At 40.7% G+C, this 105,942-nt stretch overlaps 5 protein-coding genes and 1 long non-coding RNA gene across 12 annotated transcripts; 2 read left to right on the top strand and 4 right to left on the bottom strand.

Moving 5' to 3' along the window:
* Positions 1 to 8,398: 8,398 nt before the first annotated feature.
* On the bottom strand, positions 8,399 to 11,679 carry ifi30a (IFI30 lysosomal thiol reductase a). The gene is made up of 7 exons (XM_069706031.1): positions 11,470 to 11,679; positions 10,544 to 10,732; positions 10,279 to 10,353; positions 9,934 to 10,020; positions 9,623 to 9,775; positions 8,803 to 8,871; positions 8,399 to 8,700 (listed from the first exon to the last, which is right to left on the bottom strand). Exons 1-7 carry the CDS (start codon positions 11,608 to 11,610, stop codon positions 8,635 to 8,637), a joined length of 780 nt encoding a protein of 259 aa, XP_069562132.1. The 5' UTR covers positions 11,611 to 11,679; the 3' UTR covers positions 8,399 to 8,634.
* Positions 11,680 to 21,733: 10,054 nt separating this feature from the next.
* Positions 21,734 to 49,701, bottom strand: pik3r2 (phosphoinositide-3-kinase, regulatory subunit 2 (beta)). 2 transcript variants are annotated; one of them, XM_069706029.1, is made up of 16 exons: positions 49,480 to 49,701; positions 41,114 to 42,003; positions 31,873 to 31,965; positions 29,194 to 29,268; positions 28,014 to 28,163; positions 26,603 to 26,813; positions 26,312 to 26,397; positions 26,114 to 26,216; positions 25,182 to 25,280; positions 24,813 to 24,993; positions 24,545 to 24,664; positions 23,778 to 23,920; positions 23,397 to 23,573; positions 23,200 to 23,271; positions 22,895 to 23,065; positions 21,734 to 22,264 (listed from the first exon to the last, which is right to left on the bottom strand). In XM_069706029.1, exons 2-16 carry the CDS (start codon positions 41,430 to 41,432, stop codon positions 22,051 to 22,053), a joined length of 2,214 nt encoding a protein of 737 aa, XP_069562130.1. In that variant the 5' UTR covers positions 41,433 to 42,003; positions 49,480 to 49,701; the 3' UTR covers positions 21,734 to 22,050. The 2 variants fall into 2 exon arrangements, with proteins under 2 accessions (XP_069562130.1, XP_069562131.1); XM_069706030.1 differs by lacking the exon at positions 49,480 to 49,701 and adding an exon at positions 43,679 to 43,806.
* Positions 49,702 to 50,975: 1,274 nt separating this feature from the next.
* On the bottom strand, positions 50,976 to 79,782 carry mast3a (microtubule associated serine/threonine kinase 3a). 6 transcript variants are annotated; one of them, XM_069706023.1, is made up of 28 exons: positions 79,150 to 79,782; positions 77,726 to 77,757; positions 73,257 to 73,345; positions 72,421 to 72,493; positions 70,346 to 70,366; positions 70,079 to 70,160; positions 67,282 to 67,439; positions 64,418 to 64,493; positions 63,942 to 64,151; positions 62,752 to 62,853; positions 62,048 to 62,180; positions 61,152 to 61,237; positions 60,763 to 60,848; positions 60,200 to 60,408; positions 59,973 to 60,111; positions 59,560 to 59,692; positions 59,300 to 59,465; positions 58,981 to 59,082; positions 58,246 to 58,368; positions 57,854 to 57,966; positions 57,566 to 57,747; positions 56,675 to 56,796; positions 56,396 to 56,584; positions 55,687 to 55,910; positions 55,097 to 55,219; positions 54,763 to 54,899; positions 54,325 to 54,509; positions 50,976 to 54,221 (listed from the first exon to the last, which is right to left on the bottom strand). In XM_069706023.1, exons 1-28 carry the CDS (start codon positions 79,186 to 79,188, stop codon positions 53,362 to 53,364), a joined length of 4,194 nt encoding a protein of 1,397 aa, XP_069562124.1. In that variant the 5' UTR covers positions 79,189 to 79,782; the 3' UTR covers positions 50,976 to 53,361. The 6 variants fall into 6 exon arrangements, with proteins under 6 accessions (XP_069562124.1, XP_069562128.1, XP_069562122.1 ...); XM_069706027.1 differs by lacking the exon at positions 70,346 to 70,366 and having other exon boundaries at positions 70,079 to 70,157; XM_069706021.1 differs by lacking the exons at positions 77,726 to 77,757; positions 79,150 to 79,782 and adding an exon at positions 76,023 to 76,627.
* Positions 79,783 to 86,107: 6,325 nt separating this feature from the next.
* On the top strand, positions 86,108 to 87,841 carry gdf15 (Growth differentiation factor-15). The gene is made up of 2 exons (XM_069706028.1): positions 86,108 to 86,513; positions 87,048 to 87,841. Exons 1-2 carry the CDS (start codon positions 86,108 to 86,110, stop codon positions 87,839 to 87,841), a joined length of 1,200 nt encoding a protein of 399 aa, XP_069562129.1.
* A 3,099-nt stretch (positions 87,842 to 90,940) lies between these two features.
* Positions 90,941 to 92,919, bottom strand: LOC138625379 (uncharacterized). The gene is made up of 3 exons (XR_011311235.1): positions 92,852 to 92,919; positions 92,130 to 92,467; positions 90,941 to 91,708 (listed from the first exon to the last, which is right to left on the bottom strand). It is a non-coding gene; the product is annotated as an uncharacterized lncRNA (long non-coding RNA).
* Positions 92,920 to 97,714: 4,795 nt separating this feature from the next.
* LOC138625370 (CREB-regulated transcription coactivator 1-like) lies at positions 97,715 to 105,489 on the top strand (the record flags this gene model as incomplete). Its single annotated transcript, XM_069706259.1, has 5 exons — positions 97,715 to 97,962; positions 100,190 to 100,306; positions 102,177 to 102,304; positions 103,328 to 103,387; positions 105,395 to 105,489. Coding segments are annotated over exons 1-5 (526 nt in total), but the record flags the coding sequence as incomplete, so codon positions are not given.
* Between the last annotated feature and the right edge of the window lie 453 nt (positions 105,490 to 105,942).

Raw genomic sequence — 105,942 nt, 5'->3', positions numbered from 1 at the left:
TAGTGTTTGAACCTCGGCAGGAAATATCCCATTGTGTGAGGTGTGTTTCACAGTTGTGTGGTTATAAAAAAAAAAAAAAATATTTGCTGACAGATGAAAATGTTCGCTAAACAAATAGGTGGAACAACAAACTGCGGATCCAGTGACAAACAGGGATGTCGCTAAGCTGTGTTTACTGAGATGATGCCACTCATCAAGGTGGAAAACAAAAGGTGGACAAAGCTTAGGAAAAACACTCACACCTGCAGGAAATGAAGCACTAAAACTGACAGCAGGTCTGAAATCCATTTCCAAACATTGACTTAATAGTACCTCAGTTAGTTAAAAGAACAAAAATAAATCAACTGTATTTTGTAGGCTTCAATAAATAAAAGCCAAAAATCCAGCAAAACACCAACAGGAAATGTTCTCAGTAAATATCTCCTGGTCCATTTAAGATGAAACCTTTCAAATTCCGTTATTACAATAAAATTGAGCTGTATTTCCCCTAAAAGAAAAGCTGTTTTGTTTTTTTTAATATTCTGGTAGAGTACCGTGTGCATGACTGAAATATAGCAGTACATGCGCATGTTGTGATCCGTGTCAGTTTCATAACATAAGCTTAAGGGCAACCATTTTTGTAGTGTGACTGCTGCCTGCACAAAAATAAACCCAAAATACATGAACATCTGCAGCTGACTGGAGTATGCCTGGAGCACGAGATGTCTCCTACTTCAACAACACACGGATCAACTGAAACATTTTACAGCACCTACAGGTAAAGAATACATCATTTAGAGAAAAAATAAACGGTTGTGATTTATTGGTTTAAGTGTTTTACTGTCTTCATATGGCAAAATTAATACTGACATTGTCTCCCCGTCTGTTATCCCATATCAGCGAAAGCAAGTTATTTATGACTTGTCAATAAATCTTGTCTGTACTGAGCAGTCCTCACACATCCTAATGTCAGCCCAATAACAATCTCTTTGCGTTTAAAAAATATGTTTAGTTAGTAATTGAGGTGATTTTGCAGCTCATCCACTCCCTCTGAAATATTCACCTAACAGTCGAGCACCGACTCAGATGCAAGTGACAATGACCTGTTTTGCCAAATCTGAACACGACTAACGTGGTTCGTTCAGTGAAGCACAAAGCACACATCATCTTTGACATGTTGGACCCAGACATACAGACTCTACCTGGGCGTGTGGGCCAGGGTGAAGCGGCGCCGCTGCAGGTTGAGGCTGCGGTTCATCATCAGCTTTCTGAAGAGCAGCGGGGAGTTTCGAGGAGACCCACGAGGAGACTCTTTCGGTGAGATCTTCGGGGATCCTCCTGTTGAACCCGCTCTGGACCTCGGCATGAGCTGAATGACGGGCGGCCGGGTCACCCTTCGCTCCTCTAGCGTCTCATCGACTTCAGACTGCTCTTCCTCAGAGCTCTCAGAGCACAGGCTGCTCATGATGAAGAGAGGATGGTTACTGGTCAGGTAGTTACCCCTTTGCTCACTCTGCCTTCGGTATCTGGGAAAGAGTCTTTTCTCGGTTTGTCTTTAGTTTTAAAGACTTCCTTGCGGTCTGTCGTATATCGGTATTATGTCAGTTTCCGTGGCTGTCTGTCGTAATTTTCCAAGTCCAGGTGATGCAAGTGCCTGACATGCAGTCCTTGCTTCTTCATGTCACAAAATAAACCTGGACCTGCTCATGATTGCTCCAAAACTCTCTAACTAAAACTCTAAAAGAAGCTGCTTTAAAAATTCTGAAACAAACCATCAGCACCCCTGAAGAAATGAACACAGCAACACTCCTATAAGACTTCCAATCTTCATTTGAAATCCATCAGCTCCATTCTTGTCTCATCCTAAAGATCATGCTGAGGGGCTCGCTGGGCAATGGACTCAAACATTTGTGTTGATGTACTCCCTCTCCCTCTCTTCCTCCCTGCCTCCCTCCGGCTTTGTTTACATTACTGCTAGGCCTTCCCTCTCTCCAACTAAATATGGACGTCTAATTTACAGGGAGGGAAAGCATGACAGATCACCTCCTTCTGCTTCTCTCTCCTTCTTTCCAACCCTCAGCCTTCCCCCCTTCCTTCACACGTAATCTTAAGGAACATATTGTTCATCAACTTCAAACTGTGCTCCATAATTACTTCCTTTCCATGTCCCTCCAGTAGATAAACATTAAGCTGTGGCCTGGCTAAGCCATCCAGCTCACCTTTCTTAACTCCCACTCCAGCTGCAACTTTCACCTTTCTTACGCTCACTCCAAGTTTGCACGCTCAGGCTTTTCCTCTGCTCCCTGAGGCACTATTTGTTGTGAAGTTTCCTATTTCCTCAGAGACAGCCTTTTTGCCTTTCACATGCTCTGAGCACACCGGGAAGAGTCACATGAAGGGCCTCTGACTATAAAAAGCAGAGGTAGATAAAAGCTATAGAGAGCATGGGTGCTGTCACGATGGCGCTCTCTATCTGTGACCAGAGGCAACATCATCTTCACCCCCACCCAGCTCTCTTTGTTTATCGCTGGAGAGTGAGAAAAGGTCCTCCTGTGATTAAGCACTCACAGCTAAAGACTGGTGGTGTCAAGAGTAACTGAAATAACCTAGGGAGCTGGAACATCTGACACCAGACTGAACCTATGACCAACAGCTGGTAGGGAGCACAGGAAAGAAAGATTATTTGGTTGGAAGCTTTTTATGGACGTTGCTGCTGAACATAGTGTAACATTCCTCATCTAAAGAGTAATGTTTTACTCGAGGGATGGTGGAAACCAAGTCAGAGCTAAAAGGCAATTTAACTTTGCATTTGCTCTGTGGACACAAATAACGCTGCTCACTATGTAAATAAACAGTCGGTTACCAAGCAGTTCAACTTGTGTCGGGCCGACTGAGTATTTTTCACGACTTTCATTTGATTTGAATGTCCAAGCAGTAAAGATGCTCTCTGCCTCAACCTCGACACATCTGAAGATAATCCTGGGCCCCAAACAAATCCTGGCCCTGAAGCCAATCATCATTCCAGTCATGTGAAGGACTGCATACATGAATCTGTAGTGGTTGCTAGGGGTATCATTAATGGACTGCTCAAAGCACATTTAAACAAGTAATAAAGATCTATTTTAGGTGCTGAAGTCTGTACATTCCATCCCTCCTTGCTCAACATACGTTCCCCCATACTACAAGGCCCCTGGGTGAGGGCTGCCCAGTTCCCAGTTTGATTCGGGGAGACCAGAACTGTGGCGGTACTTCCGCAGGTCTCGGAGGGAGGTTGCTTAAGTTTATCAATATACAGTTCTAATGCCATTGTGACACGGCATCCATTGTTATAAGATATTCCTATTTGCACAGAACAAGACACCGATACAGCACTACACTCTGCTCTGTCAACTGTCTACTAAAAGTCGACCTTTTTGTGGACTTATGCGGCATTCAAATGAGACTCGCGAGCTCGTGGTTACAACATAGGAAGTTGTGTGCACCGTGTGCTTGACGTAAGTGGTTAGGTCATAAAAACACCATTGCTATGCAACGGCAACGTGGATGGCGTCTAGCCACAGAGGCTAACAATTTAACAAAACAGGGTAATAACGTAATGCATAAAACTACAAAGGCACAGAGGGAAAAGATGAGGCTGTTGGAAAGATCAACATTTTCCTCAGACGTAGGCTATTATCTAAGTTATGAGGACAAACTCTACATGACTAAAACTACAATATATTAGCTTTAACATCCAACGAAGAATGTACTTCCATGGCCAAGCAAACACGTCACAACTCGTGAACTCGAGGCTTACAGGACGTTCCAACGTTGTGAATACCACGAGGGGGCTGTTAATGTGGACTCTTCCGGTGTACACAATTAATAGGACGCAATGATGAAGAACGCAGCGTGAATTACAAAGCTACCTCCCTCTAATAAGTACTGCTGTCAACCTAGAGAGAGTTTACAAGTTTTCAAAAGTGACATATTTCATGGCTTTCGTCAAAGTGACGTTGAGACTCCGATTCAACCATTTCTGTGATGACTGACATTGAATCGTGTCTCCAAAGTCTTTTATGTGATGACTCTAGCCATACAGAGAACAAACCAGTGCTGATAGACAGCATCATGCTGACTCACTGCCTCTGACCAATCCATCTGGAGTTCCCATCTGGTGTGAGCATAATAAACTCACAACCGTTGTCCTCCACTAAAGACACTGTATTCCCAGGTTTTCAAACCCAAGCTGTTCTCTGATCTGTCAGACACCCACAGAAAAGCTCACACCGGATACATTTTTAAAGCATCCACTCTGTTCCAGGCAGAAAATGGTTTGCTTTTTGGAAACGTAGAAGTGTTATTTGAAAGCAACTGGACTTGCTTGAGGTTATTGAAGACATTTCACCTCTCATTCAAAAGACTTCCTCGGTTCTGACTGAAAATATTCCCTTTTTTTCGATGGGAGGTAAGAGGCCTCTTGTTTTATGACTCTCATTAGCTGTCATTATATTATATGTGTAAGGAGGTATGAGGTGCTCATTCTTCGTGACAGTGTCATCGGGGGAGTTAGGGATCATCAACATCAGGGAGTTAAAGCACTTGTCTGTTGACCAAATTCTCAAAAACCTGCCCTCAGATAAGGGGTAGCACAATGCTAATCCTGTCAGGGCCACTGAGGCACACCCTGTCTTCATTAATTGAGCCATATAAGAACCACTGACTGTATAAAAAAGTGGACATAGCTTTCGGACTGAAAAATGAGGCCAGTGCAGAAGTACATTAAACTACAAGACCACCAAAAGCCACGAGCGGTTGGCTCCAAAAAGCCTCTGGCTTCATAGACAACTTGTCTAATGAAATATGAAGTACACACATTTTTTTTCTTCCACTAGTCATTTTGGTGTTGTTAGCTAAAGCCCAGCTTTCTTATTAGTTTACTGGCAGTCCATCTGAAAATAATCCCATCATTAATGAACTAATAAGCCCCAAAGAGACGTGTTTTTGGGGTCAGGCATCCTGTGGCTTTAAATGCTTCTCCATCAAAACAGACTACCACCTTGTAAACAGGAGAGCACACGGGCCTCTTCTCACAGAAGGAATATAATAAAAGGCTTTTCAGTCCTTCAACATCACAGAAATCATGTCTGTAGCAGTGTCGCTTTAAACCTGATATATAAATATTTATGTGATAAATAAAACCTAATCATCGCAGTACATGAACATGTTTTCCATCTGTTGCATTTTGATTATGGCCCATTAAATATGATGAATCTGTATTCCAGTGTGTTTGCCTTATATAGATACGGAGTATTTTCATACTCTGGCACTATGTGTCACCAACTCTGTATCTGACCGTTATGAAATACGGTCACAGTCTCCCCTTCTGTTCCTGAGTTATGCGGTTAAATAATGGACAGAAAAATTGCTTTTGTCACAGTGAAGTATACCTTTGACCTTTTGGATATTAAATGTCATCACCTCATCATTTCATCCTATTAGGCATTTGTGTGAAATGTTGTCATAACTAGCCCGAATTATAAAATGTATGGCCAAAAACCTCAGTGACCTTTGACCATCAAAATCTAATCAGTTAATCCAGTTTTGTAATTTGAAGAAAGTCCCTCAGGTCGTGTTATAGAGAATGTGACAGATTTAAGGTCACGGAGATCCACAGACAACCCAGAAACACGATGTCTACGGCCACGGCTCTCACTGGCGCAAATTCATAATAAAAAAAAAAATATGAAGGTGGGTTTCTACAAATAAAGAAACCACCAATGATACGACTTTGCAGCCACCTGATCACCCGTGACGTGCACCACAACTACCAACCTAAACAAACAGGTCTATCCGCATTCTTTCAACTTGTGGAAAAAAAAAAAAAAAGAACTGTAATGTGTGCACACGCACACACATGCAAACACAGTGTAGACAGGCAAAAAGAAAGCTCCAGATGTATTTGCAGCGGCAGCAGCTTGACTGCTGTGGTGGACACAATCATAAGAGTCTTGTTTGTTTGATCTTTTATGGTGATAATTGTTCAGCAGTGTGACGGAGGGGAAAGCAACGCCTTAAGCAGGAGACTTTGTTGAATCATATGCTCAAGAAGCAAATCAACTTTTTCTATCGAAATTAAACAGACAAAAAAATGGTCACGATGTCCTGTGAAATATTAAACATTTTACACAAAAATAAGTTGGAGGAAGGTCCTGCAACGTTTAACTTTAAATATGTGTTGATTTACAAGACCACAACCTGGCTGACACTCAAGGGTTGGTTATTGATTAAGTACATTAACTAATTTTAATCACTAATATCTAAAGGAGGACCAACTGTTTGGGAACTAGGAAAAAAATTAACCCGTTTTCGCAGAGCCCGCATGTTTTATGAATATTTTTCGGAGACAGAAAATGTGTTTACTTACTGAACGGAGATTTCAAGTTTGAAAAATGTCGTGTAAAACTTTTAGTTTAAATGTGTAAATAAAGTGGAAAAACCTGGTCACTATACTTTTTAAATTATATGACCAAAAAAAAGAGTAAAATAAGTATATATATTGTCATACGCTCCCTTAAAGTGGGACGTGCTATTATGTAGATTTAATTACATTTGGTAATAAAAATGAAAAATAAAGATTATTTCACCAAAAGGATCGACTGAAAACAAGTGTATCACTGACTCACAAGGTTCTGGAGCTGCAGCTCGTAGGAGTCCCCAGTCTCCTGCAGGGTTTGATGAAGAGGGCTGATAGCGGGCCAAACTTGGGGCCATCCTCTGGTCTATCCTGCGTGGAAAGTGTGCAGGAAAGCCTGAGAAGAGCCTCTTCACGTCACATCTGACGCCTGAGTTCTGGGGAAACTTGATGCAAGAGGCCTGCTCCGAAGAGGCCCGTTGTCTCTGTAGGAAACCCTCCCAGGTTCTTAGAACAGTGAAATAGTTCCTCCGGTCCGGAAGCCCCTCTTGATTTCTGACCCCGTGACCCTCTCTCTCTATCTGCTTGGGTGTTTGACCTTTTTTTTTTTTTTTTATAAATAACTATCAACACACTCAAGCTTTAATGTTGACCATTTCTGATCAAACTGCCCAACATGGAGACCGCTGAGTTGTTTGACCGAATCATGAGTTTGATTAATCAGGAGAAATGTACGATAAAACACATGTAATAACTGATTTCTCCATTCATGACACAATAACATATTCTATTACTACTTCTTATTTTAAAGCACAAGGCTCAATTAATGTTCTCTACAACTGCTTGGCAATGCTGAAAATCACAGAACATGAGAGTGTAATTACCAAATCTAAATCACACAAGTAACTCGCCATTCTATTTTTGAGTTCAAGGAAAATAAATAAAAAACATAAATCCTAAGCCACAAATGGAATTTAAAAAAAAAATCTTTTAAAGCTAAACTAATTATGCTTACCTCCGTGAAGCTGAATAATTGTGACGAGTTATTTCTCCTCATACTTTCAGCTACTATATCATCACTACAAGAAAACTGCGAAGGAAATCCGTGAGAGGAGAATGCAGGAACCACATTTAAGATCAGATATGAAGTAGTCTGTGGCATCAATACTTCCTTGGGCTGTCACTCAGTAAAGAATAACTCCATCCCGCCTCTTCAGAGCCCTCAGCTGTCATTAGTTCAGTGATAACTTTCATAGCACTGTTTCTGGTTCGGATCTTAACTGTCTACTGGCAACTGTAACTTCATTAGATCCAAATATATATATATATATATAATATACACGGAGCCTGCAGAGGTTTGAGGTGATAGAGCTGCCTGCATGACAGGCCATTATTCATGTGAGTTTATCCGACTGTAGAATCTACAGACCTCACGCATCCAGACCTTCTGGTTCGGCCGGCCAGACCAAGTTTGGTCAAGCTGCTGCCTACAATGTCTCTATGTAACTTTTTTTTACAACATCAACACAGCTTTGGATCTCTACTTCAGGAGATGTGTCGAACTTTAATGCCCTTCCTGATGTACACTGAGATATAAAAACAAAAAAAACAAATACAAAACATAAACTCAAACATCAGTTGTGGCTCATGACTTGTTCATTTGCTTTCATGGGGTTTAAGTTATCATCTTTAGCTTGCTTTTTTTTAATTTGTACTTTAAGTATCGTGCCTTATTTCATCATTACTTTTTGATTAACATATATACTGAACATTAAGTGAACTGAGGATGATCTGGCAGACTATAGTGGTTTCAAAATAAAGGAATCTGGCAAATAGGGTCAAAATAACCATTAAAAAAAAAACTAGTATGACGTGATTCAGAGTTTTTTCATTAACCTCCATAAATCAGAATGTTTGTCTGTTTTACTACTTTCAAAAGCTGGAAGATGAAGATGATTTATGTGATATGGCGCCATCTAAAGGACAGTAAGGACACGGACCAATCTTTGCAAAGATCCTTTCAAGTAGTGCAAATACCAAAACCTTTTTATTGATTCAAAATGCTGCAAAAACCATATATTATTTTATGGTTTCAGTAGATAACAGTTCTTTAGAAAGTAAACTGTATTTATATTCTGTGAATTATTTAAAAACACGATAGAATTGTTCCCTTTTCAGAAAAATAGTGTAAAATCCCAGATAAAAAAAATAATATTTGATGCCATCCCTCAGTGTTCCTTGTTTAGTGCAGTGCTGCTCCTTCACTCATTGTAGCTGTAACTTTTGAAGTGTCTCTGGTCCCCTCCACAGGCCTCAGGCTTGGAGCCCTGAAAAAGTGAAAGGCTCGTTAGAGGCCGAAGACCAAGTCGAAGCAATTATAAAGCACAAGTTTTGAACACTGAAATTGATTTGATTGATATAAATTGTACCTTGTACATGTTGCAGACCAGCGTGAAGAGAGAAGACATGGCTTTATCCTGCAAGTCCTCTGTGTGCTTCTGCAAATTTAGAAAAAAAAATTGTGTTCCAAAAGAAGAAAAGGGGGAGCATTTCAAATGAGAGATCAAATTATTGGTACAGGACTTTCAGTTTTCACTGGTCACAACAACTGCACATAATGTAAGTAAGACAGGCTTGAAAAACAGTAGCGGCAAACACGGAAACTGCGGAGGCTAAGAGGACCAATGGTTGCAAGTAGAAGCTTACTAAGGGAGCCGGGTGAATGCAAAAGGTTGGTTCCTTATCATCACCAAGTCTGACACCTCTATGAAAGAAATTAACTTTGAGTGAACTTTGCAGCCATTTAACACAGAGCACACTCAAGTAGTAGAAGTCTATACTGCTGTATGTGTGTTGAAAATTTTAACATTTTTCAGTTATGCCTGATCTATATAGGATGAGGTGTGTTTTTTTGTTTTTTGTTTTTTTTTACTTGCTATGGAGCAAACTCCCCTTTTAAGTTATCATTAAAATTGGGTCAAGCTGTCTGGCAGAGAGACAGCAGAATATTGCGTGAAGCTCTGGAGTCGCATCAAGCTGTAATTTCATACACATCAATAGCGACTCTCTTTCACTTCCAGATTTCGGCTTTGGAGCAGATCAAATGATCTTAAACTAAAACCCTGTAAATGGAGCGTCACTTGTTTTAAAAGGACAGAGTCAACAGTTAGTCATTCATTGTTATATTCTTAGTTTCTAACCGTCTCGTTATGTTTACAGGGTGGTCTGCAAATTGAAAAGAAGCCTTACCCCATCGACGGTGATCCAGGGCACGTATTGGTGTGCAGGGTCCAGAGCTTTGGTCTTCAAGGCATTCTGGTGCATCAGGCCGTTTCCCACATCCCCGTTCACGCAGCTCATGACGGAGTCCCAGCTCAGTTCAGGGCTGTAGAGTTCCAGACACTACAAACAACAGCGGTGGGAAATAAACACACTTCAACTTTAGTAGTGAAACAGAAGGAAGTAGACAACAGAAAAAATGACGACAGAAATGCGCACGCGCACACACACACACATACACACATACACACACACACACACACACATTCAGACTTCCTTACACTCTTCGCTGACTTGATGACGTTGCTGGAGGATTCCATACAGAAGATGACCGGGAAAGCCATCTTGGTCATATTCAGTAAACAAGTCTGAGAAGAACAGACACTATTATACTACAACACCAACTCAGTTTATACGTACTTCATTTATAAAAAAAAAATTAAAAAAAAGAATGTAAGCTTTCTGAAGACATTTTAAGACATGCATAGTCATTTCACAGCAACAATCTCTGAAATCCAAGTATTATTTCTTTCACCAAACTAAGGCAGACTGCATGGCTCCTAATTTTAGTTACAGCATTATTGAGCAATATCAGCAGTCTCCGTGCGTTGGGGGTGTAACGTTACCTCAATCATGTTGCCCAGACATTCATCTTTTCCATGCTGGCACTCAAAAACATACTTCTGTCCATCAGGCTTCTCCTGGGATGGGGTAAATAAATAAAACAGATTTAAAACTTAACAAAATAGGAATGTAATTTCTTAGTTTTACTTAGCTTTATATTCTAATAAAAACTTTTGGTCAAACAAATCATTAACCATTACCCCCCCTTGAAGTTTTAGTAGAATCACAACCCTGGTGTATATCGAAGGTGCTCGGTTCACTGCTTACCTGCGCATTGCCGTAGGGCACCAGAGTAACAGACATGATGTCATTCAGCAGGACCCAGGTAGGGAAGAGCACTCTGGTGAGAAAAAGTCTGCAGCCGGGACACAGACTCTCATAGTAAAGCCCAACCTGGACTGAATCTGCAGTCTCACGGGACCTGGTGAAGTTGGACTCAAGGCACTGCTTCAAAACCTACAGGAGGGGGACAAAGTAGGGAGGTCAACGTCCATGTGATCAATTGTTCCTGTTGAAATATCTGACCCCCCCCCCTTTTTTTTTTTTTCCCATTTGCGACCCTGCAAGTGTCCAGCAAAAGCACAGGTGGAAACACACTCGGGAAGTATTGAGCTCACATCAAGAGATCAAACAATGCACCACATTTCCCATCGAAATGAAAGTAAAAAGTAGTTTAAGTACCACCATATAGTACTCAAGTACACTACTTACCACCAACTCTGGAGGTATTCATTGAACTGTATTTAACAACTAGTTAGTTAGGTAAGAAAACTTTTAATGTTTTTTTTTTTTTTAACTTTACCTGACGTCCCCTATCACAACTTATGTATTAAAAAAAATAAAAAAAAAATAACAAGCCCCGCGTGGAGTTTACTCCGGTTTTGTGTGAAAAGACGTTTCTTCCGGCGACTCTGTGGACTCAAGCCAAACGGAACACGTGTGTTTAGAAGTACGTAGTTAGTAAAGTTAGGCTAGCTCTGTTAGCTGGCCGACTGTTGCTATGGTTTCCAGCAGTTTGCGCACCGTTTTAAAACTGGCGTCAACGCACCGGAAATAGCTTTTTATCCGAGGTGTCCTGTGGTTTTAATCGACACGGCTCACTCAGAGAGAACTTTTTTTCTTCTTCTTTTTTCTCCCCCTCCCCGCGGTCTTAATGTAAGTTAATGTCTAATAACATCTCCCGGTAATCTTACCCCGCACTGAATGGCTGAGTCCAGAGATGAACACCACTTTGACGGAGGGTAGGAGCACGAAGAGGAGAGGTGGCAGCTGCCATACTGCGCGTTCAAACAAACAGCCAAAGTAAGCAGCAGCAGCAGCAGCGAGGTCTTCATCTTCAGTGAAGTCTTTAATTTGACACTCAAACAAACCAGCCTCGCCGCAAAACTGACCTGCCGACAACTGCAGCGGGCGACTTTAACTGGGGCGCATCGTGCAGGCTATCTGTTATCTGATTGGCTGTCGACGAATAAATCCCGACAGCGTCACTTGTTACCGGCAGAGATGCGAAACGAGCGCGAACTTCCTGCTGGTGTTTTCAGGGAAACCTAATTCCACAGAAATGAGTCGAAATGTCATAAGACATGAGGTTGGCAGCTATGGAAGTTTTTATATCCTGAACATAATTTAGTTTGCAATGATTTTAGTAGTTTTTTGGATATGTCATGTCTCTCAATAGGACATAATGTGGTCCACGAGGAATACAGCAAGCACATAATGGGATGCAACTGGGAAATAAACTTTAAACGTCTATTATTGTATCATAAAAGATGAAAATGCAATAATTTCACAGCATTCATTAATTGTTTGATATGAATTGTATTTCCTAATTTTGTGAGGGAAAGCATATTTTATAATGAGTATTCAACAGAGGAGGTTAGTTTGAGTTAAACTACAACTCGTAACCTGTCACATACTACAGTGGGTACGGAAAGTATTCAGACCCCTTTACATTTTTCACTCTTTGTTTCATTGCAGCCATTTGCTAAAATAAAAAAAGTTCATTTTATTTCTCATTAATGTACACTCAGCACCCCATCTTGACAGAAAAAAACTGAAATGTAGAAATGTGTGCAAATTTATTAAAAAAGAAAAACTGAAATATCACATGGTCATAAGTATTCAGACCCTTTGCTCAGTATTGAGTAGAAGCACCCTTTTGAGCTAGTACAGCCATGAGTCTTCTTGGGAATGATGCAACAAGCTTTCCACACCTGGATTTGGGGATCCTCTGCCATTCTTCCTTGCAGATCCTCTCCAGTTCCGTCAGGTTGGATGGTGAACGTTGGTGGACAGCCATTTTCAGGTCTCTCCAGAGATGCTCAATTGGGTTTAGGTCAGGGCTCTGGCTGGGCCAGTCAAGAATGGTCACAGAGTTGTTCCGAAGCCACTCCTTTGTTATTTTAGCTGTGTGCTTAGGGTCATTGTCTTGTTGGAAGGTGAACCTTCGGCCCAGTCTGAGGTCCAGAGCACTCTGGAAGAGGTTTTCTTCCAGGATATCTCTGTACTTGGCCGCATTCATCTTTCCTTCAATTGCAACCAGTCGTCCTGTCCCTGCAGCTGAAAAAAAACAAAACATAACATGATGCTGTCACCACCATGTTTCACTTTTGGGATTGTATTGGGCAGGTGATGAGCAGTGCCTGGTTTTCTCCACACATACCGCTTAGAATTAACGCCAAAAAGTTCAATCTTGGTCTCATCAGACCAGAGAATCTTATTTCTCATAGTCTGGGAGTCCTTCATGTGTTTTTTGGCAAACTCTATGCGGGCTTTCATATGTCTTGCACTGAGGAGAGGCTTCCGTCGGGCCACTCTGCCATAAAGCCCCGACTGGTGGAGGGCTGCAGTGATAGTTGACTTTGTGGAACTTTCTCCCATCTCCCTACTGCATCTCTGGAGCTCAGCCACAGTGATCTTTGGGTTCTTCTTTACCTCTCTCATCAAGGCTCTTCTCCCACGATTGCTCAGTTTGGCTGGACGGCCAGGTCTAGGAAGAGTTCTGGTCGTCCCAAACTTCTTCCATTTAAGGATTATGGAGGCCACTGTGCTCTTAGGAACCTTGAGTGCTGCAGAAACTATTTTGTAACCTTGGCCAGATCTGTGCCTTGCCACAATTCTGTCTCTGAGCTCCTTGGACAGTTCCTTCGACCTCATGATTCTCATTTGCTCTGACATGCACTGTGAGCTGTAAGGTCTTATATAGACAGGTGTGTGCCTTTCCTAATCAAGTCCAATCAGTTTAATTAAACACAGCTGGACTCCAATGAAGGAGTAGAACCATCTCAAGGAGGATCAGAAGAAATGGACAGCATGTGAGTTAAATATGAGTGTCACAGCAAAGGGTCTGAATACTTATGACCATGTGATATTTCAGTTTTTCTTTTTTAATAAATTTGCACAAATTTCTACATTTCTGTTTTTTTCTGTCAACATGGGGTGCTGAGTGTACATTAATGAGAAATAAAATGAACTTTTTTGATTTTAGCAAATGGCTGCAATGAAACAAAGAGTGAAAAATTTAAAGGGGTCTGAATACTTTCCGTACCCACTGTACATGCAGGAAACATGTACTCCCACCACTGCTCTTAATGAGACCAAAGACTCTACAGGCCATCTTTCATTTGAGAGAACCAATCTCCCCCCCCAAAAAAGTTGAGACCTACAATGTAAATAACAGAATTTTGCTACAAATGAAGGATGCCATCATGTTTTAGGCCTATATATATATATATAAAAAAAAAAAGTTCCTTTCTCAGATCTGCTTTTGCACAGATAAAAAAAAAAAGTATGAGGAAACTGAAAATGTGTAGTTGCAGTCTTGTGATCAGTTCACCCATGTGTGTCACTCTTCCTGTTCATTGGGGATAGTCTTCTTGACATGACTTAGACACACAGCATCTGGTTAATTATAAAACAGTCATATGTCTCAGCACAGTTCCTCAGTCCATAGGTCTTGCTTAAGGTTAGCCATGAGAAGCAGTCATGCAGTAAAACATCACAAACCCTTTAGATTATGAAAGGTTTTACCTGGTGATTCTCACATGATCTCTCCCAACTTTGCTATAAAACCAGAGCAGAGACAACAAAGCAGACAGGACAGAACATGACCGTATGATTCACCCAGGTTCCTGTCTGCTTCTCTGTGTTTAACTACTGAAAAATCCTGAAGTATTGCAGTATTAAAAAGTATTGAAAGTGTTTTATTTCACGCTTTCCAATTTTGTGCATATTATTATGCACAAAATTAAAAGTAAATATGGACACATGTCCATATTTACTTCCCAACAGTTTTCTTTGTCACCGCCTTTATTGGTGCAGTTTTGGTGCACATGCATGAAAAAATAGGAACATACTCCTCAGTATTTTTACATTGTTGTATTGGTACTTTTACCTAAGGATCAGAATACTTCTCCCACCACTGCTCTTAATGAGACCAAAGACTCTACAGGCCATCTTTCATTTGAGAGAACCAATCTCCCCCCCAAAAAAGTTGAGACCTACAATGTAAATAACAGAATTTTGCTACAAATGAAGGATGCCATCATGTTTTAGGCCTATATATATATAAAAAAATTAAAAAAAATCAACCAGTACAACTAGGTCATAAATGGAATAGCGATGTTGTGACAAGGTAACGATTAGCTCGTCTTTTGGGACAGAACAACACAGCCGGCAAGAAAAAAAAAATCAGGGCAGCACGCTGTATTTTATATATCTTTTATTGTCTTTTAAAATCATTGCATCAGCCTAAAGAAAGAACCGTACAGATCAAAGAGTACCTGTCTGAGGACAAACACAACTCTGAAGCAAGCTGTACATGAGAGAGAGAGAGAGAGAGAGAGAGAGAGAGAAAGAACTGTCGCATCCGGAGTTAAGACAAACCAACGGAGGAAGGATCACACAAGAGAAGAAGAAGAACCATCGTTTCGTGCATCGGGGTCGGGCACACAACAACCAGTGAGGCTTTACTGGCTGAAACAACAGTGCTCCCTCCGCGTTCAATTGCACTTTGGTGTAGAGTAGCTTTATCTGACTGCCCATCCATTTCCATCCACCAATTTTGAAAGAAAGAGAAGACCACATCATCATTAACTGTAATTATTGGCCTACGTCTGTTGTCGCTGCCGAGGCTGGTGATACACGAAGCAACTTGTCGGGCAACACCGTCGGGCAGTGGGTTTTGTTGCGACTGCTGTCAAATGAGGAGCAGCGTTTTAAATTGTTGTTGCTCTGTGGTGTTGCCCTGGGCGTTGCAAAAATGTACCACAGCCCAACTTGCACCCGACGTACTGTTGAATAGGAACTACCGTACACCAGTGAAAAACACGACAACATTCACATCAGATTCATCGAACAAATGGCAACCTTTCGGGTGAAATTCCAGAATGAGAAGTGGTGATGTGAGAAGATTGAAGTTAGACAGAAAAAGGGGAAATGAAAGTGCAGTTGTTAATGTCATATTTTACATGGAAGTCTCACACACAAGCTGAGATTACATTGGCAAAATTTTGGTCTTCAAAATTAGTGAAGCGACCAATAGAGCGACTGATTCAGCTGTTCCTTTGAATAGTGTTTGCTGTGTAGTGCAAAATCAAGAATAAGGAGGCCTCCTGATAGGTATTCCTGAATTTCCACGTCTGGTTAAAAACTATACTCAAGCATGTTCACCAAGTGGCGTGTTTTTACTGTTAATTCACAACATGTGGGCATCACTCCCCTATAAATTCTTTGAACTGAGTCCTTAGCAGAGACACACCAGGCAGAGACGTAAAGGAATCTACCACACTGTGCATAATATAAACAGTAAAAGATGCAACGGGGTCTCAAGTTAGGATTCAGCACACACACAAGGCTCAGTGTAAGGTGAAGTAGTCAGCAGGTAAAGAATGACTGGTAAATACTATGTACGATGGATAAATGAATCCCGTGGAATTATATTGTTGAGCTATTACTTTGAAATCGAGGGAGCACTGTTCTCACAAGTAAAAAATAAAGAAATGAAAAGAGGAACGAACTGAAACAGGAAAATAACAGAACAAGCAGTCATAACATTTTCAAGTTTAAAATGACAGAGGAAATCAAGAAATATAAATCAATCTATCACAGCCACTTTGAGGGACAGACAGATTGATTCTCAAACGCATATTTACTATTTGGTTAATTACATATTGTAAACATTTGTATTTGTTTTTTCTGTATGGAGGAAAAAAAAAATTCAAGCTAGCTTATTTTTTCTTTATAGGCTCTGTAAGGTTATCATTAACATATAAACAAAAAGAAAATAACCAACACTTGGACAGACAACTCTATCAGCTTTTTTAAAAAGCCAAATAAAAAAATATATATATACTCAGGCACCATAAAAGATCACTTTCTAATGCCATCATTGTTCCATGTACAAAGATCTGCGTAGAGGAGTGATCGTGTACCTTTTACTCTGCTCTTTTGATTTCCTGCCCGTGAGTCTAAGTCCAGGCCAACAAAAAAAAAAAAAAAAAAGGTTCACTTTGTTGCAGCATCAGAGTCCAATCTGTGGCGACATCAAAGTGTATCTTTTGTGGTGCAACTTTTAACACTGCCTCTACTCACAAAAAAAAAAACACACACAAAAAAACTGAACGTTCCAAATGACAAAACAGATTCTCACTTTCAAGAAAAAAACAAACAAAAAAAACAACCTCTTCTCTAATATTTAATAAATGCAAAGCAGCCAAGACTGCATTTAACATATAGACTCAGCTCTGGAAATATTAACACATGTACACGAGCTTGCTTCATCATCTAAATCCTGATAATCATGCTTAATACATTACATATTTGTGAATCAGCTGTAACCCCAAAAGTTTGTCGGCGATCACAATGAAGCTCACTGCAGCGGATTAGTAAAAATGCCTGCGTTTCAGGAGCTGCTCGAACATGAAAGCAGCCGCGGAGCAAGTCTTAAAGATCATGTTCACATCAAAGCCTCTTTCTGATTTGTTCCAAGCACAATCCAAATCAGAATGAAATCATCCAAAAATATAGATATTTGAGTATATATTTGAAAATATTTATTCTCTAGTATGTCTCTCATTCTTCAAACCTTAATAGACACCAAATATATGTTTCTTTAAAGTCAGTGAAAGATGTGCTTTGTGTATGAGGCCATTTCAAGAAATACCATTTACAGTGTACCAAAGAAGGATGAAAAAAATATTTAATTCCTTGAATGACCGTTTTTGTCTCAGAAAAAGATGCTTTTCGAGACGCTTCAAAATGCATATCTGATATATGGGCAGGATGAAAGCTTTGAGCTTCAGCGTTTCAAAGTCAAAGCGCAATAAAGTCTTCCATCTTCTGCCCTTTACACGCCCATCTCACTGTGTGACCAGGTTTCATTGCTACTAGCTATTAAACATCTGTGCATTAAACATGGCATATATGGCAGATGAAAGTACGCTGCAAAAAATGTTTATCTTAACACGTAACGCAGGAAGCTGGTCAGTTCTACGTTTCTATTTTTCTCTGAGATGAGCAAACTGCTTAAATCAAGGCAGAAGCACCTGTTCACGGTTTTCACTCAGTCAATGTGGTATCTAAACTTGAATGTAGTTTCACTTTCATGTGCTGAGGTTTTGAGATATCCCTCTTTTAAACTTGTGTCAACCCAAGCACAATGGAGATAAATGGAATTTAATTTGTGCTGGTCAATAATTCATCAAAAGCATAATGAAACAATGTCCAAGTTAATCTGGATAATACACAACCTCACTGTGTTCACGTTCTTATCAGGGACTATTTTTTTTTTTTTTTTTAAATGAAAAGACTTGACATTTCAAAATCACAACTCTCTCCATGTTTAGATACCACCAGGAGTAAATAAAATAAAAAATGTCTTTCTGTGATTTGGATGAACTGACCCTTCAGGAAAATCAATGTTTCATCATGTTAAGTTGTACAATTTTGCCGTTTTTTTACAAGAATTGCATAACGAGCCAGCAGCTCTCCTTAAAATTGGTTTGAAAAGTATCACAAAGTTCATACAGCCCACATAGTAAAACTAACTCTATCATGAAAACATTGCAATCGGTCAAAAGCATCAGCTGTTTGACTACAGAACAACAAAAGCATATACTGTACACTGTATACTCCAATACCATAAAGAAAACGTCGATCACTCCTGATATACTGTTTGAAAAACTATCGACTAAAAACACTATTGACAACTGAGCGTCACCGCCGTCTGTTAGTTTATGGTTGTTGGGCGACACTGGTTTGAGTGTGTGGAACAGCAAAAAAAAAATAAAAAAATAAAAGTGCAGTCACAGAAGTGTTGGTCCAATAAACTGGATAATGAATGTGTCAGCAGTGGTGGATGACTCAACCAGATCGCCTGTTCACAAAGGAACTAACTTAATACAAAACGTTGAGAAATGCTGCGTGCATTAATTGTCGAATGAGCTTTAAACAACTGGGCAACGGATGTGTACTGTTCACATTTCTATCTGAGTTCTATTGAAAAAAAATGTATCAGACAAACAACAACAACAACAACAACAACAAAATCACCAATAAAAGCTAGCTTGGGTGCACAGTGTGAGAGCACCAAGCTACTGTACAGCCCCACCCATAGAAAGAAGGAATATGTAACAACTATAAATGTAACAACAAAGAGGCACAGCTAAAATCTGTCACTCTCCTATCTATACCATGCTGAGTTGCTCTAACACACACACACACACACACACACACACACACACACATACACACATACACACACACAAAACAACTATGCTCACTTGACTTTTGTTTTTTGATAAATGGCAAATGTGTGAGCCATGGGGCACAACATGTGGTGGTGGTGGTGGTGGTGGCACCATCTTATGGAGAAACGCTCCAATGACAATGAGGAGAGCTCATCACAATGACTTAAGGCACGTCTAATCTTTCTCACTCATGTTTGGATAGCCCTCGAATCAGAAGCACCGCTGTCACCTCCGGTTTAATTCTCGGGATCGTCTATTTGCCAAGAACTGTGCAAAATACAGTACAATTGATTCATCCTGACAGAAATCAAAATGATGACTTAAAACTTTTTTAGGTCAAGTTACTGTAAGGTCCATGAGAAGACGGGATCGGTCTGAATGGAAAAATTTGCGGCTCCCCATTTAAGTAATAGAAATGATGCCAGAAAGCGTTGTGTTCGTTGGAAGCTTGGGTCTTCAGTTGAAATTAACTCTCGAAGGACTTTTATGACCAGAAGAAATGGAGAATATCTCATTCAAGAACATAATGTAAATGTTTAACGCTCAATAAAAAAATAAAAAAAAAATAGACAAAAATTTTAAGAAATCCAAATTACCAACATTGAAAAACTTTACTGTTATGAAAAACGTTATCTCGTCAATGATTTGTGACTTCTCTATACCCTTCTACAAAAATAGTTTCTTTTTCCTTTTTGGCATTCTCAGTCGACTGTATGTAAGAAATTTGAAAGATTATTTATATTGGTTCATCTCAAGAAATCCTCTTTGTAAATCAAGTTTAAAAGCAGCATCAGGCGACGCCTCTTTTCATCGCAACGTTTCCATCGACCCACATAATAACAACTGAATAACCCTGCATCTACGAGACTGTGCTTTGAATGTGACGTTGAATAGAGGTGGTACAATATCTACCTCAACCCAAATGAACACTGAGAAAAAAAAAAAAAAAAGGAAGAGAAATTCACTGCCACAGCACAGCACAGAACAGAGGGAACTGATCTTAAAACTCTGTCTGTAAATCTAAAACTTATTACACACATACAACTGTGTTGTGCATAGTAAGACCACACACACACACACCATACTGTATATGCACCACAAAAAGCACAATTTTCAACCACTAGCCCAAGTAAAAAAAAAACGATAAACAACAACCCAAATGAAGGACTCCATGCATACTGTACTGGATAGTCTCTCAGACCACAGAGGCCACCCTATATGGCACCAGGACTGGTTCTTTTTTTTTTCTTTCTTTCTTTCTTGCTACATGAAAAGACATCCTTCATTTGGCTCACATTAGGCGGATACTTTGCATCCTCAAACGGAATCTAAAAGCATAGCAAATATTCTGAAAACATAAAGAAACACAGCAATGAAACTGTATAAAGTCACATACACTGCGTCTGAAATATACTGTACACGAGTTATATTACTGCTTTCTTTTTCTTTTCTTTTTTTGCACATCGATGCTCTACAGCTCTGTGAGTCAAGCTTGTGATGAAATGAACAGTCAAGCGCAAGGGAGAAGAAGTACCGTGAGTAAAAAATCTGCATCAAATAAACAACAATAAACATCTGCAAGGACACTGTACCACGAAAACAGTCTACTCTAACAAGAGATGAAGCAAATACAGTACCCAAGATACAATAATCACGTAGTTTTATGCTCTGCAAGTGTCTTTTAGCATATAGAAACAAGACACATAAGAGGAGCACTAACAGTGCCTTAAGTCAATGGCTACAGGTGCTACAGTATTAAAGAGGATGAAACAAGAAGGAAGAAGTCTGAAACAAAGAGACGTCCGATGCAGGAGTTTTTCCACAATTTCAATTTCAGAAGGAAACCTGAATCATGTGCAACTGCATTTATCGATGTACCTTTACATCTGGTGTATTGTGATTAGTTCTATATTCACAATATACCAAATATGTACCATGCATTTTTTTTTTCCTGTTATACAGCATTTACTGTATTTTGTACCTCGTCAGTTCAAAAGGAGACCCACTGAGAGAGAGAGAGAGAGAGAGAGAGAGAGAGAGAGCGTAACAAGCCAAAGCAGTTGGAAATAAAGATCATTTCATAAAAAATATACCTATATATAGATATTTTTTAAAGCTGTAGCTTCGTCTATGTCGACAGCCATTCATTTCCTCCTTCTTTCAACCTCGACGTGCCCCTTTATTCTAGTTACACAGGCTTGTGGTCATTCAAAGCTATTACTATGGCACTTAAGCAAACTTTCATTTTGAATCCATCTTTTTAAAACCCTCCCATCCCACAGTCTCCAGTGACTACACCCCCCACCCCCATCCCGCCGGTCCACTGGTTTCTCAGACGCTTTCAAGGTGTGAAGCAAGCAGCCTGCTTTAGCCAAGCCAGTCCTTTCAGCGGATAACAGCTCAGGCTTTTGTCTACGGAGAGTTTGCAGGCAGTCTGGGGATGACAGATCGGGCCTTTGTCTGTGGACTGTTATCTTGTGTTCAAGGCAACACAACAAAAGTGCCTCCTGTATAAATTTTTCCTATCATCCCACCATCTGGTCTCCACACTCTTGGAAAAAAAAATGTGTGTGCTTATTTTGTCTTCCTTTGACACATCTAGTCTGTGTGTTTTTTTCTTTTCTTCTCTGTATCAAATATATTGTCTTGTGAATCTCTCACACTTTTTTCATAACTGACACTGTACAGTCTTTGCTGGCTAATGCAACACTTTTTATCAAGTTGAACCTCTCTGCATCAGCCAGGCTAACTGTACAGTGCTTCGTTATCAGTAGTAGTGTGCTTATTATGAAGCCATGCTGTTAATAAGACTCTGCTGGACTGGGGTTAGTGTGGGAAACTAGCACCAGCCTCCAGCAACAAAAAAAAACACGTGCCTTTTTATTGAACCCTGGCTTTTAAGTCTATTTTACCTGCCACTTCATACACATGAACAAAAATCGTCCAAGGGTTGATTTTGTCTCAATGCATACGAGTGAAAGTTTTGTTTCCCACCCTGCTTGGCGTCCTACACTGCTGGTGGATAATTCATCTGGGGTGCTGGTTCTGGTTCTGGTTCTGAGAGCGGGCCAGGACTGGGTAGGCCAGATTTACATTCAGATGGTCGTTGTGTTGGACCAAGGAGACGTTTTTGTAGTGGAGCACCAGGTCTTTGAGGGACGAGTACAGATTGTAGGGCTCGGCGAATCCATAACCTGTGGCCGTCTTGTAGATGACGCAGTGCTTGGTGTCCCCCTCCACACTGAAAGAGAGGACAGGGATCATGTTTATAGATGTTGTACTGTCCTGTGTTGTCATTGCTTACTATATACAGTAAATATAAATGTACATATCTACTTAAATCAATGATTTCCTACATTCCCCAGGATGAATATTGACAACCCAACAATAATTACCTTTGATTATGATTTAGCCTCCTCCACCACCACTAAATAGCTTTTACACTGTGGTTTGAGTACAAACAATATACTGTACAATGTGTAATTATGTCATCTTTAGAGGTGCTGCTAAGCCTATTTTGCTACCTTTGGACTGAGCTAGGCTGGCTGTTTGGCCCATTTCCAGTCTGTATGATAGTCTAAGCTAACTGGCTAATGGCTAAATCCTTTTATTTACTGCACAGACAAAAGAGCTCTTCTCATATAATTCTCCACCAAAGAGTAAATAAGGATATTTCCCAAAATGTTGAACTATTCCTTTAATATATGACTCAAAAAATAATGTAAATAATCTGTTTTATACAGCTTTTTTGAACACTCATGTGTGTAATTAAAGAAATAAAATATCATATCACTAAAGGGAGATCACATCACTAATGTGACTTTTTGTATGAATCTTCTAACTTTAAATTGAAAGAGAAACACAAACTCACACTACAGAACAGGCGTAGGAGCCCTTCTGTGATTGGCTCTCACGGATGAGAAATGTTCCGTCACATTTGCCTCTCAGCATTTCCTCGGCCTGGGTGCGCTTAATATCACCCACATACCAGGTACACTCATCATGGTGGGGTGAGCCCTCATCCTCCTCCAGCGAGTAGGAGCTGAAGACACAGAAATAATGCAGCACACGCTAAAGCACACGCCTCGTCACGCACAAAACTCTGAGCTCAACCGCTGCAGCATCCAGTCATCACGGCACACCTTGATGAACTGTCACTTGATGTTAAACACTCACTCATCAGCATCATTCTTTATGCCCAGCCATTCATTGATCCTCTTCTGCCTTGTCCCCTTCTGTGTCAACCATCTGAAAGCCAGAAACACAACAGATTTAATGCTGACAAAGTTCACGGCTTTATATGAATATTTAACTGAAGTATAAAGCAGTTGTATTTTCAATGAATGACGGAATCTGGAATTCGTTGTCCTTACATCAGGTACTGGTCTCTGATCTTGCGGAGCTGCATGAGATCCGGCTTGAGGCTGTTCATCTTCTTGTCAATCTCTCTGTTATCAGACACCTGCTGTCTCAGGTCCTGCTCCAGTTTACACTTGCTGTCATGGATCTCCTTCACACGAGACTTCAAACGCTCAGAGTTGCTCTGGATCCTGATTAGAGAGAATTACAAATTATGATTACAAATGTTTTCAAATGACAAGATGCTGCTCCAAATTAGCAGCTTGGTTCAGTTTTATGGGATAAGTAATAAAAAAAAAATTTAAAAAAAAACCGGTATTTGTCCACTGCATCTGTTTGCTTTAAATTCATGTTTTATTTTGGGATTATTTAGAATGCTGTGCACGTATACGTACTTCTGAATTTCCTTTTCGTTGCCCTCGCGTTGGAATCGCTCCAAGGACTCTCTGCTGTATCGCTCCTGAGTCTCACACTGCTCTTCAAAGATCTTGATGGTCTCATTGAAGGCTTCAATGGCTGTGCGCTTCATCTGCAGCTCCTGTGGAAAAGAGGGAGAAACGCCATTCATTTGATGTTTTACTGTGTTTCATTCAGTCTGGAGCTGCTGAATCACACATGGCATGCCTTTTTCCTGCCTACTTTAATCCACATCTATGCAACATTACACTGGTACATATAAATTAAACTTCATAAAAACTCACATCTTTGATCTTAATACGCATAGTCATTTAATGTGTCATTCTTTGTACTACATGTATCAGTATAACTTTATCTGTTAATGTTGATAAAGATTAAGTGGTGTTATCTACTGCACACATGTATAATTGATCAGTTGTTTTAAATTGGTATTTTTCATGAATTCATATATTCTTTTCAACACATTTTAATAGTTTGGGCTGTAACTGAATGATTTTGGATCAACAATTTTGGAAAATTATTGTTAAGGACATACTGTACATATTTTTTTTGTATAATAAGTCAACAAGGCTCATACAAATAAGGATTCATCACACTGTGAAGCCCATCCCCTGTGTGTGTGTGTGTGTGTGTGTGTGTGTGTGTGTGTGTGTGTGTGTGTGTGTGTGTGTGTGTGTGTGTGTGTATGTATCATGTGTGTGTGTGTGTGTGTGTGTGTGTGTGTGTGTGTGTGTAGAAGTCATACCTGCGAGGTGCGTGTGTATTCCTCGTACAGAGAGTCGTACTCGCGGCTCTTCTCCTGGTACTGCTCATGATAGACCTTCAGCTGTTCTCCCACCTCCTCTATGCTGTTCTCCTTCACCAGCTGAGCCACGCGAAGAAAAGATGTTTTGTCATAAAAACATTCAACTTTCGCATGATTTCAGAAAGCCAGGTGGCTTGCAGAGGGTTTGTGATGTGAATTTCAAAACTCAACGATCAACAAATGCATGGTGATCTTCAGCATCACCCACCTGTTGGTATTTGGAGATGGGGTACAGAAGCTTGGTGTCCAGCTTGGGGTTGTACTGGGCCAGGGACTCGTGTCGGTAGTGATTGATGAGCTCCACAACAGACAGGAAGGTCAGAGGCTCTGAGAAACCGTAGTGTCCGTCTCTGTGGTAAATCTTTATCAACTTGTTGTTCCCCCCTTTCCTGCAGGGGGAGACAAGAGCCAAGTGAGGATGACAGGATATAAAGGGACTCATGAGCTAAAATGTTGATTGTCTGTTAACAAAGGTCTGGTTTGTTTCAGCTGAATATCAAAAAACAAATATATTCCTGTAGTAAATCTGCAGTACTGTAGTATGTCAGTATTGCAGGTGTTCAACACGTGGCTTTACCTGAGGGTGAGCGTGTACTCGCCCTCCAGTTTACTCGAGGCATCTCGGACCAGAAAGGTGCCGTCTGGAGTGTCTCGCAGTTTCTCATTCACCTCCTCTCTGCAAATATAGCAACATTTTTACATGATTAACACAAAAGGCATATTCAGCATTTCCATGTCCACTTATCTGCGTGGTGTAAGATAAGGTAAAGACTTTATTAATCCCACAGTGGGGAAATTGAGTAATTTTGTTGTCGTCCTAAAGACTTTGTGGGTCCCTTAGTGGATGTTCACAAGTAGCCTAAAAATGTGCGATAATGCAGTCTGTGTGAACTGCAAGGGCGCCAATTGCGCATGCAACAGTGTAACAAAATTTATATTTTGAAGAGAGGCTGTGTGAGGAAATTCACTGTTCCACAACTTATTATTCATCATTTAAAAATCACACAAATGGCGTGCGTCCTTTAAATGGGCGGCAGTACCACCCTCACTTTGATTTGTGCATGCTTTCCTCCAGAAATCCAGTGCTATGTCCGCTCACTGTGCTTGGGATGAGAAGGCAACAAACTAAATTTGTTGGAAAAGGCAGACTAACCCTAGGAACCCAGACCCTAACATTTTAGTACAAATGGAAATACATGAACGTCTGCTGTCCACGTTGAAAGACCACATTCGTCAGCAGATGCAGAAACCATCAATTGGCCTTAACAGTGATTAGTTCTACTTACACAACAAAATGAGAACATAAATTCAATAATGTTAAGAAGGTACGGGAAGGTACAAATATGTCTGGAGGTGTTTCATGTATACTTTCAAGCAGTCCCACCATTTAGCAAAACTATCTACATATCCATGCTAACTTTAAGGCTGCACTTTTATACAATACTTCAAATAAATGGACATCAGAATTGACGGTGATAAATTTCATCCAGATCTGTTTTAATTATTTACCTGGAAATTTCTCCCCAGTACCACTCAGCATCATTCAGCAGGCTGCTTGTCTCTGTCATGGCTGATGGTGTCATTTTTGACTTGAGTGGCTTCGCTGGGAGAACTGGAAACAGACAATCGCAGATAAAGCGCCCAGAGATCACCATAAAAAAAACATTTTACACAGATCTGAACAGTCTTAAAAACAATGAAACTTACCTGGAGGAGTGAGGTCTTGCTCCGCAGTTCTCTCTATCAGCAGCCTCTCCACCACCAAAGCAGGGAACTCCTCATCTGATGTCAACCTGCCAATCAATAAATCAATCAATCGACAAATAAAGATTACAATAGCTGACACTGACACACATTCAAAACACTCTAGATTAAAAAAAAAACTTTTAATTTTACCTAGTGCCCCAGCAAAATGACAAATCCAACATGGCAATTTTTCATCACCTTTTAAACTTTATTCATATTTATTTCAGTCTAAGAGAAAGAAAAATCGCTTACCATGGAGTAGAGCGAGCTGTCCATATCAGCAGCGGTCCAAAGATCTTCCCCAGTGTGTGTGTGTCCAGGCCGTTGCTGGCCTGAGCCTGGGTGACCTTGGCCAGATGTGTGAGGAGGTACTGCAGGGTGAGACGGTGATGGAGAGGGACGGTGGTGGAGTTCTCAAGGACCAGGCTTACCTCTCTGTCATGGCTGCCAGCTACTGCTCCATCTGGAAGAGAGATCCCAACAACTGTGAAGATGATATCCAGTGTGTATAGACACAGTTAAAGCACTGTGAAAAACTGAACAGTTGTTTGTACACTTTTAAGAGAGAATCTGAGCATCTTTGATCCTGAAGTCGATCACACTGTTTGGTATTTTTCACGTGGTTAAAATGCACGGGGTCAACGCATGTCTCTGTAAATAGCTCTAATATATATCTGAAATGAAATCACACTATTCTTCGTGAGGAGATGAATCAGCTGAAGGATTTCCAACATGCCTCAGGGAGCTCATCCTCTCCCGACACTTGACTCTATTCTCTTAACGCTGACATGAGACTGACCTCGATCAGAAGCCTCCAAGGCTGAGTTTAGTCCTCGTGCAATTCTTTTCCTTAAATTACAGTCATTGAAGCACTAAAAGGTGCTTTTCTATCCACTAAAACAACATCAGCAGCTCATTTTAGGACTTGTGCTGTTCTGTAACACTGCACTGCCATTTTGTCTACACTGTATAAAGTCTCCATCTCAGTCTGTCAGTCAGTTAGTGCACTGTTAAGTTCAAAAACATTTCCATAAAACAAGCAAAATCTACGACCACGAGTGAGACTATTTCACCTGTTTAGACACAAATCAACTTCTTTCAAGAATTCTTAAAAACTGATTTCATTAATGCTAGATCTTAGGCAGTCAGGAAACCTAAGAGATTTAAAACAATACAGTCTTTTAAAAAGGACCATACCAGTAGTTTTGCATGTTAAAGCCTATCATCTGCGAGTTATTTGTGCTTCATCGCTGTAGATCACTTTCCAAAGCACACAACTGCTTTTTACCTCCAAATTTTAAGGCACCATTAATTTCAGTTCACGTTAGAAAATGTTGGAGCATCAACTTGAATTTCTCTTAAGACACATAATTAATCTCAGACATGATGTAGAGAGCTAAACGTTCACTCTCATAAACTGCCCATTTCAAACAAGTTTCAGGTCCTGATGTTGCTTTTCATACAATAAAGTGAAACCCCGCTGGGACACAGCAATGTAAAAAGTAAAGTTGTGTTTTGGGAAATGACCAGCAGTGATGTACAAAGCCTGATTTGTATCATCTAAAACAAATTCCATTACAAGATGCATAGAAGATGACATCCTTTTCTTGGTGTAAAACTCGTGTCATGCAGCTTTAAGCAGTTCCACACGAGCTTTGACTACCTGCCGACTGCTGGAGGACCTGCTGCTTCATGACAGCACTTTGTAGGTGAGGGTAGATAGACGCAGGGATGACAGGAGATGGGAGGTCTCTCAGGTAGTGCAGGACACTCTCAGTCAGGTAACCTACATCCCCCTGACACATGTCACCCTCTGGAGCACAAAGACAAAACCCGAAGACAAAAACATTTAGGGGCAAATTAATACACGGAAAAATTCCACAAAACTTAAAAACAAACAATCGACCACTGAAAAATCTGAATGTCATATGGGACTGACGCTCAGGGCCTGATTTACTAAAGGTTTGCGTGTGTAAAATCACGTGTAAACTCCACACCACCAAAAAAAATGTCCAAGCTGATCTACTAACGACGTGCAGTGAGGATTGCGTCTTTCAAATGTGCAATTTAACACACGCTGTCATTTTTGCATGTTTGCCTAAATGCGTATGTAATATTGGGCGTTTTGAGTTGAGCGTGCAAAATACTGGGAGGGGAAATGCAAAAAGATCATTTTAGCACCCACAATGATATTTACAAACCTGAAAGTAGAAATAGGAGAAGTGACTGCATGTGTATTTTAGTATGACTGAAAGGCGCGTATTAATCAGATGCGCACAATATGAGAGACAGCTGCTGTTATTGTGGTGAGAAGGAGAACAGAGGAAACCAAAGAATACGTAGAGAACGTGGTTTTACACCCGTGGAGGAATAAATTATTCAGACATATCGTCTGTCCAGTGATGATATTTCAGAATGAACTCAATGATGATTTAAAGCCAATAATGAGGAGGAGCCACGCAATACCAGCATTAAAAAAAAAAACTTCTTACAACTCAGCATTTTCTTGCCTCTGGATCATTATACTATACGTTATATAGAAACCATAATTCTCACCTGGTGAGATTTACCAAAGAGAAAGGCACCGAACTGGACCTGCTGTATTGTGTGCTGTAAAGATGTATTATAGACTCCATACTATATACAATACTGCTCATGTTGGTGTTACCTTGATGGGAATATAGAAATTAAACATGAACCATAATATGACTGAAGAAAATAACATGCGGGCTGACAAAAAGAAAACACTGAACTTTCTGGAATCCAATTTAGTGTGTGATATGAACACAAATGCAGATTAATCTTTACACAATGGAAAAAACAACTAACTAAAGTGAACTCACCAGAGCTGAGGCTGTACACTGGGCTGTCTGAACCTGAGGAACTGGCTGTCCGATACAACGTTGTGCAGTCCAGACCTGAGAAAGACAGAAGGAGCAAATGAGTAAAGTCCAGCAAAATCTCGTCGAGTAGAAAAAATAGAACACGGTTAGACAAAGTAGTGAGCTGAAGTAGCAACAGCACTATTTCACCCATAGATAATACGTTTCACAAGATTAAATGCACATTTGACCACAACACTGCAGCCAGGAGCTCAGTCAACTCTGTGGCTGCATGACTTAAGACGAGAGGATCCCAGTTTCTGACGGCTGTCGACGACCTGAACAGGCATGGCTTCTGCTGAGTGACGCAATGTAAAGACAAACAATGGCGGCAGCGAGAGCGCCTTACTTCTAGAGTGATGAAGAAGCAGAGTTTTGTCTTTCAGTGATCGAAGAACAAATAAAATCATCTGTTTAGCTGAGAAAAGCCTTGAAATTTTGACCTATTTAAGTCTGTAGCATGCAAACTACCGGGCGACATCAGTCACGTCTGTGTGTCTTTATCCTCTCTTCCCTTTTCTTTAAGTGAGGGACGTTTAATATCTTGTTATTCTCAATGAGATAAACAATCTGAATCCTCAACGTGATGTTGACATTAAATAGCGCTAAACCCTCTATAAACCAAAGTGGTGTCATTTCCACAGTCAAGTCTGATTTACATTCTCAGAATTGTCTATGTTGTAAACATTACAGGTTCTTGAGTAAACATGCAATAATTAGTGATAGTCATTGACCAGGATACTAGAGTTTATGATGTATACGGGAATATGAATAACCAAATTTCTCTGTGTGGCTCTCTGAATAAAATTTAAAACCAGGATAAGCCTCATAACCGTGATGCTCAAGTCCATTTAACCTGTAATTGAGGACAAAATTTCAGTCTTATGTTGTTTTCATTCCAGTCTCACATCCAACATCAGAGAAGGTAATCTATCAGTTGTGAGGGAGCAGGTCCTTCAAATGTACAAAAACCAAGAAATATTCCCATGCTTCACTTTTGTTTGTTCTTTACTCGGTGGAAAATATGTAATTTATTTAGAGACTCCGAAGAACAGAGAATTGAAAATTAAGACTCTAAAATAAACCCTACATCATCACGTTATTTCAAGCAGATTGTTCAGTCAATTTACTGATAAAAGAAACCCAAAGAAAAAACACTGTGGCGATGAAAAACCCTTTTAGAAATTCTGAGTCTAGACAGAAGCAATTCCTCGAGACAAGCCAGTCTCTCAGGTAGTTGTGAAAACCACACTGTGCAGTCAGAGTGTGAAAGCATCCAACACTGACAAGTAACTCAATATTCCTGCGACATTATATTTACATTGAGAGACAGACCTTCTGCCGCCCCTGTGGCAGAGATCAATATTTAAATATGTACACGGATAAAAATACTTTTAAGGGATCGCGCTTACATCGGTAGCCTTTTTTTTGGTAAGTAAAATTAGAGTAATGGTAAGAGCATCTACAAGCAGCATGTAGCATATAATGTGAGTATACTTATTATTCTCACAGTCCAAGCAACAGTCAAATTTACATCTCATTGACATATTTTAAGACTTCTCTCCATAACTCATCTCAGATTTCCTTAGTGACAAATAACGTAATGAAAAGATGAACGCTCTATCTCAACTACAAACTACATACAAATGCTAAGCGAGGTTTGATTATGTGTTCACATTAAAAAATAAAAAAAATAAAAAAAGAGACAAATCATGTGCGCCTAAAACTGTCGTGCTTAGTTTTCGATCCTTTTGATGATTTTTTTTTTTTACATTTGTATGTTGTTGAAGTGCCTATTGTCTCAATGCAATGCGCAAATGCAAATGCAAAAAAAAAAAAAAGTTTAATCAGCAGTGTCATTCTGAAGTCAGTACATTTTTTTTTAATTTTTTCCTGTACAAATTTATATTATATTATGTGTATTATATTGTGTAATAATTACAAAACCACTACATTATAAATATCAGTCTTGAGACATGGGAAGAATTCAAATATTTCATAGACTGAATGTAGCTGTACAACTATAACAATGACTCAGTTAATCAACTGGTCAATCTGCAGAAAATTGACCAGAAACTCTTTTGATAATTCATAATTTGGCTCGATCAAAACTTTCAAGGGTTCTTATTTGATGTTTTTCTTCATAAACTGATTATCTTAAATAACAATAAGAATTTTGAAGTAAGTCTAGTCTGTGAAATTTTTGAATGTTGTAGAAATGTTTTGACTTTTTGTACATTAAAGAGTTTATGAATGAGAAACAAGAGAGAAAGTAGAAATGAAGACAGAAAGAAAAAAAAAAGGCAAAACTGTGAATGGAGTCCCGCTGAGCTCTATTTGTTAATAACATGGTGTGAATCTAACCCACAGTGCAGAACGCTCAGCGAGACCAGTGACAACTCCTCTGACCGAAAACACATTAAACTTCAATGTAGAAACTCGATACAAGTCACTAATGAACTGGGGAGGTGCCGTGACTGCGCGTGACCTTGCGAGGACATTTCTGCAGCTGTGTGACTGTCTATACATCTACACTTGTGTGAATGCAGGCACAAGAGCGAGGGGGGGGGCGGGAGACTCTTGCATGAAGACAGCGAGACCACTACACATGAATACACTGGCCGAGTGACATGGATATACCTCTCTTCTCTATGGCTTGGATCAAGCTGACGAGGGCAGGGGGAGCCGTCTCTGGTGGGGTGAACTGCTCGCTCAGGTCCGGCACAGAAACAGCTGAAACAACAACACAAATCTCGGTTACGCCGCTGCACTGACAAGCCCACTGTTAACTAGGAGCAGTTGGAGATATAGAGCGTGTATAATGTCGAGAGCATGAATAACACCTGTGAGGAACACCAGAAAACATGTCCATTTTGAGTTTAGTATCCAATTCACAAGCACAACCATTTTGCAAAAACGGACTTCATTTAAACCTACTTGTTTGCACGGTATCAAATAAAACTCCTCAACTTAAATAAAACACAGACTCATGTCACTCGGGCAGCTTGTGGTCTGCAAGTCTGGATGATGGCATGTATAGCATATGATAATAAAACCAGAACAATTTAGTAAGTGTACAAAAGAAAGAAAGGAGGTTTTATTCAGGACAGAAAATAAAAGAACCACAAAAGAAAAAGAAATAGACTGTGGATGGCGAGAAAAACTTTATCTACTTTACAACTCCCTGTAGACTAAATCAAACATCTTTTCAGTAGGAGAGAAAGAGGAAAGGAGAAAGCAAGAGGGGGAAAAAAAAAGAGATCCCATTTCCCTCCCTCCCTTTTTTCCCCTTTTCTTTTCTCCCCTCTCGCTTTCTCTCCTCCCCTCCACTCCGTCCTGCTCGGTGTTTCGCCTTAGCTCTTTGCGTGAGTGGAGCACAATAAAGGATTTAATCAAAACTCCTGAACAAGCAAATGCCCTGTGGCAGTGTGCCAGGCCCAGCCCGGCCAGGACAGGCAGGCAGCGCCTCCTATTCGGCCCCAGAACAGGGCTGGGAGCTAGGGAGAGGGCGGGGGGCGGGGGGGGGTGTAACACTGGGAGTAGGGAGGGCCTGGCCTGGCCTGGCCTGGCCAGGGCTTGGCAGTAGGCTCCTGTTCCTGGCACAGCTCAGCTAAACCGCTGCTGATTATTAATTTGGGGAGTTCAGACAAGAAACGCAGTGTCAGCACATTCCGTCCCCTCTCTCCAGCTCAGTTTCTCTGGATGTCTCTCAGCCTAGCTCTCCCTCTCCTTTGCTCTCTTGCATCCTTGCTCTCAGTGGACTTTCTCTCTTATTCCTCCTCTTTTCTTGAATCCCCCTTCAGGCCTCTTTTATTTAAGTTTTTATTTGATTTCTTCTTCCCATCTTTGTGCCCTTCTCTCTCTCTCTCTCTCTCTCTCTGTGTGTCTCTCTGTGTCTCTCTCTCTCTCTCTCTCTCTGCCTCTCTCTGTCTATCTGTCTCTCTATCTCTCTCTCTCCCTGTGTCTCTCTCTCTATGTCTCTCTCCATGTGTCTCTCTCTCTCTCTGTGTCTCTCTGTGTCTGTCTCTCTATCTCTCTCTCTCCCTATGTCTCTCTCCATGTGTCTCTCTGTCTCTCTCTCTCTCTCTCTCTCTCTCTCTCTCTCTCTCTCTCTCTCATGTTTGCAAATTAAATGTGGAAGGCCTGGAAGTGTGTCCAGCTTTCTGGCAGGCACACAGAAGGACCTCTGCCTCTCTTTATACATGTTGGCCATTTTGGCCTGCAGGCCCGTCCCTCTCCTCCTCACAGTATCTGTTTCTTCAGGTGTGGGAAGCAGGTTTTACATACATGTTAAACCCAAATTAAAAGACCATTAAAACACAAATCACGACAGCGTTTTCTGATCTGACTGTCCAGGATTTGTGTTGTTGTTTTCCGATCTGACACCATTACATTTTCTAAGGAACAGATTGTGCTAGTGATTAAATGAAACAAGTTTTGGTATTGACTGTTGGCAAGAAATAGGATGCAAACAGTCTCTTGTGTTTTCTCCCTGACCTCCTGTTAAGACCATGAACAGCTCATGCAGGAGGCTGCAATGGTGAGAGCATGAGGACATAAAACATAATCCAGAAAGACCCGTTTGAGTAATGGGTCCATTTTTAATACTAAAAAGTGATAATGACCCTTTCAATTTACAGAGATATCCATGAAAGTGAGCTCAACTCTCACTGGACTTATGAATACCACTTTTGCACTGTTCCCAATTGCGTACTGACACTCACTATTTTCACACGGTCGTGGAGTACAGAGACATGCAGTCCACTACAAGTACATGGATGATGCACACAAAATGGTCCAAAAGAGAAGTGTGAAATGCTGGAAACCATTCATCCTGAACGGTTGCCATCTTGGCTCAGAGGAAGGGGTGGAACCACCCACGTAAAGAATTTTCAAATTAAAGCATTTGAGGAAGCTGTTTCTGAATATTGCACAAAAGTGTTTACCAACATACTGTTGCTGGATTGAAGAACTAAGGCCACGAAAATACGTTAATATCTGGTTTAAAATAATTAAAGCTGCAGATACGTTGGCGGGTAATGTATTCACATGCTGACGTTATTTCCGGTCAGTGCAAAACGGCAGTGTGCAGTTTGAGATAACACTACCCTGTCAAAATTCCAGTACTACACGGGTAAGAGTCCTAACATGTATAAGCACTATTTAGTTAGTGTACTATGGGAAGTACACCATTTGAAACGCAGCAATTGTGATGTAGAATTCAAGCTAGACTCAAAAAGTATTTTGCTGCAGCACCTCTGATCCACATGTTGCCATGATGTCTAATTGAAACAAATGTGGGTTTGTGGCAGCGTAAGAAGTGTTTGCCGTTGCTCCCGACAGACTAGAGTTATAACTCACAATTCCACTGGAGGTCTGAGTCTGGTAAATTCAGATACAGATTAGTTTTTTGTTGTTGTTTGTAATTGACTCTTCATGCATCATAAAATGCCTTTAGGTAAGCCTGTGAAAAATTGCATAAACTTTACCAATTGAATTTGTATATTCTGCCATGTCCATACCCGAGCTGAGGTGACCGCAAGGCAATAAAACAGGGAAATAAATTAAAATACAGGCTATAAAAATCACAAATGAATGTATTCCAAATGATTGGGAGGGGAGAGGAAAGAACTGAAACTTGACTTTTATGTGAAGGAGTCTATTTTTTTTTTTTTCCTGCAAAGGCAACTGCAGCCCTGAAGTCTTCTCCGGGTTTTGAAAAAGTACGGGGAAAAAAATACATAAACAGAGATATAAACAAAAGACATAAACAACATAACAGCAACTCGTTAGTCTATTAGAGTCACTGGTGACAGAACAGTGCATTCTGGGAGAAAGACATCTGACTTGACACAAGACTAGTTAATGAGTGGATTGTTTTTACAGAAAAACTATTATGAAGCTCTGAATGTGTATAGATTGCACAGGATGTATGTGAAGGTCAGATGAATGTTGAAAATCCTTTATGTGTAGATGTGCACTGACGCTCTCGCTCAGTCCAATGCAAGCAGCAGACAAGCAAAAGTAGACTGAATGAAGCAGAGCTATGCGAGCAAAAATATTTGCTCTGTATCTTCTCCATCAATGTGCTTATGTAACATGTAGCTGGCTCTGCTGCATTCTCCCTCTCATTGGCCTGTGTCGGAGACTGAATCTTCTCCAAGTGCAGAGATACAGCACGAATTCATAAACAGGATTTCACTGGCCAAATTAAACCTCTGGAATTTCCTCACTTCACCTCCAACACTCGAAGCCTTTGTGCTGATTTCATGTGAACGTCTCATTGAACGGCACTCGAATGCAGGGCGTGGCGTTCAAGTACCACTACAACAAATTATAATCTGCAAATGTAAGAGGTCATCCTTTTTTGACTAAACATTAAAAAATATTCTACTGTAACCAACGTGATCATGATCAAGTGTGCTTCTGAAAATATGAATAAAATACAGATATAAAATATTAGGTTCAACATTAAGTTGACTTTTCACAGGCCTCAGACAAACTAATTTAATGGTTTTCATGTTTTTATTCATGTTTTACAATAGTAAAAATATTTAAAAAAAAGTTTGATTAAGTGCTTTCAACTCCCTCTCATGGTCTTTGATGGAGTAAATGAATCGTGAGATACAATTACAATGCCAAACTGCTATTTCCAAAGTCAAAAATAAACTTTCACAATAACAAGTAGAAGAAAGATGAATTTTGACAGCAGCTTTTCTGCTTTAGTGTAATTTATCATCCCACAGCAGTGTAGAATTATTGGTTTATCATCTGTACAAACACAAACTCTAAACCCGAGTGTGCCAACATCAGTAAAGGCCCGACTCCCAAATAAACACTCCCCTTTGTGTATTTAAGTTCAACTTAAATATTTCCATTTCCATTTCCACTCAAATGTTCTTCCATTCTTCTTCAATATTTCACCAGATGTAACTCAAGATGTTCTCTAGGTCCTTCAGATGCACTTAAATATTTACGGCTAACTAGAAAATTAATTTTATCGATCAACAAATGAGGCCGAGTTCTGCCAAACATTTCAAAGCATGCCAATGACTCCGTGGTGACAAGGCCAGTTGGTGTCGGGCTCACGGCTGGTGTGTAACACTGTGTATGTTGCTGGTCAGGTTTCACTGCTACATGTCTTCGCTGCATCCCAGCTATGTAGACAGGCAATGCATCATGACCGAGCACACCGTCCATTCCTCTGTCACAACACACTTCAAAGCTACATGTGTGCGAGCGAGACCCTGCAACTGTGTCAAACTACGGTGAACTCCGCACAGCGCTCGATCTGGTTTTACAGTCCTGCGGGCACCGCTGAGAAGAAACATAATGAGACAAGTTTCAGGCAACTGACTAGAGATATTAAACGTGGTCACATGAGCAATGTCAACAGTAAGAAATTATAATTACAAGTTCTAATGTCAATACAAGCACAAACCAAAGTTTGGTTGCTTGCAGGTAGCTGAACAGAAAATGGTCACATTCATGTTTTGATGTTTTTTTTTTCAGTGGGCTGTCATCTATAACTTTTTGCATAGCAGCAAAACATTGCATGTATGGGATCAAATTAGGGTCATAAAGATATCGGCCTTCCACACCTTTCCGATGTCAGAGGGGAACAATTTCTTCTGTAACTTTCCAAACATTTATACCCACTTTGTGCAACGACAGGCCTGTTGAGCAGAAGAAGAGTGTGTAGGGTAGCAGAAACCTGGCTGCACCACAGGCATGTCAATCAAACAGACACGCCCCCAAAAACATGTATATTTGAGTCGTATTTTCTTCTTAAAGATGGGATTATTTTTCGAAAATATGTAATATTGTAATAAACAAAAATGTAATATTAACGAGCGACTTTAGCCAACTTTGGCAACGGCAAAATAACTTGTGGAAAGATAGATTGACTTTGTATTTTATGAGAGAAGCTGAATATTATGGAGCCGGAGGCGTTTTGGAGCCAACCTCTTGCGGCCTTTGGTCGTATTGCAGTTTAAGGCACTTCTGCATTGGCCTCATTTGTCAGACCCGGAAGCTACGTCCATATATACAGTCTATTATATACAGTCTATGGCCCTGCCCTAGTCTTAAATACATGAATCAACATTTGATTCAATTTTCATTTCTATTAATATCAATATTAGCAGTAAAAAACTTCTTATAGTGGATAGTTTTGTGAGATGATTCTGTAAAGCAGGGACAAGCAGGGATGGATGGAGATATTATTTCACTCCTGCTATAGTTAGCAACTTTCTGGTTTGCTAAAGCCATCAATCTTTCAGGAACACAATTTCATACCTAAATGAGTTCCCATTTACTGCTCTGGCACCAAAGAAATTCTCCGGAAAATACAATTGTCTATAGCTCTGCAAACTGTAACATACTAAATTTACTAAACACCAGGAGACTACTACAAGAGTCAGCAGAGAAAGCAAATACAGCTGGTTCCTATATCTGCAGTTGGATAGGGTGGCCTTGGCTTACACTGTAGCCCTTGTCTCCCTCCCTCTGCAGCCTCTCCATAACTTTCCCATTCTCTTTCTCTACTGTCTCAGCCCCCTCCCACCCTTCTCCATGGGTTCTTTGAAAGTGTTTTCCTGGTAAGGCACAGGGAGAGTGAGCGGAGGCCTCTCCTTTCTGAGAACTGGCTTCGCTAACATAGTTTATAGCTGCCCAGAGACAGTATCAGACGTGTATGTGAATCAGGGAGAGAGGCTGCAGAAAGGGAGGGAGAATGGGCGAGAAGGAGGACTAAGGGAGGAGTTTGTAAAAATGCCAAGCCATGGTTCACTTCAGCAGGCAGTTAAAGTGAGGCCGGGGAGAGGAGAGAGAGAAAGGAGGGAAAGAGGGGGGAAAAAAAACAACAACTCTCTTTGGGTTTCCAGCCTTAATTCTGCTGCAACTTGAGAAAATGTTTTGCATTCATATCTGCAGACTCAAACTGATTTTTAGCAAAAACTTTTCTCGAAAAGTGTACTTAAATCTATTACTCCAAGTTGTACTGACGTTACATGCACCACGTACCAGAGAGCCAAGTGGAAAATATCATTCTGAATTACTTTGATGCACAATCTCTTTTTCCATTTCATTTCTATAAACACAACAATTAAATAGACTAAACATTTGTAGGCACATATCAGTAGAACAGCTCTATTGCAGTCCTTATTCTTTCTTAAATGCAAACGAGAAACCTGGTTTCAGAAAAACTTCTAATAAAAGAAACGTGATTTTTATGAAAAAGTTTACACTTGGTTTTAACGAGTTTTACGAGCATTTGCATGAGAAAGATTAAATATTAATTGTAGCCCTATTTAAAAAAAAAATTATATACACAAAACAACAAACATGAAAAAAATAAATAGATATACACAAAAAATATTTCAGATTTTAAAGGCTGAAATTATTTTCAAGTATGACTGATTGATTGATTGTCCTGGAAGAACATTTAATAACTGGCCAGCTGCATGTAAAGGTGGGTCAGATTAGGGCAATTTTCACTTGCACCAGCTTTCCTATGAAAGTAAATAAACAGCTGAGAAAGTCATGTTTTAATACATTCGTTTAAATGAATTCAAGCAACATGTTTTAAAGATGCATGCTGGGATTAAACCTGTAACCTGGTGAACCGTCCTATCCACCAGGCCCTTGATGCCAAATGTTACAATCTCTGCAAACAGTAAAACAGGCCACAGCAACAACGGCTCTACTCACACAACCACCAGGGCCTTGTTCCTGCCGGGATATGAAGATGATATTAGTTTGGACAAGACCATTTCTAATCCACAATGCACTTTTGGAGCTACGCCAAGATATCGTTTCCTTCAGCCGCTGCCCTGCCTCCCTCTCACCAGCACCTCCCCTCTCCCTCCTCTCAGGGTTTCGCTCGGCTCTCCTGGCCCTGTCTCTCCACATCACAGACACAAATGCCTGCTGCCCAACTGGTTTGTCTCACTGTCCATCAAACCACAAGGATACTGTTGTCCTCCTCACCTGCCTCTGCTGGAGAAAGGCCCGTGCTTTTTCACTGTACCCACCTCCTTCACACTCAAGTTTTAATTATTTGCGTGGAAAAAAAAAAAGATCTGATAAGAATTGTCGAGACAATTGTGCTGCTGCCATGATATTCTCTTTTTTAAGGACTTTTCAGGAGAAAAATTCAGAGAAATCAAGTCCAGCTAATGAATTTGAAAGAGGCCCAGTGTATTTTGTTGGACACAATGAATAGCCAATTGGCTAAAGCAGAGGTAATTCAGAGTTCACAGCCTACGTGCTCAGAGTGGTACTTAGCCCATCTGTCATAAAAAAGCAAAAGGGAATGACAGAGAATAAGGCTTTTTACAGGAGAGGAATGTTTGGTTTTATGTGGAGAGTGATATAAAAACTTTTATTTATCTATTTTGGCTCTATGCACCTTTTTCTCTGGCATCCCATGCAAGGAAGCAATAAATTAACCAGCTCAAGCCAAAAGCAAGGGAGTGCAAATGAGGAGAAAATGATGGAAATCTTGTGAGTGTGGAGGAACTTTTGAAACAAATCAAAGTCTTACTTGAAGCTGCGCTTGCGAAGGTGGACCAGTCCATGCCAAGTGTAAGTTTGAGTTGGACGCTGTTACAGCTGAAAGCAGATTCTTACCATTATGAATAAATATCAGTATTTTAATGAAAGTCATGGGAGTGAAGAGGAGTTTGACAGAACAGAGCAGTAACCTCAGATCCCAAAAATGACATTAAACCATTTAATAACTTTTAATTTGCACAAAATACGAACAACCACTTAAAAAGATCAGTCCTTCTCAAAATGCCAGGGAACAAATTTTTGTTTCGAGCGTCATAAACGCTCCCGATATCTCGAACCCCCACAGCATGGCCAGTTGAAAGCAGCACTCCAGCCGGTGCGATCCTTCAGCCATGCCCGACTAGGGCTCCACGGCACGTCGCAGCAAAAGGAGGCATTTTTGTGCAGATAAGGCTAGATGTACGCCAAAGACATGTTCATGTTGAACGTGAAGGGGCCACACTGACAGACAGAATCAGTGCCAGACCTGTAGAGTCTGGGAGAGTCCGTCAAGAAGATGGATTAGCCCTTTATTATTCGGCACAGTTTGGTTGGCCGTGCTTCCAAACAGGTGAGGCTTATGATCTGTTTTAAGTAAAGATTAAAGGGTCAACTCAAGGTCACTGCAAAAACTGAGAGCCTTAGCAAAACTAACTCCCAACGTGGTTGACGGCAAAACAACAACCACATCGACTAACCACAGATAACACCGGGCCACACAGAAATTTGTGTTTTTGCACTAGTCTGTGGTCGGGTCATGTACATAAAACTGGACGAGAAAATAAAAATAAATTAAAAAAAAGAAATGCATTTTGATTGGAAAACAAATCAAATAAAATCCACAAAGCGCTTCATTCATAAATATTCAATCAAGGTTCAATCATCTCACTACTTTGTGAATAGATATTTTCTGCACAACTCGGGCTTACTAACAAAATAAAATTGAATGTCAGTATGTACAAATCTTAATCATAATGAAAAATAAAAAAGATGTGTAGATCTTATGAAAAGTGTCAGCCACAATAACATTTACAGACATCACAATGTAAAAACAAAATTGACCATTATAAATAAACTGTTGCGCTCTCATCAGTCAAATTTAAGTCAAACCTTATTTATATGATATTGTGAAAACTAATATTGCAACTTAAAAAGGTATAAAGTGCAAGAACACCTTTAAATTTGCAACAGTGATGTGCTACGTGCGAATCATTAACCTCTACAACACTTTACAAATATGATGGCGCTACCGTACTAATGCACTGCTTAAAAAAACATTTAAAAAAAAACATGTTAAAGAAAGATATGTGAATGAAGTGGACCCTACCTTGAGATGACTCCGGTCTGGGAGCAGCAGGGAGGGGGCGCTGGGACCTCGGATGACTCGACGGGAGGGACATCTTGACGCAGCCCACATACTCTACATACGTCCCTGGGAAGTCGCCTCTCTGCTTGGTGCGTTCGTTGTAACCGAGGAGCCAGCCCAGCCGCTCGGGCCGCTCCACACAGCCCTCCTGGTAGTTCTCCATGGACACCAGAGAGGCCTTGCTGACCGTCAGGAGGTCTCCGGGCTGCAGATCCAAGTCCTCTTCCTGGTCCTTGGTAAATGTGTAGAGAGCACGGTACTGGAAACCTTCCGCTGCCATTTTGTTACAGAGGCAGAAATTAAAATGGCCACTGAATAGAGAATGAGCTGTTGCAGCCCCGCTGTAACAACAGGGTTCGGGTATACAGAAATCCTTCTCAGAAACCAAAATGGTTGTTGAGTCACTGAAGTCTGGTGTTGGTACAGTGGCTTTAGAGGGTCGGGGGGATGAGGGGAGGAGGGGAAGTCACCCGAAGCTTAGAAGCATTTTTAAAAGTTGATAAGGTCACGTTTTGCCGCTGTTGTGACTGCGTCGGCAGCAGCGGTTTCAGACCTGACCGGTGTTGGTGGACTGGTGCACTTTCCTCAGCTTGATACCCCGGTTGAGCCAGATGATGGAGCAGAGGGAGAGCGTTGGCAACATGCTCTTTCAAGCAGCAAAAACCTGCTGGCTGGGTGCTACTGGAGCCGTCTGGTAAAAGATTTGGCCAGTCGAGGGCCCGGCGTCGTCCGCTAGCCACGATCAAATCAAGTGGTCTGATTGGAGGACGAGTGGCAAAGTGAGCAGGTCTATAATCCTCTCCGGCTCTCTCACGTCTCCCACATGTTCTGGGCAGGAATTATTGACCAACCTGCACGACATAAAAACCACAAAAAACAAGAAATTATAATGTAATAATAATTTAAAAAAATAAAAAATAAAACTGTTGGAAAGAAAACAAGAATTAGTCGTCAGTAAAAGTCCATTATTTTCGATAAATAGACGCAAGTAAAGCGGCACAGATCTATGTGAAACGAAGCTTAAAGCGGTGCATAAAAATGGCGAACTGCGACAGCTCCATGTATTTGTGCAGTCTTTGGTTAAGACAGAGAGATCGGATGATGCTGCTGCGTCATAACCAACAGCAGACTGGGTCCCTGGACAGGAGCCTCCATTCCCTCCACTCCACATTCACACACTCACAGCCTGAACTGACGCATCACAGTTTCCACAGGAACGAGAAGTTTCACTGTCAAAAAAAAAAAACAACAACAAAAAAAACATCCCTTCAACTCACACAACAGCATGTGCGACTAAACAGCATGCGAAGAAAGGGTTTCTGCAGGGAGAGCTGCACCTCGGCTGTAGGGCAACCCGAATTTTCGGGAAACATGCAGAACCCTTTGCAACAGTTCCCTTTGCCGTAGGAGGAAAAAAGAGGCTGTGTTGCCTCAGAAATATTTCTGACTTCACTCTGTCAAAATAGCTAAATCACACAGTTCCAGATGACAATACAGAGTGGAGAGTCAACTGAGCAACCAGAGACGGGCACAATATCATAAACCACCATTTAGAAACAAATAAAGACCATAATCCTTCCAGTCACACATATCATAGCATCTATATACAGCAAAAAGGTCAAACCATGGACATGGAACGAATATTTTCTGATAAAGATAATTGCAGGGCCTGATAAAATGCCGAACACAACTGCACAATTTGCACCGTATAACATCGACTAAACAGTTTCAAAAGGCTACATTTCATCAGCCTGGTAGGTTTTATTAAATACAATTAATTAAATGCATCATTTACGTAATTTAAAATAATCCAGATTTGTGGGGTTGAAAAACGCTAGGTTGTAATATCTGCAGAAAAATACAAAATCATGCATCTTTTGGGCCTTCTCAAAGTGAAACGGGGCAAAAAAAAATTCAAAATGCTGCTAAATTGGAATTTAAAATGGCAACTATGCTGAGAGATGAGAACGAGGAAGAGGGAGATTATGTTTTCCAGATTAAGTACGACATCTGTGGTCTGTGGACCAACCAAGGACAACGGTCCTCCTAACCTCTCTGGACAGGATGTCAGTGAAGAAAAGAAGAAGGTAGAGAGGGAAGGTGAAAGAGGCAGAGAGGTGGATGGAAGTTTTATTCTGGTATGTCAGTAGGAAGATATTTGGAGCAATTTCCCAAAACGTGCAAATCCAAATAACCATAGGCCTGGTTTTGCGAGGCCCGATGTTGTGCCATCATTTAAAGGTTCATAAATGGACAATGTTTTAAGCGATGCATTGCAGACGCTTGAATATATTTAGGTGAAAGCATAAAATATAAACGTAAACCTCCAATTAGCATCTTTGAATACCAAAATAGCATGCTTTTGAACCTTAGTCTAGATTACCCCCCCGCCCCCCCCGACAAGCCGAAAACGAACGCACATTCACTGCAAACCTTCGTAAATAAGAATGTAATCTCTCTTTTTTTTTTTTTTTAACGGTTTAAGAGTTACTGTGATAACGGGATGCTGCAGAGTGCAAAACTCACCCCACTTTTGGTTCAGAGAGAAGCCGGACAGGCTCAGCCAGACTCTCCGTCCAACATCCTTCGAGTGGAGAAGCAAGAGGTGCCAGGCTAGACACGTGGCACTGGCATACCCAACCACAGCCTGCAATCCTCACACCACCATTACCACCCACCCCCCACCCCCCCATTCCCCAACCCGAAACTCCCCTCCCTCCTCTCTCCACCTGCTCTCCACCCCCCCAAACACATACAGAGTCCTGCCTCCAACTGACCCCCTCCTCCCTCCTCCCTCCATCCCTCCCTCCCGCCATCCTCAGCCAGCGAAAAAGTCCAGCGGTATTCCCAGTTGCCGTGTTTTATTTGTTTACAGTCAGAGCGCCGCTGCAGTAAAAAAAAAAGAAGGCAAAAACAAGATGAAAACGAGGTAAACGCAGCACGCAGAGAGCGCTCTCATTCTGTCGTCCTCGTCCACTATTTAGTTCCAGCCAGAGTAGAAAAAAGTCGTACGAGGTGATAAAGGAGTCTTCTCCGTTACAGTCCTGGTCTGACAGTGTTGTAGTAGCTCACAGTTCAGCACAGCAGCAGCAGCAGCTGGCAAACTCAGCATCAGAAGATCCATTCCTCTTTTAAGACTTTGTATTCAGTCTGCGCAGAGAGCGACAGAAAGCCGTGAAAAAAAACACACAGAGTGAGACTGAGAGACGGAGCACTTTGCTATCAGCAGAGTCCAAACGGCTGAGGGAGACCACAGGAAAATAATTAATGAATAGGCAGCAAGTAACTCACTGTTGCTAGAGAGAGGGAAAGATAATCCCGCGCTCTGATTGGCTGCCGCTTTGGCCATGTGCTCCCCAGTCACCAGAGAAGCCGGGCAAATCAAGGAAATGTTCTAATATTAGAAAATGTATCTAGGCAGTGATCAAACATCTGACCCAAACAACTCCACCTTTCCCAGCATACTTCACTTTTCTCATGCGTGCAGCCTTGATGATTGCTGCTCATATTTGATCAAATGATGATTCAAATTAAATGAAACTACCCCAGGGTGAAGATGTAAAACATAACATGGAAAAACTGAAAGGCAGCGTGTGATTGGAGAGAACTCCATGAGTCATGTTGATGTCGTGCAATGGGACGAAAGCAGCTGATGTTTGTTTTTTTCCGAGTTGATAGGGTGAAAAACGCAGCAATCACATGCAAAAAAGAAGAAAATACGATCAAATCTTATCAAATAAGAACATTACGACAAACTATGACCTCCTTCACTCGAATATGACGTTACGCCGGTAAAGTAATGCATATATCCGATCAGTGTGACATAAATTGAAAAACATGTCAAATGCGACTCCACTTCTGACGTCACTATAAACCGTGAGGCTTTCACATTTCTTCTTTCGCAGACGTGGACGTTGTGTCTATTTCTTTTGTGGGGGGAAAGCAAGTCCTAGACTGAACTCAAAAAGGCATCTAGATTGTACTGTGCTGTCTGCAGACATCAAATGACTGTTGATGTGTTTAGTCAGCCAGTGAAGCTCTGACCTGCTCATGATACACCACAGTGCATAATGTAAAATGCCAAAGAAGCTATTCAGAGCATCACTAACGTACTCAACTGATGCAAGAGCTACTGACAACACTTGAGGATTAAAATAAAAACACACAGGCATCTTTACATTGCTTTTTATGTGTAAATTGAATTTGTGTGACTGACTGTATTTAAAACAGATTTGAGTTGAAGAGCAGGTCTTCTAATGTTTATGTAAAAATGATGGGTGTTTAACAGAAGACAAAGACGGGCACTATGTGAGAGCTGAATCAACTAGTTTAGCAGAAAATGAGGCAACTATTTTTTTTTTTTAAATCGATTAATTGTATAAGATGTTTTTGATCAAAAATGCCAAATATTTGATGGTTTTAGTTTCTAAAATGTGACAATATGCTGCATTTCTCTGAATATTGGAAACGATTGGGTATTGCACTATTGTCCAAAAAAAACAACTATTTGAGGATATCACTTGTGCTGGGAATTGTTATGTATGGCAGCCCCTGGGGACAAAGCCTACGGAGTAGAAGAAGCACAAACGTTCAGGGAAATGTGCTCCAAATACTGAAACACATCCAAATGTGGGAAACAGAAAAACTAAAGCAAAGGACATGTCACGCTTCAGGATGCCTGGACGAGCAGCTACATTGCAGATACTTTTGCTCGCTCGGGTCGAGTCGCTCGTTGTTACTCTGTGTAGCTTCTTTTTAGGATTTGGAGCGAGTTTCCCTGAATGTTTGTCTTTCTCTCTCGTTGTCCTTACGGGGACGCTGTAGTTTTGGGGATTTTTCAATACTGTCTGGCATTATAAGCAAAAGAATCAACATAAATAAAATAATCATTCAGTTATTATTAAAAAAAAATATTAGCTAAGTATTTTGATTGCTACATATAGACCAGCGTATTAGGAGCGGGGGATTCACATTATATGTAATTTTATAGACCGACACCAATATGACGATACGTGTTGTTACAGTATATTTACAAGGTGTCTGTAGTAATGACGACGCTCTAAAGGTACATTTATACTAATGATATATGGATCGTCATATTGACCAACCCTATATGAATCAGGGTTTAAGCCATTATAAGGCTTAAGTACAGTACCCAAGCTGCTTTGGGCACCACCTGACCTGAATGAGTACAAAATCACTGTGAATAGTACCAAAACTAACTAAATGACGTAATGTTTATTTTTTTAACTGCTTTGGCTTTTACTCGCTTTTGGGCAATTTTGCAGAGATATGGTAATAATAATAATAATAATAATAATGATAATTCTCAGCGGACTCGACCCAGCTGGGTATTGGAAAGAACCCGGCGATGCAATACGCGTCATGATACAAGGGTCAATATACTGCAATATATTATGATACTGTAGGTAAGGCTATAAGTTGTAATATCATATAAGGAACACCACCATGTGCATAAAATAGTCATTAAAAAAAAACCTTGTGAGCGGAACAGTTGGATCGGCATTTGTATTTATTTATTATTATTTATTTTGTGATACTCAAGTATATCAATATTTTCCTGCACACCAACTTGGCAAACAATGATTCTTCAAAAGCTGGCATGTTGACGAGTTTAGGAGCAACAGCCTCAGCTCGTGCAGTTTTTTTTTTTTTTTTTTTTTTTTTATAGAAGACTAACATTGACAAAACGCAACATTACAGATTGTTTTACGTCTTAAAGAGACATGAAAAAAAAAAAGGAAAGGCCGCTGTTTGCTGTTGTCCTTAAGAGACTTTAATTAAGACTCTAGGATTGCGCAAATTTCAGACAATTTACGCAGACACGCAGTCATTTCTAAGTTTGTGTGCATGTTGGCGCTCAGCGTACGGCCCTGCTGGAGAAGAACCGACTACAGAGCCACCATGAATGCAGCCTGGCCTCGGGCCATCTGTCCACATGGATCTGAAAAACCTGCTGCGCCACAGGCAGGGAGGACGGGCCAACAACACCGGAGCCTGAGAGGACTTACTTTTCAGCCTAAAATGGGGGCTTAGCCATTTTATGATTTAAGTTGTGTTCACCTGAATTGTAACTGTCCTTAATGAAGCTGAAAAGCTCCCTTTGCTAAACAGAAACATCTGCTGGATTATTTAGCACTGAGACGGCACTGTTCTGAAAAGTCAACTCAGCCACAAGGCTCCACAGTTAAAGAGCTCTTTCTGTATTTATCAGATGATATAAAACGCCTAGTTCAAAATGCGACCTTAAATCCACGTGACTATGCTGCTGATTTTAAAACATTTTCACTGAAACTGAAGAAAGAAAATCCGTTATATTTAAAATAAAGTCTGAACCGCTTAAAAACACCACAAGCCTTTTTGCAGTTACATGCACTTAATGGCACATACTTTTTTTCACTGATTATAGAAGAGAATTCCTATTTACAATCAAATAAATACATAAAACGAACCTAAACATGTTGATATGAAGGCAGCATACAGTTTCCACTACAACACAGCAAAATAAAAATAAAAATCTAATCAAACACAAATCCCACTGTGACACAGATTAATAGGGAACTGGTTTTACTTGGTTGGTGAGGCAGTAATTCAAATTAAATGGCACCTTCAGCAAAGGAATTTAACTTGTCAGTGAAGGGGGCACTTGCCTGGCTGTCTATCACTTTTAAGTCGGACACTAAGTTTTTTTTAATGATATGCACGTTAGTCCTGGATCGTAGCAAAAAAACAGTCAGTAGGTGAGACATGTTACCAACTGGTGAACCAGGACGAGGACTGTGAGTATTTGCAAAAATCAGGTTACAATTCAACATATTGGGGTGTTTTTTAATCAAATTTTAGGAAAACTTTACTTCCTGTCATAGTATATGCTACATCCTCTCTCGGTTTACGTTGGAGTAGAAGAGTCAAATGGCTGAAGATAGATTACAACACTACTACCTAGCTGTCAGGGGTGTAAAAAAAAAACCCCACATCAAATCATCCACTGCCTGCGACAAGTAATTCATTAATTAAAAATTGAAGCATCATTTGTGATAATCTATACACTATATATATCAAATGTGTGGCCAGTGTGTTGTGGTCAGAAAATTAGGGAAAATGCTATTTTTTATTAATGAACAGGTATTTAGGTATGAATCACAGCTAAGAGTAAGCAGCATTTGCAGTGGATTATTGGCTAAAACTGTCCCTATAGCTGCTATTTTTTTTTTTTTAAATAACATAATTTCAGCTTGACTTAAGGATGTAAAACCAAACTAACCACAGCTACCCTGCGTCTTGTGTAACTTGAAGTGATCTGACAGTTTCCTTCAGCCGCTCTGAGAAGTGACACTTGGCATTTTGAGAAGTTCCCCTTCTTTTGGGGCGTTCAAACAAAACAAGCGCAGCGAGTCCCTCAGAGCATTTATGAGACATTTCAAACAGGAATGAAGGCTCTACCACAAGTCATGCTTCACACTAATAGAGCAGTATAATGGAGGATTGACATTTGGTTGCATAATGCTGGATTCAGTAATTACAAGCCAGAGAGAGAGAGAGTCCCTCCACACAGTTGAGTGGCTTGTCTTATTATGCAAGTGGCACAATTTCTATTAACTCCTTGGTGGATTCCCAAATCCTCAAACCAGGGGGACACACACACACACACACACACACACACACCTTGTCAGGCCTTCAGCTATGTGAGGCCTCCACACTGCATGTCCTCCTATAGTCTGCAGTCAAAGTGAAGGCACTTACAGCGTAACATGAACTAACACAGGGAGTGCACGTATCTTTTTCAGCCTTAATAACGCGTGAAACATTTCACCGTAAGCATTAAGCCAACTAAACAACTCTGAAAATGTTTGACAACCAACTTTACAGCTTCACTGGCGAGCTAGTTTAAAAGTCATCTTTACCATGTACTTCGGGCACAACATAAATACACGAAAAAGTAAAAAAAAAAAAAAAAAAAAAAAAAGATAATAATAATAATTTAACTCTGGAAGCAGCTTTAAAAACCACATACATGCGAGTGTCACGGTAAGTTAACGGGCTCGGATACACGTCGACATACGCGAGCACCGAGCAACACGCTGCAATAATAAATAAAAGAGTTTTACCGCAATGAGAACTGCACAAAAAAAAAAAAAAAAAAAAAAAAAACACTAATATGAAAAGACTCGTGTCTCAACTTTAAAAGTAATGAGATACAAGTAAGCGTGCCCAGAGCACACTTGCAGCGCTTCCACCATTTTCCAGTACAGTGGCTGTCGCCTTGCTGTACTGGAAATGTGCAATAACTTGGGGGGGAAACTCACCCGCGGATTATTTCTTGACTCTTCTCACTTCTGGTTCCGCAGCTCTACTAAAAGTAGCAGACAAGGAGTCCGCGTGGCGTCCTCTCTGCGGACGACCGCTCCTCGGTGCGCATTCAACTTCAAGCAAACCTTTGGTGCACTTCTTACTCGTCCGTCTTTCTCTCGCGCTTTCTTTCTTTTCCCGTTCATAACTCCCTGCTCCTCCACACAGCCATTTTCCAGCTCAGCACGGCGCAGGGGAAGGAGAGTGCGTGGGAACTTAATATGAGGAGCGCGGAAAGTGACGAAGCCGAGCGGAAAAGTCCGAACGATTGGCGAGGGGGTCACCGGATGGCCTCGGCCCGTAATGGAAATTTGAACCTGACCATTTTAAACTGTACTGCTGCTTAGTTCTTACTCAGTTCTTCTTGTACTTTAAGCAGTCTTTTATTGTGAAGGATCCTGTTTATATGAAAAAGGAAAAGTGCTGAATGACATGTTAAATCCGGGTCTGATCCCACATTAAATAGGGATATCTTGAGACATCATTGAGATCCAGTCCTTTTATTGTACAATCCACATCTCACTTCTCTCAAAGCCCCAATTCATTTTAAACTCACTGGCCTCCTTAGACATTTTTTTTCTTTGTGATTATTTAATAATGAATGCTGGCAGTGGTGAAAAGTACATTTACTTAAGTACTGTATGGAGGTACTTGTACTTTACTTGGGTACTTTAATACCTACACCCAAGTACATTTCAGAGACAAATATTGTTCCTTCTACTCCACCACACCTATTTGACAATTTAAGTTCCTTTTTAGATGATTTGACACAAAGGAGGAGTCTGAGTATTTAACAGCTTCACCAAATAAGGATTTTTCCCTCTGAACTTAATGCATGTTTCATGTCAATAAATGTTAAAATAATCCAATATCCAGCCAAAAACTGAAAATTTAGATCTTTCTTCTGCCAGTAATCATCTGACGACCCCTCAAATGTATCTGCTGCCCCTGGATATAAATCTAAAATATGAAGTAGTTCAAACTAGCTCCACCTGCAGCAGCTACAACAATAACATGCTGCTTACCACACTGCTGCTTCTGTATTTTTAATCCAATGACATCCCATATAATAATAAATAATTTCGAGGGAACAAACCAGTATTTTCTCTCTAATATTTTAACTACATTTTGCTGCGAATACATTAAGCAGGATTTTTCATGCAGAACTTTTACTTGTCATGGAGTATTATTACATCGCTGTATTTCTACATTTACTTAAGTAAAGGGTCTGAATAGCTCTTCCACCACTGTTTATTAATGTACTTTGGGCAAAGTACATCTAATATGCATCATGTCATGTGTATTATTACTGCACGAAGTACTAATTATTGTCATGCTGACACGTGGTGATCAATGTACAGTGTCATACAGCTACACCCAAGAAACAATATAACAGTTTATGGTACCGCAAACTTGCAAATACTGTTGAATGAATAGACGAGAAACATTTTGTAGTCCTGGACTTTCCAGTCCTCTGCAACTCATTTATTTCAAGCACTGTTAAGACAAGAGGAAAACAGACAAAGTCACACCAGTCTGCACCAAATACCCACTTACACTGGGACTTACACAAAGGCCAGTTGGTAATTTGGGGACGAGAAGTCGATTAAATTCAATACACAAACACGCATATGGAAAATATGGAGGATGGCAGATGTGAGTTCCTCATGATGATTCATTAGAAGTGAGATGACAAACAGCCTGACCGCTGCTGAAATCTCCACAAAATAAACTCCTGATTTTAAAAAGTGTGGATTGTAAAGTCAAGAGATGATGCTTTTGTGGGGCTGTCAAATAAAAAGATTAAATCCAATGAACATATCAGAATGTATATTGCATCAGAAATGTTGTGATAAATTCCTCCCCTACACTTTTTCTCCCCAAATTACAGTGGAAAATGGTAAAACTTTTAATTTCTTATACAAGGTTCACTGTGCGCTTAACTTCCATTATACATCCCATATTCAATTCTCCCTTAATGCTGCAAAACAGAAATTGTGAGCCTTCATGAATATAAAGGTGACGACAAGACAAATTCTTCTTCTCTGTGTAACCATTTAATCTGAAATAAGACGGGAAGCATTTTAATTTGCTAATCTGAAACCGTTCCTGATTGAAAACATTTTTTTTTTTTTTTAAAAAGCTTAAAAATATGAACAAAAATACATGTAACAGAATACATAAGTGAAAAACAAACCCCATTTGTTAATATCTCATCACCAAACTCATTTTAAAGCTTAATTCAATGACCCAAACTCAAGAATTCTAGGTATATCCGATAAGATCAATAACTTCCAACATCTTCTCGTGTAATAAAACTGCAGAGGAAATATAATGCTCTGATGTGAAATCCTTTGAAGTTGATTGCAACTGGGGATTAAAACCGTGCCACTGAAGTGACATTTCATCTGAGTCCATCTAACCTCACAAGGTCACTTTCAAAAAACACCACTGACAGCTGTTATAAGGTCCACCATTGTTTATACAATATACGTCAACAGCATAGGTTATTAGTACTGCAACAAGACTGTTTCCATATCAAAATATACAAAAGGAGACCACCTTTTACTCGTTTCCTTCATCCGCTCAGGGTTTTGTGTTGAATTCTACCACTACCTGTCATTCTTTTTTTTTATTTATTTTTTTAATCATAATAATTTAACATGACACGCACGCACTCGCATATTTGCACTAAAATGTAAACATTCATTCATGTTACACATGGAAAAAAAAGAAACACCCAAGTGAGCCAGGTTTGTTTGTTGCATCCACTGTACAAGTTTTCAATCCCACAGACATAGAGATCATCCTGAAATATAAATGTACTCGAACTGTTACACGGCTACGACGACTTGTGCAAACACCTCAGCTAGACTATGTGTGCGAGGAGCTGGACGGAGGCTTGATTCAACAAGAGGACAGACACGACAGCCTGGTTTCAGAAAGGTAATCACGAAGCTTCTATCTACACACCTGCGTGTTGAGATCAGGTTATTAAAAAGACTGCTAGAGGAGTGTCAGCACTGACAGACGGCGAGTGGCGGCAGAGCCCATGCATACGTGAAGCTTCTTATGTACAACTACAGTACCTCTTTTTGAAATGGGTCCTATGGCTAAACTATGCTTTGGCACCACAGCCGGGCTTCCAAGTGTTGTGATGTTGATGTTTTTAAGAGCTTTATACACACACCCTGTATTTAGCAGCATTGAGTCACAATCTGGATTTCTTCGGAGAGGCAGCAGAGTTTGCTTCAAAGACTCAATCTGAACACGACGACACCCAGTTACACACCTACACACGCACTCACGCACACTCCGCGGTATAAAAAAAAATTAAAAAAATGAAACATGTTACGATAACGCTTCCTCTCTCCTTTTCAGCACCGACTATAAGACCACACTGACAAAGTGTTGCCTGGCTTTTCTCTTGTGCAATTCCTGAACTAAGAACAGCTGAAGCATCCAAGGCATTTTCAGCAACCAAGAAAACAAGATGAGCATAAAAAGTCATAAATAAGTTTCTTCATTTAAAACAAAAAAAATATTTACAAAATACATCAGTTACAGGTGCCACAGTGATTCGAGAACCCAAGAGAGAAAACAAGCAACTTGGAAGTAAACATAGTTTGGCAGTCAATATTCTGTTAACAGTGTTGCAGGATGCACGTGTTACTGAGGAACATTGCTTTTACTTTGTTCTTCTGCCTTCAAGCAGATGGTTGGGATGATTTGGGACTTGGTCACAGTTTTCTGGACACATGCAAGGCCTTCATATGCAAGTACAGTAGCAGGTCATCGGCTTCACTTTGTTGACCCTTTGTCCCTGGCAAACAGAAAGACTAAAACCCTTCTTTATCTTTTGACTTGGATTTCTGCTGCGTGGCGTCCTGCGATCCTCTTCCTCCGAGCTTCACACTGGATTCTGATTGGGACGAGTTGAGCCAGGACGCCTTGAACGCCTTTGGCTGCGTGACGGGAAACGAGGAACTCAGTGTCGCCTCCCTCTCCTCCAAGTCGTCGAAGCTCACCTCCTGCACGGCCTCCTGTTTCTTGAAGGAGTCCCTGCGCTCTGACAGAGCCAGCTTCCTCATCACCACCACCTCTTTTGAATGGTGGTTGCCGCCGCGGTGTTGCGGGGAGGCGGTCGAGCGGTGCAGATCGCCGCCGGCTGCGTCGTGGTGGCCTCTCTGCCCTCCGATGTACAGCCCCTGGCGACCGTGCTCGCCGACACAGACGAACCCGGTGGCGGTGTCCCCGTCCATGTCCTCCAGCCCCTCCCCCTCGGACAGAGGCACCTCCATGGTGTGGCGGCGGGTGCTGTAAGCCTTCCTATCTCCGTGGTAACCCCCCGTTGTCTTGTCTCCTGTCAGCTTCTCCGCTGACTGAACTCTCTTGAGCAGCGGTGAGCGGGGCGGTTCTGCGCTGCGGGGACGCACGGAATGACGGGAAATCGTTGGAGGAGACAACGTCTTGCCGTGGAAACCCTGCAGGGACTTGGGGTGATTGGAGAGGCAGGATGGAGAGCACTGAGGAGAGAGAGGCTGAGGTGGTGGGATACAGGCCAGAGGCGAAGGGGGGATACTGCTGGTGGACTTGCAGCGACCAGCTTTCGTGTAGCGACCCAAGACGTGAAGGGAACTGGGACGAGCCTGTGGTACAGGAGAGTTCGGGGAGCTGGAGCACGGTGAGGAACTTGAGTCTATAAAGAGGGAAAATAAGATAAAAACACTGCAGATTTAAAAGAAAAGGACAACCGCAGCTCAACAAACCCTCTACAAGGGGTGCAACGCGCGGTCACTCACCTCCAGAGTGGTCAGGGGCAGGGGAGCGACAGGGCGTAGAAGGCCCAGGAGAGAGACTCTGTGTGGGGGAACCGGAGAGGCTGTCGCTGGACGATTGGTGGAACCCTGAAGAGAAGCTGCGACTGCTCTGCATGGGCGGAGGCGGCGAATGCTTGGACAACTTCTTCAAGATGCTACGTCGCTTGCTGCAAATGGAAAAATTGTGTTTAGTAACGCTTAAAGAGCAAAAATCTGGATTATAGACATCGATTATTTTGGTTTTGTAAAATAAATGTCTTGAGGATTTTTAGGCTATAAAATGGTGTGATTTTAGTCCCAATACAGTTTTAAAACAAAATGTAAGAAACAGACTTGTAGAATCAAAACGTCTGACTGAAATGTAACACTATGCCTCAGACAGGAGTAAGAAATGTCCAACTCAATGCCGTCCTCATGTACCTGTCCTGTCCATCCTTCCTCTTGCTCTTTTTGCTGCGCCGGGCCATCTTAGCCTTGTAGCTCGACTTTCTGGCAGGGCCCATCTTGATAGAAGTGTTCTCCAGTGCAGTCGTTTGCAGCGTCACCCTGTTGCCACTCTGTTTAAAACAGATCACTAAAATAAACATCTATCTACAGGGCGTGATGATGATGTTGTAATTTTCATTTGTGAAAAGCTCTGCAGTACATTTAGACTTTTCCATATTTGAAGCACACTGCAATCCTTTCGATCATCAAAATATGCAATATATGAGCAGAAAAATAATATAAACATTTCTAAAACTTCTTGTCTTACCTTGATCAGGAGCTCTACCACCTCGGTGTGTACTAGTCCCTGGACCGACTCCCCGTTGACGTGAGTGATGAGGCCACCTGCCCTCAATCCTGCCTCGTGTGCCGGACTGCCCTCCTCAACACACTAAACAGACAACCTCAAAATTACTGCTCACGCAACCATATAGTCAGTCAGCTGTTACATGACAGGCAATGTTTCAACTGTGCAGTTAGTACAACCCATAATTTTGGTTTACTTATTTAGTTAAAAAAAGAAAAGAAAAAGTTACAAATGAAAGAACACACCTATACACAGCATTAGATATGTCAAAATACCTATAAACTATGAAATACAGAAATTATTTGGCAGTGAGTCTCATTGGTCTTTTCCTGATATTGAATGCTGACCGGGCTGATTGCTGCACATTGTGTCATGCATCATTTTACTGAATTTTACAACAATAAATCTGAAGACCATGAAAGTTGTTTTAATTTGTCCTTTAAAAAAGTAAATCTGTCTGATTCATAATTATAATCTGTATCTGTTCAATATCCAGGTTTTCTTGACACGTGATAAACAGCATCAGCTGCATTTAAGAAGAGGACACTAACCCAGACCATGTGATGCACAGTGTAGATGTCACTGTCTCCCATGTAGACTCTGATTGCTCGCAGCGCAAAACCAAACCTCTTCCCAGAGCTGTGGATGACCACCGGAGGCCTGAGGCAGCTGATGCTGACGGACAGGTCGCGGCTGGGGGACGAGTCTCTGGATGACGGGTTGGACGACAAGGACAAAGACGATTTGGGGCTCGTAGGAGGACCAGCTGAGTCGTCTGTATAGGAGAAAAAGACGATCAAAGAGGAAATCAGTTGAGTCTCTACGAATCATCTGTGCTGCTTACTGCTACTTTTAAAATGCTGCATCTATAACGTTTGTTGAATCCATCAAAATTTCTTGGATAAAAAAAAAAAAGAAATGTAAAAAACATAAGTGACAATGTTCTAATCTTGACGACAGTATACAGGTAAGTGCTGCATTTATGGTTCATGTGTCTGTTGTGTAAATTACACCAGAGCAGTCAGTAGAGGGCACTGTAAACACATGAATATAGAACGACTGCAGTCCAGCCTCTAAAACACTTCATTAATAACATGATGATAAAATGGAGTTTAAGTAAACAACTGAACCCAGACCAGCCTCGATGTGAACAAGACTAAGAAATAAAGACATTTACCTGCGCCCTTATTTTATTTAGTTATCTTTTCTCGTCATGACAGAGTTGTTTTGTTTACCTTTAGAACAAAGCATTCTCTTTACCTGGAGTAATGATGAGCGAAAGGCCAGAGACCGACGCAGACTTGGGGACTTTCCCAGCGGGGGATCTGGGTTTCTCTGGGGTCTCCAGCTGGTGCGCGATCCGTCGAGAGGCTCCTCTCCGGAAGGACGGCCTGGTGCCCGTGCTGTTGCTCCGCAGACGGATGCGCCGCAGGTTGGAAACCATCCCATCTACGATTGTGGGGTACAGAGCGTGAGCACTGGTGTTTCACAACTGCAAAATAAACTAAAGAAGCCAGTTTCTGCATTCATTGGTCTTACCCTCCTCCTCGGCAGAGATGGCAAAGCGAGGCATGATGTCGAGGCTCTGGGTGCTGTTCATTACCAGCGGGCTGGCGCTGCGCTCGGACTGTGAGGAACTGGACGAAGCACGTGGACGCAGACTGCAGAGAACACGCAAAACACATACAACACGGGATTTCAGTAATATCTGGGGTGAGATTCTATTTTAGAAATAAGACAATACATTTATTGATGTAGAACTATTAGTAAGCAACACTTCCCTTCTTCTGCGTGAAATAAACAACTATGAACAATAAAACAACAACAGGCAAAAATATTTATTTCAATTTCTGTATTATAATTCAATGAATGAAGATAAAAGAATTCTGGTATTTGATCTTTTTTCTTTTCTTTTCTTTCCTTTTTTTTTTTTTTTTTTTTTTTTTTTTTTTTTTTAAGTGATCTCGGCAAAAGCATCAGAACTACATCAGTGAGTTGAAGTAAGTCTCTGGTGCCTTAACAGCTAACTGTATTCAGGGTCATAGAGGGTCCTGGATCTGATCCCAGTGTGCACTAAATGGAAAGCAGGGAATCTGACACTTAACATTCACAATTATGGTCAATAAAAAAGCCTCCACCTGACATGCAGGAAGTAAGTGCACACTAAAAAACTCTCTTACACACAAATAAACGCCATATAGAAACGATCAATCCTGGGTGAAGTTTAATATAACTTACCTTTGTATAATTATGAAAACACAACTTTTTAAATATAAAAATAATAATAATATTTGCACTCAATGTGCTTCACATCTACTGAGAGATTATTCCACTTCCATTTTACACTTTTCATAAAAGGGTGATGAGGTTGGGTGGATTTGTTTTCGTTCCAATAATAAGGACATCACTCGGTCTGTTTCCAGCTCTCACCTCCCCCTGTGTCCATCTGTCCTCTTGTCTCCACCAGCCAAGTGTTTGTGTCCGTCACCAGGGGAAAGGACTCCCCTGCCCTCCCAGCGCTCCTCCTTCTCCTCGCTGTGGCTTCTCTCGGATGACGACAGGCTCTGGTTGGATGGCGTGGAGGTGGACAGGTGCTCTGTGCTGCTGTACACCTGGAGTTTTGAGCGGAAAAAGGTGAGGTGAATTAGAGGTGAATATTTATGCATTTTTATTTGTTAACATTAAATCTGTCTCGTATAGCAGAGCGGCAATGAGTACCTTGCTGAAGCGGTGGGCTACAGAGGAGAACTGTCGCAGCTCCAGAGATGATTCATCATCGTTGGTTTCATCATCGTCATCGGAGCCCAGATGGCAGTAGCGCTCTGATCGGGCTGCAGGGAGCACAGTGGCAGTGCATTAAATAATGAAAACTGCTGACACCGTTTTCACCCAAATTAAAACTGGCACCATGTATTACTGTAAAATGAGGTCTTTGCCCCAGAAAAACATCACAGGTTCTCAGAGTCCTGTCTCCTCCTCTGCCTCTAACAAAGGTATGTCTCGGTTCGTCTGTGCACGCAGGCAGAGATACATGTTTGTATTACAGTTAAGTGAGTCTATCCTACCACACGAAAGGCCCTTCATGTTTGTCTGTCACTAAATCCACATACTGTCAAAGTAACTGGTGTCCTCCTCCGTCTCTAGTTGAGGTATGAATTCGGCTTTCTGCCTCAGGAGGCCGTTCCAGTCCAGGCCCAGGAAGAACATGTGCATCTTCACCTCAGTGGTTCCACCTGGAAAAGAAAGTAGTCAAAATTCAACTTGGTTTCTTGTTGTTGTTGTTGGTTTGGTCCACAGCTACCCCAGTATCACATTTGGTGTGTGGAGTAAAATGATAAGTATGTTTTCCCATGTGAGGTTTGACATATTCCAAGCGATTGTTTCTGGAGATCTCACCAGTCATTGTGATCCAGTCTACCTCTCTGTCTCTGGGAAACAACTTTACTGAATCTGGTTGACAATGGCTCTGCCTAATTAGCACTGTAACAGCAACAGTCACAGCTTTGATGTCAACATTAAATTGTGTATTTGTGGGATAATGTATATTAAATAAAGCCACAACAGGCCTCAAACTGCCAGAACCAAAGGAGATATGTGGCCTTTATTACTATGGAGAAAATGTAAATGTCCTCAAAGCTTTACATTTGACTTGTACCGACTCTCACCTAGTTGGAAACTTGAAGTCATGGCTGGCCTCAACAATAAACAAATAACGATGAAAAAAAAAATCAGTTTGTACATGTTGGCTATTACAAGGTCACAGCGCTGTGTAAGCTGGAGCCCAGCAGGCAAGCCTCGTCCACCCAGCCATCCACCCTTCCATCATCAATCACATTGCCACCAACCTGTTCCCAGGCGATCCAAAGGGCTCTGTCTCAGAAGTCTGGTGATAAAGTCCTGGGCATCAGCTGGCAGAGCGTCCTCCCCTTCTGGCCAGATGATGTCATCTGAAAAAACAGAAGCACACACCAGTGAAGGAGTTTAAATGTATCTACAAAGCCCACAAAGGGACTGAAGGGCAAAATCACAGAAAAAAAAGCATACATGTGATAATGAAAATCTAAGGACTTGAAATAAACAAAAAAGGTAAATAAATAAACCTGCATAATGAAGATTTATGTGTAGAAAAAAGTATTTAATGCATTGAATTTAAGGATTTCTTACCATTGACTACTTGACCAAAGAGCTGCTCTGGTGTGTCTCCAAAGAACGGAACACAGCCCACCAGGAACTCATAAAGGATGATGCCCATGGCCCACCAGTCCACAGGCTTCCCATAGCCCTGCCTCAAGATCACCTCTGGAGCAATGTACTCTGGAGTACCACACACCTGTCAAGAGGAGAGGGCAGGAAAGGCTGATGTTACTTAAGGTCATGAACACAAGAGACAAGAAGAAGACAAGACAGGATGAGAAGAAACAAACCTGTTTGTCGATGAATTCTCTGGTATCCTTCTCAATGTGTCCTTCATACAAGTTGGTTGTCATGTTCATCAGACCAATCTTTGACAGCCCAAAGTCTGTCAGCTTAATGTGTCCCAAGGAGGTTATTAACAAACTACAAAAGAAGGAAACAGAGAATTGTTTCACGTTACATTAACTGCTCACCTGAAGGCATTTGAATTTCAGAATCAGAAAATAAACAATCAAAGGCTGAAAGTTTCAAAAAATTCTGCTCTAACTTCAGAGACTGCCAGTCTTTGACAGATGATCGAGAGTCTAACAATGATGAAAGTTTTAAAAATAATTAGGTGCTGCCTGAAGGAAGAGATGGGGAAAATGGAAAAATAGTAAAATATTGAGGAATATTTTCTTTGTTTAACTGGTTGGGAACTCACTTGTCAGGTTTGAGGTCTCTGTGCACGATGCCGTAGTTGTGAAGGTACTCTAAGGCCAAGACAGTCTCTGCGAAATACATCCTGGCCATGTCCACAGGCAGAGGACCAATGTTCTTCAATAAGTTGGCACAGTCCCCACCTTAAAACACATGAGGCCGTTATGACTGTTTATGTTTTGAGACATAACCCATTACTGTGATTGTATCCAGAATCCAAATCAAACCTACCTTCCACATACTCCATAACCATGCAGAGATGCCTCCGGGTCTCGAAAGAGCAGAACATCGAAACCACAAATGGGTTTTCAGCAAAGGTGAGGATGTCTCTCTCTACAAACACCTGCTGGATTTGGTTCCTAAGAATCAGGTTCTGACGGTTGATCTTTTTCATGGCAAAACGCTGACGGGTGTCTTTGTGGCGCACCAGAAACACAGCCCTGGCATGGCAGGAAAGAGGGGAAAGAACAGAGGGACAGGAAAAATAAAGAAAAGAATGAGAGAAAATTACAGATTGGAGAAATTATGTAGAAAATGACAGAGATGGGGAGTTAAATAGGGATTTTACAAGGAGATGAAGGCAGGAAAAACCCTGAGCAAGCACAAGCATCACTTACTAATAAACGTCAGTTGAGACTTGAAGTGAAAATATCCAGACTAATGCTCAGTGTAAACTCAGAAGCACCACAACACATCCTCATTTTAGTTTCCTTCCCGCTTTTATTTGTTTCTCTGTGGTGTCCACAAAGTGACTGAGTCAGTCGAACGCAAACAAAGAAGTCTGTCTTACTCACCCATAGGCGCCGTTGCTAATGAGCTTTATAGTCTCAAAGTCGCTCTCCAGTGGTTTCCTGCGGGGAGGGGTGCAGGCTGCTCGGCTCTGAATCACACGCATCCCAAAAAGAGAGGGGCAAATAAAAAGAAGGCAGCTGCTGCAGCTTTACTTGTGTAAAGCACTCGTACATTGTGATCATTTGAAGGACAAGTGCTATACTCTCCAATTAAAGCTATCCAAGAAACCCCTCAGTGTTGTTTTAGCTCTGCTCAATGAAATGTTATATCCTTTAAAACAACTGCAACTGACTGCCTTAAACACTCCTTCGCCAACAAATGTATATTCTGTCACACAGTCACGATACAGTTCATCATATCTACTTTATAACAGTTTAATGTTAGTATGTACCTGTACAGATGTTGTGTCTCCAGTGTCATCAGACTCTCTGCTGCTTGCTCTGTGACTTGGACTTGTCTGCTCCAGATGAACCATCTCTGAAACAGCAGCAGACACACCAGATCAAACTCCACTCAGCTTAAATAAACAACAATGAGGACAGCGAGTACTTGAGCTGCTAATGTTATCAGACATCTGTAACCATATATAACTGTAGCTGTTTGTTGTGATTAGTTTATAATCAACTTGACCAATTAATGGCCATCCAGTTCTGCTGAACTATTGTGCGCTGTGCCAGTTATCATCATGGAAAGCAATGCAATACTCAGCATATGGAAGAACGTTACTTCATTTCATCAGTGTGCACGATACAAACACATGCAATAAAAACAGAGGACAAATACAGGGACAGTAAAGCAGTCTTAAGTTGATATCAACAAAATGTAAGGACCATCACACGTACAACCATAGACATATATACGTATATAGATACGTATATATGTCTATGAGTAAAAGGATGTGCTTTGTTTCTATTAAAGACAGAACAATCTACAAAAAAGTATTAAAAATGTCTGCAACAATGAGACACAAAAAGGCATCAAGCATTATTAGCATTAGCATTATTGTTTTTAAGTTAAGAAAACTGATTTTTGAAAATGATTCATGTTTATGTAAAACAGTGAACATGCAACATTGGAATTGACAGAATATTTAGTCCTTACATGATTTGCACAACTTAAATAATGCAATTATTGTAACATACTGAGGGAGATAATGCTCTTAAACAAATGGCATTAATTATGCTGTCCATATTGTGCACTTGAACTGCAAGTAAGCATCTAAAAGAAAACATTTTAAGATGCTTAAACACAAAAATGAAGCAGATAATGTAAGAAATAATTGTGCACCTTCCAGGGGATCTCTGGTGAGGCCCAGCTGGCTGATGATGTATTTAGGGATATCAGTCTTAATTCTCTGGCCCCCCTTGGCTTGACCTTCTGCAGCCTCCAGACGTAGGTAAAACTCCTCTGGATCAAACTCCTGGATAAAAAAAAAGGACAGACATGATGAGGTTTAACCCAATTCCACGTATCGCTTGGTTGGAATGACACAATGTGTAAAAAAAAAAAAAAAAAGCAACAACGTACATGCCGGGGAAAAAGGAAAGACACATTGCAATGTCCAGGACGTTTGATTAAAAAAAAAAAAAAAGCAAACAAAATGACATTCAGTTTTCATGACTGAGGGGGTAAGAAAGAAGGATAAAAAATGTTTTACTTTTTTTTTTTTCTTCTTAGCTTGTAGACTAATATTTGGGCTAATTGTTGGGACCTATAAAACTGGAGCATCAGCGACATACCTACTACCAATACTGAAGCACTCTTACATGACTGCATTTCAAATGCTGTTGGCTTATTCTTACAGGTAGCTGGGCTATTATTACTGCACAAACTCTTCATTACTACAGCATATCATCAGTATATGTGAGTCACCACCACCTGCATGTGTAGCAACAGATATTTTGTTCAAGGCTCTCAGCTGATGTCCATGACATTGATATTGCGTCATTTGTGTACCTTTGATTATCACAGAGTCTCTCAGTGAGTCTTACCAGGCACTCCAGCAGCCTGGCCGGCCTGGAGATGATAATGAGGATCTTCTTGACCAGTTTGGTGATGACGGTCACCGCCTCGCTTTCTGAACGCTCATACGCCTGATCAGGAGAGGACAGAGGATGATGGATTATTACTGCGATTTAATCCAATTGGCACAAGTCAGGGGGCAGCAGAGCGCTTTAATCTGGCTCATATTTTTAGCATCCATTTCATCTTCTTTCATTATCTGTTCACCGGATCATGGCTGGTATTTCAACATCTTGCATCAATACTCACTTCTTTTCCCTGCACTGCCAGTTCTATAAATATTTAAGAAAACACTTTCAAACTTACTTTTATTACCACTCATTGTCTCCATATCTTAGACTAACAATGCCTTGCCTTGCCTTGATCAAACAGCAGGTTCAGAAAGTGTGTTGCAGTGGTGAGAGAGTGATGTCAGTCAGAGTTCAATTTAATCCGCTGTTACTTTGAAACTCTGACTTACCCTGTTCAACCTGCTTCAAGGTTTGTCATTAAAGGTGTATTCTTAAAAACAGCAACTATAATTCAACTACATTAACAAGCACAGAGACAAATTCATACATTAAATTTTAGAATGTGACAGAAGGAACCATTTGCTTGAAATAAACTCTTTACTAAGATGGAAAATATTTTCGTGGCGAAGAACGTACAACAATTTAAAAAAATATGTTTTTACAGGAAAGTATAGACAGTTTAAAGACTATCTCTATTGTACTGTAGGATAAACAATGCTACGGCTAGAAAGCACTCTAATAACGGCAGCATTATTATAAATGAACAGAAAGTTCAAACAAAAAGGAAAACAATTTGGGGTCTGAGTCTCCGGCAGAAGCTGTAATCTACTTTTCAGAAGGCAGCATTTTCTGCAGCAAAATTATTGCAGGCTAGGTTATGTAATAAATCCTTACATAATCAAATATTTGACCACTGCAAAGATCTATGTAATAACACAAAATGACTGCACCATAACTGGCCAAAGAACTGGAAACAGCCCCAATGAGAGAAAATCAAATGGGCAATTTCAATTCAATGTTCCCAGTGCAGCTACAGAGGCGGATGTGACGTCCCAGAGGGCCGAATAATGCACAAAATGAGAGCAAAACAATATGTATTTCCTGGAATCAGATGGAGAAATCATTTCTTGAACAAGAGAAACACCCACCTCATGCAGCAGCTTCTCCAGTTTATCCTGCAGTTCCACAAAGTACCTGGAGGTGACCAGGCCTTTCTGGGACTTGTCCAGACAGTCTCTGGCGAGCTCCACCAGCTGGTGCTGAATGAATCCCAGCACACCGTCAGCCAGAGGCAGAGCAGTGCCTGGGGAGCACTCCGCAATGATGTCGAGCAGTCGACCCTCCATCTGGGCTGTCGCCTGGGAAACCAAAATGGAAGACTTTATTTAAAGCAGTTATAGCAGCATTGTATCGACATCTTCTTCAAACCCCATCGGCGAGTTTGACTTTGCCAGGAGCGTTAAAATTCCCTGTCCTGGTTTCTGTGTGTTATAAAAACAGAAAAGCACATTCATACACGTTTGTAGACTGTTTTTACAAATGCTTTTTTTTGGTACCAATAGAAATCAAAAAGAAGAAGAGATTTTGATGTTGAGACTGAGGCTCAAGAAAACAGTGACTATACCTTCGGAAAGCGTTCCTTGTAGACATGATTCATCATGACAATCTCGTTGTCAAATATTCCACAGGTTCGTCCAGGGCTGGGTAAGAACCAGGCAAAGGAGAAAAACGGAACAAAATTAGAAATACATTGTAAAAATAACAACAATATTTGTTGGGAAAAGTAAAGTTAATCAATCCCAGATTGCAAGTTTGATCCACCTAAAAACATCTCATGGAACTCATTTGCAAACTGATCAGAAGATGGAGGAGCGATGAGAGGCTTATGTTACAGTAAAAATCTAATATTACAGATGTATTTAACATCATATATGAATATTTTTTATGGGTCAAGTTCGAAGCGTTTACCATCATTCTCGGTCATAAACACAGCCTGTTTGAAAATCACATTAACGTGAGTCGGTTCAGGTTGTCGTTCAGTATCCGTGACCACATCTGTTGTGAACACAAGGGTTTAGTTACCACAGGGCCCCGTTTTAAACTGTCCATACACATTACAAATCAATGAACTGTCACCACAAGTGTTAAAAATAGGGACCCCTGGGTGCTCCTTTACGCTACGATGCATATCAATATGTGCCATACATTTACTATTTCTGGGGAACCACAACAGTTGCATATGTGGCAGGCTTTTATTTGAGGGAAATAGCAACCGCTAAACCCTTGGGAACTATTCGGGGGCAGCAAGTAATACTTTACACACCCTCCGAAGATATTTTAGAACAGCGGTGACATTTTTTTCAATCATCTGTTTCCATAAACAATAAATGCAGCAATTTAGATGTGTTTTTAATAACAATCCAAGTCAGTTGAATTAATTTAATCAAATTCACAGTCTAACAGTTATTAACTAATGAAAAACATGTCAGCATTTTCTCTTTGGTGTAATTGTTACAGGATTGGCAGACACATCTGTATAGTACTTAAAATGTGTGTTAGGGTATGTCATATCATATAGTTCACAATAATATCGTTATATATTTCTGTATGATAAAAAATTGTATATCGTGATAACAGCGATATTACAACACATTGACTCAATGAGGTCGTTACATGGCTAATTTATGCACGGTGACCACAAGCAGCTTTACTTTATACCAAATCTGAAGGATTTACTGAGGTTGATTACAAAGTACAAAGAACTGAGATCTTTTTTTCTTCTTCTTAGTTTTTACTGCATGTTTTAAGGAAAACCGTTACATTTATGCCAAAAACATTTTCCAGTATCGTGTCATATTTTTGTCGCAGAAATACCCTGAAATATTCTGATATTATTTTAGAGCCATATTAGCGACCCCTCATGTGTGACTTTTACTTTGTGTATGTAATATATACGAGTCTGTGGCACAGGCAGCGACATGTCACAGAAAAACAACCACATCAAGATGTTGCCAACACCCTCCACAGCCCATCATAAAAGTCCACAGCAACCTCAAAACTCCTCACCACGACAGATATTTAGAGGGATTGTGTCAGCAATGCTAAATGCTATTTTCTAATCCAGGGAATCACTCGTAAATAGCACACAGGCTTTTTCCAGAACCGCATAAAATAATTATCTCACCATATTCAAATCTTTCCACTATGTCAACTCGTATGTAAAAGATATTATGAAACATCGGGCCTACTGTTGAGGCTGAGTGTCGCTCTCACCAAATATGACAATGCTTGTTGACATTTCTGTCACTCTGTAAAAAGTGATGCTAGCTGTAGAGTTTTTTAAAGTTGTTGTGCTGCTAACAATGCATTCCATCTGTCATTAAATTATTCATGTGATTCATGCTTGGATGGGCAGCTGTATGATAGCAAAATATATAGAAGAAAGGGTGTCTGTCATTGCTGCTCAGTGGATTTCTTCAGCTTTCATATGCGCCTCAAACTTATGATCTTCTTTTGTCTTCCCGTTCATTCACACTCATAGCATTTCTCTTCAGCAGGTTAAAGTTATTTCCTCAACTACAGGCTATGATTACTTGACCATCTAATGTTAGCTTGACTGCCCAGCTAGCTAATTCAGTTAACAAAGTAGGGTTTAATGGCATTCGAGCCACACCAGTACAAGTTTGAGGCTGACTTTATTTTATTTTTTTTAGTTGCCAGTACCTTTTATACTTCAATTGTGGCAAAATTGCAGCCCTAAAAACCATACTTTAAAAAAACCTAATTGAGACCTCTGAGTATCCTTTTTGCCACTTTGCAGTATAAACATGGTGCACATTACAAAACCACTTGCAATTCAGATGCTGTATGTGAAAGGTTTTTGTTTCAAAAGCTCGTAGTAGCAATGTTAGTGGTCGTTATCTACAGTAAAGTGCAACAATGCCAGAGTTCATAAATGAAAGAGAGTTCTTAAGATCCAGTTCAAAGACTGGTTGACCAAATTGTAAGGAAATCAATGAGCATGTAACACCTACTTGAACACAGTAGTGACTTGTCGCTTATGCTTTCCGGACTATGTTACCTCTGCTATCAGTCTACTCAACTGTTTGTTGATTTTTTTTTTTAAGGTACACTATTATTTCTTTGTGTATGTTTTTAGGTATTTTTATTCCACATATATACAGTATGTCAGGCTTGCAGCCTTTGATTGTTTGGGCTTTGATTAAGTGTTTTTGTCCTATTATTGTGCATGTATTTGTTAAAGAGGGTCCTGGGTTGCAGCCTACCAGTGCCATGGCATTAGATAATGAAATTTGTATTGTAATGAAGCCGGGAGGGGATATTTGGGTTTCTCTCATTTTAGTCAATATAATATATGGCATTATCTATTCTCCCAGTGTGGTGTAGGGTTACAGAAATGTTTGTGGAATAATAACAGTCCACATATCTGCACAGTACAGTTATTGTATGATTCAAATCCAGCGCTACCTGAGACTGCGTGAACGGAGCCTGACGGGAGGCAAAGGGTGGCCTCCTTCTTCGTCCGCCACACTCTCCGTGCTCCGGAAATGTTTAAAGAGGAAGTGGAGGTCATCTTGCGTGGGCTGGAAGGGCAACTGGTGCAATAACTCCTGGGAAGACGAGGACTGCGAAGGAGATGTAAAGAGGGGATAAACAAAAATGGTGGGGTGTAAAAAAAGAGAAATAGACAGAAATAATAAACAAAGGTCAGCAAATATGAAAGAAAAACAACCACAGGCTGAATACTCAACCTTTTGTCTATTATTATTTTCATGTAAATTTGTGAGATTGTGCTTCTACAGCTTTGATGATATAACATCCAGCGCTAAAAGCCTTCCAGTGATAAGAAAGTCACACCACTGCTCTCTCAGATTCACTCATTATCTTCTTAATACTTTGAGTCTTAAAGGCTTTCAAGTTCCACTATACATCTGAATTACAGCAAAGCAGCTTTCAACGGGATTCCTCCCTTTCCTGCAGCAGCGTGCCTGGACGCATGCAGGAAGCATCAGCTGTCATGCTGGCCATGCATGCATTGGTTTTCTCTTTCTAGGCCAAAATGTGTGACACACAGTCTGGAATTCATGAGAACTCCCATCTGGCTGGGATCTTGTGTTTCACTGGAGGAAGAGAAAAAAGAAGAGTGGTTCATCTGACTGGAGGAAAGAGAAGAGACTAACAGAGAGAAAAAGTGAATAAGACATGCCCGAAGAAGGCAAAAAGAGAGAGCAACAGAGCGAGGAAGAGACAGAGAATAAATGATAGAACGGGGGGTGGGGGGAAGCACCCTGAGGAGGAAACTGGAGACGTGTCAGAAGCAAGCAGGAGCTGCATAAAGACCTCACTGACAGCAGGCCTGAAAGGCGCATTGTGTGAGTTAGACTGACCTCACCATCCCCAAGCCATGTGGTTGACCATACAAAATTACAGCCGTGACACAGGAGACGAGTATTGTTTTCTTTTACGGCCAACTGCAGTTTCAATAATGGCTTTCCAGACAAAATGTCAAATATAATCGCCATAGAAACCATCAACAGATAGCTGATGGGTGGAACTGGGGCAGTACGGTGTTCCCCTTTAAAGTGACTTTTCCCGACAGGAAAAGCTCGAGTGGCGAAATGCTGTACAGTCTCTACTCATATGTGATGTCTTCCAGGAAAAAGAAACTGGGAATTTCAAGAGCTCTGTTATTTTAGTGATTGGCCTCATTATTCTTGTACTTTCCCTCAATCAAAAGGAGATTGATCGTTAAATGGTAAATTATTAACTTAACCATGTGTCTCTTTGTTTCCACTAAAAAAAACACAAAGCCTATTGTTGAATTAAGGAGGAAGAATACAGCATATAGAGCAAAAATCTGTGTATTTTAATCGTTATATCTGTTACTGTTTAAATCCGCTGGGGATTAATTCCCATTGCCTGTCTGAGGTGGAAAATATGACACAAGGCCGATGAGGAAGGGATGCATCATCATCGAACATATCCTGTTATGGCTGTCTGAGTCATTAACGGATTCCAACATCAATCTCCAGTCAGCTGCTTTGTATAAACCAACAAACTGCAGCAGTTTCGACGGTGTGAAGTTTTTGAACTGCGTTTAAGAGTGTCTTTATTGTATCAATTAAACTAATTATGTCAATGGCATGGCATAAAGTCATAGACAGAACTTGAAATGGGCTGCAGATACCACAAGATATCCACCCGAAATTGAATGTAAAACAATCACCTCCTCCTGGAGACTTGAAAAGTGGTTCTAAAAGTTAGCAATGTGCTTCTTCACGCAGAAAAGAAGTTTTAGTCAGCTTAGATTCATGTCAAAAAAGTATAAAACCAAACCACTCCTGAAACATAATCCTCTTCCCTGTTGTCCAGTTTAAAGTGTGGCTCTACTGCTACTGAATTGTTAAGGCTGATGCCGGTCTTGATATACTGTATGGGAGTTACATAAACACACAAATAGAACAACCAATCTGTATACAGATTCCTTATGTGTTTTTTATTATGAACAAGATACAAACTGACTGGAACTTGTCAGTGCTCTAGGGAGAATATAATGTAACGGGGATGCTGTTTTGAAATGATCTCACGCCTCTTTTCTTTGCCATATATGTGCTGCGATTTCTTCTTCCCTATTGGCTGACATACACCAGTACTTACCAATACTACATGTGCTATAAGATAATATGGGCCAATATATGAACCTACCTGATTTGTCATCTCGTTCTGAACCTTCCAATCTCCATCACTACACACAATCCTTGTACATGTTGGAGCATTCTGCTTCACACACGTTTCACAGCCCCTTTTCAAGTCTACAGGGAGGAGTTTCATACCCTAAGATAGAATTTAGTTTTGAAACAAAATCTGAATCCTTTACTCAAGACATTAAATATGCATCGTATTGCAGTCTTCCCTGCGAGCTGGTGGTCAAAAAGTAAGATACACGAGTTTATTAAATATGATCCAGGTGCAGAGCATCTTTATAAAAGAACTCACTCTATAAATGGGGTCTGCTATAAATCAACAACCATTTATTGGCAGGTTTATATCTCACAGTGTGTTGACCTGATGGCATTTACAGTTCAGTCAGTCATCAGCTAAAGTTTACAAGACACCACAGCCCTGTAAACTGATTGATACACCGAGTACAACGAACATGGGGAGCTGAATGCTCCCATGGCAGTAATTTGGAGAGAGGGTGAATATCTGATGAAGGAAAGAGGAGACAGACAGACAGACAGACGATGATGGAAGCTCAACTTACAGATACTGATGAACTCGGTGCGTTGGTGCAGTATCCAGACGAGGGAACAGACGCCACAGACCACCTTCGCCCGTCTGCTCTGCTGAAACAAAACAGCAACAGACTGCTCAATGGTAGCCCACATGAAACCTTTACATCCTGTTGACTCACTCCAAACTTCACAGCTTCGCCTTTTTACATCTTCAAATCTCGTTCTGCAAATTTAAAGGTCAAAAGATAACGTTTGATGCTTGAATCTGTGTCTGTAAGAAGAAGTCATTTTCTTACCTTTCAGTGCGGGCCAGTTGGCTGCACAAATGCAAAAAGATGAAGGCACAAATGGAGGAGCGATAAAGAGAGGAGGAGGAGCGGCGGGGGGGGGGGGGGGGGGGGCAAAGTGAGAATGGAAATAAACACTGTTTTAATGATAGTGACAGAGTTAGTCTGGCTGTCAGTGTCACAGTCCTGTTAGTCTGTCAAAGCTTGCAGCCGGTGGCTGTTTGCTGCTGTTGCTACTAAACACCTGCCAAGCTGCTATCACACTGCAGCACTCAGACCTACAGACACTTGGCTCGTGTCTCATTTAACACAAACCCCAATACAGAAAACACTATATGGAAACACCCACCTCAAACCACCACCACAATCAGAAAACCTTTATGTGAAACATTTCCACTTGCACTACCACGTGTCTATTTCCATTGTCCCCCCCTACTTTTCCATCCAATATGGCACTCTAAGGACGTGGCCCAGTTCCCCTCACTGATTCAATCCATGGTGACAGAGATGCTCAAATGTTTTCTCACAGAAACCAGCTCTTAGGGACAGGCAGCTAAATGAGTGGTGACACAATCAAAGTGGATGGTTCTGCTCTGACATCTGAGGATTAGTGAGGTGTATTAGACGTGCGTGTTGTTTTCATCTGGTCTATATCTGATATGTCCGCCATCCACTACGTGTTATTAAACCCCTTACTGCTGATAACGGAGAGTTGTATTATTGTTATAAGGGGGAAGAGGAACGAGATTAAAAACTGGGCTTTAAATCAATGTTAGAATCAATGCCTGGGTTGTGAAAGGAAGAAAAACAAACAAACAGACAAGACAGGAGTGCTAGCAGTCCTCGCATCCCAAGGTTAACAAAAAGCACCTTTAATGCTGAATGGGGAGCTGCAGCTTAACGATTATGCCTAATCTTTAGTATGATTTCTTATCTTATTATTTCTCCTGCAGCATCAAAAAAAAGAAAGACTTATTCTTTGCATGGCACATCTGGCTGGTCTGTGTTCACATGACAAAATTACTGCACTCAACAGCAGGACTGTGCAGCCTGTATGAATAATGAACCCAGTGGAGCTGTCAAATATGCTGTCACAGCATCTGTCTACACGCTGGCACCTTAAAAAGTCTCAATAAATTTAGATGAGCCGTACAAGGCGATTCTATAAGGAGACTTCCCCTCTAAATCCCTGAGCGTATGGTGCAGTATGCCACACTGCAGCACTGCAACAGAGCACATGATATTTGAGATACGCAGCATATACATTTAAAAACACGAGATAGAAGCGGCACTTGTGCTCATGTAAACATCCAAGTATACATGCTGCTGTTTTTCCTTAAAAGTCTCCCCACAAGTGAGCGAATAACACTATTTCCTGCTGCTGGACGAGGACGCCAGCTCCGGCTAGCGTTCCTCTAAATCCCAGCGAGTCTGCAAACAGTTGCAGGACGCGTGATGAGAGGGCGAGCTCTGCAGTTTCTTACCATAATCACAGCAGCCCTGAGTAATGAGTGTGGGCACTGACTTGCTGCTTTGATTGGCCTAACAAATGCCAAGACCCAAGTCCAGCAAGTGGCCCTGGGGCCCTGTCAGCTGGTTGGGCTTCCCTCTTCATTGCCTCATATCCAGGAGTAAAGGGAATAAGCCAGGGCATGTTCATTATTCATGCACTAAGTTTTGTTTTCCACCCAAATACCGGTTCTTACTGTGATTTTATGCAGACATTTAGGTTGATGAGCTGGTTTGACCTTGATGAAGCATTAACTTTCTCTATGCAGATACGGCAACCACTATGTATGGAAATATATGCCTATTGGCATTTATTTCTTAAGTTTTGAAATTAAGTGGTTTTATTAGCTGAGATCTTTTCATGAATGAAGATGAAACAACTTGAATGTTAAAATGTGCATTTGATCCACTGTTTTAGTGAGTTAGTCTAAGTCATTATTACTGCATTTTCTCTGTTTTACTAATTTCTCTGTTTAAGTATCATGTAAAATACTACTATAGAAATGTGCCTGAGCTTGAGTGCCTTCAACTAAATCCCTTGACTTAATTTAAGAAGCATTTGATTTCATTCTTACCTTCGGGCAAACTGGAAGTTAGCAGAGGAGCTGGCAGAGACATTTCTGGGGCTTTCTGAAGGGCTGCTGCCAGCTGAGGAAAGGAAAAACTTAGTTAGAACCTTTGAAAAGGGGTAGAAGTTAACAGAAACTATGTATAAGACTATCAATACGCTGCATTATAACACTGACTGACCCCTTGTTTTACATGATCAGATCTAAATACTGTTCATCTAATAGTACATTTTGCAACTTGTTTTACTTCACGGTTCAGCTTTAAACAATTAAATCTTTTAATGATAGTGATGCAAACAGAAGTTAACTCGACCTCTTCCCTGTCAACAGACAGCCTGGTTGTGGATTAAACTACATACTCTTGAAAAGAACACTAGAGGACTTTAATGCCAGTCTCTATGGGCAAATCACTACCACACCCTGAGTGGCTTTAAATAAAAATGGGTACAGGGAATATGTTCATCTTTATACATCTTCTCAAGCATCTGGATTAAGGAATGAGTAGCCTAGAGGAGCGTACATGCAAATATCATCATTAGGAGGAAAACCATGAAATGTCTTATGCACTATACTGTGGTCACGTTTTAATCCAACAGCAATAACCAGCTGAGGAACACCAAAGGGAAACTAGAGCTTGTCTTGCGACACGCAACATTAAAACAAACACAAGGCTGAGGGAACATATGAGACAAAACACAACTAATGAACCCCGTCATCTCATCCTCACTACACATGATCAGGACTATATGCAGTACTACTAATGAGCCTCCAGTCCAGTTGGCAAAAAAAATAGCACACACTGAGCTGAGCAGACGCACAACTAAAAACAAACACACAAGTACCTGTGGCAAGTGGGAGAGGTGAAAGCGGTCGTGACAGCGTGGGCGACGGGGTCCCAACCGCCAAACTCCTTCTCTTGTTGTTACGGGAACTGTGAGAGGTGGGAAACAAACAGAAGACAGAGAACGTTTATCTCTGCAACGCTACTTCAAACATGAGCACCCAGAAAAACACATTGTTTATCAGTATTTTATCAGTGTGATAAACAGTTGTGTAAAAGAAAACGTGATCAACCTATGAGCTCCAATTGTTTATTGTGGTGAGGAAACTACTGATAACTGTACTGATAATAGTAATAATGTTTATATATATGCACACACACACACACACACACACAGAACTACAAACGTGTATCATATTACTATATAAACACACACTTGAGTGTTTTTGCTTATGCATCAGCACTAATTAAACATTTTATGCTCTATTATTTTAAAGTGTTTTTGGCAACAAGGAGTGAATGAAATAGTATCATATAAAAACAAAGTATCAATGATGGTCCAGCGATGTCTGGTGTGCCCGGGAGTATTTTTATGTGAGGATATGGGAACATCTGGAAGTACTTGAACCACTGGGAGCACCTGATTCTATAAAAGAGCCTTGATTGGCTGTTATACAACTGTGAAGACAAATAAGTGAACCCTTTGGCTCCCATTACATAACATGCTGTCCATACCATTACTCATTCATCATCTGGGATGAGGAAAGTCTTTATTAAGACATAAACACAAGTAACTCTATCGTTCGAAAACAATATAAAAAAAATAATAAAAAAATAGGAATCACATTGTTGTTCTGTTGCTCAATCGGATGATCAGCAGTTAAAGCAATTTTTGAGACAGAGTTTTTCTTTAGAAATTAGCAGTTCTGGGTTAAAATATCAACTCGTATATTTTTTTTATTTGGACTATGAGGTGTTGTTTAAGTTCTGCTGTTTTTCCTGAAAGCTTGCTTGTGTTGTTTTGAGTTTGTTTCATTCTGCCCTGCTGGTTGGCTTTGCCAAATTGTATATTTTTCAAGAGTTTCTAAGGTTATTACTGTGAAAGTTATTTAGTGACAAACACCAAAGTACCAAATCCCTTCTTTGGGGCTCATTTATGAACATCTTTTTCTTTGAAAAGACAGATAAAGTGGCGAGTGGCAGACCTGTTTAAAAGCCGGCAAACACAAGTTGCAACTCTTTGCATGACTTGTCCACATAGATCCCAGTGTAATTATGATGCGACTAATTTAAAGCTCAAATGTTATTTTGTCCTTTACCTGCATGTTTGTACATGGTGCCTGCAGGAATTCGGTGTTGACAGACGTTTATATTCGGATTACAATTTTGGCTCCTTTTCAGTTTTTGTTTTTGTTTTGTTTGCCATAAAAAGATGGGTGTAACCCCACCATGCTCTCTGTTTAATCCTGGTGATGCCGATTCCGTCTCTCTTTCTCTCTGGCAGTGACCTAAAATAATTGAACGGCTGAGACGACAACAGGGCCTGACATTTCTGGGTCGGTGCTGAGGCAGATTCAGAGACTGTATGGCCCCCAACCCAAAAAGGCTCAAAATGGCAGAGATGCACAGCAATAGAAGCATTGGAAGAGCCAATAAGTGCTTGACTTTGGCTTCAAAATGTCTTCGACGCAGCTCTAACCATAGAAACACAGCGAGGGTTCACCCTTTCACTCTTATCAGAAAATAAAACGAACAAACACTCTTTTCTGACTATGGGAAATGGCATGAAAGGATCACTGTATCACACCGTGACCATGTGAGTGCTTTATCAACAGTTGGCAGTGATACTCTTATTTGAGACTGTAACAATAGTGGTTTGTAAGCAGCCATGTAGCATGATGAATGTAGAGCATTTAGGTACAGGCCAGCATGTGTCATACGTGTGCCAATGGTGAAAGGCTGCATTTATTCACTGTGAGGTCCATTCAAAACAAATCTTGAGTGTGGTGAAGCGATTACACGTCTGATGCATGCAGGAAGTGGTTGGTTTGAAATACCACTGATAGTCATTGGCAGACAACAGTAAATAGGAACACTGTGTTACATGCAATTAATAGATGAGGGAAGCAGCTATAACAGAACCACGGCAATAAGACAATATATTATAGAAATATTGGGATTATGACAAAGGAGATAAAGATGCTATAATCTCTGATAAAAAAAAAAAATCACCATGAACTCACAAAGGCACACCGAGTCCTTCAGCATGAAAGGTTGAACTGATCGGGCTGATTACATGAATGTCACAGATAAAAGCCCATCTACAACCCTACAGTCCCACTAACCGCATCACTGTATCGATCAGCAGCACTGGGTCTTGGTGTCGCTTTATGCGACAGCTGGCAGCAGACAATGCAGCCTGCCCACAAATACACACACATATATACACACACACACACACACACACACACACACACACACAACAGTCTACAATGGCCACGTTTCTCCGTCGGAAAGAAAATCTAGGGCGGATGTTAACCGACACATACAGTAATGTGCTGTGGGCTACGACACAGACGAAAACGAGAGCTGATAATGTAATCAACCGCCGTGAACGCAGCGTTTACGTGCAGCGCATCGAATATCTGAACATAAACGTTCAACAAATTGCTTGTTTGTCGGAAGGTGAACGGCACAGCTGATTGCAGCAGAGCAGACGTTTTGCTGCAGTTAAATCACCGCACGCTAGTCTGCATATTCAGAAAGTCTTTTGCTCCCAAAAAAAAAAAAAAAAAAAAAAAAAAAACCAGGTTTGGTTTATTGTTACCTTTTCGATCTTTTCATCATGGCCCCTGTCACGAAACTAGTTTTGTAGCTCGGCAACACGGTCCAGTAGTAGTTTTGGTCGGACATGTTGGCGGTGGCCGATAATCCAGATGTGATAATGAGTATCTTGTTGTTAAATAGAGGGCATCGTGTTCAACAGTCTCTCCGGTGGGTTTGTTGTTGTTGCTGGCGGCGGTTAGGCCAGTACGCCGCGTCCGACGGCCGAAACTCCATTCAGCTTCGGTACAAAGTGACCGCAGACCCTCGGCAGGGCAGCCCGGTAGTGAGCGACTGCAATGGCCATATCGTCTTTTCTCCGTTTCCCTGTTACCGGCAAAATTCCCGGGACAGTCCGTCTACGGCGGGATGCGACATTATCGGGCGATGTCCTCGTCAAAATATAACGAGTGATACAAACTTTCCACCTCTGGCGCCGACCGCCACACTGCGCATGCGCGTCAGCGCACGCCACGGGGAGGGAGGGGCTTAATGATGCTTTCGAGAGCTGTTGGAAATATTGGATTAACAGCTACTGTGCAAATAGACCACTGGGCGAAAATACGTTGAGGAATTGCCTGTTTTCAATAATACGCATCTATTACACGCACACACCTTAATAGCGCAATGAAACAATAAAGATAAAACGTGGACAGCGAGTTAAATCGAGGACACATCTGTAATTTTGGATCGTCCGATAGTCATAGAAGTTTAATTTTTGTGATCAGGGAGGTGGATTTCCTCACGTGATTTCAGAGATTTCAAGGACTAAACAAAGTTCAAACTGTTTTCTTACATTTTAAAACCAAGTAATTAATTGTGACAAAACTGAAATGGACAGTTTCAGAAGCAGGCCCGTGCTTTATAATAACTTATACATGGTACATTTAGGTTGCAATACAATTATTCTTGCCTCTAAAGTGGCATTACTGGCCAAAGTGTGAAACTGCACTGGGGTCCCAAACCTTCTGGGCACCCAAATGCCCCAGATTCATCTCAGGTTACTTGTCATCTAGGTTCAATTGTTATTATTTCCAGTGATTCTGTTTTCTCTCCCTCACACACAGTGAAACTGTCTTGGTTTAAAGCGTGTCAGGAAAGATTAAAAAAAAACCAACAACAACAACAAAAAAACTTCCTTCTCACTGTTCACATGTTTCAGTGCTCTGCTGTTCATCAGATATGAGCTGTAGCCATGAATTAACTACCGTCTGAATTCTGGACAGGAAAATATTTAAGAACACAAACACACCCCACTGAGCAGTTCCCTGTAAGAGCTTGCTCAGCCTGCTTGCTCAGTTAAAATATTTGAATACATAATGAAATGGGTACGGGGTTATTATCTCTGCTGTAGAACAGTGGTAAAAACTGATTCGGATATCACAATGATCATTTTTAGCAGAGACGTATTGATTCTCAGACGCTCAGAATATTTGCTGCATACGGTATAAATCTCACACTCTCTATCTCTGTTAAGGTAAAAGTCTGTCGGAGCAGAGACTGCTTTGTCTTTCAGGCACTTTTAGAATTCCCAGCCTCTCCAGTGAGAATTGAGTAAATGTATACTGGTGCGAAACAAGGCATGCATGCAAATAAAGCTGATAAGTGACAGACACCTGACTGGTCTGGTTTGTGGAGAAAAAAGGGGGCAAAAGGAGACAGAAACACACACAGAGTACAGAGAAAAAGCAAGTCAATCATACTTACACATTTCCCCTGCGAGGAAGACTCAGTTCTTTCTAGAATAAAAGAGATGAGAAAGATTGAATTGAGAATATTTTCTAAAGAATGCCTCTTCCCTGTTTGTTAAAATAGCATTGCTTTAAAATGCAGATATCAGCTATTTGCCATGTTTCAGCAGAGAGGGATGTTTGTTGTTTGACTGAAGGGCTTCTTCACATATCAATATCTTTTGGAGAGTAAACTTGTGAGAAATTTGCTGTCTCGACACTTTCACTTCACAAGATATTAAAAAGTTATAGATTAATGTTTCAAATAGGTTTTTAAAAAGTTTTCCTGTCTCGGTGACTCTCACTTATTTTCCCCTGAATGCTGTGTAAATATCATAAGATGCAGTATGACCTAGTTTCTTACATGACAAGTGGGCCTTGTAGCTGTTTAATTGCCATGATATAAATCCACACTATCGCCCATGGCTACTGTGTTTGAGCTACTGTAAAACTGTCCTTGCAAGTCCAGATTTGAAGAATAGGGTGGCACTCTGTCAGACTCAGAAAGGTTATGCACAAAATCATTTCGAGACTACCTGCACTTATTTTGACAATCCACTGCACAGTGACAAATTAATGTCACAATCACATTTAGGAACAGAAAACATATCAAAGCAAGAATATTTCTGGATGAAAACAACGTTTTCACTGAAACCATCATGTTCATTATCAATATATAATCACATGGCTGCCATTAATGTAAATTCTATGAGTAAGGTGGAAAATAAACCAATTATGACAGAAGGGGAACACCCAGTCTGGAGCAATGAGTCTTTGATCACAAACCCAGTTTCAGTTCCTCCATAACAGACCCAGAAAACAATGCAGCTTTCACTACTTAATCTATGCAGAAAATATACACATGAATAAAGCAGTGGAGGAAAAAAGACCACTTAATTATTCCCATTTTAAACATCCCTGACTGATAAACATGGCACCCAGGAGAAGATTAAAGGGAGGTTTCTGCCAATCTTCCTGGAAGCCCTTTGAGCTGCTGTCACCAAGGCAACCAGATTGTCCAAAGGAAGAGGTCCAAAATAAACACATAAGTAAGACTAGATCTGATTTAGAGACCTGGCATTCATAAATCTCATTATGTGTCCTGATTGCAACAATTCATGGTCTCCTCTGATGAATGGACATCAGGCATGATGAAAAGGATCAATGCACATAGGCTAATATTTCCATACGATGTCACATGATTATGAAGAGGAATAAACGAATAATAGACAAATATATTGTTGTTTTTAATGGGAAAGCAAAAGCTCAGGTCAGCTGCAAAACCCAGAGCAAATCCCGGAGAAATGCCTTGCATCGTCGCCGGTGGCTCATTATCCTCATATCATCCCATTTGCCTGGAAACCACCACGACTGAGAGCTGTCAAGACAGTTTCTGTTTACCTGTAGACCGCGGCGCCTCAGGATATTCGGCTCATCCATTGTTGAAGACAATAAAAAACAAAATCGGATTCCCGATCAGTCAGCCCATACTGCGCTCCGTCCTCTCCCCGGGAGCATTGATACAGTCCTCCTCCTCGCTGCTGATGCACCACCACCACCACCAACAGCTCCACCACCACAACCACCACCTCCTTCACTTCCTCCTCCTCGGGGCGAGCTGCACGACTGGCTCGTAAAGGTGGTCACAGTGAGCTGATCACCTGATTGGGAGGAGAGAGGGGGTGATTTAACCTAGTTCTATAAATGAAGTGAAAAGGCACGTTGACCACGCCTCCTTATTGATGTTCTCTGATCAGCTGTCAAACGCACACTACTTGTTTTGCTGTGCGTAATGCAGGTCATAGTCTATCTGAGACTCCAAAGATCTTGTCACCTCCTTCTTTTGTCCTTCCAAAAAAATCCCTGTGGGTCCCTGGTCCCATTTTGGCAACCTCCCTTAGTCTCATCTTTACATAGAATCCAAGATTTTCTAAACAATGGTCACCATGATGTTGCACTATAAGGCACTGTAAAGGCATAAATAGAAACAAACACACTCTTAGGGCACAGAAATGCATGCACTCCACACATTTCCACATGCTCAAATACATGCAGCCTGTTTGTGCGTGCACACATAGTCAATCTTCTATTCCCCCACCATGTAAAACAACAGTGTCTGTCTGCTGCAATAATCTTTATCAGAGAGAGGATGCAGAACAATTGTGCTTTGAAGTCCAGCTGAATTGATCTGTGCCTGTCACCCAGGAGTAGCATGATGTGTTTTTCCATATACAACAATGGTTAGTCTCTTGTCCTGTGATGTCACATGCACATTTATGTAAGCCAGAGGGATGTGAAGCCTTCCTTGTTCTCTGATGAAGAATCTAAAATAGCTATAAGTGAACACTTTGATTGTAATCAAGTATTTACCATGAAACTACTGCAGCTGAGCAACTTGAGTTATGAAATTGTATGAAATGCTTTGGTGACAAAATGTGTCTTGTAGTGTCTACATTGAAGCTGTAGGCTAATAATAATGTTTTAATAATAGCCCGGCTGTGCGCCCAGGCTGTGCCTTCTTCTGTCTTTATGTGATTGTTTATACACCAGAGTTTGGTTTTGTCTGGTTTTGGACTTGGTGGATTATTTTATAAAAAAAAATTTAAAAAAAAGCTGAAATCAATAATGTCATTAGCCATTTGAGCAAGATTTATTTTAAGAAAAATGTGTTTTAAATTTGTGAAGTATGTTTAAAATGCATGTATGTATTTAGAATCAATTAAACTGACTGTGAATGTGTGTGCTTAAGAGTTAGAAAATTGTATTTGCTTTAAAATGCAGTCCAAATACTAATTTAAAAAGCAAATTTTTTTGCAATAGACTTGACTCCAAATTTTATTTCGGAAAACAATTAGTTTGTGTAGTGGCAGTACAATCTGAGATCACAGACAATCAAACAATACAGTGATTGATCCGAGTCTTGATATACATTTTTTTTCCTATTTTATTTCTGTCCTTACATATAAATAGGTGATCAGACCCATAATCTGTTTGTTGTTGCAGATTATTTCTTTCGTCCTTGTTTAAATCTTATTTTCATTACCTCAACATTAATATTAAAATCAGTAACTTACAAGGAAGTAATTTCAGTTCATGTGACAAGGAAGATGGTTGCACTCCACTGCTGCTGTGTTTGTGTGACTCATTGTTCCTGTTTGAATTGAGCATGATCACAAAATGAAACAAAATTCTTGATTTGACATGTCAGTGCGCACAAACAGCTAGATTTTGTTCTTCATTAGACAGATGATGGGCAAGGAGGAAAGCGCAGACTGTAAAGTCCGTATGTGTCCTTTTGTTGAGCTTTCCATGTGATCCAGCATAGGTCATCTTCAAAAGGTCCATGCTCATTAGAGAAACCAGTCAGGCATGAAAGTCAGCTCTCCTTTTCTTCACTGCACTCTTTTCAGTCATTCCTGTTTCCTGCTTCTCTGCACTGCAGATTTGAACGTCACTTACCTGTTTTTTCCCATTGCAATGGAAAAGTAAGAAAAAAAACATAGGCCTGGACTACAGTAATTTCTTTTTCATCTGCCTCAACAAGTCGTCCCTGAACCGTCTGAACTGCTGCTGGAAGACTGTTAAACGACTCACATTATAGCCATTTTATCTTCTTTCAAATCGGCTTTCCGTTAAGTTTATGATTCACCTTAAGGTTTATGTCCTTACATATAAATAGAGCCCTGCATGGTTTAGCTCCTGTGTACATTTGTAACGGGCTCTATCCTTATATCACCAGCAGGTCGCGCAAGTCTTCTGCGGGCTTCACTGCTTGTCCCTATAAACTAAAAACAAACTGTGTTTGTGGTTTGAATATTGTGGCTCCGACACAGTAGGATGCTCTTCCTATAGACGTACGATCTGCAGTCTCTGTTGACACTTTCACTGAGCAGCTGAAGACTCATTTATTCAAATGGTTCTTTATCTCATTCCATGCTGTCTATTGGTTACTTTTGTGTTTCATTTGTTGTTTATATTTTATTTTTTGTTTGTTTGACTGTTATTTATACTGCTTCATTACTGTTTTATTACCATCCATCCATCATCTTCCGCTTATCCGGGGTCGGGTCGTGGTGGCAGCAGGCCAAGCAAGCTGACCCAGACTTCCCTCTCCCCCGCAACATTTTCCAGCTCATGCTGGGGGATCCCGCAGCGTTCCCAGGCCAGCCGGGAGATATAATCCCTCCAGCGTGTCCTGGGTCTTTCCCGGGGTCTCCGGCCAGTTGCTCGTGCCCGGAAAACCTCCAGAGGGAGGCGCCCAGGAGGCATCCTGATCAGATGCCCGAACCACCTCAGCTGACTCCTTTCGATGCGAAGGAGTAGCGCCTCAACTCCAAGTTTCCGCCTAATGTCCGAGCTCCTTACCCGATCCCTAAGGCTGAGCCCGGCCACCCTACGGAGGAAACTCATTTCGGCCGCTTGTAGCCGCGACCTCGTTCTTTCGGTCACGACCCAGAGCTCGGGTCCATCGGTGAGGGTCGGAATGAAGATCGCCCGGTAAACTGAGAGCTTCGCCTTCCGGCTCAGCTCCCTTTTCACCAGCACGGTCTGGTGCAGCGCCTGTTGTGCTGCTGCAGCCGCACCGATCCGGCGGTTGATCTCCTGCTCCATCCTCCCCTCACTCATGAACAAGACCCCGAGACACTTAAACTCCTTCGGTTGAGGCAGGCACTCCGTCCCCACCTGGCGGGAGCAATCCACCGGTTTCCGGCAGAGAACCATGGCCTCAGATTTGGAGGTCCCCGCCGCTTCACACTCGGCTGCTGGAGGTCGTGGTCCGAGGAGGCCAACAGGACCACATCATCTGCAAACAGCAGAGATGCGATCCGGAGACCCCGGAACTCCGACGTGCTCCTCCCCCCGGCTGCGCCTAGATATCCTGTCCATGAAGGTCACAAACGGGATCGGTGACAAAGGACAGCCCTGGTGGAGGCCAACACCCACTGGAAACGAGTCTGACTTATTGCCGAGAATAGGAACACAGCTCCTACTGCGGTTGTACAGAGCCCGGATGGCCCGTTGCAACGGGTCCGGCACCCCGTACTACTGCAGCACCCCCCACAAAACCCCCCGGGGGACCCGGTCAAAAGCCTTCTCCAAGTCCACAAAACACATGTAGACTGGATGGGCAAACTCCTCGGACCCCTCCAGTAGTCTTGCGAGGGTAAAGAGCCGGTCCACTGTTCCACGACGAGGACGGAATCCACACTGCTCCTCTTGGATCAGAGGTTCGACAATCAGTCGGAGCCTCCTTTCCAGCACTCTGGCATAAGCTTTGCCCGGGAGGTTGAGTAGTGTGATACCCCGATAGTTGGAGCACACTCTCCGGTCCCCCTTTTTGAAAATGGGAACCACCACCCCGGTCTGCCAGTCCATGGGCACTGTTCCTGACCTCCATGCGACAGCCCAGCAATGTCCAGCACCTTCAGCATCTCAGGGCGGATCTCATCCACCCCCGGCGTCTTGCCACCGAGGAGCTTTTTGACTACCTCAGAGGCCTCTGCCAGGGATATGGGTGCGACCCCCCCAAGTCTTCAGACGCTGCCTCCTCTCCGGAAGACATGGTGGCCGGGTTTAGGAGTTCCTCAATGTGCTCTTTCCACCGCCCGACGATGTCCCCCGTCCGAGTCAGCAGTCCTCTCTTCACTCGAGTGTCCAAGACATACTGTACGACCGCAGATCCGATGATACGACTATAAAGTCGATCATTGATCTCCAGCCTAAAGTGTTCTGGTACCAGGTACACTTATGAGCCACCTTATGCTTGAACATGGTGTTTGTTATGGCCAAACCGTGACGAGGACAGAAGTCCAGTAACAAAACACTGCTCGGGTTCAGATCGGGCAGGCCGTTCCTCCCAGTCAGCCCCAGCCAGGTTTCCCCGTCGTTGCCCACATGAGCGTTGAATTACCAATTGATTGTTTTATTACCGTTTTTTGTTGTTGCTGTATTTATACAATTTACACTTTGAGACCTTCCTCTGTGAAAGGTGCTCTAACACATGAACTTTGCTTAGCTCCTTGTAACGTTTATCATTAAATCTATTCCTCTCCATTTCGCACTGCCACTGTCTCTTAGTTTAGGTGTTAAATCATAAATCTGGTCACTTGTACTTAAACAGTTTAGACAAGATGGGAATCAATGAAACAACTAGCCAGAACCTTTGAATAAGAGCACTGGACTCTTTCACATCTGGAAATGAAAAGGATTATTCCTGTATACTTTTATTGTCTGTGAAATGTCCATAGACATACAGTATATATTACTTTAACTAATTTTGTCAATCTTCAATAACAACGATATAATGTTGATATTAAAATTATAATTTTATTTCCATGCTCCCTCTGATCAAATCAAGTGGAATGTAACTAATACATTTTTGTATTGTATCTTGAGGGTCACAAGGGGGCGCCATAGATCTACATGTCACTATGCAGTATGTCAACATGTACTTGACTTCCCTTTTCACCTAGAAAGGCATCCAGAGACTGGCTCTGGTCCTCTGTGACTCTGAATATTGATGAATCTTAAAGATAGAGAAAATTAGTCAAAGAAAAATAGTGGATTAATAAATGAAAGAAAGAGTGAATAAAAGGTTGCAGAGTGAACTTCTACAGAAAACACTAATTTCTTCAAATGTTCGTATGTGTATTTGCCATTAACAATTTAATCTATATAGGCAATAAACAGAAGTGATATGTGCCCGATACTATCAGAGTGGCATCTTGTAAACCTTTGTTACAAAGTCATGCCGACCTTGGAAGTCTCAGTTGGGAATAATTCATTCAGAAATGGGCTTACAGCTATAAGATTGATTGATATAAAAATTATAAATTCTAAAACGTGGATGCTTCATCCACAACCTGACAGCACAGATGATTGACCTACCATAGACTACATGTACGGATCAGCCAATGGATGGACAACCTGAATTAGTCATTTTTGTGGCAATCATGTGGCAACACTGTGCAAAGGTCCCAAGCATCAGTTTGTATGATGAAATTGACTCTTTATACTCTGAAACTTTTCCATGTCATGATGACAAAAGAATTTGAGTCGGAGGGCATTTGATCTCTATCTCTCTCACGCAACAAGAGATTAAATGGAACGGAGAAACAGACAGAGAAGAGAGTGAGAATCTTACATGACAGTTTAAACAACAGTGCCAGTTTGGATGACTCACTTTACACCTTTCACACACTTTCAGCCTGCAACGTCGGTTCACCTGGCAAAGCACATGATTGTTTCATCACCTCAGTGACTCACTGCGCAGAGATTCACACACAGCGTGCCGTAAAAGTGTCCTGACCCTATTTACTGAAAGAGAAGAGGGCTTTCACGTTATACGCTGATAACTACTTGGTGACGCTCCACCTGGCAGACACAGTTGTAGTCCGTATTTGGCTCTTCAGTCTGCCCCAACAATCAGCACTGATAGAGCAAGAATGTTGCTCTTTCATCCAACACAGTAAAGGTTGAGATCAGATATGTTTTCAGTCATCATAAAAATAGACCAGTCTCACACCTTCAGTCTTCCATTGTATCTCTGACTCCTTACATCAGCTGGGTAATGATGCGATTGCTGTAATAATAAGCTGAGGCAGTTGTCACAGACTTTGTCATTGAATCTCAAGAGAGTTCCTTCTTCTAACAGAAAATGTGACCTCTTTCCGTGTTTATCTCTTGTTTAAACCTTGAGACATTTCCTCTTTGTGGCTGGAATAGGGGAAGTGTAAATGGAGAAAATAAACTCTCCATCTTTTTTTTTATTGTCAGATGAAACTGTACATACTCAGTTCGGGCTGTTCATGTAGCTTGAGGTCTTTAGTAGGAGGGTTGCTTATAGCATTTGGAGATTAGACTTCACAGGTTTGCGCTCCGTGTCAAACCCTGACCCCTGATTGTATTGGGAAGGGTTGCAGTGAAAACAAAGGCACAGACTAATATGGAGCAATGACCTACCACATGTATAAACCAGGAGGAGATGATGCAATTGTCTCCCTTCTTAGACCTATTTGACAAAGTGATCCATAACTGGAAATCCTGCGATGGTGCATGCTGAGGTGCACACCATGCAATGATGACATACATAATTATCAACCTTTTATTTTATATCTTTCCCATCTTTACTGTCACTTCTCACCATGTGCTAATAAAAATGGGTAACATTTGTAACTGGTTTAAATTCATTTGAAAGATTTTTTTAAAATTGAAGTACTATCCTGTTAACACAATGTTGCAAAATGTGGCAACATAATGACATATGGCCCTGAGCTCATCACAGGCTCACCTGACCAACCAGGGGTGTGGCAACACAGAGGCTGTATAAATAAAGCAAGTCAAGAATTTGGTTCATAACATGGACAAGCCCTGTCCACTGAGCTGCAGCACTCACAAACCAAACCTACCTGTCAGACTCACCATGCTCACATCACACACACCCCTTCGACTCATCTCGTGCACGCTGCTGCTGCTGCTGCTCATCTCCACCTCGGGGGAAAGCCGGCCTCACGTGGCCCACGAAGGCACACCTGATGCAGGCAGGATGGACAGCCGGAAGGTCCTGCTTCTGGAGGCGGTGAAGACAGGGATCCTCAGCTCGTTGGGAATGGACAGGGAACCCAGGCCGACCCGTAAGGCCTCTGAGCAGGAGCTGAGGCAGATGTATCAACTCTACAGGGAACAAATGAGAGAGATGAGAAGAAATTCAAGCCAGTCATTGAGGGAAACCCAGCAGTCTGTCATGTCTACTGTGCTCTTTCCAGGTACAGGTGAGACGTTTGTAAAACAGGGAGACATCATGTAGAAACTTAAGCCTAATTTCGCCATTGTCTCACTAACAAGACTGATGTGAAAAAACACGTTTTTGTGAAAGAACATTAGAGGACTAATGTGTTCAAGAAATATTGCAGTGTGAGTTTAGCTCTGCTGATGAAGAGACAGACTGGTTATAAATAACGTGAACATTATGAATGACTAAAAATAGAGTTTGAAGTCATCAAACAATGCTGTAAATAAAGCAAACACATTCCTACAAGCTTTTAGAAATCACGAGCGTGACAGGCACACCTTGTACACTATCTCACACTTTGAACACCTTTTTATCGTGTCATCAATAATGAGTTAACAAATGACAAGAGAGTTGTGTGCAGGATTTTACACATATGTTTATGCTCACTTTGTTTTTCCATTCTCAGCTGTTCCATGGCCGGATGCTGAATGTACTTTGTTAGAATAATTACAGGATGTTTGCCAGCTTTGCTTCTTATAAAGCTTTCCTTTGTTTTTGTGTTTTTTAGTGGAGCCACTAAAAGTGCTTCGGAGGCAAGAACACCCACATTCAGGTCAACGCATGCAGTGGTACAGAGCGGTTTTCCGGAATAATCAGAGTATCCAGACTGAACTGACTATTGCTCGAGCAGAGCTCAAGATTTCCTGGCAGATTTTAGATGAACGTACTTCAGTTCATCCTGAGGTAAAAGAGGTTAAAGTTAGAGTCAATGGGAGGAAGCTGAGGATCTCTGCTGCCCGGAAATACACAGACTCTGTCGTCCATAACAACATGTCAAACACTCAAGACATGATACTGGACATCCGCTCCGAGGTGCACAAGTGGATGAGGACTGATGGTCAGTCACTGCTTATGGATGTAGGGATGGTTGTAGTTGACAGAAAGGCCCTGAAACCAGATCCAACCATTTCTCTGGAATTAGGCCTCCAGCAGCCCAAACCTGCAAAGGGGACCAGGCTGCGTCGCTCCGACAAGGAGGACGACTGCGACACACAAGGATGGTGCTGCCGGAAGTCGGTCACCGTGTCCTTCAAAGACATCGGCTGGATGGACTGGGTGGTGGCCCCTGCGGAATACACAATGCATTTTTGTGACGGCACCTGCCCCCACAACTACAAGCCGGCGAGCATGCACACGCAGCTGAAGTCTCGGCTGCACCAGAGTACCAACGGAAGGACACCTCACCCCTGCTGTGTGCCAGCAGCCTACGAGCCCATGGTCCTCATGCACTATGACAGTCGGGAAAAGTTGAAACTGACGCCTTTCAGTGACTTCATTGTCAGTAAATGTCACTGTGCCTGAGGAAATGAAGCAGTGTCATTTTTTATTTTATTCTTTAGAAATGGATTGCTTCATGAAAATATTTGTTACATGATGTAAAAACCCAGACTGGGTACTTCATCATAGCCACATAATATTTGTGTTTGATGTTGTTTAACTAAATTAAAATGGCAATATTCCACTATAACTTTATTTTAAAGATGAAAGAAAACATGTTACTAATATCTTGAAAAGTCCCTTTATGACATAGCCTGTAGTTATTTATTTAAGTCCTATTTATGGTCCCTTTTGTGTGATGTTGTTGTTGTGTTATGTTCAACAGTTCATTATGTTACAACATATGTTTGTACTATTTGCTATTTAAATGGATTGTCTTGTTTTATGAGCTTTAGATATTTGTTTGTTGTCTTATACATTTCAACAATTATATGAACACCAAAATAAATGTTCTGATTTATTCAATTCCGTTCAATTCATTTTTATTTATATAGTGCAAAATCACAACACATGTTATTTCAGGGCACTTAACATAGTAAAGTCCTTACAGCTGAACATTATACAAAGAAACCCAACAATTCAACAATTCCCACATGAGCGTCTGGGAAGAAAAACTCCACTTTAACAGGAAGAAAAACCCCAAACAGTTGGAAGTATTTATTTATACTGAACTGCTGCACTGAATGTATCAATATGCATTTTTATCATAAATGTATAATATTTTCTCTGTCCTTGACCGACAGAAAAACTATCAACCACTTTAGGTTTGTAAAGTCAAGGTGTGCCAGAGAAATGAGTGTGTAAAGATATGATAACTTCAGCTTCTTGTTAATGACCTTGAGTTGTGCTTGGCGTTGCCTCGACTGCCAAGTAAAGGAACAAAACCAACTTAATCATCAGTTTAATTTGACAGGTAAAGTTTGAAATAGCAAAGAAGAAAAAGTTGCCTTTTAAAGTTAGACTTCAACATTGACAGTTCGCAGTATCAATAATTCTGTTAATGCATTTTAATTCCAGATTATAAAGCTTGTGTCTGTAACAGTTGCTAATACGCTAAAATAGCAAATTTAAAAGCAGTGGCTCAAGATTTGGAGTTAAAAGTATTACCAGGGCACTGATGCCTGTGATATGAAGTGAGCGAAGGGAAATCAGTGGTAAACTCCTCTGAAATGTTTATGGTTTATTTATTCTGAAAAGTGGCTCCACCACCTCCAATTACCACTTTCTAGCTTTTATCTTTGAATGGGTAAAGTTCATTAAAAGGTGGGGCATATTGCGTGACCTTGGATTACTGAATAAATAGGCAGACAAAAAAAATAGGTGATCAAACAAAGATGCAGGAACACTTGCTAATTACACTTTTTTTTATAGACCTCTGCCCAGAAACTGCTCAGTCATTTCTTAGTTTTTTTCCTGTCACACGTTGCTTCAAGAATAAGATCCTCAATAATTACACAACTGTGGGTGGGTGGAAATATCTTTAACCTTGGATCCTGAAAGGCCCTGAGTTTCAGTACCACCCAAACTATACAAGTAAGGACAGTTTTTATCAAGCCCTTCTGTGTGTAATCTAGGAGAGACAGCGTGAACTCATTAGCCTATGGCATTTGGCTTTCTCTTGGTTTTGATCCTCACATAGCCTGACTGGAAAATTACTGATATCAATTTCAGCATAAAAGGAAACAAAGTTAACAAGAGCAAATAAAACATCTCGTGGTTTGTGAACCACCTCACTAGTCAATACTCCTCCTGAGAAACACAAATCTCACTTATTATTCTGCAGCTTTTTTATGCGTCCACGTCAGTGACAGCCATAGCTGGTAGCATTAGGTTTTCGCATTGTCCGCCTGTCCGTCACGTTTTTGTAAAATGTGATATCTCAGGAATACTTTGAGATAATTTCTTTAGCTTTGGCACAAACATTCACTTGAACACAGCAATAAACTGGATAGTTTTTGACTGTCAAAGGACAAAAGTCAGGCTTACTGTGTCCTTATACGTCCGTCCCGTCTCATTCTTGTGGAAGCTTTATCTCAAGACTCCTTGAAGGTAATTTCTTTAAAGTTGGAACAAATGTTCACTCAGTCCAAAGGATGAACTGAATAAAATTGTGTGAGTCAAAAGTAAAGCTCACTGTAATGTCACATCCATCCCATTATGTTGAACTCCATATGTTGGAAATACCTTCTGGGAACTTCTTCACATGTGATACAACCGTTCACTTGAACTCAAGGATTAACTGATTACATTTTGGTGGTCAAAGGTCAAATGTCAACGTCATACCTCAGAAACAGAAGGGGAGAATTTGACCATATTTCACGTTTGTTCAGATACTGAATTAGTGACACTAATCTTTGATGTTCACCTTCAACTTCTTTGCATCTTTACATCCATGATTGTCTACTGTCCTGGCTTCAATTTTGTATTTTATCAGAATCAGCTTTATTGTCCAAAGTCAGTCTTCGGTCTTCACTACATAGAATATATGAATCTAGACAGACACGGATGTAAACTGCTCAAATGTAGGCGGAAGCAGAAAATCGCGTGGTCATAATTGTGGTTTCTGCTATCACTCTCTTAGACCTCTTCAATTTCTAGACTGAAGGTGTGGCTTTAGTGTATATATAAAGATCAGAACGGTCTGCATATCCTGTTTGAATAACTCCTCTGAGAAACTGATCAACCATAAAATACATTAAGTGTGGCTGACCATTGCATTTTTGCAAGAATTGATGGTGTACAGTTGCTAAATATGTCTGTGTAACCACCACATCGTCTCCTTTATCGATATTATTTACATATTTATTTATATATTTATAAACAGTCTGTGGTATTTATGTATTACTATTAAATTTTTCTGTTCTCACTCTGTTTTAAAAACCTAACAGGGCAGAACAGGGGATATTAGCAAATTTCTTTTTTGTTTTTTCTTGCTTAATACTGTGCACATCTCATTGCCACAGACCTCTCTCACTAATGCCTGACGTGTGTTTGATATAAAGCTGTTTTACATTCACATACTCCTTCTTGACTTTAAAAAAAAAAAAAAAAAAAGTCTTTTTATTTGTTCATTTATTTTAAACCCACCTCTTGATGAAGAAAATCACAAAACGTGAAAATCTATGCTGGTGAAATGTTTCTCGATTTAATGCAGGGCCAAATAAAAAATTACCAATACAAAAAAAAAGATAGCAGAATACTGTGTATTTATGACATAGCCCACACTGCTTCTCTCTCAAGGTCAAAAACAAAGGTGATTCATCAGTCATTTAAGGTGTATCAAGGAAACGCCATAAAGCAATCTAATCTAATCAGCAAACTGATGGCCTTGAACTGCTGTCAAAATGTGTTAATTTGGACAGTGTGTCCAATACAGACATAGCTTGAACCGTACCAAAAACAGTAGCAAAAAAAGATGTCCAAAAAAAGCTAAACGTGACAGTGGTGCTTGAAAAAAATAATGTTCACTTCTCTGAATATTTACAGAAGACATATCAGAGCATAAGCAACAACACCTTAACTACAGCCCTAAATTTACAGATGATATACAAAAATGAAATGCATCTATAAAACATATTGAATGCTTACAGGTGTACACTTATTCATATCCCGTCATTTCCGTTTACAGTCCATCTGTAAAAAGCAGCATCACGCCGCATTGTAACTAAATGGATCTACACCACAAACCAATCAACATGACTCATTGTATAGAGTAAAATATACAAGCATTCATAAAATCATTATATTTTAATGTCTTAAAATCAATCTGGCACAACATACACATCTTCTTGGGAGTCTTGGAGGGCCGGATGTGCCGAATCATTGCTGTATATTCCATCATCTAGTGAACCACACTGCAGGTATACATTTTCTTCAGATTCACCGTCTGACCTGTGAAGTTACAATAAATGAAGCAGATAATGTCTTTCAGAAAGCACTTTTCAGATAAAAAAAAACAAACAAAACAAAACATTATGACACAAGAAAAATATTGTGTAGACTGTGGATTTCCTTCTCCCAGTTTCTATTCTTGTTCAGGGAGAAACTAAGTCATCAGCTGGCACGTTTGGTTAATAGATTTGAAATTGTATGAAACAACAGAAGAGCAGATCATCTCTAGACACCAGGCAAATTCTACACATACAACACAGCAGGATTGTGAAAAATGGGGAAATTCACACCACAGTGTTTTTTCATCCGTTTCCATTTATTCTGCTGCAGTTTCATAGTTGACATATCAGACTTAATATTTCATCTAAATTGTTCGAAAAAAAATACATTTAAAAGTATAAGAACACTGAGAGCAGCTTACCTGCACGGGTTTGCAGGCCTGTGGTGGCCAGTAGTTTTAGCTGCCAGGTTTTCATAGATGGGAGTCTGCTCCACTGATTGTTGTCGGACCAAACTGGTATAGTGATCGGGGTCAGCTCGCGGGGTCTCCGTAGAGTCCCCCTTTTCTTGGCTTCTTTTTTTCTCAAACTGCAACATATTCCTGATTTTACTTTGGTATTTATAAGCAATCACAGCAGCTAAGATCACAAGGAGCAGAAAGAAGAGTGTGAGCCCCACAGCCAGACCTGCAGGGGAGCTGGGGGGCAAGCAATGGTCTGTACCATTCCCTGGGACACAGGTGTTATTCACAATCATGATCTGCAATTATGAAAAATAAGGAATTAAAATGAGGGACTGCATAGCATTGTTCAAATCACAATATAATAATTTGTCAAACATAGGAAAAGTCATATTGTAACAATAGACGGAGCAACTTGCTGAGCTACGCAGTAACTTAAAAGATGTTTTAGTCACATATTGTATTTATGACAACCTCCACAAATTAAATTTATAACTCATTTTATGATAACAGCTATCCATTTGAAAGGTTTCATACCTAAACATTTTAAAAAACTTGTTTCTTAAAAAGAACAAAAATTCACAATACAGTCCAAGAAATGGTGCTATAAATACAAAATAATTACATGAGCCAAGTCAAACAGATTTCTGGCAAAGTTTAAGTCAATAAAACTCGGATCTTACCACGCAAGGCTCCGACGTGGCGAGTCGAGATCTGTGACACAAGTAAAGTCATGTAGTTGATTTTGTACCTTGCATATGCAACATGTGAAGTTCCCCTTTATTGAAATCCTGGAACCGTGCAAAAAGAGCTGAAACCAGAGGATTTCCTGTAAAAGCTTTGGCTCAAAATAAATAGCTGCTGACAGCAGCTGGATTTGTGACTAAGTAGACCAAAAAAAAACGTGACCATTGAAATATTTATAACTTTCAGCTTGATTGCTTATAATAAAATAATTGATTGTAGAAAGTTTGGATTAAAGCGCTATTTTTCACACTGTCTAGCTGAAAAGTCTCAAAAGAGAAAGAATTCAATTAGAGCTGATCAGTGTTATATGTCTCAATGTTTGTCAAAGTTTCTTGCTGACGAGATAAAAGTTTGTAACATTAATAAGATTTGTAAATGAATGTTTTTTCGCACTGAAAAATGCCTGTCAGCTATGAGTAACACATACACACATAGAGAGCAAGAGACACAAACAAAGTTCAGTCCATCACAGCAGCAGGTATCTCTCACTTGCTCATCTATCAAGCTGCATTGATAAGTGATAGTCATGATACTGTTAAAGTGAAACTAACTGTGCTTCCAACATGCCAACAGAGCACAGCTTAACATGCCGGTTAGTTGAACAGGATTTTTACCTCCCCCTGCTGTCCGTCTCAGACCCATAAAACAGAGTACACCCTCATGGCACACTTCATTACCTCCGCACTTCAATTCTGACCAGATAATCTACAGAAATTGAAGAAAATTTGTTGATAAACTATAAACGAATAAGTCGTCTGTACGTTTTTGTGAATGAGTTGATTTGAAACATCCCCGTCTGAATATTTTGTCACCGCTGGTTAACAAAACTCACACATATAAAGGGTGTCATGTTGTGTGAGAGATATTTTGGATTCTGTTGAAACAGTTTCTCACACCACTTACCAGACGTAGAATAGCTTTAATCTCTAACCTTAAATCAACACCTCAGTAATCCTTCAATGCCTGTCTGGATGTCAGTTAGTCTCAACAACTGTTTGGATGCATTGCCATGAAAGTTGGCAAGTCACAGTGCCCAGAGTATGAATCTTCATTACTTTACTTACTTGCTGTACCAACAGCAAGTAAAGTTGTCACTTACTTTCTGAAATATCTAAAGGGAAGTCTTTGTGTGGCACCTTTCATACACTGCAGTCACTTAAAGTGTTTTACATACGATGCAAAAATAATTCAAGGTTAAATTGAAAAAATTTAAAAGATCTAAAAAAGCAGACATTAAAAGCACGATTTAAACAAAAGAGCTAAAGAGAAGAAATTAAACAACAAATAAAAAATGACTGTGTAGTAGATATTACAGTGTTTTAGATTAAGCTCTACATCTACTAAATTGATTTAAGACTAGGGTTAGACATTTATAGTTTCCAGACAATAAACCATAATGATTTGCTGATTTATTTTAATCTGGAGCCATCATCAGGTCAAAATTTATCAAGTACTTTTATTATGACCCAAATACCTGCAAATCCCGTCAGTTCCCATCAGCCACAGCAGTACTTTGTTTTAGGACTAATTGGCAAATGTTAGTGTACTCATGAGGCAAATATGGTGAACCTGGTGAACATTACACCTGCTGAACATCAGCATGTTACAGTTCTCATGCTTACACACAGACTCTAGTTTTGTGAAGTTTTTCTTATTCAACTTGTGGATCTAAAAACAGGCTGTTGTAGTTTGTACAACAAAGCCCTCTGAGAAAGACTAGTGATTTTGGAAGCTATAAATAAATGGGACTTGGATCCCTGGTTGTTCAAGTGTTTTGTTGTGCCAAAACAAAGGGACAAAATTGTGAATTTATCAGTAATTGGTGTTATTTGTTGTTTCAACGGGACAAAGCTGTTTTAGTGCTACTAAATTTAGGAGAAAAGCACATGTGTACTTTTTTTTAAAATAGAATTTGTTGTTGAATAATTACTTCCAACAAAATGTTAACATAAATATAGTTTGCGCTGTTACAGGTCAGAGAATAGCTCACATCTCAGACGTCAACACTACATTTTTCACACTTGGCCTTTAGTGTTTACAGTCATTCTTTCCAGACTACATACATCTGTTACTATCCGTTCACCATCAGAATGACACAGAACCAAAGTGTCTTAAATTTGCACAAAATGACTTTCTGACTTTCAGGTTTAATTGTAAGCGAAGTGAAACCTTCCCTCTCGGCTTGTCTGAGATGTCTCTGCCTGCTGTGCTGTTATTGTTACTGCAGCATGTTTGCATTAGATAAACATTAACAATAGCTGATGGAGGACAGCTGGATGCAGAAATCCTCTCCAACAGGCGCATTTTTGTCATTTTAACAGGCCATTACAAACAGGCTCAACTTCAAGCCTTTTGCCCCTAGAGGCTTATTCAGCAATAACAGAACAACAGACTCCTTCACTTCACCTGCCCTGGAGTTGTTTCTTTTCTTCTTTTTTTGTTGTTACCATGGTTACTTTACAACCAAATTACACTCCACTTAATGGCAGGTGAAACAGCTCCACTGTGCCTTCAGTGGCTTGAAAAGAAGAAACAATAATTGTAGGTGTGGTGTTTGGCCTCCCAGCAAAACAAATACTTGCGATGTTTATTAGATCTACGTATGCGAGGTGTTTTTTTTACTGAGCTTGATACACGGTTGTAAATAAAACTCAAAGGTGTCGTGCATGCAGCTGTTTTTGTGCCTGACTGTGCTGCTGCTGCTGCTGCTGCTGCAGTAGATGAGAGAGTGAAATTCCCACTGCAGTCCAGAAACAGGTACGGACACGCGGAGATCTTCTCCTCCTGATTGATGTATTCATTGTATAATTCATTGGGGAAAATGCTTTACAAGGAAGGAGTATGCTGGCCATTCAGCCTGTATCTGCTCAGTTGGAAAGCAGGGGGAAAGAGGCCCTGTGGTGACAGGATTTATCCCCAGTCAGCAGGACTGCACGTACACTTCCAGAGGGGACAGACACTTCCACTTTGTGGCCCAAGATTTTGAGTCATGAACATTTAGACTGACCCAAAAATCAAACACATTCGTTCCCACAAATGACAAGGCGACAAAGCAAAATTTTACCTGATTCTTTATAGCCTCTATACTACTACAGATTACAGTGAATGGTTACACTAATAACCATTTTATTGTAATTCATTGATACATTATTATTATTATTATTAATAATAATAATAATACTTTATATTTGCTGAAGTAGTTGAGTTATGTTAATCGTAATATATAAAAGGGACACGTATAAAATCATGTCTTCTTAAATTGTGCGGGTGTTCCGCAGTCCAGATGTGCGGTGCGCCTCCACTACACCCCCGCGCAGCGACGTGAGCACGCAAAGCCTCACTGAGGGAGATGCGTCAAGTCCTCCAGAGACAACACACAAGATACCGGAAACCAGACGACTTTGATTTCACAATAAAAGTAAAGCAAACTTGTTCAGCTTCAATCGGCCAAAAAGTAAATGCCATCACCTATTATTCGCACACAAACAACAGGCCTGTACCTGCATTTGCAGTTGTAAATCTTGTAAATATTCCAGCCAGGTTCAGGGTTTGGTTTTGTACATGTTGGCTCACTGGAGAGGCTTCATGGATCAATTCATGGACCAGAGCAGTCGTTAATGTTTGTATTTGCACCTGTGCTTTACCTGCTGTGATGAGTCAAAATGTCTGCTGTGAAAAAAAGCCTTTTTGGTTTAGTAATTCAAACTATTGACTGATAACCAAGTCTCATAACTCTTTCAAATCATCTGCATAAAACTGTTCAGTCATTTCCAGCAGACAAGTTGAGACAATTCAAATGTAGGTATGGCTGCACTGCACAACGTAGCAAAGAGCCTAAGGGTGGGTAAAAAGAAAATGACATGGTCAGTGAGCTAAAGATACAGATGTGCATTGGTGGATGAAATATTCAGATCCTTAACTTAAGTGAAAGTACCGATACAGCAAACTACAAATACTCAATTATAAATTTAAAAAAAAAACCTGCATGACAAATCCCACTAAAGCAGCTTGTGTAAATATTGGCAGCAAAATGTAGTTAAAGCATGACAGGAAAAGTCCTGGTTTGGTCCCTCTGACTGATATATTAATATGACATCATTAGATTATTAAAACTGAAGCATCAGTGTGAAAGCATCATGTTGGAGTGAGTTTGAAATAGGCCTACTTTATATAGCTACAGTTTTAAATACAGGGACAGCAGATCAATCTGAGGGGTTGTCAGATGATTACCGGGAGAGGAAAGAAGAACAAACAAAGATCCACAAATCTGTTTTTAGTTTTGGGACTTTTCCTCTAATCATTGATTTTTGCTGAGAAGTTGGATCATTTGAACATTTATTGAGGGAAAAATCGCGACTTGTTGGAGCTGTTAACATCTAATAGAAATGTGACCCCGACTACACTATGCTGTTTGTAAGACATCAGAAGACAAAAATCACTGGTTTAGTCTTTACCAATACAGTAATGTATTTTAAGAGCCTGTTATATTGTCCAGTGTGTCAAATCCTTATCTGAAAAGTAACTAAAGCAGTTAAGCACATGCGGCGGAGTATAAACTAGGCTAAAATATTTCCCTTTGAAAAATATAGGAGTGGAAGTATAAAGTAGCGTCAAATGGAAATACTCAAGTGATGTACAAGTACTTCAAAATTGTACCATCTAATGAAATGTAAGGCTACTTTGTGAAGAGTTAAATGTCCAGTGAACCGAGGACTTTCATTTGGCTGATTGTTTCGCTAAGTTGGAAAGGTCAGTGATACTGTGAGTCTTTTTGTCCCCGGGTGCTCAAAAACCTCTGAATGCCTTCTTTTTTTTGCACTTTCTGGTTAGCGTGTCGGCGTCTCCAACCGGAAGCTGTTCGTCTCCGCTCCGCGCAGCTTGACACTGACCATTGAAGAAAAACGGAGCAGAAGAGCGAAACATGGCGACTTCGAACAATCCGCGGAAATTCAGCGAGAAAATCGCTTTACATAACCAGAAGCAGGCAGAGGAGACGGCGGCGTTTGAAGAAGTGATGAAAGACCTCAGCATTACCCGGGCAGCGAGGGTAACGACCCCGGTTCTTGCTTATTATTATTTTTTTTTTCCTTCCCTCTTCTCCGTTTGTTTTCTGCGAGCTGTCAAATATGCGTTTGCAGCGCGGCAGCTGCGGCGGCAGCACGCAGCCAGGGCAGAATAGGTAAACAATAACAAACGACGCTTCCTGCCAGCTCGAGCCTTTTTTTTTTTTTGTCCTCCCCAACACTGACGACGGGCAGAGCTGGCAGGAGACGCCGGTCCTGTAATGTAGAGGTGGATAACATGGACCGTCGTCCTAAAAAAGTTATTCCAATTTTTTTTTTTTTTGTCCCACGCAAGTGGAAAGCAGAGGGGCGTGCATGCGTATTTGACAGCGCGCGTCCAACTGCAGCTATGATTTTATTCATCGTCTCGTGCTTTCAAAGAAGAGGCACTCGGACAGAAAGATTTCACCTCTAAAATAGAAATTGTATATCATTAGCTGTGTTTTGTAACGTGAAATAATTGACGGTGTGTTTTATGTACGGCGGTGTTGTATGGGGTGAGGTGTGTGCGCGCCACGAACTTGTCTGACAGGTCCTCGGGCCTGTGTGCTCTGCAACATGAGTGACATTTATGTCAAAAAAAAAAAAAAAAAAAAAAAAGGGCCAGCAGATTATGTGGAATTTAAGCCACGTACAACACAGGCCTCCAAAATAAATCCTATGGAGGCACAGCCTCAGCAGAGAACGCTGCAGAGCAGAAGCGTGATGTACACAGACTTGACACCATTCAGCAAGCGTGACCTCTCTATATGACTGTCAGGATTCAGGGAAGGGTAGTGATGTGCATGCGATGTACATGTGAAGAGAATATCGGAGGATATCCCTGCTTCTGCTGGATTATTTTCATTGTAAGAGTCTGACCTTATGTTCCAGTGAATGGACGGTTTACTTAGTCTCCGTGCCAATAATATAAGAACTGCACGTTCATCCTAAAACTGCTCTTCTTATTGGCCCTTTTCACAGAAGACATTTTCCCATGTCACAGTAGGACGGCACAAGTGTAGATAATGAAAATGATTGTCCTGTTGGGACACTTGAACAGAACATTGTTAATAGAATTAGTAACGCCTGTGCTTCTCCTGCTCTAACAAGTCCAAATGTATGCTATGAAGCTTGTGAAGCTTTATCAGATGTTTGGATTTATTGTTTTTTATAATCACTAACGACAACAGTTGTTTTTTTTATTAGGTTTTAATTGTTTGGTTTAATTTCCTACAACTTAATTGATTAATCAATTCGGTCCGATTTAACCTGTTATGTATATTTCAGGTTGCATTCTTGAGTAAAGGACCATGTTCTCATTATTTTTTAGTCGATTCTACTTTCATGAATGCAAAGACAAACGTTAGGAAGCTCTTGTCTGAGCCGGAGTTAGACCTGGGGGAAGTAGGCCTCAGGTTTAGAGTTTCACACTCTTCACCCTGTCGGCTCCCTCTTCCCTACAGCCTCACTTTGATTTTCTCTCTCTGTGTACCTGTCGTGCTGCGGTTACAAAGATTGGGATTGACCTCCTCCCGATCTGATGATGTTACTGTATGTAATCCTTTCCCTGCACAGTTGGTATTTGTGCAGTTTAAGAAATAAACTCTGAGCTCAGAGTCTTATCAAAATACATCAGTGAGGCAGGCCTAGTAATTGTTATTATTAGATTATCTGCCCTGCCAACAGAGAGCAGTGGGCTTGCATGAGACAATTTAATTGACCGGTTATGGGTTCTCTAATGGGAAATGGAACGGGAGGTAGTTTTGAAACAAACACTGCGACAAGGCTTTACAAAGTTTGCTTTTGGGAAATTCACACTTGCAAGTTCATTCGATATTGAATTGTGTTTTTGAAGTGCTTGGCCTCCTCTTTACAGTTCACACCATTTCTTCACACTCAAAAGGTTATTAAATTGACACTACTGCCGTGATGATACCGTAAATGTAGCAGCCTCAGCCACACCACTTCTTGCATTTATCCCAGCTTAATAAATGTAGTGTCCCTTTCCTCTCGTGATACAATCAGCAAAGAAAATTACACTCATCTGTCATCATTAACAGTATTATTGACCTCATCTTTTTATTTTAGGCCTATGTGGTGTTTATTGTATCTATTGTTTTGCTGTCTCTGGAGCATAAAGTTGCTCTGACTGAGTAACTCACATTTTTATTTATTTTGTAAAGTTCCTATTATTTCCTCTTGACTTAGCTGATGTTACTGTGCTTGCAGTTACAGTTACAGAAGACTAAATACTTGCAGCTGGGACAGAACCGTGGGCAGTACTATGGAGGATCTTTGCCAAACGTCAATCAGATTGGAAACAGCACTGTTGATGTGCCTTTTCAGGTAAGTCATCGCTGTAGATAGACTAGACGATGTGAAGTGAATATGAGCAAAGAAAGATTACATTTCTACTAAGAGTTGTTTTACAATAATACATTTTTCTATACCCATTTGTAAGGCCAGATCATATCCTGCAGTATTGATTGATTACTTTTTTTTTTTTTAATTCCTCACGGTTATTTTTTACTGGATCTATTATTCTTCTCAACAGGAAGTGACACACTTTGTGTATATAAGCAAAAACAGGGCCTGTTGCGGTCTCCAACATTTTTTCTTCTGCAAGCTACTTTGACAAAATGAAAGTGTCAGAGAGCTACTCATGTACATTTATGTGTACAATAACAAATTGATACTCAACACAAATATACTCAAACTGTAGCTGGTAAACTACTGTTTGTCAGTATCAGATCTCTGCCCCAATAAACCAGTGTATTTATTTCTAAACACTGCACCCACCTTCTTGAGAAAGAAAAGTCAACAATAACTTTGAACTTAATGTACTGTTGACGAAACATGAACATGAAGTGATTCTATTACATTAAAAGTAAATGGGCTCTGTTTTCTGCTCTGTGCTCATGCTTATTGTCTCTAACAAACCATAAATGAACAAACACATGATGTGAAAATAACAGACACAATTTTTACCATTTTTTAATTATGGGGGGGTAAAAAACATTAAAATAAATTTCAGTCTTCAGTGATAAAACTGAAATTGCATAATAATGAATGTTATAAAATGAACAAAAGAAGATTGTGTGTAATTTGTTCAAAATAATCATATTTAATTTAGGTGACGATGACTGTGTTTATAGATTACAAAAAAGTCCAAACTTGTTTCAATGAATTTATATAATATTAACACTTTTTAAAAGTAATCTCCAACTGAAAATGTGAAAAAAGCTTTTGGGCCCGTTGTAAACACATTCTGTATTTTTTTGCTTAGTGTTGCCTTGTGTCAGTCTGTATATATGAGAGAGACGAGCTGCTCCGTGTTTCATTCTCTCACTCAAAGTGCACTGGCAACAATCCCCTGCTCGAGGCCCCCAAAGGTACTGAAGCTTTTACACCAAGACAGAAGATTTCAGACATTCGGTGTAGAAATCTTTTGTACTTTAAATCTCTGTGGATGGCTTCCCTTGCCATCAGACGCATGTATAAAGCATACGGCAAAAATTAATAGAGGTCACATGCATTTTAGTGACATTAATAGTTTGATAAGGACTTTGCTTTATTTTTGTTAAAAAAATATGTCTCGATGGGGACAGAGATTTGGGAACAGTTTAATGCAATTTTGTCCCTCCTGTTAACAACCCAGCCAAACAAACAAACAAACAAACAAACAAAGATTTTCCTCGAGTGGTGGTGCAAATCAGGGTTATTGCTTCCCTGTCAAGACTCAGTTCTCCATGATCAGGTAATAAATAATGACCTGTGCAAGATTGCTAAAGTTGTACTTTTAAGTAAGAAACATTGGTCAATGGAACAAAATGTGCTCTTTGCAGAGTTTAAATTTAACTTACATTTTCCAGTCTTTTGTTGTCATTTTCTCAGAGGTACATTAACATTCATTCCTGCTCTATATCTAATAAGTGCTCAGAAAGACCAATTTATTTTCTGCAGGCCAAGAGTAGTGTAACTGAGGCCACGTTTTGAATCGCAGCCTACCCCGGCTGATGCAAAGTTTTTAGTAAGTTAATGACTGCAAAGTTTAAGAAAGATTCAGTTTTGTTCATGTTGCATGTTCAGTGCTTTCTAATACTGCAGACTAATCACAGAACCGGTCACTAACAAAAAGAGAGTAACTTGGAACAGGAAGATAATGTTCACAATTTAATCAGGTCATGACAGTGTTTTCTTGTCTTTGTTTTGTCAGAATTCAGAGCTGGATACAAACAGATCAACACGACACCACGGACTGGTGGACAGGGTCTACCGGGACCGGAACCGCATCACATCACCCCACGGAAAACCCCTGTCTGTTGACAAACATGGACGCCAGATATCCTTTAATACAGTCTGTTGCTTATGTAGATACTGAGATAGAGTTGTGGTCGAGGTTAAATTCCATTTATATTGTCATTTTCTAACTGAGGTCTGACTCTCATTTAAAAGTACAGCATGCGACGTGGTCAGATATTCATTTATGATTAGTTACTGTCCTATATACGATATTTTAGGCTGAACACCCACTTCACACTCACAGGTGGTTTAAATTAATCAGGTTGATTTGACCTTTGTAGGCAGAGTCTGGCTTGGAACACCATGGTGTCAGTAGCTCTCCATTCACTAACAGGTGCAACAAAATGAATATTAGCATCATGGAGATGTTAATATAGCACAGTCTGTACACGCCCACATAGTTCTGAGAAGAGGCATAATCAGGCAACACGAGTGAAAACACCTGTGGGGATGGAAAGGGGTTTCAGTGTTATCACTCTTCAGCAGAGTGATGGCATCACTCAATACAAGTATCCAAATTGGGTAATTACACTAAATATTTTCTGGGATTTTTGTAATATTGTCGTGGTATTTTGATTTGTGTTTCCCTGGTCCTAATATTTAATACATATCAAAAGTAGCAATAAGTATTTTTCTTTTAGTAAAAATTAGCACAGTATTCCAATTATATATTCATATGGAGGTAGTGCTTTGATCTTATCAACAATACTGTAGTCTTTATTCAAGGCTGTGGACTGATGATCTGAAATGTAATCAAGTTGATCAGCAGGATTTATTCACAGAGGAGGAGCTCCTTGTTTCTGCATATAATCACTCAGCTTTTTCAATGCTACATTTTGCAGATGTGTCTGTGGCTGTAGAGTAACTTCACTAGTTTAATGAGCCAGTCAGTATGGCATTGACAAAAATCAGGCCGAGTTAAATCACATGCAGGTTCGGTCGATGTACCACCAGCACTTTGCACTTTATTATATATTGTGTTTAAAGAATTCATAGGACGCACTGCGGTGAATCTGCCAAGACTTTGAGTCTCCAGCTGTATTTCCTTAATCTGTGATTTCACATTGACAGCTGTCCATATGGCTCAGTGTATCTGTCACCGCCACCTGATACTAGTTGGAGGAGGTAAGATAATGAAAAGCTGTCTCTGCATGTCTGTTTCTACTTACTTACTTACTTACTTACTTACTTACTTAATGATAATAGTTCACCCTTTATACAGCCTTGCACTTTATGCATTGTTTCCATATCATGATGAAGCTGAGTCAGTTTAATGATACAACAATTTCATAGTGCAGATTAATGCGTGCCTATTGCATTTAATGACTTCACAGATTACTGTAAATGAAAAATAATTCATAAAATTTGCATCACAAATGATGGTATTTGTTTCAGATTGTTGGTGTTAAAATTTAAACATGAGGTTGTAGACGAGGTAGATGGGCTAGTGGCGCTGGGCAGAGGATGAGACGCGGGCTGGTGATGAGCATGGCGGTGGTTGTGGACACAGCAGAACAAAGCTCATTCAATAAGCACACTAGGGACAGACTTATGCTGCGTTTAAATCGGGTCGTATTAACTGTGTACACGAGAAGAGTCCATATCAACAGCCCTCTTATGCTGTATTTATGACGTCGGAGCTCAAAACTTTCCAAGAGCCTATGGTTCACGAGTTGTGACGTGTTTGCTAACGTTTTCAGAAATGGAGGCCGGAAGTTAATTTTTTGTTGGACGTTAAGCTAATACAGTGAACCCTCGCTATAACGCGGTTCACCTTTCACGGTCTCGCTGCTTCACGGATTTGCATCGTGCATTGTGTTCTGCATTCTGATTGGCTAAACAGTCTCTCCGCTTCTTCTCTACCTGTTTGTCAATAACGTTGCGGTTTAATATGTACACGTACGTAAAACAGCTTGCCAAATTAAAAATAATCGATGGTGGCATGTCGGTTTATAAGAATCTTTTTGCCCAGAAGAAAAAAGAGCGACAACAACTACCGATAACTATGTTCTTCTCTCGAAAAACCACACCTGCACCGCCGGCTTTAGAAGAAAGAACCGCTGCAGAGCGGAGTCAGGATGCAGCGGCTCAGTCAGAAGAGCAGTGAAATACACGAGTCACTATTTGTCCTACTGTACTTTGTATTTGTTTTCATAATCATTTTTCATTTCCTCCCGTTCTAATCCAATGACTCGGGTCGCAGTGGGGCGGTGCCGATCTCAGCAATTTGAAGCCTTCAGTTCGTATTGATGATTAAAATTATTATTTTACAGTACAGTAGTTATTTGTAAAAAAAAACATTTATACAGTACTTTTATTTGTTAAACAAATGCTTGGGCCTGTAAAAAGGTTTTGTTCTTTGGTTTCAATGTATTATGGAGTATTTCATTGTATAATAATTGTAAAAAAAAATAAAGGTTACTACTTCACGGATTTCGCCTATCACGGTTTCTATTTGGAACGTAACCCCCGCGAAAAACGAGGGTTCACTGTATATTGTATATTTAGTCATGTAGAGTTTGTCCAACAGCCTACGTTTAAGGAAAATGTTGATCTTCCTCATCTTTTCCCTCTGTGCCTTGCTGAATTGTTAGCCTCTGTAGCTTCTAGACGCCGTCGCCAAGCAACATTGTTTTTTAAGACTTAACAACTTGAACACCAAACATACGGTTCACACGACTTCCCATGTTGTAACCACGAACTCACAAGTTCCATTTGAAGACAGCATTAGATGAGTGTAAGTGGCCCACGGATGAACAGCACCGACTGGCTGATACCACAAAGAGTGGTTGCAGAGTCAGGCTGATAAACTGTAGGCTGAGGAATAGATGGGTCGCAGGTGAGCTGGTGGGAGATAGGTGTGCAGGAGATCGGAGAGTAATGAGATTGAGGGACCGACACTAGCACACACACAGGGAAGGGGAAAACACAGATATAACTGTTCATAATTGTGGTCCATGCTGTTAAATTTGTATTAATTCTACTTGATTTTCAGTGCTGTACAATATTGTGGTTGAGTTAAACGTATTTTCTGTGCTTTTCAGAAAACCGTATTTGTCTTTAAGATTTTACTACACATCGCATTGTGTTTTTGTTTTCATTATTAATTTTTTTTTAATTCTTGTGCTGCAGGACAAACTCTGACTCAGCACTTCATCAGAGCACACTAATTCCTGTCCAGCAGGCCTCCTTCATTGGAGGATCACAGGAGCTGCAGCCAAAACGAGGTACAGAAGATCATGTTTTAAGGTTTTAATTCAGACTTCTGTTTTAATTGCCATACAATCACCACACACGGGGTCATGGTCATCAACATGCTGAGATGGTTGGGATACGAGTTGAAGAGACTGTAACACACTAAATTGTTACAGTGTAACATCCAGTTTCCACTCACTGTTGGGTAGCTCTGCTTTAAACAAGTCAGTTTGTCTTCCTGATGGGGTGTTTTTGTATTAGCTGCAGTAGCTAGTACTGGTTGGGCTGTTTTGTCCTAATCCTGTTTATATTTTTGGGGTTTTCTGTTGACGGTTCAGTCGGGTGCCCTCCAGTAAATGATGAAAGGATTTGAATGTGGCTTTGAAGGCAGAGGAGGACAATTGATTGCTGAGAAGATGGGGTGCAGTCAAGTGTCTGTTGAATTTTACAGCTAATGGCCATGTGAGGCGGATTGTTTTAATTTT

Source organism: Brachyistius frenatus, unplaced genomic scaffold, assembly GCF_029030835.1.
Source record: "Brachyistius frenatus isolate BFR_SWC_R1_liver_20210118 unplaced genomic scaffold, ASM2903083v1 Contig_61, whole genome shotgun sequence".
Lineage (NCBI taxonomy): Eukaryota > Metazoa > Chordata > Actinopteri > Embiotocidae > Brachyistius > Brachyistius frenatus.
Note: the sequence above shows the minus strand (reverse complement) of the source record. Positions and strands in the feature narration are given on the sequence as shown.

What these genes read in the sequence shown, in the direction of transcription:
- ifi30a (XM_069706031.1), bottom strand. Translation starts at nt 11,610, where the DNA reads ATGAAGACCTCGCTGCTGCTGCTGCTGCTTACTTTGGCTGTTTGTTTG. An exon ending in TCATCAAGTCAGCGAAGAGT is followed by an intron (nt 9,776 to 9,933) that starts GTAAGGAAGTCT and finishes TGTTGTTTGTAG; the next exon opens with TGTCTGGAACTCTACAGCCC. An exon ending in CCTGGATCACCGTCGATGGG is followed by an intron (nt 8,872 to 9,622) that starts GTAAGGCTTCTT and finishes CTAAATTTGCAG; the next exon opens with AAGCACACAGAGGACTTGCA.
- mast3a (XM_069706021.1), bottom strand. Translation starts at nt 76,108, where the DNA reads ATGTCCGACCAAAACTACTACTGGACCGTGTTGCCGAGCTACAAAACT. An exon ending in ATTAGCAACGGCGCCTATGG is followed by an intron (nt 60,409 to 60,762) that starts GTGAGTAAGACA and finishes CTGCCATGCCAG; the next exon opens with GGCTGTGTTTCTGGTGCGCC. An exon ending in AGAGACCTCAAACCTGACAA is followed by an intron (nt 59,693 to 59,972) that starts GTGAGTTCCCAA and finishes CTTCTTTTGTAG; the next exon opens with TTTGTTAATAACCTCCTTGG.
- pik3r2 (XM_069706029.1), bottom strand. Translation starts at nt 41,432, where the DNA reads ATGGCAGCGGAAGGTTTCCAGTACCGTGCTCTCTACACATTTACCAAG. An exon ending in TACTGGGGAGAAATTTCCAG is followed by an intron (nt 25,281 to 26,113) that starts GTAAATAATTAA and finishes CTATATTTGCAG; the next exon opens with AGAGGAGGTGAATGAGAAAC. An exon ending in AATACACACGCACCTCGCAG is followed by an intron (nt 23,921 to 24,544) that starts GTATGACTTCTA and finishes TCTTTTCCACAG; the next exon opens with GAGCTGCAGATGAAGCGCAC.
- gdf15 (XM_069706028.1), top strand. Translation starts at nt 86,108, where the DNA reads ATGGACAAGCCCTGTCCACTGAGCTGCAGCACTCACAAACCAAACCTA. An exon ending in GTCTACTGTGCTCTTTCCAG is followed by an intron (nt 86,514 to 87,047) that starts GTACAGGTGAGA and finishes TGTGTTTTTTAG; the next exon opens with TGGAGCCACTAAAAGTGCTT.